Source organism: Taudactylus pleione, unplaced genomic scaffold (assembly GCF_031769625.1).
Source record: "Taudactylus pleione unplaced genomic scaffold, aTauple2 ptg001277l, whole genome shotgun sequence".
Lineage (NCBI taxonomy): Eukaryota > Metazoa > Chordata > Amphibia > Anura > Myobatrachidae > Taudactylus > Taudactylus pleione.
In genome coordinates, this window is record NW_028285677.1 from 81,439 (window position 1) to 225,617 (window position 144,179).

Here is a 144,179-nt window from a genome sequence, read left to right on the forward strand (position 1 = left end):
ACTGGCTCCAAACACTACCAGAGGCCTGGGAGCTCTGAAATGGGTGACCTCTCGCCGAGGGATTCAACACATTCTGTGAAATTTTGAGCTGTCTTTGTTTGCTACAAGAGGAGATATCACAAAGTATGCGCTTTTGTTGTTTCCATTGGTTTCAATGCATTTTGGCCTAAAACAAGCATTTGCTGTTTTCTCTAAAATGCAATATGGGAGAAAAACCATTTCACATCACATTTGTGGGTCTTTGTCTTAAACACATTCTGTGAAATTTTGAGCTGTCTGTGTTTGCTACAAGAGGAGATATCACAAAGTATGCACTTTTGTTGTTTCCATTGGTTTCAATGCATTTTGGCCTAAAACGAGCATTTGCTGTTTTCTCTTAAACACAACTGTGACCAGACGCCTTTCGCCTAGTCCGTCACTGATCACGGGTTAGCGCTTTTGGACTCCCACTCACCGTCAGTGACCTCCTGTCACTGACTCCGCCCACTGCGCCGTGGGCGTTTAACGAAGCTGCCACCACCAAGCTCCTTTCAGCGGTGCTTGGAACTGCTTCTGCTGCGTATGCTGGACGCACTGCGGCCACACCTCCTGGTTGGTGTCGGCTGGTTTCTCCCTGGCCCCTCACAATGGACCAAGCTCTGCACAGTAGCTTACCGAGGGCTTGAGCTTGGAGACACTTGGGCTCACTCCAGAATAGCCGGAGAACGGAATACCGTTTGGCGCAATTCTGTCAGGCACAGGATGCAGATGCGTAGAGGCAAAAGGTGTTTATTGCTCAATAGTCTTGAAAAAGACTCTTCCTTCTGGGTGAAGGGATTACAGCATACAGTTGATACAAACAGCAGACATCCACAAAGGATCCACAAGGAATATATACATTTCAGAGCCTACAAGCCCTTCTTTTATGCTCCCTCAGGGCACAGTGCCACAGGGGGCAAGTCCGCCCTGTGGTCCCTAACCAATCAATTTAAGTGCATGAGCTGTGCATGTGCTATCCACATGCACATTTAACATTGTCCCCTATGGTGAGGGGGAGTGGTGACTCCCCTGTGCCTGGGCTCAACCGCGGAGCTGGGCAACGCCACAGCTCTGCTCCATCTGGATACAGCCTGGGAAGATAAGGATCTCCCTCCAAAATCGGACTTCCAGGAATCTGCTATGGGACCAAGCCTGCTAGCCTTGCCTGAATCTGAGCTCCAGAGGTGGGCAAGCAGGGTCCCTGGGCATGGTTTCCTGGCCATGGAGGAAAGTCCGTTTGGGGCTCGCTGAAAATTCTTAGCTGGCTGTGTTAGCCAGCTCCCTATGCACCTACTCATCCCACTTTCAGGCAGGCATGAGGCCGCATAGGAGGACACTTTATTTCCCTGGATGGGGCTGGCAGATCCAGCAGCCCGCTGAGGACTCTGGATCCCCCTGCCATCCAGGGAAATCACAGGTACGTGCATTTTACATTTTAAAATACATTGCATGCTATAATTTATTTATGTACAATGAAAATTTTTTTATTTAAGTATGTGTAGTGTGTGCTTTTAACCATTGTGTCCAGCGCTCAGCACTGGGCTTTACTATACCAGCCCTGCAGTGCTGGGATACTGGGAGCTGAGCTCTCAGTCCCCAGTACCGGGCTCTTAGCTCTGCAGCCTGGGACCATGCCCTGGCTGCAGCAGCTGTACCTATTTCAGCAGTGCTCAGATGCTGCTCCCTTCTTTCCGCCCTGGGGCACCAAGAGCCAGTGCTCCTGAACCCCAGTGTACGGCTACCTCAGTCTCCCCCTCGGTGCAGTGCACCGAGGGTTAAACTGCTGGCCACGCTTCCCATTGTGCTGGAGAGCCGGGAGCTGGGCTCCCTGCCTCCAGGGGTCAGCGCGCCACATCCATCTTGGAGGCTGGGTCGCTGGAGCACCAGGAGCCTCCGCTCCTGGTCTCCAGCTTGGAGCCGCAGAGCGTCTCCCTTGCCCCTGCCCTTCCCCGGTGTGGCACACCAGGGGTTAAATCCCTGTGCCGCCACAGTGGCTTGTGCCTTTGCAGTCCAGGGACGAGCTTGTCCCGGCTGCAAAGGCGTCTTGCCGCTCTGGAGTGCTGGTGGGCTGGGAGCTCTGCTCCCATCCCCAGCAATCAGCGGCCAGTGTTTAGCCGGAGTGCCGGGAGCGGAGCTCCCTGCCTCCGGCTGGAAGCGCTGAGCGGCTCCCTTGTTCTCCCCCCCGTGTGGCACACCGGGGGTTAGCGCTAAGCGCCACAGCCGCCGGAGCCAGTGTCCGGCAGCAGCAGCACTAAGAGCCGGCCCCCAGCGGGCACACACTTGGCTGCTGTGGTACCTGGACCGCGGCAGCTATACAGACCTATCCGGCAGTAGTGCCGGCAGCATTAACCACATGGCGCCTAGCGCCTACAACAAAAGAAGATGGCGCCGGGCACGGGGTTTAACCCCTTCAGTGCCGCAGCGGCCATTACCACGTGGGGAGGGTGGGAGGCGCTGGCAGCGGGACTGGGACCCAGCCACACTCCTCCCCCCTATTCATGCGGACTACCAGGGGCCATGTCCCATGATTTGGCTCCTGGTTCCGCTGTCCTTTGGGTTTATCTGGAGTGTCCAGGGGGTTCAGGCTCCTCCTGATGAGACAGTCCATCCACGTTGCTGTGAGCCTTGCCTTGCTTGTGGATAATGTGAAAGTCATAGATTTGAAGTGCAAGGCTCCACCGCAACAGTCTGCCATTTTCCCCCGTGGTGTGTTGCAGCCACTTTAAAGGATTGTGTTCAGTCACCACAGTGAAATGTCGGCCATACAAATAGGGCTGGAGCTTCTTTACAGCCCAAACAATGGCCAAACACTCCTTCTCAATTGTGGCATACCCCACCTCCTGCTGTAGCAGATTTCTGCTCAAATAGGCCACAGGGTGCTCCTGCCCATCTGGCCCCTCCTGGCTCAGTACTGCTCCCAGTCCGTACTGTGACGCATCAGTCTGTACAACAAAGTTTTTACTGTAGTCCGGTGCCAGCAGTACTGGAGCTTGTACCAGAACCGTTTTCAATGTCTGGAATGCCAACTCACAAGCGGGTGTCCAGTCAACTACCTTGGGGAGTTTCTTCTTAGTCAAGTCAGTCAGGGGTTTGGCCACAGAACTGAAATCAGGGACAAAGCGTCTGTAGTAACCTGCGATTCCTAAGAAGGCCAGAACCTGTCTCTGGGTTGTGGGACAGGGCCAGTCTTGGATTGCCCCTACCTTCGCGGGTTCGGGCTTTACCTTCCCTCCCCCCACACGGTGGCCCAGATACTGTACCTCTATCATCCCCATTTGGCACTTGTCTGCCCTGATGGTCAGACCTGCCCACCGTATCCTTTCTAATGGTGCATACACACGATCAGATTTTTCCTTCAGATATGAACGATAACGATTTAAAAATCGTTCAGTCGTTCATATCTGAAGGAAAATCGTTCATATCTGACATGCCTGAACGATGGACGATCAACGATGCGCGTTCCCGATGGTCAGATAACGATTTCTGACATCTGATGTGTTTGCAGTCAGACTTGGACGATTCCATTCATTTTAATGCAGTTAAAAATCGTTCAATCGTTCAAATCGTTCAAATCGTTCAAAACTTTGGTCAAATCGTTCAAATCGTTCAGATCGTTTAATCGTTCAATCGTTCATCTGACAAATCTGACAAGTCTGACAAATCTGACCGTGTGTACGCTCCATAACACCAGCCTCACCTGCCTCAGGTGATCTTCCCAAGTTCGGCTGAAGATGGCGATGTCATCCAAGTAGGCCTGAGCAAAGTCTCTGTAACCCTTCAGCATGTCATCGACAACGCTCTGGAAGGTGGCTGGCGCATTCTTCATCCCAAATGGCATGGTCTTGAACTCAAACAAGCCAAATGAGGTGATGAAGGCAGATCGCTCTTGAGCCTCGGGGGTCATTGGTATCTGCCAATACCCCTTGCTCAAGTCAAAGGTGGAAATATACTTTGCTCCTGCCAACTCGTCTAGCAACGCATCAATGCGGGGTAAGGGATAGGCATCAGATTTGGTTATTTCATTCAACCGGCGGTAATCTACACAAAACCGCGTCGTATGGTACTTCTTGGGATCCAATACAATGGAGGCGGCCCAGGGACTATTGGAGCGCGTGATTACGCCTAGCACTATCATCTCCTGCACCTCACTGTAGATACTCGCCTGCGCCTCCGGTGAGACCCGATACGCGGGTTGCCGAATCGGCCTATGCTCACCGGTGTCTACGTGGTGCGCACGCAAGGAAGTCAGGCCAGGCTTTTGGCTGAACTGGGCCTCAAAGGACCGCAGCATGGACTCAAGCTGCTCCCTTTGGAGGTTACCAAGTTCCTCGCTCCAGCTTACCTCCTCTACACCACCCTCACCTCTGGCATCCACGAGGAGGTCAGGGATTGGGTCAATCCCTGGTTCCATCGGTAAGCAGCACATGGCGGCCACCGACTCCATGCGCTCGTGGTATGCCTTTAACATATTTATATGGTAGGTTCGCTGCCTCCTACCATCGCTGTCAAAGGACACCACATAGGTGATGTCACTTAGGCATCTTGCGACCGTGTACGGTCCCGCCCAGGCAGCCTGGAGCTTGTTTTGGCATGTGGGCACCAAAACGAGCACCTTCTGCCCAACTTCAAAGACCCTGGCGCGGGCGTCCTGGTCGTACCAAGTTTTCTGCTTTGCCTGCGCAAGATTCGCTTGCGCCAGCCCCATGAGATTCTCTAACCATTCTCTGAGCTTCAACACATACTCCACCACGGACGTATCCTGGCGAGTCAGCTCCCCTTCCCAAGACTCACGGAACAGGTCGAGAGGCCCATGGACTCGGCGGCCATATAGTAACTCAAAGGGCGAGAAACCGGTGGATTCCTGCAGCACCTCCCGATATGCAAACAGGAGGTTTGGCAGGTATCGTTCCCAGTCTCCCCCCTCCGAAGTCACAAATGCCCGTAGCTTCTGCTTCAGAGTGCAATTGATCCTCTTGCATAGTCCGTTCGTCTGGGGGTGATAGGGGGCGGTACCCAGTTGTCGCACTCTGCACTTGGCCCAGAGACACTGGACCAGTTCGCTCATGAACTGTGTCCCTTGATTGGTTAGGATCTCGCTGGGGAACCCTACTCTGCTGAATACATCTAGCAGCGCGTCCGCTACCTTTTCCGCAGTGATGGCGGACAGAGCTACAGCCTCTGGATACCAGGTGGCATAATCCACAATGGTGAGGATGTATCTCTTCCCCGATCTACTGGGCACAGGTAGTGGACCCACTATGTCTACAGCCACTCATTGGAAAGGTTCCCCGACTATTGGCAAGGACCTAAGGGGAGCCCGAGCACTGGGGCGGCCAAGCCGCTGGCACACATCACAGGACTTGCAGTAGACCTGGACGTCATCCGACATTCCAGGCCAGAAAAAGTTCTGTGTCAGGCACTTCAGTGTTCGGACCCTCACCTGGTGTCCGGACAAAGGGATTTCGTGCGCCACTGACATCAGTGGCGCTCAAAAGCTCCTGGGTACCACCAGTTGAACTTGCTCCCTCACCAGCCTATCCCCTTCTACCTTCCCTACATGGTACAGTAACCCTTTCCACCACATCATACTCCCTGCCCCCATCCCAGCAAGGCCGCAGCCAGCTTGGCGCCTCAGGCCTTCCAGGGACGGGTCAGAGAGCTGAGCCTCCCTAAACTCCTGTCTGCGGCCCTCACCTTCTAAGTTGGGACACTGCAGGGGGGTCTAGGTTGGGATTACTAGGGTCAGTCTGGTCAATGTCAGTGTGGTCGCTCATACTCACCGCCGGAGTTGGCAAACCACGTAGGACAGGAGCAGCATCAGGCACCGCCACAGGGCCCAATGAGCCGGAACCAACATCCTCTGCGTTGCTAGGGGACGTTGGCATACCAGAGGCAACAGGCATGCTGGGTAGATGCGTGGGTCTAGCAGCTGTGGTCTCTTCCTCTGGGCTGGTTGGTGCTGTGCTTGGTGGTTGTCTGGACGCTGTGGTCTTTTCCTCTGGGCTGGGCTGTGTAGGGAGCAACGTGGACTGTAGTCGGGTCGCTTGACTCCTGGTGATGGCGCTAGCAAAAGCAGTAACGATTCCACCACCCAGATCAGGACTACATCGGTGGGGAGGCCATCCATAACAGCAACTTCCCGCAGTTCTTGGCCAGCTCCCCAGTCCAGATAGACTCTCGCCATCGGTACCTCTCGCTCCAGTCCATCTGCCACTGTCACCTTGGCAGTTCGATCCTGCAAGACTGCAGCAGGGTTGATAAGATGGGGGCTCACCACTGTGATTGAGGCCCCCAAGTCTCTCAGGCCTTCCCCTTGCAGGGCCCCCACTTGGACCGTCTGCAGGTGCCGCCACATATTTTGTGGTGGCCTCTTGGCTATGCAGGTGATTCTCTCCGTAGAGTCTGCCTGCTGCTCGCCACACTCCATTTGACTGATAGGAGTAGGGTCAGTCTCTTTGGGCTTACCTCCCCTGGTTAGGCAAGCAAGCCGGGCTCCAGCACTCGGATTGGTGGCACGAGTCTGGGGTGTGGGACAGTTCATCCTTAGATGGCCGATTTACCCACAGCCATAACATTTCTTGTCCAGTCGTGGCCCCGGTGGTCTCTGATGCATTGCAGGGACATGATGGGGTGGGTGCTGGGCAAGAGCACCCGGGTTGGGGGATGCTTGCTTTGGGGGATGATGAGCAGAAGAGAGTTGCCCCCCTGTTGGTACAGTCTTTTGGGGTTGGCTGCTGGTCAGGCGCTTCTGCCCATGTGGCCGAATGGCCACATACTTGTCTGCTAGTTGGGCCGCCATCTTCAGGCTGGGCGGTTCCCGGTCTAGCACCCACTCCTTCACATCTGGGGAGCACCAACAGTAGAACTGCTCGAGGCACAGCAGATCGACCAGTGCGTCCCAGGTAGTGGCACCAAATCCCTCCACCCATTTCACCACGTACTGCCTCAGATCGGTGGCAAACTGCTCATGGGTGCTGCTGGGGTTCTTGGGCAAGTCCCGGAATTTTTTCCTGTAGGACTCAGGAGTGATAAAGTATCTCTGTAGGAGGGCCCTTACGACTTCGTCATAGTCACCGCAATCCTCGGTGGCCACTCCTCGATAGGCCTCCAGGGCCTCTCCATGCAGGGTGGGGACTAAATGTCGGACCCACTCCTTCTTGGGTAAATCATGTAGTTTGCAAGTCCTTTCAAAAACTTGTAAATTTCCATCAATGTCCCCTTCACAAGCTGCAAACTTGGCAAACTCGATACGCCCTGGTCGGGGCGCAGCAGCGGGCAACAGTTCTTGGGACACCACGGCCGGTGGTGCCCCCTTGCCATGCCACATCCGAATGATGAGCATGTGCTCCTGTTCTGTCGCCCTTTCTCCCAACTCCGCTAGCCGCTCCGCTAGGGTATCCCTTCCGCCCGCCCGGGGACGTTGGGATTCCTGCCCTGCTGGGGAATGTTGGGAAGTGTAACTGCTGTGGGAGGGGGCGGGGCTGGTCGCTCTCACCGGGTCCTGAGGGTCTTCCTCCTGGGTGTTTCCACCATCAGTGCCTTCCACCTCCATCTGGTTCGACTCCTCCCAGTTCTTGAGCGCCTCCCGCATGTCAGTTAGGTTGCTTTGTAAGGGAGTTGAATGCCCTTTTCCTGGCACACCATCTTGAGATCATCCTTGGATGCTCCACCGTGTCCAGCCATCCTGTGCGTTCTCCTGCACTGCAGTTACTCTTCTCCTGAGTAACTCGGCTTCTCTCGTCGGGTGACTGAAAAGCCGCCTGGGATTATCCCACTGTTGCCACCAGATGTGACCGGACGCCTTTTGCCTAGGCCGTCACTGGTCATGGGTTAGCGCTTTTAGACTCCCACTCACCGTCAGTGACCGCCTGTCACTGACTCCGCCCACTGCACCATGGGCGTTTAACGAAGCTGCCACCACCAAGCTCCTTTCAGCGGCGCCAGGAACCGCTTCTGCTGCATATGCTGGACGCACTGCGGCCACACCTCCTGGTTGGTGTCGGCTGGTTTCTCCCTGGCCCCTCACAATGGACCAAGCTCTGCACAGTAGCTTACCGAGGGCTTGAGCCTGTGGTCCCTAACCAATCAATTTAAGTGCATGAGCTGTGCATGTGCTATCCACATGCACATTTAACATTGTCCCCTATGGTGAGGGGGAGTGGTGACTCCCCTGTGCCTGGGCTCAACCGCTCCATCTGGATACAGCCTGGGAAGATAAGGATCTCCCTCCAAAATCGGACTTCCAGGAATCTGCTAAGGGACCAAGCCTGCTAGCCTTGCCTGAATCTGAGCTCCAGAGGTAGGCAAGCAGGGTCCCTGGGCACGGTTTCCTGGCCATGGAGGAAAGTCCTTTTGGAGCTCGCTGAAAATTCTTAGCTGGCTGCATTTGCCAGCTCCCTATGCACCTCCTCATCCCACTTTCAGGCATGAGGCCGCATAGGAGGACACTTTATTTCCTTGGATGGGGCTGGCAGATCCAGCAGCCCGCTGAGGACTCTGGATCCCCCTGCCATCCAGGGAAATCACAGGTACATGCATTTTACATTTTAAAATACATTGCATGTTATAATACATTTATGTACAATGAAACATTTTTTATTTAAGTATGTGTAGTGTGTGCATTTAACCATTGTGTCCAGCGCTCAGTGCTGGGCTTTACTATACCAGCCCTGCAGTGCTGGGATACTGGGAGCTGAGCTCTCAGTCCCCAGTACCGGGCTCTTAGCTCTGCAGCCTGGGACCATGCCTTGGCTGCAGCAGCTGTACCTATTTCAGCAGTCCTCAGATGCTGCTCCCTTCTTGCCGCCCTGGGGCACCAGGAGCCAGCGCTCCTGACCCCCAGTGTACAGCTACCTCAGTCTCCCCCTCGGTGCAGTGCACCGAGGGTTAAACTGCTGGCCACGCTGCCCATTGTGCTGGAGAGCCGGGACCTGGGCTCCCTGCCTCCAGGGGTCAGCGCGCCACATCTATCTTGGAGGCTGGGTCGCTGGAGCACCAGGAGCCTCCGCTCCTGGTCTCCAGCTTGGAGCCGCAGAGTGTCTCCCTTGCCCCTGCCCTTCCCCGGTGTGGCACACCAGGGGTTAAATCCCTGTGCCGCCACAGCGGCTTGTGCCTTTGCAGTCCGGGACGAGCTTGTCCCAGCTGCAAAGGCGTCTTGCTGCTCTGGAGTGCTGGCAGGCTGGGAGCCCTGCTCCCATCCCCAGCAATCAGCGGCCAGTGTTTAGCTGGAGTGCCGTGAGCGGAGCTCCCCACCTCCGGCAGGAAGCGCTGAGCGGCTCCCTTGTTCACCAACCGGTGTGGCACACTGGGGGTTAACGCTAAGTGCCACAGCTGCCGGAGCCAGTGTCCGGCAGCAGCAGCGCTAAGAGCCGGCCCCCAGCAGGCACACACTTGGCTGCAGTGGTCCCTGGACCTGGACCGCGGCAGCTACACAGACCTATCCGGCGGTAGCGCCGGCAGCTTTAACCACATGGCGCCTAGCGTATACAACAAAAAAAGATGCTGCCGGGCACGGGGGTTAACCCCTTCAGTGCTGAGGCGGCCATTAACATGTGGGGAGGGCGGGAGGCGCTGGCAGCGGGACTGGGACCCGGCCACAGCAACATGGGAGAAAAACCATTTCACATTACATTTGTGGGTCTTGGTCTTCAACACATTCTATGAAAATTTGAGTTGTCTGTGTTTGCTACAAGAGGAGATATCACAAAGTAGGCGCTTTTGTTGTTTCCTTTGGTTTCAATGCATTTTGGCCTAAAATGAGCATTTGCTGTTTTCTCTTAAACGCAACATGAGAGAAAAACCATTTCACATTACATTTGTGGGTCTTGGTCTTCAACACATTCTGTGAAATTTTGAGCTGTCTGTGTTTGCTACAAGAGGAGATATCACAAAGTAGGCGCTTTTGTTGTTTCCATTGGTTTCAATGCATTTTGGCCTAAAACAAGCATTTGCTGTTTTCTCTTAAACGCAACATGGGAGAAAAACCATTTCACATCACATTTGTGGGCACTGGTCTATAACACATTCTGTGAAATTTTGAGCTGTCTGTGTTTGCAAAATAGGGGAGATATCACAAAGTATGCGTTTTTGTTGTTTCCATTGGTTTCAATGCATTTTGGCTAAAAACAAGCATTTGCTGTTTTCTCTTAAAAACAACATGGGAGAAAAACCATTACATCACATCACATTTGTGGGTAATCCTTTTTATTAAAAACTTGCAATGCAAGAATAAATAATGCATAAACATAAAATTACATTGCGGGACAACTTGCCAAGAATAAACTAGAAGTGGCCAACTTGCAATGCATAAATATACATACAGAAACTAACATAAACATAGATTCCACATTAGAAACAAAACAGAGTAACCATATTGACAGCGCTAATAGGCTGTCCAAGTCACATATTCACATAATGGCAATAAAGGCCAACCCCTAAACATATAACTATCAGACTACATTCATTCCACCTTGACAATACAACACATAACTAAACCACCACCAACTACACACCCTACTAAATCTAAACTATCCCACCACCAAGCTAACTCTAAACTACCAACACAAACTCCATTGACAAAGAGAAAGTGAGCAAGGCTGTTTAGGTATATGTAAAACCATTCCAACAAAAAAAACCAAGGGGAAAAAAAAAACTACTGCGGCAAGTGGAAAGCCCAAGCACAGATAGGAGAAAGGTTGTCGCCCACCCGCTAAGGGGGCTTCAGGTGTCTCCACCTCCTCGACCACCCAACACCATCCAACCTCCTCCTATCCATCTCCATCAGCGACCTAACCTCGTGAAGAATGTTGCACACCACCACCTCACAGGGAAGGATTTTGCTTCTAATTGTCACTAAACACCGTGTGCTCCACGTGTGGTACCTAACCACTAAGCTAACTATAAAAATAGTGGCTAAATCATAACGCCCATACCCTTTGAATGCTCCATAGACCCACTCCGGGTAACTGAGCCCCAAAAGGCACGGAATGCATAAAGCGTCTGAAACCCTCTTATAAATTTCGATGTTAAAGGGACATTCAAGGATGAAGTGGTCCATGGTCTCCTCCTCCCCTAGACACTCCTCACGCGGGCAGCCACGATCATCGGCGCTTCGCCACCTGATGTGCCCTCTAAAATAGAGCCTTCCTTGGAAGGAGAGCCAGGTGAGGTCTCTGTACTTTAGTGGGATTCTCTCCGAGCAGATCAAAGAGATCCCATCTGAGCAGACCTCACCCGGGCAGTCCCTTAGTGCCAGCGGGGCATAAAAGTGAGCCCTCAAAATGCCTCTCTCCAGCTCCCTTCTAGAAAGGGTTTTGACCTCACCCACTGTCACACCCCATTGCCTTGTCACTCTCAAGCACAGGATAACATAGATCGGAAGAGCACCAGACCTGCCTCTGAAGGCTTTTACTCGACCACCATCATACCAGAGCTCAAGGAAAGGAGCCACCCAAGCCCTGAAGCTCTACCCACCAAGGAGGAGTCTCCAAAAACAGACTTCCAAGATTCAGTTTAACAAAAGTTGTGGCAAAAAACACCACCGGATTGACCATGCCAAATCCGCCTTCATTCCTTGGTCTGTAGGTTATACCTCTCTTAACAATGTTCATCCCGTTCCCCCAAAACAAAAGGAAGAACAAGGACAACACTTTAGACCATAAAGATTGTGGCAAGAAACATACATAACTGACAAAGAAAAATAGGAACAAAGAAGGTTTTGCACAAATGAACCCTTTCCCTGTAAGAGAACTGCCAAGTTCTCCAGGACTGCACTTTCCTGCTGGCTTCCTTTATCTTCTCCCAATTTCGGGTAGCATAATCACCATGGCCAAATGTGATACCTAGAATTTTAATCTGAGGACTAGCCCGGGGGAGGCTGTCCGGAAGGTCAAACTCATCACCTTCCTCCCCATCCAAAAAGCTTCAAACTTGTCTTGGTTTACTCTGGAGCACGAAGCTTCAGAATAATCGTAGATTATAGGTGTTCTATACACTGGGCCTCTGCCACAGAGGACAAGATCACAGTGACGTCATCCGTGTAGGCCACAACCCTCAATGGAGCCTCTGGGCCCAGCTGCACCCCCCTCAATGCACTACAACCGATCCTCCTGACGAAGGGATCAATCGCAAACACGTATAAGAGCGGGCTCAGGGGGCATCCCTGACGGACACCAGAGTCAACCTTGAAAGCAGGGCCCACCCAACCATTGACAAGCGGGAAGCTCTCGGCCTCATTGTACAAAACACGAAGCCAATCCACCATCCTCACCGGAATACCATACCATTCCATAACAGCCCACAGGTACTTGTGGTTCACCCGGTCAAAAGCCTTCGACTGGTCCAATGCCAGTAAGTACTTGCCCCACTTTTCAGCACGACATCGTTCCACGGCCTCCCGGACGCCAAGGACAGCACTAAACGTGCTACGGCCCTTCACGGTGCAATGCTGAGACGGAGACAGTACCAGCCCGGAAACTTCCATCAGCCGATTGAATATTATCTTTGCCAAGACCTTCCTGTCCGTATTGAGAAGAGCGATGGGGCGACAGTTCTCAATATGGGATGGGTCCTTGCCTTTGGATAACAGTATGAGGGCCGAAGACCTCATGGAGGGAGGGAGCAACCCCTCACCCAGGCACTCATTATAAACCTCCATAAGGTGGGGAGCCAAGATGTCCTTAAAGGTCTTAAAGAATTCAGATGTTAAGCCATCTGGTCCTGGAGATTTTTTTATAGACAAACCGTCTATGGCTTTCTTGACTTCTTCCACCGTTACACTATCACCCAAAGAGTCAAAAGAGGCATCAAGCTTCACAAGCCCCGGTGTCTCCCTCTGAAAGAACTCCATCCTCTCTCTAATGAGTGGCTGCTCAGACTAAAGGTTGGAGTATAAGGACCCGATGACTCCCAAGATGCCATCCCTGTCTTCACAGAGAGTGCCCTGTTCGTCATACAGGCCCCTAACCTCCCTCAAATCGACCGACTTTCTGCAACTCTGGTAGGGATCAGGCGAGTGGTATTTACCATAATCCCTCTCCAGAATCAAAGAAGCCAGACGATCGTACTGAAGTTCCCTTAGCTGATCTTTCACCCGGGAGATGTCCCCACCATCTCCACCCTCAGAGATCAGGAAATCTAGTTTCTTTCTCAAGCTCTGGTAGACACACTTTTTCCTCAAGTTTTTATGAACTACCAGCCTTTTAAAAAACCTCAGAGTCCTTTTTTTGCACTCTTCCCACCATTCAGATCTAGTCCAACCAGCCTCCAGAAGTGTTTCCTGCAGTTGAAAGAAGTCCCTAAAGGACTGGCTAACACTCTCCTCCCTCAAAAGTTCCGAGTTCAAACACCAAAGGCCCCGCCCTTTCTGGGGGATTTCTGAGGCATTTAAAGTAACACTCAGGAAAACGTGATCGGAAAATTCTACCGCCTTCACCTCAAGAGGCAAAGTTTTCGAACTTTCCTTAATGAAAAACCTGTCTATTCTAGACCTACGATTACTACAATAATATGTGTAACCCGTGAGGTCTGGGTTGTGACGAATGTGCACATCCACCAGACCTGCCTCTCTGATCATGTTAACTAAAAACCTAGCGTCATAGCCCAGGGTTGACTTTGCACCCCCCCTGTCCTTGGGTCTTACAATGGTATTGAAATCACCACCAAAGAAAATCTGCCAGGCTGTAAAAAGAAATGGCTTTATCAGCCCAAAGAGGCACTTCCTATCCCAGGCCGACTGCGGTCCATAGACGTTAATCAACCTGAGATCATGCCCCCTTAGGCTGACATCCAAAACCATACACCTACCTACCTGTAATTCTATGAATCTGTGTATGGTTACCATGTCGGTAAAAAGCACCACCACCCCACCGTACGGCTCGGCCGCAAGAGACCAGAAAGACGGGCCACGCCTCCACTGGGCCTTGGCCCTGTGCAGGGTGGCCAGATCTCCCACCCGGGTCTCCTGCAAAAACAAAAAATCAACATCAACCGTGTTGAAAAAATCAAAGGCCAAATAACGAGCACGCTCGGAAAAAACGGAAGCCACATTAATGGTGGCACATCGCATGGGTTGGGGATCCATAGTTCTGAATCATAGAGATAGGACCTCCACTCACTTTTTCTTTATCTGGTGATCAGACCCCTCATCAGAGGAGCCCTCCCGCTTACAAGATGACCCGAAAGGGACATCACCAGACAGCAAGACAAACACTTCCAAATCACCCTCCACCACATTCACACCACCAACTACAGGGGGTTCTGCCCCAACCTGCGGGTCACCTGACCCTACAACCACACCACCCCTCAAGTCCCCATCTCCCTCCACCCCCAACACCCCATTAGGAGGAGGGTCTGGGTCAGGAGGCCCAGGGGGCACTGAAGTTGTCTCGTCCATATCGACAACACGGTTCCTCTCTATATTAATGTGCTCAGGAGTCTCCTCCACTACCACAACCTCATCACTCCTAACGCCCTCACTCCCCTCCCCTAATACCATCTCCAAGTGGTCCCACTCAAGATCGGTGCTGGAATTTTGCCCATTATTTGTCTTACATAAGGCTTTGCTGCCTTTATCCAGCTTCTCCCTCCTCGCCTTCCTCTTTCTCGGCTTAGCACCACTTGCGGCCTCGCCAAAGGTCGTTTTCTTTTTGGAGTTTCTTCTTCCTTTTGGGGTTGTCAGGGACAAATCTTAACTCTTTCCCTCCTACCCTAACTGTCTCCCCTGTTCCTTCATCTTCCTCATCCTCCTCCTCCCCCTCGGAAGTTGAGAACAGAAACCTGTTTGAGCACAACACCACCGGCTCCTTTTCCCTGACTACTACCTTCCTTTTTGTGCCCACCAGGGTGAAAGGAACCTCCTCATTCACTTTTTCTGCGGCCCGCCTCTGCTCCTCCACTCTGTGCAACTGGATCTGCAGCTCCAGCAACTCCCTTGCTGATCTTTGCTCCTCCGACTCTACTGCCTTAAGCCTGAGACCACTCGCACTAAATCCAGGTCCGATAAATTCAGACTCTACATTGTGTGAGGCAGAGGGGCACCTGCTATACGGATGCCCAGACATGCCACACAGGTTGCACTTGACAGTGCTACACTCCCGTGCAAGGTGCCCAACTTTCCCACACATGCTACACTTCGTCACGGGACAATTACTGGACATATGACAATGGTCACCACATTTGTGGCATGTCCGCGGTTGCCCCGGGTAGAAACATTGTATTCTATCCCGCCCGATATATGCTGCGGAGGGGATATGCTGGATCACAATACCTAATTGGTGGAGGCGCACAAAACATGAATATGCACCCCCCCACACACCCTTCATATAGTCGAACTTCTCTAGCGATGGGCTCAAAACCATGCAAAACCTAGACAGCCAGAACAATATATCCTGCACCAGTAACGACTCATTTCTCACCAGTATAGTAATTTTGACTTTGTCCTGTCTGGATATTGGTAAGAAACTGAGGGCCTGATTCAGAGCCGGACGCAATTAGCGCTCGCTCGTCCAGAAAATAGGGGTGGCTATTCAAATGAACCGTTCGCTCTTTGCGGTCTGTTCACGCCTCTAGGTCTGAACGAGCGAACAAAACTTGCGCTCGTTTTTTGGAAAACTACACCCCCTGCCCGCTCGCATCCTACATCATGTCCGCTATTTATTAGATTAATCGAGTACATCGACCAGCGTATGAACTGCTCGCTATTCTTGTAGTTGGTTTTTGCTACCACAATTTTGCAAGCAGTTCTGGCAATAAAAAAACCCAGTGACGTGGTCAATGACGCTGCTGTTTTAATTATGCACACCCATAAAACGCCCGTTTTGACCTTTAAGCACGCCTGCGATCGGATCTCCACTCCCCGTTTTCAAGCACCTTCCCCTGTTACCACCCACATACGCCTCTTTCTGTCACTCAAATTATCAGGCATTCGCTATTTTGCGAGCACATGAATTTCGACCGCACTGACTGGTTCGCGCATGCATATAACAATCCATACGCATGCGCAGTTGGGCAAACATCGCTCGGAGCGAACGAGCGGCCGCTTACGAGCGGCTCTGAATCAGGCCCTGAATCTGTTAAACGGCTCCTTGCCCTTTACCTCCTCCCACTTAGCCATAAAGGCCTGCATGCCCCTCAATGACAAGAAGCTAATGTCATACTCGGGGGTACGAACCAGGTGGATGAAAGTGAAAAGGTCCTCCGCCTTGAACCCCAAGGAAAAAATCATCCCAAGGACCTCAGCTTTAATTGGGGGCTCCCCATCTCCAACCCACTTCAGTTGGACCACGTTCCTCCTTTTAGGGGGGGTACCACCCCCAACACCACTTGGTTGAGCCACTGGCACTCTACCCCCTACCACATTTGCATAGGACAAGGGCCCAGGCCTTACGGGACCCCAATTATTAGGGACACTTACACCGGGCACCGGCATAGGCACACCACCCACCTCCCTCACATTTTCCCCTCCTCCACCTCCCGCTTGCCTTGCCTGATCGGACAGGATCAAATTTACTGCTGGCAACAGTCTGGCCGGTACATTCAAGTCACCAAACACAGTCTCAATTATCCCGGACTGCTTCTCACTCAGCAAAGCCTTATTCAAGGCTGGCAGTACCTGAGCCGAGGTTCCAGGCACGGGATCAGCATTCACGGGAGCCCCCTGATCCATCACACCAACTTCTGCAGCGATCAGCATATTTAGCATTTGCGCATCTGAGACGCTGTCCCCGTCAGTCACCCCAGAGGCAAGGTCACGACCTGCATCTGCCGACTGTGTAGGGGAGCTCGCCTCCGGTCCGCACCAGCCTGACTACGCTGGGCTTAGACCCGGCTTCAGACAGGCACCGAGAAGAAGCGTCAGTCACCATGGCAACGGCGTTTCCCATTACCACGGTGACCGCCACGCCCCCCGTCCCGTCACCCGCACAGGCCCTCACCCGGGGAGGATCCGCCCCTCCCTTCCATCGCCCTCCATCACCAGCCACGCCCTCACTCTGTCTCCAGCCGCACAGAAGGCTTCTTCCCGGACGTCACCACAGGCACTTCCGGATCCAGCGCCATGTTCCTCCGCTGGAACGCACCTTGGACCGCATCGCCGCCATCTTGGTAGAGGACCCCGGACTGGCTAGCAGGTAATTTCACCGCGTCCACGAAGTCCATCTCCACCACCGACGACCTACGGGCATCCGGGCCGGAACCTTCCTCCTCATCGGACTCCTCTGAAGTGCAGGAATCCGCCGGCGCCGGATCTTCAACGAACGCCGCCATGTTGGAGTCCCCGCTCTCAGCCGCACATACGGATGGCTCCGCCTCCTCACTTCCTGGCCTATTAGATGGCCCTCCGGCGTCTCCATCACCGCCCACCAGCGCCATCTTTCCACCACCACCGGCCTGCTCTGCAGCGACCACCGGACCAGGAAGCCCCGACTTCAGGCCGTCAGCAGCCGCCAGTTTCTCCTTCTTCACCGGCACCATGCTCAGCAGGTAGGCAATGCGATCTTTGTATTTTATAAGCTTTTTGTTGAGGACAGCCAACTCCGCTTTTAAAACGGACCTCTCCATGGCGTTGCTCTTAGCCCTTTTGCCCTTCTTAGTGTTTATCCATGCCTGGATCCTGCTTATCTCCCTCCTGAGACCAGGGACATCACAGGCCAGGAACTCCTCGTCTGCCTCACTGGCTTCACTTGACCCGGACTCCAGCAGCTTCTGTGCATTGGGACAGACCTCCATCGATCCGCTGCTTGTCTCCTGGGAATCTACACCTGTCCCCATCTCCTCACTGCAGGTAAGGGTTGCTGGTATTCCCAGCTCACACCCCGGAGTTACTGCACTCCAAGGGCCTCTCTCCTGCAGTTTAGGGGCCGCGTTCAAATGCAGGCTCTGTTGCTCCACAGGGCCCGCATCCACCCAGTTAAGCACCACAATAGGCTGGCCAATAGCTCAACTGCACAGGGCTTGGGAGTCACTTCCACCCCTTGCAATAGGGCCTTTAGCACCATCCAGAGCCCCAGGGTCACCATCTCCTTCTTCCCCAGCAGCCTCCATCCTCCCTTGGGAGGGCAACAAAATCAAAGTCCCAGGCTCCAAAATCCTCCAGGGGCCTAAGAGCTCACACACAGAGGACCTCACGTCAAGGGATTCAACACAATCTGTGAAATTTTGAGCTGTCTGTGTTTGCTACAAGAGGAGATATCACAAAGTATGCGCTTTTGTTGTTTCCTTTGGTTTCAATGCATTTTGGCCTAAAACGAGCATTTGCTGTTTTCTCTTAGACGCAACATGGGAGAAAAACCATTTTACATCACATTTGTGGGCCTTGGTCTTCAACACATTCTGTGAAATTTTGAGCTGTCTGTGTTTGCTACAAGAGGAGATATCACAAAGTATGCGCTTTTGTTGTTTCCATTGGTTTCAATGCATTTTGGCCTAAAACGAGCATTTGCTGTGAGCTGTCTGTGTTTGCGACAAGAGGAGATATCACAAAGTATGCGTTTTTGTTGTTTCCATTTTTTTCAATGCATTTTGGCCTAAAACGAGCATTTGCTGTTTTCTCTTAAACACAACATGGTAGAAAAACCATTTCACATCACATTTGTGGGCCTTGGTCTTCAACACATTCTGTGAAAATTTGAGCTGTCTGTGTTTGCTACAAGAGGAGATATCACAAAGTATGCGCTTTTGTTGTTTCCATTGGTTTCAATGCATTTTGGCCTAAAACGAGCATTTGCTGTGAGCTGTCTGTGTTTGCGACAAGAGGAGATATCACAAAGTATGCACTTTTGTTGTTTCCATTGGTTTCAATGCATTTTGGCCTAAAACGAGCATTTGCTGTTTTCTCTTAAACGCAACATGGGAGAAAAACCATTTCACATCACATTTGTGGGTCTTGGTCTTCAACACATTCTGTGAAATTTTGAGCTGTCTGTGTTTGCTACAAGAGGAGATATCACAATGTATGCGCTTTTGTTGTTTCCATTGGTTTCAATGCATTTTGGCCTAAAACGAGCATTTGCTGTTTTCTCTTAAACGCAACATGGGAGAAAAACCATTTCACATCACATTTGTGGGTAATCCTTTTTTTATTAAAACTTGCAACGCAAGAATAAAAATGTACAAACATAAAATCACATTGCGGGGACAACTTGTCAGGAATAAACAAGAAGTGGCCAACTTGCAATGCATAAACATACATACAGACACTATTACAAACACAAAATTCCACATTAGAAACAAAACAGAATAACCACATCGACAGCGCTAATAGGCCGTCTAAGTCACATATACATAATGGCCATAAAGGCCAACCCCCAAACATATAACTACCAGACTACATTCATACCACCTTGACAAGACAACACATAACTAAACCCACCACCAACTACACCCCTACTAAATCTAAACTATCCCACCACCAAGCTAACTCTAAAGTACCAACACAAACTCCATTGACAAAGAGAAAGTGAGCAAGGCTATTTAGGTATATGTAAAACCATTCCATACAAAAAAACCAAGAAGAAAAAAACTACTGCGGCAAGTGGAAAGACAGAAAGCCCAAGTACAGATAGGAGAAAGGTTGTCGCCCACCCGCTAAGGGGGCTTCAGGTGTCGCCACCTCCTCGACCACCCAACACCATCCAACCTCCTCCTATCCATCTCCATCAGAGACCTTACCTCGTGAAGAATGTTGCACACCACCACCTCACAGGGAAGGATTTTGCTTCTAATTGTCACTAAACACCGTGCACTCCACGTGTGGTACCTAACCACTAAACTAACTATAAAAATAGTGACTAAATCATAACGCCCATACCCTTTGAATGCTCCATAGACCCACTCCGGGTAACTGAGCCCCAAAAGGCACGGAATGCGTAAAGCGTCTGAAACCCTCTTATAAATTTAGATGTTAAAGGAACATTCAAGGAGGAAGTGGTCCATGGTCTCCTCCTCCCCTAGACACTCCTCACGTGGGCAGCCACGATCATCGGCGCTTCGCCACCTGATGTGCCCTCTAACATAGAGTCTTCCTTGGAAGGAGAGCCAGGCGAGGTCTCTGTACTTCAGTGGGATTCTCTCCAAGCAGATCAAAGAGATCCCATCTGAGCAGACCTCACCCGGGCAGTCCCTTAGTGCCAGCGGGGCATAAAAGTGAGCCCTCAAAATGCCTCTCTCCAACTCCCTTCTAGAAAGGGTTTTGACATCACCCACTGTCACACCCCATTGCCTTGTCACTCTCAAGCACAGGATAATGTAGATCGGAAGAGCACCAGACCTGCCTCTGAAGGCTTTTACTCGACCACCATCATACCAGAGCTCAAGGAAAGGAGCCACCCAAGCCCTGAAGCTCTCTACCCACCAAGGAGGAGTCTCCAAAGACAGACTTCCAAGATTCAGTTTAACAAAAGTTGTGGCAAAAAACACCACCGGATTGACCATGCCAAATCCGCCTTCATTCCTTGGTCTGTAGGTAATACCTCTCTTAACAATGTTCATTCCGTTCCCCCAGAACAAAAGGAAGAACAAGGACAACACTTTAGACCACAAAGATTGTGGCAAGAAACATACATAACTGACATAAAGAAAAATAGGAACCAGGAAGGTTTTGCACAAATGAACACTTTCCCTGTAAGAGAACTGCCAAGTTCTCCAGGACTGCACTTTCCTGCTGGCTTCCTCTATCTTCTTCTCCCAATTTCGGGTGGCATAATCACCATGGCCAAATGTGATACCTAGAATTTTAATCTGAGGACAGGCCCGGGGGAGGCTGTCTGGAAGGTCAAACTCATCACCTTCCTCCCCCATCCAGAAAGCTTCACACTTGTCTTGGTTTACTCTGGAGCACGAAGCTTCAGAGTAGTCGGAGATTAGGTGTTCTATACACTGAGCCTCTGCCACAGAAGACAGGACCACAGTGACATCGTCCGCGTAGGCCACAACCCTCAATGGAGCCTCTGGGCGCAGCTGCACCCCCTTCAATGCACTGCAACCGATCCTCCTTACGAAGGGATCGATCGCAAATACATATAAGAGCGGGCTCAGGGGGCATCCCTGACGGACACCAGAGTCAACCTTGAAAGCAGGGCCCACCCAACTATTGACAAGCGGGAAGCTCTCGGCCTCATTGTACAAAACACGAAGCCAATCCACCACCCTCACCGGAATACCATACCATTCCAGAACAGCCCACAGGTACTTGTGGTTCACCCGGTCAAAAGCCTTCGACTGGTCCAATGCCAGTAAGTACTTGCCCCACTTTTCAGCACGACATCGTTCCACGGCCTCCCGGACGCCAAGGACAGCACTAAACGTACTACGGCCCTTCACGGTGCAATGCTGAGATGGGGACAGTACCAGCCCGGAAACTTCCATCAGCCGATTGAATATTATCTTTGCCAAGACCTTCCTGTCTGTATTGAGAAGAGCGATGGGGCGCCAGTTCTCAATACGGGACGGGTCCGTACCTTTGGATAACAGTATGAGGGCTGAAGACCTCATGGAGGGAGGGAGCAACCCCTCACCCAGGCACTCATTATAAACCTCCATAAGGTGGGGAGCCAATATGTCCTTAAAGGTCTTAAAGAATTCAGATGTTAAGCCATCTGGTCCTGGAGAATTTTTTTTTGGCAAACAGTCTATGGCTTTCTTGACTTCTTCCACCGTCACACTATCACCCAAAGAGTCAAAAGAGGCATCAAGCTTCACAAGCCCCGGTGTCTCCCTCTGAAAGAACTCCATCCTCTCTAATGAGTGGCTGCTCAGACAAAAGGTTGGAGTAAAAGGACCCGATGACTCCCAAGATGCCATCCCTGTCTTCACAGAGAGTGCCCTGTTCGTCATACAGGCCCCTAACCTCCCTCAAATCGACAGACTTTCTACAACTCTGGTAGGGATGAGGCGAGTGGTATTTACCATAATCCCTCTCCAGAATCAAAGAAGCCAGACGATCGTACTGAAGTTCCCTTAGCTGATCTTTCACCCGGGAGATGTCCCCACCATCTCCACCCTCAGAGATCAGGAAATCTAGTTTCTTTCTCAAGCTCTGGTAGACACACTTTTTCCTCAAGTTTTTATGAACTACCAGCCTTTTAAAAAACCTCAGAGTCCTTTTTTTGCACTCTTCCCACCACTCAGATCTAGTCCAACCAGCCTCCAGAAGTGTTTCCTGCAGTTGAAAGAAGTCCCTAAAGGACTGTCTAACACTCTCCTCCCTCAAAAGTTCCGAGTTCAAACGCCAAAGGCCCCGCCCTTTCTGGGGGGTTTCTGAGGCATTCAAAGTAACACTCAGGAAAACGTGATCAGAAAATTCTACCGCCTTCACCTCGAGAGGCAAAGTTTTCGAACTTTCCTTAATGAAAAACCTTTCTATTCTAGACCTACGATTACTACAATAATATGTGTAACCCGTGAGGTCTGGGTTGTGACGAGTGTGCACATCCACCAGACCTGCCTCTCTGACCATGCTAACTAAAAACCTAGCGTCATAGCCCAGGGTTGACTTTGCACCCCCCCTGTCCTTGGGTCTTACAATGGTGTTGAAATCACCACCAAAGACAATCTGCCGGGCCGTAAAAAGAAATGGCTTTATCAGCCCAAAGAGGCACTTCCTATCCCAGGCCGACTGCGGTCCATAGACGTTAATCAACCTGAGATCATGCCCCCTTAGGCTGACATCCAAAACCATACACCTACCTACCTGTAGTTCTATGATTCTGTGTATGGTTACCATGTCGGTAAAAAGCACCACCACCCCACCGTATGGCTCGGCCGCAAGAGACCAGAAAGATGGGCCACGCCTCCACTGGGCCTTGGCCCTGTGCAGGGTGGCCAAATCTCCCACCCGGGTCTCCTGCAAAAATAAAAAAATCAACATCAACCGTGTTGAAAAAATCAAAGGCCAAATAACGAGCACGCTCGGAAAAAACGGAAGCCACATTAATGGTGGCACATCGTATGGGTTGGGGATCCATAGTTCTGAATCATAGAGATAGGACCTCAACTCACTTTTTCTTTATCTGGTGATCAGACCCCTCGTCAGAGGAGCCCTCCCGCTTACAAGATGACCCGAAAGGGACATCACCAGACAGCAAGACAAACACTTCCAAGTCTCCCTCCACCACATTCATACCACCAACTACAGGGTCCTCTGCCCCAACCTGCGGGTCGCCTGACCCTACAACCGCACCACCCCTCAAGTCCCCATCTCCCTGCACCCCCAACACCCCTTTAGGAGGAGGGTCTGGGTCAGGAGGCCCAGGGGGCGCTGAAGTTGTCTCGTCCATATCGACAACAAGGCTCCCCTCTATGTTGATGTGTTCAGGAGTCTCCTCCACCACCACAACCTCATTACTCTTAACACCCTCACTCCCCTCCCCTAATACCATCTCCAAGTGGTCCCACTCAAGATCGGTGCTGGAATTTTGCCCATTATTTGTTTTACATAAGGCTTTGCTGCCTTTATCCAACTTCTCCTTCCTCGTCCTCCTCTCCCTCGGCTTAGCACCACTTGCGGCCTCGCCAAAAGTCGTTTTCTTTGGGAGTTTTTTCTTTCTCTTTGGGTTGTCAGGAACAAACCTTAGCTCCTTCCCTCCCACCCTAACTATCTCCCCTGTTCCTTCATCTTCCTCATCCTCCTCCTATTTGAGCATAGCACCGCTGGCCCCTCTTCCCTGACGACCACCTTCCTTTTTGTGCCCACCAAGGTGAAAGGCTCCTCCTCAACCTCCTCATTCACCTTTTCTGCAGCCCGCCTCTGCTCCTCCAATCTGTGCAACTGGATCTGCAGCTCCAGCAACTCCCTTGCTGATCTTTGCTCCTCCGATTCCACTGCCTTAAGCCTGAGACCACTTGCACTTAACCCAGGTCCAATAAACTCAGACTCTGCATTATGTGAGGCAGAGGGGCACCTGCTATACGGATGCCCAGACATGCAACACAGGTTGCACTTGACAGTGCTACACTCCTGTGAAAGGTGGCCCAATCTTGCCACACATGGTACACTTCATCACGGGACAGCCACTGGACATATGACGATGGTCACCACATTTGTGGCATGTCCATGGCTGCCCCGGGTAGAAGCATTGTATTCTATCCCGCCCGATGTACGCCGCTGAGGGGATATGCTGGGTCACAATTCCTAACTGGTGGAGGCGCGCAAAGCATGAATATGCATCGCCACACCCCTTTCATATAATCAAATTTCTCTAATGATGGGCTCAATACTGTGCAATATCTGGACAGCCAGAACAATATGTCCTGCACCAGTAACGACTCATTTCTCACAAGTACGGTAATTTTAACTTTGTCCTGTCTAGATATTGCTAGGAAATTGAATCTGTTAAACGGCTCCTTGCCCTTTACCTCCTCCCACTTAGACGTAAAGGCCTGCATGCCTCTCAATGACAAAAAGCTAATGTCGTACTCGGGGGTACGAACCGGATGAATGAATGCGAAAAGGTCCTCTGCCTTGAACCCCAAAGAAAAAATCATTCCAAGGACCTCAGCTTTAATTGGGGGCTCCCCATCTCCAACCCACTTCAATTGGACAATGTTCCTCCTTTTAGGAGGGGTACCACCTCCAACACCACTTGGTTGAGCCACCGGCACTCTACCCCCTACCACATTTGCATACGACAAGGGCCCAGGCCTTACGGGACCCCGATTATTAGGGGCACTTACTACGGACACCAGCATAGGCGCCCCTCCCACCTCCCTCACATTTTCCCCCACTCCACCACCCACTTGCCTTGCCTGATTAGACAAAATCAAATTAACTGCCGGCAATAACCGGGCCATTCAAGTCACCAAATACAGTCTCGATTATCCCTGACTGTTTTTCACTCAGCAAAGCCTTATTCAAGGCCGGCAGTCCCTGAGCCGAGGTTCCGGGCACTGGATCAGCATCCATGGGAGCTCCCTGATCCCTCACACCAGCTTCTGCAGCGATCAGCACACTTAACATACGCGCATCTGAGACGCTGTCCCCGTCAGTCACCCCAGAGGCAAGGTCATAACCTGCGTCTGCCGACTGTGTAGGGGAGCTCGCCTCCGATCCTCTGGTCCGCACCGGCCTGGCTACACTGGGCTTAGACCCGGCTTCAGACAGGCACCGGGAAGCAGCGTCAGTCACCACGGCAACGGCATTCCCCATTACCATGGTGACCGCCACGCCCCCCGTCCCGTCACCCGCACAGGCCATCACCCGGGGAGGATCCGCCCCTCCCTTCCGATGCCCTTCGTCACCAACCACACCCTCTGCCTCCGGCCGCACTGTTGGCTTCTCCCCAGATGCCGCCACAGGTACTTCCGGGTCCAGCGCCATCTTCCTTTGCTGGAACGCACCTTGGACCGCATCGCCGCCATCTTGGTAGAGGATCCCGGACTGGTTAGCAGGTATCGCCGCGTCCACGAACTCCATCTCCACAACGGACGACCTACGGGCATCCGGGCCGGACCCTCCTTCCTCGTCGGACTCCTCGGAAGTGCAGGAATCCGCCGGCACCGGGTTTTCCGCAAACGCCGCCATTTTGGAGTCCCCGCTCTCAGCCGCACACGGATGGCTCCGCCTCCTCACTGCCTGGCCTATTAGATGGCCCTCCGGCATCTCCACTATCACCGCCCACCGGCGCCATCTTTCCACCACCACCGGCCTGCTCTGCCATGACCACAGGACCCGAAAGCCCCGACTCCAGGCCGCCAGCAGCCGCCAGCTTCTCCTTCTTCACAGGCACCATACTCTGCAGGTAAGCAATGCGGTCTTTGTATTTTTTTAGTTTGTTGTTAAGGTCAGTCAACTCCACTTTTAAAACGGACCTCTCCATGGCGTTGCTCTTAGCCCTTTTGCCCTTCTTTGTATTAATCCACGCCTGGATCCTGCTTATATCCCTCCTGAGACCAGGGATATCACAGGCCAGGAACTCCTTGTCCGCCTCACTAGCTTCACTTGATCCGGACTCCAGCAGCTTCTGTGCATTGGGACAGACCTCCATCGATCCGCCGCTTGTCTCCTGGGAATCAACGCCTGTCCCCATTTCCTCACTGCACGTAAGGGCCGCTGGTATTCCCAGCTCACACCCCGGAGTTACTGCACTCCCAGGGCATCTCTCCTGCAGTTTAGGGGCCGCGTTCAAATGCAGGCTCTTTTGCTCCACAGAGCCCGCATCCACCCGGTTAAGCACCACAACAGGCTGGCCAATAGCTCCACTGCACCGGGCTTGGAAGTCACTTCCACCCCTTGCAATAGGGCCTTTAGTACCATCCAGGACCCCGGGTCACCATCTCCTTCTTCCCCAGCAGCCTCCATCCTCCCTTGGCAGGGCAAAAAAAATGAGAGTCCCAGGCTCCAAAATCCTCCAGGGGCCTAAGAGCTCACACACAGAGGACCTCACGTCGAGGGATTCAACACCTTCTGTGAAATTTTGAGCTGTCTGTGTTTGCTAGAAGAGGAGATATCACGAAGTATGCGCTTTTGTGGTTTCCATTGGTTTCAATGCATTTTGGCCTAAAACGAGCATTTGCTGTTTCTACTTCAGGGTCCATAGGGTCCACAGGGCTGACCTTGGGGTATAGGTTGGGAACCAAATCCGGGCACCACGCAGTTAAAGCTTTTAGCTCCCAGGATGCACTTGGGTCCACTCTCCCTATAACCCCACCCCCAGCCAGAGGCACCTCAGTTTAAGTTGTGCCCGGCCGGAGTCGGGTCACCGTTTAGTGCAGTGGGGAGCTGATTAGCAGCCCCTAAGCTTTATTTTTTTCTAAAGGACAGAGTTTTTTATTTTTCCTTTGGATTCTTCAGAGCGGCAGCGTCAGACTGTCCATAGGACGTCTAAGCTGCCGCTCCGTCACCCCGCTGGCGCTGAGACGCCAGTACAGATCTGGGGATCTCAGCGGGACCCCAGAGTCTGTACTAGCCGGACTCTGCGGGCGCCCAGGACTGCTGCCGGATTCACGGGGAGCAGGTAAGGCGCGGGTCACCGCTTGCGGTGATCCGCGCATTTGAAATGCAGTCCTGTGCCTCCGGTCTCTGGGGACAGACCGGAGGCGCCGGCAGTGGCGGCGGGCCCCCCATACCCCGTGTGTCCACTAGACCACCAGGGACTTAGTGTTCGGTGCAGGGAGCCGGCGTCCCGGGGGTTAATAGCCGGCCAGGGGAGACAGCCTTCCCTGTTATAGCGGCTCCTCCCCTCAGCTCAGCGCGCCTTTCAGTATCCATAGTCTGGCGTCGCTGAGCTGCTTCCTCCGCGGGCCACGCTTCTTCTGAGGTCTCCAGCGGCCATTTTCTCTGTGGTGCAGCAGAAATCTCTGGAGATGGCAGTGAGTCCAGTCCCCCTGCGTACCTCACCATTAGGTCAGTGTACACAGCGCTGTAGCCTTCCCAGACACTGAATCTGGGTAAGTTGCATGCAGTGTAATAGTGCAGTATATTATATGACATGTTTATGTATATATGTGTATATCTGCATTGTATGTGACTTATGCTAGTGCTGACTGTACTTTATTCTCTCACCTGTCAGTGTATATCTATCCCTTTCCTTATCTGCCCTAATACAGCTGTACTTGGGGTGGTTCTGAGACCTCACATTTATATACTTGTTAATATTTGTGAGGTTTGTCACATACTGTTGCGTGCTGCACGTTGCCATATTTTGAGTGGAACTGTGTGTTGCATACGCTGAAAATGGGTCCCTGCAGCTAATTTTTAGTTTCAGTCAGGACCAGTATAGCGCTGCTTGATCACAAGGCTTGGTCAGATATGTCTGACCAGGAGATAGAGCGTTATACTGCACCCATTTTTACTATCCTGCAAGCCATGTGCTGCAGGTGTTAGTGCGGAGGATTTAACTCTTAAAGGGTTCTGTATGTGGCGTCATCGGGTGCCGGTCCCTTTCACGACCCCCTTGGGCTGTTTGTTTTCTCGGGATCCTCTTAATTGCGGATCGCCGGGCGGGCCCCATTGTTGTACCTCACTTGGGGTTACTTCACCATACTGCCCTTTTCATCTCAGGGTATCTCGCAGTTTCTTGCACTCTTCCCCTGTGACACAGACTACCGCTCCCTACAGGGGTTTTTTCGAGTATATGAATTCCCCCTGGTGCCACAATAGTCTGTCATGCCCCTTGCAGGGATTACCACAACAGCCACCCTGGGTGGAAGTCGTTTTTCTATGAAACGCAAATTGGCGTGGTTGACGCCCTGTGGTTACTTCCCACTTGGCTCTACCGTGAACTGGATACTGTTTTGGGCTCTTTCCCTCTTACACGGGGGGGAAGCCTATCTCAAGTATTATTATCCCTGCTTTCGGGCTGGTAGCAGGTCCATTCTGGTTAGAGTGAATGTTGACCTGCACCTGTATCATACACCCTCAGTATTACGTGCATTCTGGGTCCCTGTTGCTGACTAGCGGGTGGATCGCAGGGCGGGACTCTGGCTGTTGCCAGATATGAGGTATTACAACAGTGTTTGGTCTCCTGTCCCAAATTCCCTGAGGGTCATCATGAGCCCCTCCTGGGGTGGATGGGCGTGTTACTCGTCGGATTACAGACGTTACTACGCATCCCATTCCTGCGTGGTCGGATTCTTCTGATCCGTAGGTGGTAACTCTGCCTGAAATCAGTATACTCGCTTTCAGGGGTTGTTAACCAACCATGCTATAGCCATGGTAGGATGGGTAATACTATTGCATACTGAGCTGATGTATTTGTAATGTTTTTCCCCTCCAACACGTCTGGGGTTCAAGTGTATTTGGTCGCTCACGTAATATATGCAGTTGTCATAGGTGGACATGCCTATATTGGATACCAGCTCCAAACTTTCAGAGTTCCGGCTGCGACGGTATCCTCCGTAATACCCTATGGCTGCGCTCTGGGAATGCAGAGGTGCAGATACCATCTATAGGGTATATCTGACCTTGACAGTGGCAGTACAAATTTCCCGCCGTCAGCTATGCTCACTACGGGGCCTCAGACTATTAAGTCTTTTTGTCCTCTGGGTCAGCCTAAAGGTCTGTTTTTTCATAGACTGTCGGCCTTTACAAGGGCTGACATATCCAGTTCCGAGCAGGCCTGGACTGCCAGCCGATCCTGCTTCTGAACCAACGGATATATCGTCAGCCTGACGAGACAGGCCTACCACTGGGAGATGGCGATTTCTCAGTTTGCCCGGTACTAGTGTCTAGTTGCCGCGGCTACGTGGGTAGGAGGGTACGCCCTCTCTTTGCTCAGGCGGCCTATTTCCATGTGATGGTACGCAGGCCCTTATTCGGAACAGGGCCTTACAAATCCAGAAAGCTATACAGTTGTTGCGGTAAGCGGAGCTAATTGGGCCATCCCCACTTTCTCAGCGAGGGACTGGTTGTTCTGCTTTCTTTCTGGTGCGGTGGCTGAATGGTCCTCTTTGGCCTATTCTCTGTCTCAATTCCCCGAACCAGTTCCTAAAGCTACCTGGGTTCAGGAAGCAATCCCTATGCTCCATCATACTATGTTTGGAACCCGGGGACTTTATGGTATCACTGGATATACAGGACGCGTGCCTACGGGTACTTACAGAGACCTTACCTCAGCATGGACTGAGGTTTGCTGTATCACAGCACTTACGATTTTTCGGGCTCTGCCTGTTGGGACTGATCTCAGCCCCACAGGGGTTTACCAGCATTTGGGATTTTCTGACAGTTCTTCTGTTCAGTATATCCCAATGCTCCTGTACCTGGATGGCCTCCTGCTCTTAGCAGGATCACCGGGGTACTTTACAGCCGGGTCTGGTTGACTGTGGGTTCTTCAGGGTGCAGACGTTTAATCAAGGGGAAAAAAGTCCTCCCTGCATCCCTCTCTGGGTATTCTTCACCTAGGAGCCCTGCTGGATTCTCAAAATCTGAGAATTCTTCTGGCTTAAGACGGCATCTCCACTCTTCCATTAGGAGTACATGGATGTCTGCGCAGTCGCCATATGTCTTTACACTCTGGGATGCATGGTCCACTATTCAGTGTCTGCCTTTGGAAGGGTGGAATGGGCTCAGTTCCATTCCAGGCCTTTCCATAATTGGCTTATCTACAGATGGAACGAGTTTTTTCTGTCGGATCACTGTTCAAACGATGATGCTCTCCCCGGAGGCAAGTCGGTCCCTTTTCGGGTGACTATGGCCATCTCGTCCAGGGTATTCTTTGCTAAGGACAGTGTCTGGTTCGCATCCATTTCAGTGCAATTGGATGTCTGTCGATTCCACCCTGTCAATTAACTTGTTGGAACTTTAGCCTGTCTTGGGCTTCACTCTGGCATAGCCCTTGTTTCCAGGTGAACCTGAAAAAGTTCAGTCCGACAGGGTCAGAACAGTGGCTTCCTTTTTAGCAATACTGTTCGTTGGGTGGCAATGTCAGGTATGTCATACATTCGGGAATTGTCTGAGGGTCTCCTCCCGACCATCTCGACAGTGTTCATTTCGGGTGCTCTCCATTGGGAAGCGGGAGTCCTCAGCCGTTACGACGTGCATCCCGGGGACTAGTCTCTTCCCCAAGAGAGGTTTCATCTCCTGGTGAGCAGGGGGGGGGGCCCTCCTGAGGTGACACTCATGGCCTTCTGACTCTATCACACTATGGTGTTACAGTCCAACTCTGGGGATTCTGAAGCAACCTTCAGTGACTCTTTGTCGGTGAAGGGGTTCTTCCAATTTGCGTACCTGTGTTCTCCAGTCTCCATTCTTCCTCGAGGGAAGTGTTTCAATAGAGACAGAGATGCTTTCCTGCTGGTGGCTCCTGATTGCCCCAGATGTCAGGGGTACTTGGTTTTTCGGAGTCTCTTCATCGATACTCCATTCCTGATGCTTCGCTACCCAGACCTGTTGTCTCAGGGTCCTGGGGTTTGCCTTGGACCTGGGTCGTTTGTCTTTGACTACGTCCCTATAGTGGTCTTACGGCTTCCATGGCGTTGTCATCGTTGGAATGATTGGAGCACATGGATCAGCTTTTGCTGGGACCTACCACAATCTGTGGCAGCCATAATTCTTATGGTATTATACCTATCAATACGATCCTCTGGTGTCCAGGATTTCCAGATTTTCTGGCATTCCTTCCGGCTGGCTTGGGTTTCTCCCTCGGCCTGGCCTTCCTGACAGTGCAGATCTCTACACTGTCAGTATGATTAGGTGATGGAATTGCTCCGCTCTGATATCCAGTTCATCCTTTGGAGTGTTCTCTGGATTATGCCTCCATTTGTCCTCCCTAGGGTCTCCTTGGGAGTTAGTAGTAGTTCTTCGTTAACTCCGGGGAAAGTTAATGGAACCGCTGGTTGTAATAGCCATTACATGGTCTATTGCTTTGGCTTTCTCTCTTTCTATCAGGGAGTTTATATCAACCAGGTGAGTGTCGGAATTGGGAGCGTTCTCATGTGGCTCCCTCTTCTGGAGGGCATCTTGTTAGGGTGTGAGTTGCTCTCACCCTGTGTTTCTTCTTAGTGATTTTCAGGTTCCATATTATTCTGGAACTTATGGTGCGGCCATTCAGTCCCCAGTCCTCTCGGCTGGTGTGGCCTCATTGACTGTGGTCCGGCCTCTGTGGATTTATGTGATCCATTCAAGTTCCTGACGGAAATCGGACTCCTTATTGGTGGTCTGAGATTTCTGGTTTTAACAGGAAAGGATGGCCGGCCTATGGCCATATGTTGGCTGGACGGCCTCGTATGTCTTCTTCAGGGGCCTACCCATGGGTAGGCCTTTCTGTTGTTGCTGCTTGTTTTTTTTTTCTCGGGCCATGTAACCCTCGTGGGTGGCTCGCGGTGGCACCTTGGCTGGTTTGCCTTGCTAGGTGGCCACCTGGTCTTCTGTCTACACCTTTTTAAGGTTCTAGGCATTGTTTTCCTTTGCCTCTCAGGATGCTTCCTTTTTGGCGGCGGATTCTCCTCTCAGCACAGGAGCGTCCCCTCCCTTGGTTGAACTGCTTTGGGACATCCCCAAGGTCAACCCTGTGGACCCCCTATGGACCCTGAAGTAGAAAACAAGAGATATGGTAAGAACTTACCTTTGTTATCTCTGTTTCTACGAAGTCCATAGGGTCCACAGGGCGCCCGCCCTGACGCACCTGGCTTCAAATGGGCTGTGTGACTGGTCACCGGTTTTCCGTCTCCCATTTCTGTGAGTATGGTTATCGAGTGTTCCAGTTTTCTCTCTTTTTTTCTCCTCCTCCGGCCTTTGGCTACTTACAAACTGAGGTGCCTCTGGCTGGGGGTGGGGTTATAGGGAGAGTGGACCCAAGTGCATCCTGGGAGCTAAAAGCTTTAACTGCGTGGTGCCCGGATTTGGTTCCCAACCTATACCCCAAGGTCAGCCCTGTGGACCCTATGGACTTCGTAGAAACAGAGATAACAAAGGTAAGTTCTTACCATATCTCTTGTTTTTCTCTTAAACGCAACATGGGAGAAAACCCATTTCACATCAGATTTGTGGGCAATGCTTTTTAATAAAATCTTGCAACGCATGAATAAATAAATAATACATAAAATTTGCATTGCGAAACAATAAGCTTGCTACATACAAAGCATCAAGATATCAAATATACAGGATAATATCCTCATCATAATAACTAAACAATATTAAAGTACACAGAACATCATTCACGCCACCCATTTATACCACCCAGACGAGACAAAGTGCTAACAACACCCCCACCAAACTATCTATATCCAATACCAATCCCCGATCCTAAGCTACCGATCACCAACACTAACTCCATGTCAGCATAGAGAAAGCGAGCAGAGCTGCTTAGGTGCATGTAAAACCATTCTTCAAAAAAGAAACAAAGTCCAAAAAAACTACACGAAAAAAGGTGAAAGACAGGAAGCACCAGAATGAACAGAAGCGGCTGTCAGCCACCCACTAAGGGGGTTTCAGGTGCCTCCACCTCCTCGACCACCCGACGGCGTCCAGCCGCCTCCTGTCCATTTCCATCAGACTCCCAACCTCGTGAAGAATAAAACGCGCCACCACCTCACAGGGAAGGATTTTACTTCTAGTCGTTACTAAACACCGTGCACTCCACGTGTGATATCTGACCACTAAGCTAACTATAAAAATAGTGACCAAATCATAACACCCAAAACCTTTGAATGCCCCATAAGCCCACTCAGGGTAACTGAGCCCCGAAAGGCACGGGATGCGTAAGGCGCTTGAAACTCTTCTATAAACTTCGATGTTAAAGGAACATTCACACAGGAAGTGGTCCATGGTCTCCTCCACCCCCAGACATTCCTCACGTGGACAACCATGATCACCGGCACTTCGCCACCTGATGTGCCCTCTAACATAGAGTCTTCCTTGGAAGGAGAGCCAGGCGAGGTCCCTGTACTTCAGTGGAATTCTCTCCGAGCATATCAAAGAGATCCCATCTGAGCAGACCCCCCCTGGGCAGTCCCTTAGTGCCAGCGGTTCATAGAAGTGAGCCCGCAAAATGCCTCTCTCCAACTCCCTTCTAGAAAGGGTTTTGACATCGCCCACTGCCACTCCCCATTGCCTTGTCACTCTCAAGCACTGGATGACATAAATCGGAAGAGCGCCAGACCTGCCTCTGAAGGCTTTCACACGGCCCCCATCATACCAGAGCTCAAGGAAGGGAGACACCCAAGCCCTAAAGCTCTCTACCCACCAAGGAGGAGCCCCCAAAAATAGGCTTCCAAGATTGAGCTTAATAAAAGATGTAGCAAAAAAGACCACTGGATTGACCATGCCAAATCCACCTTCTTTCCTTGGTCTGTAGGTTATACCTCTTTTAACAATGTTCATCCCATTCCCCCAAAACAAGAGGAAGAAAAAGGATGACACTTTGGACCACAAAGACTGTGGCAAGAAACATACGTAACTGACATAAAGAAATATGGGAACCAGAAAGGTTTTGCACAGGTGAACCCTTTCCCTGTAAGAGAACTGCCAAGTTCTCCATGACTGCACTTTCCTGTTGGCTTCCTCTATCCTCTTCTCCCAATTTCGAGTGGCATAATCACCACGGTCAAATGTGATGCCTAGAATTTTAATCTGAGAAAAAAAGTCAACATCAGTTGTGTTGAAAAAAGAGAAGGCCATATAGCGAGCACGCTCGGAAAGAACGGAAGCCACATTAATGGTGGCACATCGTATAGGATGGGGATCCATAGTTCCAGATTATAGAGGTAGGACTCCATCTTACTTTCTCTTTGCCTGTTGAGCAGATTCCTCCCCAGTGGAACCTGTTCTTTTACAGGTGATTCCAAAAGGAAGCACCCCATCAGACGGCAAGACAACCTCTTCCAAACCACCCACCACCGCATCCACGCCAACAGAAACCATTGAGGCCTCGGCCCCAACCTGCAGGCTACCGTGCCCACCAACCCCCTTAGCCTCTGGGGAAGGACCCGGGTCTGGATCTGGAGGTTTTGGTATAGCTGTACCTTCAGACTGAGTCCCGGGAGGAGAACTCTCCTTGGGGACCACCAGCGTGCCAGAAGCATCTGGGACCAAATCAGGGGTTTCTTCCACACAGTCTATTTCCTCTGTGGCCACCCCCCCTTGCCCCTCCACAGGCTTATCCACCATGACTGCTTTATCCCCCAGTTCCATCCCCGCTAAATCCCACTCTGGACTTTCAGTACCGGATCTCTTTCCCTCTCTTTCAGCCTTGCTTAAGGCCTTGCTCTCCTTTGCCCTTTTCCCCCTCCTTTCTCTAGGCTGTGCTCCAGCCGCTGCCTCTCCAAAGGTAGATTTCTTGCCCACCTTCCTACCTACAGCCCTATTGGGGACAAAAATAAGATCTTTACCATCCACCCTTACCACCTCTCCCTCCTCCTTCTCCTCTTCATCTGAGGTGTTGAAACAAAACCTATTGGACAGAGTTATCCTGTCTCCAATATTCCTTAGCTTCTTCTTCCTCTTTTTCCCTGCCTCAACCACCGTAAAAGAGGCATCCTTCTCGCCAGCACCCTCCTTATTCACCCCACTTGGTGCCGTACCATGCCCGGAGACACTAGCTTCAGGAACCTTGGCCTTACTCGCACCTTCCGGCTCATCCCCACTAGGTCTCTCCCCATTCCTCTCCACCGCAGTTTCGAAACCCCCGTCTTCACCACTCACCTGCCCGCTAGCCAAACCACCACCCACCACCTCTTCTTGCCTACCCCCTCCAGCAACTGTCTCCCCCAAGCCTTCATTGTGGGCCGCAGATGGGCAGCGACTATATGGATGACCCACCTTCCCACATAGATTGCACCTGACCTGCCTACAATCTTTCGACACATGCCCCAACCCACTGCACAGCGAGCACTTAGATTCCGTGCAGTCGCTTGAGAAGTGCCGAAAGTCCCACACTTGTGGCAGACTTTTGGCTGCCCAGGGTAGAAAACCTGGATTCTGTCACGCCCTATAAATGCCGCTGCTGGGATGTGCTTTGTCTCAATACCAGTTTGGAGCAGCCGGACGAAAGCAGAGTATGCACCACCCCATACACCTTTTGTGTAATTGAATTTCTCCAGGTGGGGAGAAAGAACCACACAATGGCGCGAGAGCCAGAACAATATATCCACCTCTGGTAGTGACTCGTTCCTAACGAGGATGGTAATTTTCGCCCTATCCTGACGCGACACCACCAAAGACCTATATTTACAATATGGTTCCACATTCTTTTTCTCCTCCCACCTTCCACTGAAGGCTTGCAGGCCCCTCAGGGACATAAAGCTAACGTCATAGTCTGGGGTCCTCACCGGGTGAATGCAAGCAAACAAATCACCCGGCGAGAACCCCAGAGAGAATATCATGTCCAAGAAGGCAGCCTTTCCCGGTGGTTCACCACCCCCAACCCACTTCAACTGCACCACATTTCGCCTTTTAATAGGCACCCCTCCACCACCTCTAATTATCGGAATGACAGGTGCCCGACCTGACACTACATTAGCGTATGAAGACAGGCCAGGTCTAGGCTGAGCAGAAGGACTAGCTACAGGCTGAGCCAATGCGGGCACAGGTCCCAACCCCACTCCCACTCCAGAACCATCACCAACATCCCCTCTCCCAACCCCCGCCTGCCTGGCCAGGTCAGCCTTTATCACTTCTACCGCTGCCAAAGACCTAGTGGGGACATTAATACCCCCAAATATGGTTTCAACAACCGCTAACTGGCCCTTATCAAGGGCTGATCTATCCAGTCCAGGAAGTCCCTGTGCCCTCACTGGCACTACTTTGGGTGCGATGGCAGCTTCACAGGGGACCAAACCCTGCTTTTCCAGCGCCTCCACCTCCATGGCACCCACAACCATCTGGGCTTCAGAGTCCTCAATAGCAGCTCCTCCAAAATGGCCGCCGCCATTAACTGGAGACACATCCAGCAAACATCGCCTTCCATCGCCCCGGGCTCCACCAACATGGCCGCCGTCTGATGACGGCCTGACTTGCTGCTGCACTTCTTCGGCAGGACCACCCACTACACCAACAGTAGTGCCGGGGCCCACAGGCACCCGGGGATGATCCGCCTCGGTGCCACTATTGCCGGTCCGCACCGGCCCTACCAACACAGCCTTCGGGAGCAGGACCCGAGCCACCGGATCGCCGGAAGTTATAGCGGTTGCTCCGGCAACGGAGTCAACCGTTACTATGGGAACCGCCATGCCCCCGGCAACAGCAGAGCCTGGTCCCGCCCCCAGGAGAGACGTCTCCCCTTGCCCACTCTCCGCAACCACCGACGCCATCTTTGAAAGTCCTCCGGCCGCCTCCCCGCCGGGCGCCATCTTAGGACTCACGGCCAATAAGACCAACGCTTCCTCCTTCAGGCTAGCGATGGGACATCGAAACAAAACATTGGAAGTACTGATGTTTTTTACATTGAATCCAAAACATTATTTAGATGTAAACATTGGTTCTCTGGAACCGATGTTTACCGATGTTTCTGTTTTTTTATGCAAAGTCTGTACTTAACATAAAATAGGCTAATAAACATTTTAAATAATTGGTTTACTATGTCTATCTTCATGGAGGCAAACAGAGAACATAAATGGTGCACACATACACACACAAATGGTCCAAAAAGTAGGAGTAAAACATGTTTTGTGGTGAATCAATATTTTTAAAGAAATAAAATGTGGTGCATTAACTAATGAAACTTTAATCATCTCACTGCTGCTTACCATATTGCCAATAGCTGCAGCAGCCAGGCACCCCAGCACACAATCAGTATTCACTGAGAGCAGCACCAGTGACAGTGAGCCAGGGGTGGGACTGTCCTATGTGCTGCTGCTAATTGGCTAATCAGAGTGTCTTTCACTCTGTCAGCCACAACACCCACCAGTAGTAACCCAGTCAGTGTGTTTTGAACACTCTTATCTTACTTTGCAATTGACTAAAAAACGAGAGAGTCAGCTGGCAGCCCAAAGCAGTCTTGCACCACACATTGTCACAAAAAAAAAAAAAAAACATTGGAAAAGTAGGGAAAAACATCGGGGGAGAAATCTAGCGATGGTAATGAAACATTGGCTGCTAAACATTGCAGGGTTAAACATCGAAACCATCTGACCGATGTTTCCGATGAAACATCAATTGATTCCCATCCCTACTTCAGGCACACGTCACCAGCCCCACGGGAATCTGGCATCGCCGGCCTCGCATCCTCCGGGCATCCAGCCACCTCCGACTCTGCAGCAGCGGCCTCAACAGCGCCCGAACACGGACCATCCTCAGCTACACCGGCAGGTCCCGGAATGGAAACCGGAGCTCCCGCAGCCGCATCAGAGCCAGGTAAGGTATTTTGCTTTTTCTCCTCACGCAGCTGAGAGATTCTCCCTCTCAGCCTTTCCACCTTCTTTCCCAGATCCACGATTTCACTGCTGAGAATGGGCTTCTGCCAACTTTTAGCACTCTGCCTTTTATTTTTCTTGGCTGAGATCCAGGCCTGAGCCCGCCGGACCTCACGCTTGAGTTCATCCGGCCCTAGGCCTAGAAACTCATCCTCCGTCTCGTCACTCTCCGCGTCCGCTTCACTGCAGCTCCCCTGGCTCAGCACAGATTCACCGCTGGACAACCCCGCGTCCTGGTTCTGGCCATCGGCACAAAGAGCCTCCTCCTCACCGTCCGGACTGGTAAGCACCTTGCTCCCCAGGGTTACTTCACCCAGGGGACCAGCCTCCTCCGGTTTGGAGACTCCCTCCAACACCACCGGGCCCGCAACCACCAGGTCACCGCTGGCCTCTCTGGAGGAGAGCTGGGTTAACAGCACCACAGCCCTCCTCAGACCAGGATCGCTAGGCCCACCACCAGGCCCTCCTCCAGGACCAGAAGCCTGGGGATCACCATCATCCTCCTCCCCAGGAGGGTCCATCCTCTGCTGGGGGAAACGCTCAGGAGAGACCACTGGCTTCAAATACTACCAGAGGCCTGGGAGCTCTGAAATGGGTGACCTCTCGCCGAGGGATTCAACACATTCTGTGAAATTTGGAGCTGTCTGTGTTTGCTACAAGAGGAGATATCACGAAGTATGCGCTTTTGTTGTTTCCATTGGTTTCAATTCATTTTGGCCTAAAACGAGCATTTGCTGTGAGCTGTCTGTGTTTGCTACAAGAGGAGATATCACAAAGTATGCGCTTTTGTTGTTTCCATTGGTTTCAATGCATTTTGGCCTAAAACGAGCATTTGCTGTTTTCTCGTAAACGAAACATGGGAGAAAAACCATTTCACATCACATTTGTGGGTCTTGGTCTTCAACACATTCTGTGAAATTTTGAGCTGTCTGTGTTTGCTACAAGAGGAGATATCACAAAGTATGCGCTTTTGTTGTTTCCATTGGTTTCAAAGCATTTTGGCCTAAAACGAGCATTTGCTGTTTTCTCTTAAACACAACACGGGAGAAAAACCATTTCACATCACATTTGTGGGCCTTGGTCATACTCCGTTTATTAAGGTATTGCAACACATGTATAGAATAAATAATACAGATAAAAACACAATACCAACATGAAGATGCAATTCTTAACCACAGTACAAACTTCAACCTAAGTTAATCTTAGGCCACCGTCATTAACCAAAACTAATACATAATAGGGCTTTTCCCTTTTACAGAAACCAAACAGGCTATCTATCATAGCACTAGGTTGATCTACGCAGCTGAACCATTCATACCACCATGACAAGACAACAGATACACCAGCAATCCCCACCTCCACAAACCCTTCACCAATTTACCAACACTAACTCCATTGACATAGAGAAAGAGAGATAAAGCACTTAGCTGCATGTAAAACCATTTCAAACAAAAAACAAAGACCAAAATCTACGGCAGGAAGTGAAGAATAGAAAGCCTAAGCATGGACAAAGAAAGGGTGTCAGCCACCCACTAAGGGGGTTTTAGGTGTCTCCACCTCCTAGACCACCCAACAGAATCCAACCTCTCTTTATCCATTTCCATCAGTACCTTAACCTCGTGAAGAACATGACCCACCACCTCTGTACAGGGAAGGATTTTGTTTCTCAAGGGAAGTAAACACCGTGCATTCCACGTGCAGTACCTAACCGCTAAGCTGACTAAGTAAATAGTGGTCAAATCATATCTCCCATACCCTTTGAAAGCTCCATAGGCCCACTCAGGGTAACTCAGCCCCGAAAGGCACGGGATACGTAAAGCCCTTGAGACCTGCTTACAAACCTTCACATTAAAGGGCATTTCAAGAGGAAGTGGTCCATTGTCTCCTCCTCCCCTAGACACTCCTCACGTGGACAATCACGATCATTGGCACTACGACTCTTGATATTTCCCCTCACGTAAAGCCTCCCTTGGAAGGAGAGCCAAGCAATATCCCTGAACTTCAGTGGAATTCTCTCCGATAACAACAGTAAGATCCCATCTGCACGAACAATGCCTGGGCAGTCTCTTAGCGACAGCAGAGCATAAAAGTGAGAGCGCAAAATTCTTCTCCCCAACTGCTTCCTGGAGAAGGTTTTGACATCACTCACCGTCAACCCCCAACGCCTTGTCACCTTCAAGCACAGGATGACGTAGGCCGGGAGGTATCCACTCTGGACTCTGAGGGTTCTTACACGGCCATCATCGTACCACAAATCAAGAAAGGGAGACACCCAGGCTCTAAAACTCTACCCATTGAGGGGGGCTGTCTAAAAACAGACCACCAAGATTCATTTTAATAAAGGTTGTGGCAAAGAAAACCATCGGACTGACCATGCCCAGTCCACCTTCCTCCCTCAACCTGTAGGTTATACTTCTCTTGACGATGTTCATCCTATTCCCCCACAAAAGAAGGAATAACAGGGCATTCATCTTGGTCCACAAAGACTCTGGCAAAAAACATACATAACTGACATACAGAAACACAGGGACCAGATAGGTTTTGCACAAGTGAATCCTTTCCCTGTAAGAAAACTTCTATTTCCTCCATACTTGCACCTTCCTGGTAGTGTCTTCCAACCTACTATCCCAATTTCGGGTGGCATAATTGCCATGATCAAATGTTATACCTAAGATCGTAATTTCAGGACTGGACCGGGGAAGGCTGTCCGGAAGGTCAAATTGAGCACCTTCCGCCCCCATCCAGAAAGCTTCACACTTGTCCTGGTTCACCCTTGAGCAAGAGGCTTCAGAGTATTCTGAGATGAGATATTCCACATCACGCGCCTCTGCCTCTGAAGACAGGACTACCGTAACATCATCAGCGTAAGCCACCACTTTCAACGGAGCCTCCGGGCCCAGCTGCACCTCTCTCACAGTGCCACAATCCATCCTCCTCACGAAGGGATCAATCGCGAACATATACAAGAGAGGGCTCAGGGGGCATCCCTGACGAACACCGGAGTCAACCCTGAAAGCAGGGCCCACCCAACCATTCACAAGTGGGAAGCTCTCGGCCTGGCAATAAATAACACGAAGCCAATGAATCACCCTTGCTGGAAGACCATACCATTCCAGTACAGCCCACAAGTACTTGTGATTCACTCGGTCAAAGGCCTTGGACTGGTCCAATGCCAGTAAGTACTTACCCCACTTCTCAGCACGACACCGTTCCACAGCCTCCCGGATGCCAAGGACAGCACTAAATGTGCTACGGCCCTTCACAGTGCAATGCTGAGACGGAGACAGTACCAGCCCGGAAATTTCCATCAGCCTATTAAAGAAGATCTTTGCCAGAATCTTCCTGTCCGTATTGAGAAGAGCGATGGGGCGCCAATTCTCAATATGAGACTGATCCTTACCTTTGGACAACAATATGAGGGCGGATGACCTCATGGAGGGAGGGAGCAACCCCTCACCCAGGCACTCATTATATACCTCCATAAGGCGAGGAGCCAGGATGTCTGAAAATACCTGATAAAACTCAGAGGTTAAACCATCTGGTCCTGGGGATTTTTTGATAGACAATCCACCTATGGCTATCCTGACTTCCTCCACCATCACATCATTACCCAAGGAGTCAAAAGAGGCATCAAGTCCCTTGAGCCCCGGTGTCTCCCTCAGAAAAGCCTCCATCTTCTCTCTGATGAGTGGCTGCTCAGCCAAAAGATCGGATCGGAGTAATATGACCCAATGACTCCCAAGATACCCTCCTTATCATCACGGAGAGTACCCTGATCATCACAGAGGCCTCTGATCTCCCTCAAATCGATCGATCTTCTGCAACTCTGGTAGGGATCAGGGGAGTGGTACTTACCATAATCCCTCTCCAGAACCAAAGAAGCCAAATGATTATACTGAAATTCCCTTAGCTGAGCCTTCACTCGGGAGATTTCCCCACCATCTCTGCCCTCAGAGATCAAGAAATTCAATTCTTTCCTCAATCTGTGGACAATGCACCTTTTTCTCAAGTTCCTCCGGGCTATCAGCCTCTGAAAGAACCCCTGAGCCCTCTTCTTACATACCTCCCACCACTGTGAATGCTGAATTTTATAGGAAAAGCCATTGTGCAGGGTTACAGTGAGCTGCAGATTTCTAGGGCAGCCGTTCAGGGTACAGTTAACCTTTTGAGAATTATTTTTTTTCAACTTTTGGACCAACACCCCTTTTAGGTAGAAAATGATACAATGGGGTATATATACTAAAGTGAAAGTTTTTAGAAGTGGAGATGTTGCCCATAGCAACCAATCAGACATGACGGCCCTGTGCCCAGGTATTTCCTCAGCAGGACTAATGCCTAGTAATATGGCATTTGTAGCAATCCCCAGCAGTAAAGATGTTTTTTTTCCATGAAGAAAAGTTCTTCAAAACATACAATTTTACACTTTTTTTCTTCCAATTTAGTCATTTTCTAAAGTTAAATCACACATATATATATATATATTTTTTTTTTTTACAGTGGGTTGTGTACGGGATCCCGGCGGTCACAATACCGACAGTTGCATCCAGAAAGACAGTCTACTAACCTAGTTGAGTTGGGATTCTACAGTACCAGATTAAGGTCTATATGGGCCTGGAGCTGAATTTTTTGAAGGGCCTATTGTGTGCTGCCGCAGGAGGTGTGCTCAGCATGGTGGGGGTGTGGCTACTGATATAGGGGTGTGGTCTGTGCCGTACCAGGCGCCCTGCTAGCCAGATGCAGGAGCTATGGGGCTGTGACGATGCCGTCCACAGGGCTCTATGCCCTGTGCAACTGCACTAGCCGCACTGCCCTCCTTACGGTGCTGGCTAGAAGGAATATAAATTACTGTTAGTACAGGAGTTCAGGGGCAGATTGGGAACTAAAAGTGGCCCTGGAATTTTTTTTAGAAGTGGCCTCATGTGTGTAGCTCCAAATCACCTGTAGGCGGGGTACCAAAACCAGAGAACAGTACATCACTATGTATGTGTATCTACAGTATCTTTATTTCTATCTATCTACTGTATATAATCGAAGAGTATGTTGTAAATTTAAAAAAAAGTGAATTATAATTAAAATGAGTACACATGATGTGTATGATATCTCACTATTGCACCAATTATTACATGAAAGGTTGTAAAGCACCACTATATACATGTACAACTCTCAGGGGCCTATTCATCAACAGAAAAATAACGTTTTTAAGGACATTTTCCTTAATTACCGCTATTTTAGTATTCATGAAGATACTGTACTTAACACAGGAGATATCACTGATATCTCCTGGTTAAATCTGCCTGCGTAAATTTCCACACTCCCCATACATTAGTGCATTAGTATGGGGATGTAGAAATTAGGCTATTCATCAAATTCCGAAAACTATGTATTTTCGGAATTTGATGGTGTTATTATACGCCACTCTGAGGTGGCGTACAGCGGGTTACCTGCTGTCAGCTGGGCAGGTCCTCCGCAGGCTCCCTCCATCACTCTGATCGCTTCTCAGGCTCCGTCTGCTGTGCTGTCACTGTGTTCTCCCGGCAAAACACAGTAAAGTTTAGAAAAAAAAATTTATTTATTTATTTTTTCTAAACTTTACTGTGTTCTTCTGGGAGAACACAATGTCAGCACAGCAGATGGAGCCTGAGGCGACTGCAGTGGACAGGTAAGTGGGGGACAGGGGGGAGGTGAGTTGAGGGGGGACGGTTGATGGGGACAGAATTACCGCAGCTGTAGGCAGTGCTGCGCATGTGCTGGTTTTATGGATGTAACAGCGCATGCGCAGCACTGATTCCAGCTGCGGTAAGGTAGAGTAGATAGGGAAAACTATTTCCCGAAAAGCTGTCATCGCAAAAATAACAGCTTTTCGGAATAGATAATTATGGAGAGGAGGAATGATGAATTCTTCCGGTAATTTGGTAGAACTCCATGCAAGATCTAAACCGAATTACCTCCAGAGAATTTTTAGTTATGATGAATAGGCCCCTCTCTCTCTAGAAGATACAAAGATATTTAAAGCTATCTGTACTAATCTATATCCAGCTCTGGTGATGCCTCTCCTGAATGCATGCCACAGTGAGTGCCCAGTGAGACTGCTCCTGTTCATGGCAGAGGTGCCCGGGTGCCTGCTCCCATTCCTGGCCTGGTTGCCCGTGCTGCTTTGACTCCGGTACTGAGTGCTTGACCAGCTGTGCAGGGTACAGGATCTTGGTGGGATTGTTCTTGTAGGACAGGCATCCCCAGAGCAGGAGGCAGGCCAGGTAGAGATGCCAGCTCTGAAAGCTGGGGATGTGCATGGTGCGGACTTGGAGTTACTGGGAGCTCCTTGTCAGCTCCCACCCTATATATACCAGGAGCGGGCAGAGGGGCATCAGGTGTCAGCAGTCGCAGGGAGGGGGAGTGGCAATTCCTCCCAAGGGACAGGACATCATGGCCGCACACAGAGGAGGGACAGTTACATGGTACAAGGCGGCAGTTACAGGGTGCGGGGTACAGTTGTATGTAGGTAGTTACAGGGAATAGGTTGGGCAGTAACAGGGTGTGGAGGTTTTAGTTGCAGGGGGACAGTTACATTGTGCAGGGGTGGGAGTTACAGGATACATGGGGTGAAATATACAGGGTGAAGGGGTGGAAGGTACAGGGGTGTCAGGTGTAGGGAAGGCAGTTTCAAGATGCAGGGATGACTGATGCAAGGTGCAGGGGGGCAGTTGTAAGGAAGCATTTTCATGGGGTAGGGGATGGGTAGACACAATAGCAGGGTAAATAAAGGACTGAAAAATACCTTAGAAGGGGTGTAGAATCACAGCTCCAGGCATCAGGCAGGAACTGTCAACAGGAGACTAGATGAAAATGAGTCAGGAGAAGAGCACTGCAGGAGCCAAAGGCCAGAAAGTTAACATCCCACAGCAGGAGCATGAGGCCAGATGGATACAGTCAGAAGGGGACCAATGTGGAGCCCAGAGATATCCGTGCACACCGGCAGATGACCAAAGCAGGGGATTAGCGCCGTACAGAGTATGGGGGCAGTGACGGCAACACACAGAGGACGTGATGATTGAAGCGACAGGCAGGGTGCAGATGAAGCTGCACGCCTATGCAGGTCCACTCAAAAGCAGGTGGGGAGACATACACAAGCAGAGACCAGTGACCCTCCACAGACGATCGCTGCCGAGTCACCAGAACCCACCACAGCAGCCAAGGCTTACACAGCAGCAGCAGCAGAAGTTCGCAGGTGCAGCAGCAGATGTGGAAGTTCCTTCCACTCACCAGGACCACCTGACCATCGGGCGGATCAGTAGTCATCGGCAGAGGCAGGTCCACACTCCACAGGTGTGCAGGTAAATCCTGAAGCTGGTGCGCTTCATCTCCACACTGCTGCCGTTCACCACGTGCGGGGGCAAGGGAGAAGTGGACCAGAGAAGTGGCATCAGTGGTGGTGACCTGTAGGAGGATGAGGGAGCGGCTATCCAGGCGACTCTAGATGTTCTCAGGGGTACAGTTTACAGGAAATGCTGGCCCCCAAGTGGAGAGCTCGCAGAATAGCACGGCCCAGTCCAAGAGCCAGCGTGCAAAAAAAAAACAAAAAGTGATATAAAAAAAAAAAAATCACCCTGCCGATATAGATAGATTCAGTGGGAAGATTCCCGGTGGCCGAACTAACCTCAGTCAGGAGAGTCAGACAATCTGCAGAGCCGCCTTCACGGAGCTGCCTGTGAGTGACTGCTGTGCTCTACTGGTCCGACTAGAACAGCAACAGCGCAGTGGATGTCGGGGCGGCGCCTTTGAGATGTCACACGGTGTGTGTATGCGGCGCAGGGAGAGAGAAGGCTTCCGCTGCACTGCCATAACATCACGTGTAACCACTACATGCTGGCGGCGGCTTTTGATCTGGTGCGGCCGGGCCGCGCTGGGCCGCGGGGGGTGCTTAGCGGCTCACAGACAGGCATGGGGGTGAGCTGCATCGGATGACCACTGGCGGGATGCTGTAACAGAATTTTTTTTTCTGTTTACAGCAGCACTGCAGATGCTGTGGGCCTATAATTGAAGGGTGAGCCTGGAGCTGGAGCTCCATCCGCCCCATTATTAATCCGGCCCTGGGATTCGAAGTAACCTGTAACCCTCCCCCAATCTCTGCCCCCCGCAGCCTAACTCTAACCTCCCCCCCTCCGCAGCCTAATCCTAACCTCCCCCCCCCCCCCCCCCCTCCGCAGCCTAACCCTAACCTTCCCCACTGCAGCCTAACGCTAACCTTCCCCACTGCAGCCTAACGCTAACCTTCCCCACTGCAGCCTAACGCTAACCTTCCCCACTGCAGCCTAACGCTAACCTTCCCCACTGCAGCCTAACGCTAACCTTCCCCACTGCAGCCTAACGCTAACCTTCCCCACTGCAGCCTAACGCTAACCTTCCCCACTGCAGCCTAAGCCTGAACTTCCCCACTGCAGCCTAAGCCTGAACTTCCCCACTGCAGCCTAAGCCTGAACTTCCCCACTGCAGCCTAACGCTAACCTTCCCCACTGCAGCCTAAGCCTGAACTTCCCCACTGCAGCCTAAGCCTGAACTTCCCCACTGCAGCCTAACCCTAACCTTCCCACTGCAGCCTAACCCTAACCTTCCCACTGCAGCCTAACCTTAACCTTCCCCACTGCAGCCTAACCTTAACCTTCCCCACTGCAGCCTAACCCTGACCTTCCCCACTGCAGCCTAACCCTGACCTTCACTCCACCCAACTTCTCCGTGCCGCCTGTGCAATTCTTCCCAGCCTCATGTTCTACACAGACCTATGTGCCGCAATTATTACACCTTCACTCCACCCAACTTCTCCGCACCACCTGTGCAATTCTTCCCAGCCTCATATTCTACACAGACCTATGTGCTGCAATTATTACACCTTCACTCCACCCAACGTCTCCGTGCCACCTGTGCAATTCTTCCCAGCCTCATGTTCTACACAGACCTATGTGCCGCAATTATTACACCTTCACTCCACCCAACTTCTCCACGCCGCCTGTGCAATTCTTCCCAGCCTCATGTTCTACACAGACCTATGTGCCGCAATTATTACACCTTCACTCCCCCAACTTCTCCGTGCCACCTGTGCAATTCTTCCCAGCCTCATGTTCTACAAAGACCTATGTGCCGCAATTATTACACCTTCACTCCCCCCAACTTCTCTGTGCCGCCTGTGCAATTCTTCCCAGCGTCATGTTCTACACAGACCTATGTGCCGTAATGGTAATCTAGTCGCACTTACAGAAATTGGGGTCTACAGCGGAGTCCAAAGCTGCTAATAAATTACTCACTAGGTGATAACAGGTATCATTGTGTTTGGTTAATGTATGGAACAATAGATATAATACGTTTGTTTTAGATATTGCTAATACATCAGTTATTCAACTTTGTGAGGAAGATAAAAGAATGAAATAAAGCATTTTCTTTTCATTGTATCCCAAATTACTTTATGTAACAGAAAACAGAATCATTTTAATATCATGCAGCATCCTGTACTTCTAAAGACATTCAGTGGTCTATTCATCATCTAGGGCCGGACAGCCCCCAATGATTAAGTATCCACCTCGCCGCGGGGGATACTTTATCACCGGAGCAATTCTGCCTTCCTGCTGAAAAGCAGCTGTCCCCGCAATCTGTAACACTGCTACTTCAGTAACAGCGTTACTTACCTCCCCCATGGCAGACTTCTACACAACCTCAGGTCACACATGCACAGAGTCACTGGTCACGAAGTGAGGAGGCGGCGAAAGGATTCCTCTTTGCATCCCCGGAACTCCTTTCCATGGAAAGGATCGGGGCTCCATGAACAAGCGACATCTGAAGATGGTGTTTGTTCTCGTAGGCAAACTGTAAACTTTAAGGGGTAAATTTACTAAAGTGAGAGTTTTTAGAAGTGAGTTTTAAAAGCGATGTTGCCCATAGCAACCAATCAGATTCTAGCTATTATCTTCTAGAAGGTGCTAGTTAAATGTTAAGTAGAATCTGATTGGTTGCTATGGGCAACATCACTTTTAAAACTCACTTCTAAAAACTCTCACTTTAGTAAATTTACCCCTAAGTCTTTGGAGTTTGCTGAATATCAGGTGATGAATGTCAGTGATAATGAATGGACCCCTCAGGGAGAAAACCATTATCAAAATAATGTTATAGTCAATCCACATCTGAACTTTATTTGTGACAATCAAATGAGGGCGCTACCACAGACAACTATGAAGCCAATATTCGGGATGAGGAAGAAGGGAGTGTCTATTTTGGTGCACTAGATAGAACTAGAGAACAGATAACACATTTTATTGATCTATAAATAAGAAGAGAAGATAAATACCCTCAAAAACAAAAACACAGCAAAAAAACCCAACAAATATTAATAAATGAATGAATAGTACTGGTGTATACAGATAGAGAATAGGGGTCATTAAAAGAGAGCAGCGATGCTCCTACTCGCCAAAATAACTCCAGAGTTTTCCAAGAGGTGATGATGGTTACCAAAGAAATATAAAACCAATCCAGCCATGAAAAAAAAAAAAAACCTCACAAAAAAATGTGTCTGCCAAAGATTATTACGCTCATCGGATCATGCACCAATTCCTCCTGGATATGTAAGACAGAATTGTATATGAGACTGGTATATATCCGCTTGGACCAGTCATCACTCAGGAATGCTGAGAGCAAATAAACAAAATCAAAGCCTGGCAATGCTGGGTTATTCAATAAGGGATCCGGTCAATATCTGGACAGACGGGATGCCGGAGCTTAGAATGCCAGCACCAGAATCCTGACACCTGTCAGAATCCCAGCATCCCGATGGTAAGTACTGCTGTTAGGGGAAGGGTGAGGGACTAAGAGGTGAGGGTTAGGGTGCTTGGAGCGGGAGGTTAGGTTCAGTTACTGGGAGGGAGAGTTAGGGGTAGGGAGAGGTGTAGAGTTAGGATACTGACTAACCTAACCCTGTCGGCATGCCGGTGTCGGGATCCTGTACCCAACCCTTCAAAATATTATATATTACACACACACAAACAGATCAACTATAATAAGGAAGGAGCCACTTACCCCACATTCAGAGTAAGCTGCTGTTAGGTTTCTTACGCTAAAATATTCCCATGACTAGCACTGGTGGTAATGTTTGTCTGCTGTTCATCATATATACAAGTTCTTTTGTATACTCTCCATATTGCTTTGCATCTCTAGCAGATCACTCTTCAAGCAATCCTTTCCATGGTCCACCTGTAGTAACTGCTGCTTGAGCTTCTGTATTTCTGTCAGACTCGGTTCAGTGAAGAGATCTGACACCAGTTTGGGTCCAGAACCAAATTCCAGAGCGTTGTCCGACTTATTTTCCTCCTCTGCTTTTCCCACTTCCACGTGGCACTTTTCCTGAGTTGAGAAGAGTTGTTCTTCCAGCTGGGTAATTTTTTACATTGCACTGACCAACTTGTTCTGAGTCTGCAGAAGACGGCTCTTCCTCAGGGCCGCGACACCATTAGGCAACTGTTTATGGGCACCGAACACTGGAGGGCGTCGCACACCGCCCATGAATAACGTTGTCTATTATAACTTTATGGACCATGGCGGGCTATGTGAAGTCCGAGCGGCAGCTGCGGCACTGGTGTAGCAAGCCGCAGCCACCGCTCCGTCAGAGACAGTGTACACTGGCAGGGCTGCACACTGTCTCCTCACTCCCCGCAGCGTCTGCTCACTATGTTAGGGGCCGGGCTCAGGCTACCTGTGTCAGCGCTGCTGCTGACATACCACTCGTAGGTCTCATGTGTGTTTGCACTGCTCACGCTCCCCCGAGGGGATGTGTCGGAGACCACATCCCAAGATCCCGGAGCATCCTCTCACGTGTCTGTGTGTAAAGTGCGCAGCTCATGGGATCAAGAAGGCAGCCTCCAGTGTGGACGTGTATTCTCTATGTGAGTATGTCTATGTCCCTGGGGGAGGCTGCGTCACAGGGCTAGCACAGGGAGTGGATGAGGGGGGATCTTCACACACGCGGAGTAGAGAGCCCTGACACTTAGGTTAAGGCAGGAGTCCTTATGTCATCACAGGCTCCTCTCCACTAATAAATATATATATATATATATATATATATATATATATATATATACACACACACACACACACACATACAGCAAGATATTGGCTTTTTCACTTTGAGTGAGGGATTTTTGTTTCATATATTTATATACAGAATTTATTATAGGTGGGGTCCCTAGCTCATTGCCCTTATATTCCTGTTGCACTGTTAGGTCACCCATTTGTGTAGAATAATGTCTGAGAGTAGAGTCTGGTGCACAGTTAGCTACCAGGGACAGGACATTAGGTTACATCTATAAAGTACAGTAGGGGGCAGCCTTTATTTAGATCCATAGAGGCCCCCTTGTCTTAAGTGCCCTGGGCCCCTCTGAGCATTCCGGCTCTGCTTACACTTGTTTGTAAAAAGCAAGGCATGGCAATCATGAAGCAATCACGCACCCCCTTGCTCTATACTTTCCTCCTCTTCCCTCTATCAGGGGTTTATTTACTAAGCCTTGGATGGTCATAAAGCGAGCAGAGATAAAGTACGAACCAACCGGCTCCTAACTGATTTTTCATACAAAGTCTGTGACATGGCAGTTAGGAGCTGATTGGCTGGTACTTTATCTCCATTCATACTGTCTACAGGGCTAGTATACTTACTAACACACAACATACATTTCTTGTTAATATTGTGACACAGTTAGGTTAGGGGGTCCCTCTCCTGGGTAGAGGACTCCTTCCTTACACACACACACACAGCAGCAGGGAAGCAGCCCACCAGTCTGGATGCAAGTACAAGCTGGTCGGCGCCAGTCTTTATTGTACAATGTCAGAAATAACACAAAGAAAACATAAACGTAAATCCTAGCCCTGTCGGGGCACTAACTTCACAGGTAGTTCCCTCACTACCAGAACCTGGCAGGGCCTAATGCCCTCGCCAGCAACAAAGCACAGCACAGTACTCACAAATAGGTTTTCCAAGTGTCTCTGAGAAAACTCCCTGTCTGCTCTTCCAGGTGAGACAATCAGCCCTCAACACACTAGGCTTATATTGGCCACTCTCAGGTTGGAACCCAATCAAGCCTGTTACCAGGCTGCGAGAACCAAAACCTGGAGTGGCCGTGGGTGGAGCCCTCCCTCTCCTCTCACCCACAACCCCCAGGTCCCAAGCCTCTAACGCCCACTTTATGGCCAACGCCTCCTCCACTGTGGCATAGTTTCTCTCATGTACATTCAACTTTCTGCTAAGATAGAAAATAGGGTGTTCCTCACCCTCCTTGTTCTGGGACAGGACCGCTCCTATACCTACTTCTGATGCATCGGTTTGTACTATGAATTCCCTTTCAAAATTAGGAGTCATCAGGACTGGTTGGGAACACAACGCTACTTTCAACTCCTGAAAAGCTTTCTCTGCCTCAGGACTCCATTCTACCATGACTTTTTGTTTGCCTTTGGTCAGGTCAGTCAGTGGGACTGCCATGGTGGCAAAGTTGGGTATAAACCTCCTGTAGTACCCCGTAATTCCCAAGAAGGCTCTCACCTGCTTCTTATTCAGAGGCCGTGGCCAGTTTTGTATGGCATCAACTTTATTGAGCTGAGGCTTTATCAGGCCTCTGCCAATGGTGTATCCCAGATATTTTACTTCCTCCATGCCTAGACAACACTTTTTTGGGTTGGCTGTCAAATCTGCCTTATAGATGGAGTCCAACACTGCTTGTACCCTGGGTAAGTGAGACTGCCAATCAGGACTATGAACAACCACGTCATCCAGATAAGCAGCCGCATACCGTCTATGGGGCCTTAGAATCCTGTCCATCATTCTTTGGAAGCTAGCAGGTGCCCCATGTAGCCCGAAGGGCAACATCTTGTACTGAAACAAGCCGTCTGGCGCTGAAAAAGCTGTCTTTTGTTTGGCGCTCTCGGTTAACGGTACTTGCCAATACCCTTTGGTTAGGTCAAGAGTGGTTAAATACCTTGCCGTCCCTAGTCTCTCAATCAGTTCATCCACTCTTGGCATCGGGTAGGCATCGAATTTTGAAACACTGTTCAACTTTCGGAAGTCATTGCAGAAACGCACACTCCCGTCGGGCTTTGGAATCAACACAATGGGACTTGACCATTCACTATGTGATTCTTCAATAACCCCTAACTCTAGCATATTTTTAATTTCTTTCGACACCGATTCTCTTTGTGCTTCTGGTAACCTATAGGGCTTTAGATTAACTTTAACCCCTGGGTCAGTGATGATGTCATGTTTAATGACCGAGGTTTTCCCAGGTACGTCAGAGAACAGCACCCTATTTCTTATCAGAAACTCCTTGACCTCTTGTTGTTGAATTGCCGACAGGGTTTTTGCCACTGTCACTTCGGGAACTAAGGGCCCTGGACTTACTGGAGGGTCTCGGATGGCCGACAGTACCGTTCTATCTTTCCATGGCTTTAACAGATTTATATGGTATATCTGTTCTGGCTTTCTTTTCCCCGGCTGGTAAAGTTTGTAATTGACCTGCCCCACTCTTTCTAAGATTTCAAAGGGCCCTTGCCATCTAGCCAAAAGTTTATTTTCCACAGTGGGAACCAATACTAACACTCTGTCCCCAGTAGCAAAGCTGCGTAACCGAGCATTGCGTTTGTATACCCTCTGCTGTGCCTGTTGAGCCTGTTCCAGGTGCTCTCTCACTATCGGCACTACCGCAGCAATTCTCTCCTGCATTTGAGAAACATACTCAATCACCATTTTGTAAGGACTAGACTGCCCCTCCCATATCTCTTTGGCAATGTCTAGTAACCCCCTTGGGTGTCTCAACAAGGTCGAAGGGTGAAAACCCGGTGGAGGACTGGGGAACTTCTCTTATGGCCAACAATAAATACGGCAATAAGTAGTCCCAATCCCTACCATCCTTGTCGACCACTTTCCTAAGCATGTGTTTTAACGTCTTGTTAAACCTCTCGACCAGCCCATCGGTTTGGGGGTGATAAACCGAAGTTCTTAACTGTTCGATTTTGAACAGGCGGCATAACTCTTTCATGACTTTGGACATAAACGGTGTACCCTGGTCAGTTAGTATCTCCTTAGGTATACCCAGCCTGCTAAAGACATGAACTAGCTCTCTGGCAATGGTCTTGGTTGACGTATTGCGCAACGGGATCGCTTCCGGGGACATGGTAGCGTAATCCATTATGACCAGAATATACTGGTGTCCCCTGGCAGACTTCATTAAGGGTCCAACCAAATCCATCGCTATTCTTTCAAACGGCACCTCTATGATAGGCAATGGAACTAGTGGACCCTTAAAATGTGGCCTGGGAGCATGATACTGACACTCAGGGCAGGATGCGCAAAAGTCAGATACCTCTTTATGAAGCCCAGGCCAGAAAAACCTCTGCATTATTCGCTCAGTGGTTTTCTCTACCCCTAGATGGCCTGCCGTTATATGACCATGGGCCAGATCCAACACTGTTCTTCTGTAGGCTTTGGGAACTATTAGTTGTTCCACAACATCTTCCCCCTTCTTAGTCACCTGATATAACAAATCCTGACACATTGCCATGTGGGGATAGGACAAAGGACTATCAGGGTCTACGGGTTTACCATCAACTACTTTTACATTCTCCCTTGCTTTTACCAAAGTAGGGTCATTCAACTGCTCCACGGCAAAGACCTCTCTTCTGACCTCTAAATCAGGCAGACGATCACCTGGCCCAACAACACTTCCCACCTCAATGGGAGGCACATCAGTTGGCGGGCCACCGTCACGTTCCGCATTCTCTAGTTCGCCAACCATAGTAGAAAAAGGGAATAACTCTGACTCAGAAGAAACTCCCTCCTCCACTACATCGACAACCTTCTCAAATGGATCGGGGTTGTTCACCTCTGGAACAAAATGGCTTTCCCACAACTTCCAGAAGTGAGCAAAGTCTCTCCCCAATATTGCATCGTACACCAGACCATGCACCAAACCCACAGAAACTATAGCAGAGCCACATGGTGTCTCGATGTTCACCTCGGCCGTAACATAATATCGAGTATCCCCATGTATGCAGGTCACACCAACAGTTTTCCCTGTATGCCTCAAGGGGTTCACCAGCTCAGCTTTTATAAGTGTCACCAAGCTACCAGAGTCTAACAGTGCCTCTACTCGGTTGCCATCTACAGTGAGTACACACATGTGCTTATCAGTCTCAGCCTGCCGGTCAGCCGTACAGGCTATCTGTGCAAAGAAAGACCCCCTGTGGTAGACATGAGCAGTATCACATTGCATAGGTTCAGTTGTAAGTGCACAATTAGCGGCAATATGGCCGAAGCCACCACATTGGAAACACTGAGTCATATTAATGTCTAGTCGTTTACGGGGCAAGAACCTTCCCGGCCTGGCAGGCCTGTCTCCAGGTTCTACACCCTCAGTCTTAGGTACATTCCACCGCCCAGCACCCTTCTCCCCTGGAACAGTCTTACCAGTGTCTCTGGGAGTTCGCCGGTGCGCCATCGGGGCTCGGTGGAGCATACTCATCAGCTCCTCAGCCGTCACGTACCTCTCCACTAGCTCAACCAACTGGTCCACGGACTTTGCGCAAATGGGTGAGCCATGCAGACCCTGAGTCGCAGGTAATGATCGCAGGTACCGGTCCATCACGACCCTTTCCACGATCTGTGGTCCCATCAGCGTCTCGGGCTGTAGCCATTTTGAGGACAGATGGACAAGGTCATGCTTCTGTGAACGTGGAGGCTTGTCCATATGGAACTCCCAGCGGTGGACCCGTTGGGCACGTACAAAAGGTGGTGACTCCCAAGCGAGTTAGGATCTCCTGTTTTAGTTTTTTATAGTCCTTGGCATCAGCCAGGCATGAGTCGAAATATGCTTTTTGTGGCTCCCCAGACAAAAAAGGTGCCACCAGACTTGCCCACTGCTCCCGGGGCCAACTCTCCCTTTCGGCCGTTCTTTCAAATGCGGCGAGATAGGCCTCCACATCATCGCCCGAAGTCATCTTTTGGAGGATGTTACTGGCTCGTACGGAGTGAGTGGTGGTGGGAGGACCAGTATTAACATCTCTGGGCCGGGCGACCAGGTGCTGTACCACCTCTTTTATGGCCTGGCTGTTTTCCGGTAAGGCCTGGCGGGTTTCCTCGATGGCGACCTGTTGTTGCCTCTGGGCTGTCTCCAAGGCCAACAGTTGCACCCTGGTGGATTCCTGCTGAGCCCAGGTAGCTTCCTGCTTAAGTTTGTTCGTTTCCTGCTGAGCTCTGGTAGATTCCTGCTGAAGTTTGTTTGTCTCCTGCTGAGCTGCTGTGGCTTGGAGCAAGGCCTTAACAATGTCCTCCATTTTGTCCTGGGGTGTAGGTTGGAAGCTGAACCTTGCCTCTCTGAGCATTGGCTGACGCCTCCTCTATGGTACTCCAAGGACACAGTGTTATTTCCACACTCACAAATTGGGTGTCTGTCCCTTTAATTTTTAAATGGAAAGTTTTCCTCTTGCTGCAACTTTAGTGTGTGTGGTTGCCCGCATTCTCCACCATATTGTGACACAGTTAGGTTAGGGGGTCCCTCTCCTGAGTAGAGGACTCCTTCCTTACACACACACACAGCAGCAGGGAAGCAGCCCACCAGTCTGGATGCAAGTACAAGCTGGTCGGCGCCAGTCTTTATTGTACAATGTCAGAAATAACACAAAGAAAACATAAACGTAAATCCTAGCCCTGTCGGGGCACTAACTTCACAGGTAGTTCCCTCACTACCAGAACCTGGCAGGGCCTAATGCCCTCGCCAGCAACAAAGCACAGCACAGTACTCACAGATAGGTTTTCCAAGTGTCTCTGAGCAAACTCCCTGTCTGCTCTCCCAGGTGAGACAATCAGCCCTCAACACACTAGGCTTATATTGGCCACTCTCAGGTGGGAACCCAATCAAGCCTGTTACCAGGCTGCGAGAACCAAAACCTGGAGTGGCCGTGGGTGGAGCCCTCCCTCTCCTCTCACCCACAACCCCCAGGTCCCAAACCGGCTTTTCAAAAAACCGAAACTCAAGCCTGCTACAGTGCAGACTTTCTCCTGGGGGTTTAGAACACATAAGACAGGAATCTGGGACCAATGTACCTGCCACAGACCACTTTACCAGTGATCCTATCACAATATATACATATATTATACTGTATATTATAGATATTAACAACACATGTATATTTAGTGTCAGTAAGTGTAATGTTGTGAGGGGTGGGGCGTAGGCTGAAGTACTGCCTAGGGTGTCGGGAAACCTTTGCACCGGCCCTGCTCTCCCCATCTTCAAATTTAAAAGTCTCTACTTTTGTTTGGTATTTCAGACTCTGGGGCAGATGTATGAAGCTGTGGAAAGTGGTAAAGTGCAGAGTGATAAATGACCAACCAATCCGCTCCCACCTGTCATTTTTCAAACACAGCCTGTAACATGACAGTTGTGAGCTGATTGGTTGGTCGTTTATCACTCTGCACTTTATCACTTTCCAGAGCTTCATACATCTGCCCCTCTGACACTTTTACTTCACACTCAAGCTCTTGTTCTCGGACACTATTTTCACTAAAGCCGGGTACACACTAGATGATGTTTAGTGCGTACCAAACTGGCTCGCGACGGGATCCGGCATGCTGCAGCATGGCCCCCACTGACGATATCACCCTTCGGACCTACAAGTATGTCCAATGGACGAGGTCACTGCCAACGCCCGGGAGCGCGCATCATCAGTGACATAGGACCTCATTCAGAGCCGGACGCTATCAGCCGGACGCTCGTACGCATTCGATTGTTTTAAACTACGCATGCGTCCGGATCTCATTGCGCATGTGCAGCTGGATCATTGCGGTCATTTCTCGATCGCTCGTATACACAGCGAACAGGAAGTGACCTATGTCATTTGATTGACAGAATGTTCCATTTATGGGTGGTAACGGGGGTGGAGATGAGAAAACGCAGGCGTGGCAAGGCGTTTTTTGGGCGTACATGTATTATCTTGTGCGAACGTCCAATGTGGACGCTATTTTGTACACGTCACTGTGTGATCCAATTTCCATTAAGACTGCTCGCTCAGCTTTGGGTCTGGTATAGTCTACCGCAATGACGATGGTCTCCTCGTACTTCCCCGGACTCATCGATGGTGTTGCGATTAATCAAGTGAGGCAACAAAAACAATTAACTTTTAATTGCTAAACAGCTTCTAAGGTGTTTCGCAAATAGACCTTTTTTAGTAGTTAAAAACCGAACGCAGGTGAACTACTCAGCTGCTAATTTCTGGGGCATACAATCAATTAGTTCACAAATGTTTGGGTTTTTTGAGTGCTTTTTACATATTTGTAAGTGTTTATTTTGTAGACAAACAATATTGTACTCATGTTTTGTTTTTTTTTAAAGGACCAAGAAACCAGTCGTCCTTTTTTTTGGATAATTGTTAATTAAAACTAATAAATTGATTTTAACCCTTTTTTTTTAGGCAAAATATGAAATGTTTATATTTCCGTTGTACTGTTTGTAAGTTTGTTAGAGGGATTACCTTTTAACCAGTTTGTGAATAAATCAACAATAGATTTTTAAAATTTTGTTTCCAAAGTGTAATAATTTTTTGTTTATTTTTGTGTCAAGTTTTTTTTAAAGTAAACATATTTTTTTTCATGGGACAAAATCTACAAATCATTTTGCACACACACCCACAAAATAAGTGGCATTTGAACAGAATTAAAACAAATAAAAACAATTCACAAGAAAGGAGATGGAGGTTTTTGCCATGCAGGAATATGGGGCAAACACAGAGATGGATTGTGGGGAAATTAGCCAGTGCTGTCATCGCCTTTTGGCCCGTTTGGCCGGGGGTTGGAGGGAGCCTGAACGGGTCCGGGAAGTCCTTCGGCTGGCCTGGCCAGAGGCAGATGTTGCGGCCTCTGGACTAGGCATAGGGCTAGGCACATTTGGAGGGATGACTGTTGTTGTGCCAGAGGTGGAGGGTCCTGATGTTCCGGCAGGAAGGGAGGCCGGCTCCAACATGTGCTGGCGAACGAGCTGCTCCAGGGCATTTGCTATTCGCACGTTGGCCCCAGTATTTTCCGCAAGGGCCTTAGCAATGGTCACGTTGGCCGCAGCACTTTGCTCCAGGGCGTCCGCCACCTGTAGCAGATTGGCGTCCATCCTCAGCAGAATCTCGGTCTGCTGATCCGTTTTACCATTGAGATCAGTGAGGAGGGCCACTGCCCGCGAGGGGGAATGCCCTGGACTGTCTGCCACAGGGTCCCCCGCCGGATCTACTGTTTCCTCCCCTGCAGAGCCAGAAGAAATTCTGCGGCCAAAGCTCACCTCTGGAGCAGACTCATCCGCCTGTGTCTCTGTGAGAAAAAAGAGAAAAGAGTAAAATTATAATCTAGATATTGTCAAAAACACATTTCTGAGTTGGTAACCTTACAACATTTACCTGGGGCAACATGAGGAGCCGCAAAGTCTGGCATGTCGGTATCCATGTTCGACACGCCAAACACCTCCTCATTCTGCACACACCCCTGGGCCAGCTCCTCCAAATCTGTGAGCTCAAGTGACACAGGGGTGGGACCCCCACCTGTCCCCCCTGCATGCCTAGCCCTATCAGCCAGTTTTTGTTTAAGCCGATATTTGAAGTCACTCCATCTGTTGGTTTAAAATTTGGCATTATGCCTGCAGTATTTGGACCTGTAAACACTTTTTAATAAAATTTAGTTTTTACGTACCGGCGTTTGACCTCCCGGGTTGAACTTTCAAACTCACCCACACCATTGACACCACTGGCTATGTCGTCCCACAGTTTCCATCTCTGGGTTGCACCCATATTCCTTGGTGCCTGTGCCAGGTTGTCATTGCACATTTGCACCAAAACCTCCATCTCCTTCCTTGTGAATTGTGGCTGCCTTTTTTTTTGGCCCTAGTTTACCTACTAGGCCCAGCAGCCTCTTCCATGGCATCCTCCACACCTTTTTTTTAAAATGTTAAAAATGATTTTTAGTAAAATGTTTTAAAATGTAATGTTAAACATATGCATTTTCCCATAAAAAAAAAAACCACTTACATGGTGCCTGTTGGCTAGTACTTTGCTGCTCTGTACTCATTTTTTTTGGTCAATGTAGCAGACCGATTTTGGCCTTCAGTGACGTTTTTATACATGCGTCAGCATTATTCGGCCGCATCATTCCTTGTGCGCTCCTATTGTCCGTCCTTAATTTGAGCGGGAAAATAAAGCCTATTTATGGCTTGGTGTGACTCGAGTCGAGGTGGCATGTTTTGTTTGTTGGAGATTTAGCGTTGGAGTTGATTGTTGGTGATTGGTTTGGAGAAGGAGGACTGGTTTATTTTGATCTTTTGGCTTTTTTTCTTCGTTATTTTCCGTTCGCATTTTTTTATCTTTTTCGGCTTTTTGGATTTGCATTTTTGAGTAAGTATTTAAAAAATCCACCGTAAAAAATAATAGTAAATAGTTTACATTTGTTTCTAATTTTTTTTTTCTTTTACAGTTATTTTGGCAGTGACCGAGTGAAGTTTTTGAACTTTGGGATATTTGTCTGTTTTTGGTTTCATGATTTTACAAATTCGATGGGTTGGTCTTAGCATATGTTTCGCTAAGTAATGTTGTTTTTTTTCTGTGAACAATCATGTCTTACCACTAAATGTTGCGTACTATTTTACGAACTAATGAACTAATGTATCCTTATTTAACTGTAAAAGTAGCGTACTATTTAGCGAACTAATGTATCCTTATTCAACTGGAAAAGTAGCGTACTATTTAGCGAACTAATGTATCCTTATTCAACTGTAAAAGTAGCATACTATTTAGCGAACTAATGTATCCTTATTTAACTGTAAAAGTAGCGTACTATTTAGCGAACTAATGTATCCTTATTTAACTGTAAAAGTAGCGTACTATTTAGCAAACTAATGTATCCTTATTCAACTGTAAAAGTAGCGTACTATTTAGCGAACTAATGTATCCTTATTTAACTGTAAAAGTAGCGTACTATTTAGCAAACTAATGTATCCTTATTCAACTGTAAAAGTAGCGTACTATTTAGCGAACTAATATATCCTTATTTAACTGTAAAAGTAGCGTACTATTTAGCGAACTAATGTGTTTTCAATTTTTCTGTGTAAAATCATGTCTTCCCACTAAATGTAGCGTACTATTTTGAGAACTAATGTGTGCTCCCTTCTCTATTTTTTAGAATAAGAATTTTTTTTTAAATCATAGTTTTTTAAATTATCTTTAAAATTTTATAATTTTGAAATGTAGGTTGATTTGCCCATGAAACGTCCAAGGCCTGTAAGCATGTTTGGTTTTCTTGGAAAAGATAAGTATATTTTTCTTAAAACATTTGTCTAAACCTATTTGTCTAAACCTTGCTTAACATTTCAGGTTGACGTTGGTCGTATTATATTGGCCATGGTTCCAGAACCTGACCAGCCTCAACTTCGTCCCAGGCGTAGGCCTCGTAGGCGTGCAAGGCCCCAGATATATAGAACACGTGTCACCCTTTTTGGAATGCCAGACGATGAGGTGTTAAGGCGCTACCGTCTTCCGCCACAACTCATCATAGACACTCTCTCATTAATAGAGAGTGATCTTGAACGGCAAATTGACAGTCCTACAGCAATACCACCACTTACGCAATTAATGTCGGTGTTACATTTTTGTGCATCAGGATCCCTTCAAACCACTGTGGGAATAGTTGCTGGAATTTCCCAATCCTCCTTTTCAAGGATCCTGAGGGCAGTGATGGAGGCCCTTTTCAAACACCTCCATCATTTTATTAAAATGCCATTGGATATGGGTTCCCTTAATATGGCGAAGGCTAATTTTTATCAAATAGCTGGCTTCCCACACATCATAGGGTTGTGGATGGCACTCACATACAACTTCAGCCTCCAGCAAGGCTGGAGGCTATATTTAGGAACCGCAAACACTTTCACTCGATGAATGTAATGGTGGTATGTGATGCCTCCCTCCAGATCCTGTCCCTGAATGCCAAATTCCCCGGCAGTGCACATGATTCCTTCGTCATCCGGCAATCAGGGATTTGGCACAAATTAAACAACCTACAAGCTGGTGATGCGTGGCTTCTGGGTAAGTTGACACCTTCTGGTGACACCAATGCAAAGCTTGTTACACAATGGTCCTGATTTTTTTTAATCTGTTTTCACAGGAGACAGTGGTTACCCTTGCACGCCCTGGCTGCTCACTCCTTATTTGGCTCCCACACCAGAGCCACAAAGTGAGTATAATTCCGCACTTACAGCCACCAGGCAGGTGGTGGAGCACTGTAATGGCCTTTTAAAAGGCCGATTCAGATGCCACCACTGCTCTGGTGGCGACCTCATGTATTTGCCGGCTATGGTTTCGAAAATTGTGGTCCTGTGTGGGATATTTCACAACATCGCCATAAGGAGTGGTGTCCCAATGCAGCCAGTGGATGCCTTGCCTAAGGACAACCCCTCCGAGGTTGGTTGGAGGTCAGTATGTGGGGGGGCATATGCGATGAAGTTGTGGCCAGATTTTTTAGGTAATTATTTCCTCATAATGTTTAAAAATGCCACAATGTAGACATGTAATATTTTAAAGTACACTTTTAACTGATTTTCTTTTGCTTTGTTTTTAATCCCTAAAATGACCATAAAAAACCATGCCTACTACCTGATCAACACAAATGACTTTATGTGGACACATTGGATATAACTTCGGGAACAATGATTTCTTCTCCTCATTTGTGGATTCATGTTGGCAAGCTCCTTCTTCAAACAGTTCGTGATTTTGTTTTTTTGGGGGTTTTGGTGTGTTTTTGACGTGTATGTGTGTTTTGATTTTTTGTATTTATTGTGTGTATTCACTTGGTGTTTATTATTTGTGTGTATTAAAATTTTATTTTACGTTCACCAACGATTTCCATCGTAAATTACAACCAAGTGTAACCTGTTTCTAAAAATGCAAAGTTGCTTAATGCCTAATACTGTAAGTTCTTATTTGGAAAAGTTTAGTACCCTGCTTTGTTGCTAAAAACAAACACCAAAGGTATTATGGTGAATCAGTATGTTTGCAATTGTAGGCCTAAGCAGGTAGCTTTAAATGTAACATTACCCACACCAAAAAATAATCACATTTTGAGGTTACTTCTCCAAACCAATTGGTATTGTTATGTGTTTAATGTGCAAGCTTACATACTTACTTGAGCTTTCGACAAACACATTTACATTTCTTTAAAAATCAGGGACAAATAGTAGACTTATGTAAAGTTCAACAATCTAAGATTTACACACAAGGAATGACACTTAAATAAATCAAAATAAATTTTATTTTTTTAAACATTTTTTGAGTGAAACATAAAATAATTAGTGGCGCAGGCGCGCCTAAATGTGATCCAAGGCCACAAGCATGGCAACTACATGGCCCCTCAAATTCTGCAAGCCTGCATAAATTTCAGCGTTACGCCTCTGGTCCTCTGTGGGTAAAAAAAATGGGCGGATTACTAAAATGACACCTTAATTTATATGTGAAAAAACAACAAAAAAATCATACTATACAAAAAAAGGTGACAAAAAAAAAAATACAAAACAAAAGGAATGCCAAACGAAAAGATTGTCGAAAAAGAAAGCCAAAAAATATTTGGCAAAAATAACATAAAAGAGAGTTACAACTACGCAAAAATACAACATTTGTTGGTACCGTAAACAAGAAAGACACAAGTATGAGTGTTTGGACATGTGTCATATGTGTAATGGGAAAACATCCTAGACATTGTTTCACAAAGATATGTATCAAAAACATTAGAAATACTTTACAATTTTGAACTGCACAGGCAAAAGGACAACATCAACCAAAATCAAAATAATGAAAAAACAGCCATAGTTTTAAAGGGAAACATACCGGTCATAATGGTGCCTGGTCCTGGAGCCCCAAAATCGTCCTCATCAGAGGTGGGCCAGGGCAGCAGGGATGGAGGAGGGGTGATTTGGGAGGAAGTTGAGGGTGAGGAAAAGAGAGGGGGGGTTGAGGGGAGTGTGAATTGGGAGGGATGGGAATGTGAGGAGAGGGAGGGGCCTCACGGTCGGCCAGGTCTGGGTTGGAGGGGGAATTTGGGGAAGAATGGGCAGAGGAGGTTTGGGTGGGAGTGGGGGATAGGGGACGAGCCCGACGTCGATGACGTTGGCGTCGTTGTAGTCTGCGCTCAGCCCCTAAATGATGTTGAAAAATTTATATTATTACATATTTCATTTTTTGTTTCAACAATTTACACACCAAAAAAAGAAAAAAAAGAAAACAGGGCTATACGGTAAACATGCGCACGCAGGTATGTCCAAAATAAAGAAACAGGGCTATACAGTAAACATGCACACACAGGTATGGCCAAAATAAAGAAACAGGGCTATACAGTAAACATGCACACGCAGGTATGGCCAAAATAAAGAAACAGGGCTATACAGTAAACATGCACACGCAGGTATGCTTACATTTTAAATATAATTAAAAAAAACACTTACTTTCCTGTATTTGCTGACGCAAATTGACCAACAGGCGTGGGGATCTGCGCCCCAGATCGGACCACCTTCTTTCCAGTTGGCCGATATTCCTGCGGTAGCCGATCGTACGCAGGAGGCGCCGCACCTCCGCGTAGGCCAGCCGCTTGCGGAGGTTAGTGATGGGGTGCGGCTGGTGTGTGATTCTCCGGTCCATCACATCAGTGAGGACCAGGAGCTCACGTCTGCAAAAAGCTGCAGCTCTCATGATGGCAATGATTTTTTTTACACAAAACAGTTTTAATAAAGGTCCTAGAAAAATTTTGATTGGCTAATGTACTTTGTAAATTAACAGAAAGCATTCTATTGGTTATTGTATGAGTCATGTGACCTACACCCTCACAAATATAATGTGAGTTATGATAGGCTTGACGCAGTGACATGCGTAAGCTAATTTAAATATTAATAAAAAAGATGAAAAATCGGGCTAGAAAAAAAACGCAAAACAAGAGTAGCATTCAAACAAACTTTTAATTTTGAAAAACCATCCCCTTGGTCCAACCGTACGTATTCTGCGGAAGCAATGACACACACTAACAATAATAAAGTTTATTGAAATTGAAAAAAAAAAAGAATTGCAAACATGTGAATAACAATTAAGCTAATTAATATAGTGATTGCTATTAATCGATTCAAGTATGTTTGCTGAATGAAATAGCAGGCAATCGAAAACTGACAGGGCCACTTCCGGATTTGACTTGTGCGAGCGTTCCCTGCAACCAAAGAGGAGACGGACGGTCGCTATTTCGAACGTTCGCTAGCTAGAGGAGGGGTTGTAAGAATATGGGGCGGAAGATTAGCTGCGAGCGAACATACGAGCGAGCGCTTGAATTTCCATTTTTTCGCTCGTACGGCGGACGAGCGAACGGCCACTTGCGTCCGGGTCTGAATCAGGCCCATAGTGCGTACACACTCGTCGATTGGTCCTTTTCGGCATATTCCTTTACAATGTCGTCTAGTGTGTACCCGACATAACGGTTTTTGTGCACTTGTCAGATGCTTCTCAAGGCTCACATTCTCTCCATGCAACTTCTCAATCACAGCACATGCAAGGTACAGTTCTTTCTCCAAAACATCACCTTGGTCTGCTGAGTCATGCAGGATTTCCTCCAGAAACATATTTCATTCAGCCAGATACTCTGACTTTGCTCTGTGCTGTAGCCAAGTTGGAGTGGAACATCTGTATTTGCTCCTCTAAACTTACTTGAAGACAGTCTCCATGTCCTTTGCAGGGCCGACTCCAGGGGTCGGAGCACCCTGTGCCGACTCTTAACAGGGCGCCCTTACATCGCGCGCTTCTGAAAATGGGGGCACGGCCCAATTACCATAGGCCATGCCCCCTACATGACATTATTTGGAGGCGTGCCCACATGGCATGCCTCCAAATAACGTCAGGCTGGGGGGAGCCTCACTAGCTGGGCTTCCCCCAGTCCCTCTCCCGTCACTGAATGGATGCCGCGCGCACGAGCGCAGCATCCATTCAGACTCCGGGGTCCAGCACCGCTGCACAGCTGCGGCGGTGGGGGTCCCCAACCTCCCGATTTGACCACCCGCGGGCCACTTCGGGTGGAACAGCGGGACAATACTGTCCTGCTGAAATCGGGATGTTGGGGAGGGGTGCGCCCTCTATGGGTGGCGCTTCTGTGTGACTGCACTGGTCGAACACCCCTAGAGAGAGCCCTGGTCCTTTGCATCACGGTCTTTGTCCCACTGAGCAAGAGTCTGCAGCATCTGGCGTTATTTCTCCCTTTCTACAGAATAGTTCTAACACCCCCAATGGTGGGAGGTCAGTGAGCTTGGGAATGGATCGCCGGATGGATCAGGGCCGTTCCTCTTCTAGGTTCCTCCTACCACAGCAGAGAGACAGGGGACCACCCAGGACCCAGCACAGTAATCACACGTTGGGGAAAGTGACGTTCATTTTATTATGCTGAGACACTTCGTCATGTCTGTACTGTTCCGAATAAACAGGGCTGTCTTAACAGCAGTGCAGGCCCCTGGGCAAAGCAATGCACTGGGGCCCCTATTAAACAATCCTCTGCCGGGGACGGGATGCTAACGGTGGTGGCTATCGGCAGAAAAACAGAAGTCATTTACAGGAGAAAAACACAAGTCACAGAAGTAGTCCCCCCGTATGCTTTGTCCCCAGTAGTAATCCCCCTATGCAGTGCCTCCAGTAGTAGTCCCCATATGCATTGCCCCCAGTAGTAGTCCACCTATGCATTGCCCCCAGCATTAGTCCTCCTATGCATTGCCCTCAGTAGTAGTCCCCTCTATGCATTGCCCCCAGTAGTAATCCCCCTATGCAGTGTCCCCAGTAGTAGTCCCCACTATGAATTACCCCCAGTAGTAATCCCTCTATGCAGTGCCCCCAGTAGTAATCCCCCTATGCAGTGCCCCCAGTAGTAGTCCCCATATGCAGTGCCCCCAGTATTAGTCCCCTTATGCATTGCCCCCAGTAGTAGTCCCCCTATGCATTGTCCTCAGTAGTAGTCCCCTCTATGCAGTGCCCCCAGCAGTAATCCCCCCTATGCAGTGGCCCCAGTAGTAGTGCCCCCAGTAGCGGCCCCCCTATACAGTGCCCCTAGTAGCGCCTCCCCCTATGCAATGCTCCCAGTAGCGGCCACCATCCCCATACAATGCCCCCAGTAGCGGCCCCCATATATAGTGCCCCCAGTAGCACCCCCCCTATACTCTGCCAGTCCCCTTGCCCCCTTACATGCACACACACACACACACAACTTGACTGATCCTTGCTCCTGCTGACGACCGCCGCTGTCCACTCCTCCGGGCTCGCTCTCGCTCTGTACTATGGGATGGGAGAGACATCATGACATCTCTCAAATCACCCGCTGTGGGGGGAGCCGGAAGGCAGAGCTCATGAGTGAGCTCCAGCCGGCTCCCTCCATGGACGATGCAGCAGTCAATGAGAGTCTATCTGACTCTCATTGGCTGCTATAACAAACACACAGGGCAGACTGTGTAGGGCAGACCGCTACTCACTCTGGTCTGCCCTACACTTGGGGCCCAGGGGACACTAGCGGGGGTGCTAAGGCGGCTATGGGCCCCTGCACCACAGCGGGTCCCGATGCAATGTACCGGCTGCACCGCCGCTAGTTCCCACCTGAGCTGGTACCTGCCTCTGCCTCCTCCCCATGCAGGACTAATAGTGGTGGCAGCTATTCAGGGGTCAGGGCCGGCGCTAGGCTGTGCTGCGCCCAGCGCCGTCTGGTGTTGCCGCCCCTTCCCTCCTCCGCTCCCTCCCCCCCTGAGCTTAAATATATCCCATAGCACCAGGAGGGAGGTGGGAGTTTCCTGCGCCCTCCGGAAACAGTAGCGCTTCGGGCGACAGACCGGCTTGCCCGTGCCTGGAGCCGCTACTGAGTGGGGTTAGGGGTGCTATCGGCCACAGGCCCCTGGAATCCTGGGGCCCTTGGGCAACTGCCCATTTAGCCTATAGGTAGAGACGGCCCTGCGAATAAAGGCTAAAGTATGCAAGGATACGGCAATACCAATTATATATGCAGTTGCTAGATTCAACTTTTGATCACTTTCCAATGCGCACTATAAATTGCAGAATATGAATCTGGTGCTGTTCTCTGTCACTTCAATGCGTGCACACATGCGCAGTGCGAAACAATCAGCAGATTGCGTGCGCATTCGCAGTTGCATACAGTAGTGAATCAGGCCCTATATGACATATACATTACTTGTTTCACATTTGCTATTACTAACTGCCAATGACTACCTCTATTTTAACTGATCAATAACACTTAGGGGCCCATTTATTAATGATCGCATTTTGCAATGCGATCAGGGCATGCAGTATCGCCCATGATCGCATTGCAAAATGTGATCATACCGGCCGATTGTATGACCCGGCACATGCACAGAGACAGGCTCCGAAAAGAGCCCGTCCCTGCGATGTGGCCGGAGCACATTCCGGGCTGCTGCGCATGCGCAGTCCCGCGGCCTGCACATGAGCGGCGCCCATTGCCGGCGGAGGGATCTGGAAGATCCCTCCGCTGGCTCAAATGCGGTAAGTGCCCATAGGACACAGCGGCTAACGCTATCTGCAGATGGCGTTAGCTGCTGGGGTCAATATCGGGAATGATACATTTGGCAGCATCGCATCCCCCATAGAAACCTATGGGGGAGGCGGCTGCCGGCGGCAATGGAGGGATCGCAGCAGGTATCTGATGCGGTCCCTCCTTCATACATTCGGGGGATACTAAGTATTTGAGGTAAACCCCCGAAAACAGGTGAATTTACCTCAAATGATCTTTGATAAATGTGCCCCTTAATGCATTACAATACAAAGGCCCTCATTCAGAGCCGTACGCTCTGAGCAGAGCGCACGCTCTGAATGAGGGCCGGGCTCCATTTTCATGGAGCGTCCTCCTGGACGCTCGTATAGCTGTGGGTCACCACCCACAGGCTATACGAGCGTGCTTTGTGATGGCCGCGATGGTCGAGACCATCGCGACCATCGAAATTGCGAGCCGGAGCCTGCGGTTGAGGTTTTCAACCGCAAGCTCCGGAGTGATTTTGGCTCTATCAGAGCCAAAATCACTCCCACTGACATCACTAGTGATGTCAGTGGGCCGGCTTCTGACGGGAGGCGTTCCCGTGGGAACGCCCCCGTCAGGGAGGCACGCCCCCGGCACGCCCACCAAAGGGGGCGTGCTGTCAATCAACATTGACAGCACGCCCCCTTTGATCGGACACAACGAGCGAAGGACTTTCCTTCGCTCGTCGAGTCTGGCGCATGCGCACGACGGAGCTCCCTCCGTCGTGCGCATGCTCAGTGCATAACATCGACCCACTTGCGAGCGGACAGCCGCTCGCGAGTGGGTCTGAATCAGGCCCAATGTCTCTGAGTATAATAATAACCAACTGTTCTGGTGTAAGGTCATAACGCAAATCACCAATAAGGAGCACAATGTCCCTCTCTGTGTGTCCCTGAGTTATTGTCCCTTAATCTTCCCTGTACAGGCTCTTGTTGGTGCACATAAACTTAAAGGGGGTGGAGGGAATCACTGTATACTGAGACGCAGGAGTGGCTGTGCTGTCCCTGTAACTGTGGCCACTCAGAACGGGATCGGTATGAAATACCGCCGGACACATTGCACACATCTGTAATACTTAGCAGAATGGCGAAACCATTGGTACAATAGTTAGGTACATCGCAGCCTCACGCACACTTGCACAAGCTCTGACCTTACTCAGAAATTGCTAACAACCACACACGCTATGAGTCCTTAAGCTGTGTATGGGCTCGCAGTGGGTAATTTATGCACACCCCTGCAACAGCGTGCGAACGCACTGGCACGCCTGTGGTCATCCGACCACCCCCCCGTTACCACCCACAAATGGCACTTCCAGTCAATCACTCTGTGATGGGTCTGTGTAGTCGCTGCGATGGCAGTCCCCATAGCAACGGCTGTTGCTATGTGCAGTGCGAAACAATCAGCAGATTGCGTGCGTATTCGCAGTTGCATACAGTAGTGAATCAGGCCCTATATGCTCACGCTAGGATGGCCATCGACCATCGATGATTTATATGACCGATTTAGAATGCTTTTACCATCAATGGTGGAGAACCAGATGGTTTTCCTCCATCGATGGTAAAGCATAACCAATTTTTTTTTTTTTGCAAGGTGTGAGAACACAGAGCATAGCTCCGCCCCCCCACCCTGGTTCTGATTGGCACACAGGCCAGTCAGTTAAAGAACAGGGATGACCATCCCTAGATCAGGCTTGTCTCATGGCACAGGGTATGCTGGCTATGAATGCTGCAACTTTGTGTCAGTTCTGGCAATGGTTCTCACCGTGTCCCTCTGCAGCAATAGCAGCCAGGCTCTCTGGTGCTGTTCTCTGTCAGCTCCCAGCATGGGCCAATCTGTCTCTGGGTATCCTCACAGGCAGTGCAGCTCCTATCACTACCCTGGCTCTTACATGTACCCAGAAAGAAACTCAGCCTCTGCTCACAATATCCTGTTCCCAGTCTTGTGAAGGACTCTGGGCTTGATTCATACCCGGTCGCAAGCGCTGTGCGCTCGCAACCGGGTCGATGGTGGGCCAGTGCGCATGCGCACGACGGAGTCAGCTCCGTCGTGTGCATGCGCGAGACCCGGATAGCGACGGGCAAACCGTCGCTCCGGGTCTCGTACCAAAGGGGGCGTGCTATCGATGTTGAGTGACAGCACGCCCCCTTTGGTGGGCGGGCCGGGGGAGTGGCTGCCCAAATGGAGGCGTTCCCATGTGAACGCCTCCGTTTGGGGGCGGCCCCACTGACATCACGAGTGATGTCAGTGGGAGAGACTTCGGCTCTGTTAGAGCCGAAATCTGTCAGGGGCTTGCGGCAACGAGACCCTACCACAAGGGTCTCGTCGCAAGCCCGATGGTCGCGATGGTCTTGGCAGTTCTAAAAAAAAAAGACCGGCCCTGATTCAGAGCGAGCGCTCTGTCAGAGCGTCCGGCTCTGAATCAGGGCCTCTGTGTACTTCTCTAGCTCTAGTTTTCCTCCTATGACTGGCAGAACCGTCTCCAGGGGATCAGCAGGGTCCTAACACCTGGCTGTTAACCCCTAACATGCTGGGTAATCACATAATCACAGAGCTTTTCAGCCAGATAATCTCTCTCCAATTCACACTCTGCAAGTCCTGCTTGTGTGACAACTAAAGAGTCTTTTTCTTTCAACACCAGAGTCAAATCGGACACTTTTCTGTGTGTTTCTCTGATGTCTCTTTACACATTCTATTAACTCTTCCATTTCCAGCTGAAGTACCAAACACCTTTGGCGCAACTCAACACTCTCTTGTTCTACAATGCATTGTTACAATAGTGGAGATTTTGCCCTTAGCAACCAGCCAGATTCTAGCCATCATTTTCTAGAAGGTGCTAAATGAATGATAAATAGAATCTGAGTGGTTGCTATAAGCAACATCTCCACTTTTTGTAAACCCGCACTTTAGTAAATATACCCCATAGACTCCTTCAACACTTCATTCTTTGAGCCCCATTTATTAACGATGAATAACCCCTTTAGCTCTCGCTCTTTAAGAGCCTTAATTTCTAGCTCATCCTCTTGTCACTACAAATACAGTAAATGCGATCGACTACGTACTAAAAATATGCAAATTAAATGGCTTGGAGTGTTTTTTTGTTTTTTTTAAATTGCTCCAAAAACCGGGATGCAGTCACATTACTGGCGGCCGGAATGATGGCTGTCGGAATCCCGACACGGGACTAAAGATAGGCGTCGAAATCCCGACAGCTGCCATCCCAAATGGAGGTAAGCACACGCTGTTAGGTGTTAGCTGCGGGGGGCAAGGTTAGGTTTAGGCACCCCCAGGAGGTGATTAGGGTTAGGCACCCACCCGAGGAAGGTTAGGGTTAGGTTACTGGGAGGGGGGTTTATGGTTAGGCACCACCGGGGGGAGATTAGGGTTAGGCACCACCGGGAGGAGGTTAGAGTTAGGCACCACCAGGAGGAGTTTAGGGTTAGGCACCACTAAGGTGGAGGAAGAGGGGAAGGTTAGGGTACTCACCGGCCCCTGTTGGGATTCTTCACAATCAGGATGCCAGCATCGTTGTTTTGAACACTGGCATCCCATCCATTGGTATATCATACCGATTCACCAAAAACCCGTTAATACTTTTCAATTAAACTAAATAATGTGAAAATGGTGTAAAAACACCCCTTTTCAAAAATTTTATTACAAAAAAAAGATAAATAGGACCCTAAATCATCTCCTGGTAGATATTTGCTTTAGAGAGAAAGAGAGAGAAGAGCTGGTCCCAGCACTAGATTAGAATATTGTTATGTAGTTGGTTCCAATATCAGTAAAATCCGATGTGAAAAGAGATGTATAGTGGACAGGGCTGCCATCAGAAATTGTGGGGCCCGGGACTGTCAAAATGGGTAGGGCCCCCCCCCCCAACACCTCCTTTGCCTACCCCCCACAACCCCCTCTTCCCTGCTACCTTATTCATACATAATAAAAAAAATAACAAATATTTTAGCCAAAAATTATTAAGCCACACCAGTGCTCAGACTGCTCTCCCCAGCATTTTCTAAATTCTCCCCCCCCTGATTAATTATGACTGGACCCAGGTGCAAATGCAGGATTTTCTTAATAATTGTTGGTGAGACTGAAAAGTCGAACTTAGACCTGTTGGTTTCTGGAGTATTATTTACAAGGTCCTGTGAGTGCCGCAGTTTGTTTTGCTATACAACCGTCTGAGGGCACCTGGGCAAGGACAATTTTACGCTGTGGACTTCCGGCTTTACATTGATATATATATATATATATATATATATATATATTATAGAAGCGCACAAACTTCCAGAATTTTCAAAGTTAAGGTGCTGAGGCACAACGTAATGCAGCATAAAACAGTCTTTTCAATTCCACCAGAGTCTCATGAGAAAGGGCCAGCACGCCAAAGTAAGCAAAAACATATCAAAAGCATTTATTGAATAATGAACAAAGACATCATGTCAAGTCCCATTATGGTCAAGGGTCTGCCTATAAAAATATATATGTTTTATGATGCCCTCACCCCCCCAACAACTGCAGCAGCACCTTCAGTAAGACACTCTTTCATAAAACTGGTGATGGTGAGTGGTCTGTCCTGGTGAGTAGTGCACCGCACAGTGCCCCCTGTCCGCTGCTCTGGGGCTTAGGAGAGAGGAGGAGACTCCAGACTGGACCGGGGAACTGCTATTGTTTGGTATACACAGCAGATCCCCTTTGGCCATCTCCTCCAATACAATGCACAGACTTGAGCCCCACCGATCAGAGCTCTGCCGCACATTTGCGGTAGCTCTGATCGCGGCTTTGGCATTCAGTGCAGGGATGAAGACACAGTTGTCTCCGTCTCTCAAAAAAAAACTTGGTCTGTCAGGGAGGGGGTTTCTCGGTACTCAGAAACCCCCCCGCATGTGCGGACCTGGGACCAGACCGCTCCCCTCAGCTTTTGCCCACTTACTGTACTCACCTTATTTCTTTAAAGGCTCTGAGTCCCTTCTTCTCTTCTCCCCCGGCAAGACCTGCTCCTCCCTCGTCGTGGCTCCTCTGACTTCTCCCTTCAGAGGTGCAGCGCGGCGTGATGTCATGACCTCACACGTGGCCAAAACAAACTTTATTTAACAGCAGGCCACAGCGTGTCCTGATCCTGTAGCTGTCGGTGGAGCAGCCCAGCTTCCAAATACAACCGGGTTGGCGACGGCGGGCAGTGGCCGGGCCTCCTGCTATTGTTAATGGGTAGTATGGGCCCGCAGGCTGTGCAGCAGCCGTAGGAGCGAACGGGCCCCCCTCCCGTTCTTCCAGGGTCCAGGCCCGGGACTCTAGTCCCGGCAGTCCCCCCTTGATGGCGGCCCTGATAGTGGAACAGTAACACAAACAGACAGAAAAAGTACTTCTCTGTGATATGTGGCATGCCTATATTCTGTGTGCCACTGCGACTATATCTGCAGGCCAAATGCTACGTTACACTGTCACAGCCGCTGATACTGTAACATAGCATTTCACATGCAGATACACTCGCAGTCACACACAGAGAACATAGGCATGCCGCATATCATTTTACTCAGCAGAAGCTGCTTGTGCATCCTGTACTAATAGCTTTGCGAATAAGATCCATTTTAAGGGAAAAAGTTGCACAAAAAGATGCTCGGAGCTACAGAGTTGCACGGTGCTCACACATTATTTCTAATTGCTTTATAAGTTGGACTCACTTAGACAAAACATACATAAAACAAATATAGGCAAAATGGGGTATCTGGACTCTATAATAATGGTAGGATTCTGCAGATCAGGGTCCAATATCCCAGTAGCCATCGGTTAAATTCACACTCAAGGGTGTCAGAATGGGGGACAAGGGGGTGGCTTACCCCCCAAAACATTTGAAAGGCACTAGGGAGGTGCAGTAGCCGAGGATGGTGGGGTGCTGCTGGCAGTAGGGGATTAGGCCTCTGACAGCCGTTCCTCCCAGCCCCCTGTGCGCTCTGCACTGTCTGCAGCATCCAACGCCCGCAGCCCTGAGCTCCTACACTCCACGCGGGAGCAGCAGCGGCCTCCGCTCAATCAGAGGGCAGCATCAGCGATGGGCGGAGTCTCATTGTGGGCTGCTGGGACTCCTGGATGGCCATGACACCAGAGGGTGTTGGACTGCATCATGGATTTGCCTCGCTGGTAGGCAGAGACGGTGGTTTAGGACATCCGCTTCCTCCTCCTGCAATCATATAATTATGAAAATAAAGCAGTGACCAAATGTGCAGAATACATGTCTTTGAGTCATGTATGGTTGGTGCAAGGTAGCGGGTCACCATGTATCAAACCATGGAGAGAGATAAAGTTGCTCATAGCAACTAATCAGCTTCTACCTATCATTTATCTAGCACAGTCTATACAATGACAGAAGCTGATTGGTTGCTAAGGGCAATTTCTCCACCTCATCTCTCACCAAGGTTTGATACATCTCCCCTCAAGGTGATTGTGATATTTTTCTTTTAATCCAGTATGGAAGTTTAACTCTGTCAGTTTTGACCTAATGATGTATGTAAAATTCTAATTAACAGTTTTATATATAAACTTTGTCTGTTTTGAAACTCCAATAAATATATTTAAAAAAAAAAACTGAAAGTTCCATCATCCATATAACTGAGGGGGATCAATCTATCATGGACTTTATATTTCACTTCTACATTCTCTTCTTCATATTATATTATACACCATATTTATATCTTCTTTTTTAATTTCTGACCTTCTACCTCAGTCTTTAAATATTTCGCTTAATACTGCTATGGTCTTGGAATGTATTTATTTCTATATATATATATATATATATAGATATGTAGATCCAACATCTGCCGGCACTCATGTAATGATACAAATGTCCTCCGGTGCTCAGAGAGCAATACTTTTATATCCAAGTAAAAACTGGCACTCGGAGGCAATTTAGCAGAAAAGTATATATTGGGTTGACGTTTCAAGGCCTCAGCCCCGTCATCAGGAACCCATGGTCCTCATGGGGTTCTGATGACGGGGCTGTGGCCTTGATATTGTTGCAAAAAAATACTGTGACAAGTGCCCCATGCATGCACCGACTGGCCGCCACTGCTACCCCCCCTGTCATCAAGCCCCGCCCCCGTCGCTAAGCCCCCGCCCCCTGCTATAATTGGGTCACCTGAGGAGACACCATTCGCTCTATTTAAAATACATAGAAACAAAAAACCTAGGGAGCAAGAAGAGTGTTGTTTGTGGTGGTGCACTTACTAGATCATAGATCAAAATTGCAAAATATGTCCCTCTGCTGCCAGTGCTGATGATTGGGCCTGTTACTAGTGACATGGGGCACACGGCTGCCAGAGCTGGTTACAGGGGTGCCTGCTGCTAGTGACAGGGGGCACATGGCTGCCAGAGCTGGTTATAGGGGTACCTGCTGCTGCCAGTGCTGATGATTGGGCCTGTTACTAGTGACAGGGTGCACACGGCTGCCAGAGCTGGTTACAGGGGTGCCTGCTGCTGCCAGTGCTGATGATTGGGCCTGTTACTAGTGACAGGGTGCACACGGCTGCCAGAGCTGGTTACAGGGGTGCCTGCTGCTGCCAGTGCTGATGATTAGGCCTGTTACTAGTGACGGGGCACACGGCTGCCGGAGCTGGTTACAGGGGGGCCTGCTGCTGCCAGTGCTGATGATTAGGCCTGTTACTAGTGACAGAGGGCACACGGCTGCCGGAGCTGGTTACAGGGGTGCCTGCTGCTGCCAGTGCTGATGATTGGGCCTGTTACTAGTGACAGGGGGCACACGGCTGACAGAGCTGGTTACAGGGGTGCCTGCTGCTGCCAGTGCTGATGATTGGGCCTGTTACTAGTGACAGGGGGCACACGGCTGCCAGAGCTGGTTACAGGGGTGTCTGCTGCTGCCAGTGCTGATGATTGGGCCTGTTACTAGTGACAGGGTGCACACGGCTGCCAGAGCTGGTTACAGGGGTGCCTGCTGCTGCCAGTGCTGATGATTGGGCCTGTTACTAGTGACAGGGGGCACACGGCTGCCGGAGCTGGTTACAGGGGGGCCTGCTGCTGCCAGTGCTGATGATTGGGCCTGTTACTAGTGACAGGGGGCACACGGCTGCCAGAGCTGGTTACAGGGGTGCCTGCTGCTGCCAGTGCTGATGATTGGGCCTGTTACTAGTGACAGGGGGCACACGGCTGCCGGAGCTGGTTACAGAGGGGCCTGCTGCTGCCAGTGCTGATGATTGGGCCTGTTACTAGTGACAGGGGGCACACGGCTGCCAGAGCTGGTTACAGGGGTGCCTGCTGCTGCCAGTGCTGATGATTGGGTCTGTTACTAGTGACAGGGGCACACGGCTGCCGGAGCTGGTTACAGGGGGGATCTGCTGCTGCCAGTGCTGATGACTGGGCCTGCTACTGGTGACAGGGGGCACACGGCTGCCGGAGCTGGCTACAGGGGGGCCTGCTGCTGCCAGTGCTGATGATTGGGCCTGTTACTAGTGACAGGGGGCACACGGCTGCCAGAGCTGGTTACAGGGGGGGCTTGCTGCTGCCTGAACTGAAGATCCTAGCCATGAACTGCTTATTCACAGGTAGACAAGCCTATATATAAGATACAGTTCGCAACCAGGATCATCGATGTCAGCAGCAGCGAGCCCCCTTGTCATTTCAGTCCCCTTACATCAGTATTGCCTGCTGACAGGCGTGTGTGTATGTGTATATATATATATAAATATTTTTTTTTAAATGATATCCAGAAGCATCCAGGATGTAGCTATGGCAGCTTCTTTGCAGGTGGACACATGTAAGATGGCTGCTTGTGCATTGCCTGAGCCTGGTCCGGTGCCTGCGCACATTACTCTGCATGGAAGGAGATTACCACAAAACCTGATGCTCCTCTCAGCGGCTTCCTCACTGGCGCAGCCTTTTCTTTCCAGAAGAGCTTTTCCTGGCTATACAGCATTAGTACATGACTACATTTTATTTCTTGTCGCAATAAGTGGCGATAAACATATAAAGGTTATTGGGGCTCGTTGCCAGTAATTGATACATTGGCCCCAAATTATATACTACTGACATAATTCTCTTAGGGAGAGAGTATGGAAGTGTTGCCCATAGCAACCAATCAGATTGCAGCTATCAGTTTTTAGATTGCTCATAAATAAGAGCTCTGCTAGTAGCTGATTGGTTGCTATGGGCAATGCCACCGCTTGTCCTCTTTAGAAGGTTTGATACATCTCCCCCTCAGGGCCTGAGTCCTGGTGAGCTGCATAAACAAAGACCTGTGATCACATGTGCAGTGTGGACCAATCATACACGCCTACATCATGAATAATGTATCACAGGCCTGATCTTCTATGGAATATTATCCTCAGGCCATGGACATACAGGATTTGGCATTCTTACTGTGCCTGTGAGTGCTACGGGCCTGTGGTGGTGAGATATTCACCTTGTCATTGACCACCAGTAACGGCCATATATCAGGGGAGAGGAGGAGCAGGAACTCTCAGTGGCTAATGCTATATTATTATTATTACAAACTGAGAATGATCAATGACAGGTTCCTTAATTATTATTTTGAAGCTCAATACAATGATACAATGTTTATATTAAACTCTCTATGGGCTGCTGTCAGCCTGTAACCAGTAGGGTTAATGGTAGTTGTTTTGTGACCCTAGTCCCACATGCATCTGCTGATGTAAGCTGTGCAGATGCTTCTGTTGCTAGAACAAGGCGATCTTGCTCTAAGACGTTGTTGTTCAAATCTGCGTAGGGCATTTAGTGACATGCGCAGATAGGTGGTTATTTGGTGTATAAACTTCAATCAGGTGGTTCACAAGACACCATAACCTTGGCCTAGTTCAGTAAGGTACACACCCCAATTAATATTTATTATTTATGATTGAGACAGTACTGCCCCCAATTGCTAATTAAAGTGGGGTATTAATGTATGTGTTCTGGGAAGACACCTCCCCTAATTTCAAGGGGATAAAAGGAATATTCATGCGACACATGTTAGACCTTTATGACTGGAGCCAATATGGATGGATGATGTCTAGTATCCACTTCAATCTGGGTGTCTTATTAAGACAAAGGGGGTTCCCCAGGGCTCGATGCATTGAATATAAATGTTACCTAAGTATATCTTTCTGAGTATATACCTTGTCTGTTTTATATATATATATATATATATATATTGTTTATCAATAAACTGTTCATTTATATAATCTTATAAACCTGATTTTGTGTCTTTACTCAATTATGACCCATTTTCTATGATAGAAGGTAGGAACACTGGCCCTGATTCAGAGACGCTCGCTGCTGATGGGCGCTCGCTCTGAATCTGGGCGGGGTTTTTCTGTTTTTTTTTTAGTCTCCGGCTGCTCACAAAGCTGTGGGTGACCACCCACAGCTTGTGCGAGCGGGCTGGAGACCTTCGCAAGCCCGAGGGGACTTCCTGCTCTAATAGAGCAGGAAGTCCACTACTGACATCAGTAGTGATGTCAGTCGGCCCTCCTACAAACGCCAGGCGTTCCTAAGGGAATGCCTGAGATTGTCTGGCTACCCCCCTACCCGCCCACAAAATGGGGCGAGCTGTCAATCAGTATCGACAGCCGCCCCGTCTTGTTGCGAGCCCCGTAGCGACTGAACGTCAGTCGCTCAGCGGGGCTCGCGCATGCCAGCCGCAGCACGTGCGCAGTGGGCAACCATCAGGCTGCTTGCGAGCGCACAGCGCTTGCGAGCGGCTCTGAATCGGGCCCACAGTGTTGACAAAGTTTCAACTTATTACATTTCGCACATTTATACACAAGTAAAACAATAATAATCTAATATAAAGCCTGCAACCCAACACTTAAATAAACTCTGCAACAGCCACACCCCTAAACTGTGTAATAGGTTAATCAACTGCATGTGATCATTATCCAAGCCAGCTCCCGCCCTTCTGGTTTAACCCATTTCTGGCTCATTCAAGCCCTCCGTTATTCTAAACCTAGTAACAGCTGAGGTGTGTCGTGGGTGTGTGATCATCATACATAACCAAAACTTATCTAAAATAAACACACGGAGACAGTAAATGGATTTAAAAACAGGTCAGCTATTTATTTGAAGAATTTTATTTTAATTTAAGCAGCCCAACAATGCAAACCGAACAACCAAATACTGCATTGCGGGCGGTGTCCGCTCAGTGGATGCAAAAACCAACACCAACTGGTTATATTAAAGACTATTATTAGGTAGGTAATATAAAAGCCTATCAGCTAGGTTATATTAAAGACTGGTATTAGGTAGGGGTGAGCGGGTTCGGATTTCTGAAATCCGAACCCCCCCGAGCCCCCCCGATCCGAGGCAGATCCGAGTCAGGCTCGACTTTTCCCGCCTGACTCGGATCTGAAATCGAGGCAAAACGTCATCATCCCGCCTTCCGGGTCTCGCGGGTTTTGGATCCTATATAAGGTACCCGCGTCAGCGCCATTTTCTCACTCGGCTGTGGACAGTGAAGAGGGAGGGTGGGAGTTAGGGCTGGCTGGGCTGTGTAGTGTAGTGCAGAGTAGTGTTGTGCTGTGCTGCGCTGTGCTGCTGTTGTCCATAGGGGCTGTGTCCACTACTTCAAAGTCCATAGGGGCTGGCTGGACTGTGTTGTGCAGTCAGTTCTCCATAGGGGCTGTGTCCACTCCAAAGTCCTGTGCAGTGTCCCAGTCCTAAAGGGGTGCTGTAGTGTTGTCCAGGGGGTGCTCTGTCCATCAGGGGTGCTTCCCCCAAGTGCTAAAAAAATAATATTTTTTCTGTGTTTGTGAATTGTGTGCGCAGTAGCCGCACGTGCATCAACAAAGTAGTGCCAAGCGTGCGCCTGTGTCATAAGTAAAGGGCCGGCTGGCTTGACCGTTAAAGGGTGCTGTAACCCCCAAAGTACACTCCAGTCCAAACCAAAAAAAAATAATTTTTCTGTGTTTGTGAATTGTGTGCGCAGTAGCCGCACGTGCATCAACAAAGTAGTGCCAAGCGTGCGCCTGTGTCATAAGTAAAGGGCCGGCTGGCTTGACCGTTAAAGGGTGCTGTAACCCCCAAAGTACACTCCAGTCCAAACCAAAAAAAAAAATATTTTCTGTGTTTGTGAATTGTGTGCGCAGTAGCCGCACGTGCATCAACAAAGTAGTGCCAAGCGTGCGCCTGTGTCATAAGTAAAGGGCCGGCTGGCTTGACCGTTAAAGGGTGCTGTAACCCCCAAAGTACACTCCAAACCAAATAACAAAATATTTTTTCTGTGTTTGTGAATTGTGTGCGCAGTAGCCGCACGTGCATCAACAAAGTAGTGCCAAGCGTGCGCCTGTGTCATAAGTAAAGGGCCGGCTGGCTTGACCGTTAAAGGGTGCTGTAACCCCCAAAGTACACTCCAGTCCAAACCCAAAAAAAAAATATTTTCTGTGTTTAGCCGCACGTATATATCAAATCGATATAACATAAATGGAGGACCAAACTTTCTCCGATAAAAATAAAATAGAGAAAGATCAAGAACCACTTCCTCCTAGTTCTGAAGCTGCTGCCACTAGTCATGACATAGACGATAACATGCCATCAACGTCGTCTGCCAAGGCCGATGCCCAATGTCATAGTAGAGGGCACATACAATCCCAAATGACAAAGTTCAGGAAAATGACCTTGAAAAAAACATTTAAATCATCTGAAGAGAAACGTAAACTTGCCAATATGCCATTTACGACACGGAGTGGCAAGGAACGGCTAAGGTCGATCCCTAGTATGTTCATGACTAGTGGTTCAGCTTCACATGACGATGGAAGCCCTCCTCCCACTAAAAAAATCAAAAGAGTTAAGCTGGCAAAAGCACAGCGAAGAACTGTGCTTTCTAAGAAGATATCACAAATCCCCAAGGAGAGTCCAAGTGTGGTGGTGGTTGCGATGCCTGGCCTTCCCAGCACTGGACGGGAAGAGGTGGCTCTTTCCACCATTTGCACGCCCCCTGCAAGTGCTGAAAGGAGCACCCACAGTCCACTTGCTGATATGCAAATTGAAGATGTCACTGTTGAAGTACAACAGGATGAGGATACTGGTGTAGCTGGCGCTGAGGAGGAAGTTGGCGAGGAGGATTCTGATGGTGATGTGGTTTGTTTAAATCAGGCTCCGGGGGAGACAGTTGTTGTCCGTGGGATGAAAAAGCCCATCACGGTCATGCCTGGGCAGAAGACCAAACATTCCACCTCTTTGGTCTGGCAATATTTCTATCCAAATCCGGACAACAACTGTCTTGCCATATGTACCATATGTAAAGGTGGAATAAGTAGGGGTAGGGACGTTAACCACCTAGGAACATCCTCCCTTATACGGCACCTGCAGCGTGTTCATAATAAGTTACTGTCAAGTTCAGAAACTTTGGCTAAGACCGTAAGCAGTCCAGGGACACCTAAATCCCGTTGTCCTGTTGTATCCAAGCGCCTGCAAACCACACCGTCAACTCCCTCCTCGTCAATTTCCTCCTTAGTCAGGATCGGAAGTAGTCCTGCAGGCCATGTCACTGGCATGACTGACTCTCCTATCAGGGATTCCTCCGGAGGATCCTGCATTGCTACGCCTCCTGCTGCCGCTGCTGCTGTTGCTGCTGCTGGGAGTCGTTCATCATCCCAGAGAGGATGTAGGAACACCACTACTTTTACTAAACAATTGACCCTCCAACAGTCCTTAGCGAGGAGGATGAAGTACGACAGCAGTCATCCTGAAGCAAAACGTATAACTGAGGCCTTGACTGCTATGTTGGTGTTAGACGTGCGTCCGGTATCCGCCATTAGTGCAGTGGGATTTAGACAATTGATGGAGGTAGTGTGTCCCCGGTTCCAAATCCCGTCTAGATTCCACTTCACTAGGCAGGCGATACCGAGACTGTACAGAAACGTCAGAAATGTGTCCTCAGTGTCCTGAAAAATGCCGTTGTACCCAATGTCCACTTAACCACTGACATGTGGACAAGTGGAACAGGGCAGACTAAGGACTATATGACTGTGACAGCCCACTGGGTAGATGTATCACCTTACGCAGCAACAGCAGCAGCGTCACCAGTAGCAGCATCTCAGAAATGCCAGCTCGTTCCAAGGCAGGCTACGCTGTGTATCACCGGTTTCAGTAAGAGGCACACCGCCGACAACCTCTTAGAGAAACTGAGGGAAATCATCGCCCAGTGGCTTACCCCACTTAGACTCTCCTGGGGATTTGTGATATCTGACAACGCCACCAATATTGTGCGGGCATTACATCTGGGCAAATTCCAGCACGTCCCATGTTTTGCTCACACAATAAACTTGGTGGTGCAGAATTTTCTGAAAGCGACAGGGGCGTGCAGGAGATGCTTTGGGTGGCCCGAAAAATTTCTGGCCACTTTCGCCATTCAGCGACTGCGTGCCGAAGACTGGAGCGCCAGCAAACACTCTTGAACCTGCCCCGCCATCACCAGAAGCAAGAGGTTGTGACACGGTGGAACTCAACCCTCTATATGCTTCAGAGGATGGAGGAGCAGCAAAAGGCCATACAAGCCTATACATCCACCTATGACATAGGCAAAGGAGGGGGTATGCACCTGACTCAAGCGCAGTGGAGAATGATTTCCGTGTTGTGCAAGGTTCTCCAACCCTTCGAACTTGCCACACGTGAAGTCAGTTCAGACACTGCCAGCTTGAGTCAGGTCATTCCCCTCATCAGGCTTTTGCAGAAGCAGCTGGAGAAAGTGAAGGAGGAGCTAAGACGGAGCGATTCCGCTCGGCATGTGGGACTTGTGGATGAAGCCCTTCATTCGCTTTGCCAGGATTCCAGGGTGGTCAATCTGTTGAAATCAGACCACTACATTTTGGCCACCGTGCTCGATCCTAGGTTTAAAGCCTATGTGGTGTCTCTCTTTCCGGCCGACACAAGCCTGCAGAGGTGCATAGACCTGCTGGTGAAAACACTGTCAGCTGAAGCAGAACGTTACACGCAACTGGGGCTGCCAGGAAAAAACTTAGGTATCCTAAGCAACCCGCTGGCGGTGATGCAGGGCAGGCAGGACCAAGTTTGGACATCTGGTCCGGACTGAAGGACCTGGCAACAATTTCTGACATGTCTACTGTCACTGCATATGATACTGCCACCATTGACAGAATGGTGGAGGATTACATCGGTGACAGCATCCAAGTAGGCATGTCAGACAGTCCATACCTGTACTGGCAGGAAAAAGAGGCAATTTGGAGGCCCCTGTACAAACTGGCTCTATTTTACCTGAGTTGCCCCCCCTCCAGTGTGTACTCCGAAAGAGTGTTTAGTGCAGCCGGGAACCTTGTCAGCGAAAGGCGTAGGAGGTTGCTTCCACAGAATGTGGAGAAGATGATGTTCATCAAAATGAATTATCAGCTCTTCCAGGAAGACCAGCCTCCAGAACGTACAGAGGGACCTGTGGTGGTGGATTCCAGTGGGGACGAGTTAATACTCTGTGAGGATGAGGATGTACACACTGAAGAGGGTGAGGAATCGGTGGATGAGGAGGATGAGGATGACATCTTGCCTCCGTAGAGCCAGTTTCTGCAGGGACAGATTAATTGCCAGCTTGTTTTGTGGGGGCCCAAACGAACCAATCATTTCAGCCACAGTTGTGTGGCAGACCCTGGCGCTGAAATGATTGGTTTGTTAAAGTGTGCATGTCCTGTTTATACAACATAAGGGTGGGTGGGAGGGCCCAAGGACAATTCCATCTTGCACCTCTTTTTTTCTTTGCATTATGTACAGTTTGGGGCCTAGTTTTTCAAACTGCCATCCTGTCTGCCACTGCAGTATCATGCCTAGATGGGTCACGTGTTTGTGCCGCCCACTCGTGTCGCTTAGCATAGTCATCCAGCTACCTCGGTGCAACCTTTTGGACATAAAAACACTATTGTGAGGTGTTCAGAATAGACTGCAAATGAGTGGAAATTAAGGTTATTGAGGTTAATAATAGCATAGGAGCAGAAAAACCTACAAATTCTGTGATTTTAGCTGTTTTTATGCTTTTTTAAAAAAAAATACAGATCCAAAACACAAAACCCAGAACCCAAAACATGGAAGGGTGGTTTTGGCAAAACCAATCCAGATCCAAAACACGAAGAAAGATCCAGATCCAAAACCAAAACACAAAACACGAAAAGTGGCCGGTGCACACCCCTAGTATTAGGTAAGTTATATTAAAAGACTGGTATTAGGTAGGTTATATTAAAGACTGGTATTAGGTAGGTAATATGAAAGAATGTTATTAGGTAGGATATATTAAAGACTGGTGTTAGGTAGGATATATTAAAGAATGTTATTAGGTAGGTTATATTAAATACTAGTATTAGGTAGGATATATTAAAGCCTGATATTAGGTAGGTTATATGAAAGAATGTTATTAGGTAGGTTATATTAAATACTAGTATTAGGTAGGATATATTAAAGACTGGTATTAGGTAGGTTATATGAAAAAATGTTATTAGGTAGGATATATTAAAGACTGGTATTAGGTAGGTTATATGAAACAATGTTATTAGGTAGGATATATTAAATTCAAAACTATATAAAAAAATGAAAAACGTTTTATATTTAGTCAAGCAGAAAAACGGTGTTCCAAATGAACCATTAAAAAACAACAAACTTTTAATTAGTAATTTTAATTTGAAACCTGACAACAGTAGAGAACAAAAAGGGGGAAGATGAGGGGTAAAAGGGGAGGGACAGGGTGGGGATAAAAAAAGGGGGGAGGGGGGAAGGTAGTTCCGGAAAAAACACAATAACTCGGCAAGAGGTAAAAACAAAAACCTGCTGAGGGACTGTATGGTTGGGCCGAATTAAGTCCGTCTAGTCAGGTAAAAATAAAAATCCCTCAAGACCCCCACTGTGGAAAGTGGCGAGTATTACCCGAGTAGGATGGACAGGGGAGACAAACATGGACAAGACAAACATGCAGACAGACAAACAGGACCACAATACAGACATTAAGCACAAATAGACAAAACTTCAACAAAGTTCAAGACCCTGTGCAGGAGCAAGTGCAGGAGAGGGCAGAGAAGCGGAACCGCCGAATACCCCTGTTCTGGTTGACAGCTTGCAAAATCTCCCCAGGGGAAGCATTTGCCATCGAGCTTTTTATGTAGGTCAGATACCAGGCTGACAACCCAGCAAAGCACCTGGGGCAGGAAATCATCACAAAAACAAGAAAGGAGGGGAAAGACCAAGAGGGCATAGACAAAGCAGGACAAAAAAAAATTGAAGAGGGTAGAGAAGAAGTAAGAAAAAAAAATAGAAAGAGAAAAGCAAACCACGCTAGTATTCAAAGGATACATTCAAAATGCTCTGTACTTCCCTGTCCAACGATCTCAGCTGTCACCAGTGATGTTGTCCTAATGCTGCCATAGTTGTAGAGCAGTAGATGTCTGGATTGCTGATTTGTCTCTTTCACTCTTACAGATGATGCTGGGTGAAGCTGTGGAAGTCGAAGCACCGTGCGCGGCACAGGGGGCAAATGTTGTTAATCCGAGGCCATTCTCTCAAGCATGTTAAATGGAAGATGTGGCGGCAGTATGGCACGGCAATGTCCTCTCCATGTTGAAACTGTGAGAGGCAGATTGTACAGGAGTTTCCTGCTTCTCCTTCCCCAACAGTGCTTCTTCTGTAGGTTGGAAAAAGAGGATGAACGACTCTCAGTTCGGGGTTGAGTCCAATGATCTCTAATCTTTGTGCAATTGCTGCATAATGGCTTTCACTAGGTCCATCTCCTGCACTTCCTGCCAATGGTAATCCTGGGGATGGTCGGCCTGAGTATGGTGCTCCTGATGGCCTTCCTGATGGTCTTCCTGATGGTGTCCTTCCTGCTGATGGCCTCAGGCGCCCTGATCTCAGCCATGTTCCAGTGATCTGGTTTGGTCCAGCTGAAAAAATATTTCATATATTGCAGATATAATAACTCAAACATTTTGCAAAAGTATAAGGGGGAAAGGTAAGAAGCCAAGTGAGATAAAGTGGAGAATTTGCCCAAAGAAACCAATCAGCTTCTGTCATTTCAAATACTGTGCTAGATAAATAACAGTTATGAGATGGTTTGTTGCTTGGGCAACTTCTCCACTGTATGGGGGAGATGTACTAAGTCTTGGAGAGAGATAAAGTGGAGAAAGAGAAAGTACCAAGCAATCAGCTGCTAAATGTCATTTTTCAAACACAGCCTGTACCATGGCAGTTAGGAGCTGATTTGCTTGTACTTTCTCTCTTTTTCATTCTCCAAGGCTTAGTTCATCTCCCCCTATCTCTCTCCAAGGCTTGATACATCTCTCCACAAGTGTGTAGATAGAGGCCCAACTGGAAATATTTTGATATAGTTATCTATAGAAAAGAGGCTGCCAGCTGGAATGGTAACAGAGAGATCCTTTTAGTATGATATTTGTGCTTTATCAAAAATAATATAAATCTATACAGAAGAGAGATGCAGCCAAAACACTATATTTAAGCTGTGAGAGCTCATCAGGCTATAACATGGGGAAGGAGGACACAGGTCATCTCCAGAGTCTATCTAGGAGGGGTAATCAGTGTAATAACCTGGGGCTCAGCCTCCTGTCGGCGATTGGAGCAGACGCCACTCTCCCCTCATATTTGCTGAACGTAAATTTACTGTGAACTCACCTAACATATTACCCATAATCCCCCTCTTGTATTAGAAAACAATCTGAGGACTGAGCGTTTCCTGATCAATAACTGAGTAACAGCATGGGAGATGCCCCCAGTAACACAGTACTCTGACCTAACACCTCCATCATCATTCCTCCCACTTCCTAATACAGCTGCTAAAGACTGAGACTAACATTGTACTTACCGTCATTTCCAATGAGCTGGGCCAACTCCCTCCGGCTCATGGTAGCTGGTGATGATGGTCAAAGCGAGGTAAGAGGTAGATGCTCCAATAAAAACACAGCACAGATGGGATAGTGCGCTCGGCTCCGGTCAGCAGTAACTTGCTGGTAGTATACAATAGTGTACAAACCAGTTGTCGCTTTTGAGGCCTTTCTCTAGTGCCAGCAACTGTCAACTGAAGAAATGCCAGTGATATGGCCGTGCGCTGGGGCTTTATACCCGGCTCATGCAGTGGGCACCTGACCAGGGTGACCAAGGAGAATGCTGTGTACATATGAACGTGGCATGCGGGCGGCAGTTGCTGATGGCCATGCGGCACATCAGCTCTCTGCCCTATACCCCACATCATCATCTTCCCACTGATATTACACAGTGACACATGTGGGGAATCAGTGGGAAATGACAGGTTAGCGCTGAGGAGTCATCATACCCAGAACAAGGTGGTTAGGGCATCTGCTGGCACCATCTCAGTTCTACTGCTGAAACAAAATGAACAGAACATAATAAACAAACCTAGCCCTCACTCAGGGCACTAGCTCACTTCTTGAGTTCTCTCTATAAAAGCAGCTAATTTGCATGAAAGTGTCTTGGAGATTGGTGGTCCTTCCTGCCACATGCAGCACTGGACACTGGCCTCCTGGCCTGGTATAGCTTTCCCAGATTTGTGGCTGCCACAGTTTCTCAAGGACAGTGTCAGAAGAATAGGGATCTTCCTGCCTCCTAGGTGGGCAAGCTGCAATGCTATATAGTAGAGCCTAAAATCGCGAAGGGGATTGACACAGTGGCTGTGACACAATTCTAGGCCTGGTCTCGCCCCAAATAAAGTAGAGGATACATTCAATAGCTAAAAAATCTGTTTAGGGATATACACAGATGAGTGCTGAAGGACATATAAATATTAGGGCTTTAATGTGACCATTAAAGGGGGAGCTATTTCCATACATATACCCTTTGCTTGAATTGGGCCGTGATGGGAGTAATATAACGGGTAATATAATCTGCCACCTTGAGGAGTGATGTTAACTCCTAAATAATGAAAATTTGAGGTCCACTGTAAAGGACAAGAGGGGGGTGGTAGCACAGGTAGGGAACCAGATAGAGGAAAATATGGGATTTAGGCCAATTAATGGGGAGACCAGAAAAGCCATCTGGAGGTGATAAAACAGGCAGTGAAGGTTCTGGACAATGGATTCCCAGGCATAAAGCCGGACTGGTCAGAGTGTACAAAACCTCTGATCACAGAAGTAAGCCTGGTAGCCAGGATTCTATCATCAGTGGTAAGGAGAGTGGTAGGGAGAGAACTGGGTCTTTATGATTCTGGAAGTAAAGGATCCTACCCCGGCTTGGGAGGCACCACAATAAGGGCTTCAGACTTGGAGGGAGGAAGACAGCCAATTTCCATGAGAACATTATATGTTTCAAGGAGGCATGGAACAAACAATTGCCGGGATTTCTTATAAACCTCAATTGATACCTCATCAATACCTGGAGCCTTGGAGGCTAGGAAATAAGTAAGTGCAACATCCAGTTCTTCATCCATGAATGGGGAATCTAGAAAGTCAGTGGCTTCAGGCGACAAACAGGGCAACGTTACTTGGTCCAAGTACACTTGCAGCCAGGGCCAGATTATTGGAGTGGCGGATAGGGCGGTCGTCCAGGGGAACCCACACATTGTGGGCCCCCACACTCAGCAAACATTGTACTAAACTGGGCCACTCTGGACCCTCCCTGTTCCGGCTCCTGGCAGCATCACAGTCTGTCACTCACCAGGTGGACTTTTGATTGAAGTCTTTCCAGAAGGAAATGCCAGTGCTGATGATTGGGCCTGTTACTAGTGACAGGGGGCACACGTTTGCCAAAGCTGGTTACAGGGGTCCTGCTGCTGCCAGTGCTGATGATTGGGCCTGTTACTAGTGACAGGGGGCATACGGCTGCCGGAGCTGATGATTGGGCCTGTTACTAGTGACAAGGGGCACATGGCTGCAGGAGCTGGTTACAGGGGGGCCTCCTGTTGCCAGTGGTGAAGACTGGGCCTGCTACTGGTGACAGGGGGCACACTTCTGCCGGAGCCGGCTATAGGGGGGCCTGCTGCTGCCAGTGCTGATGATTGGGCATGCTACTAGTGACAGGGGGCACACAGCTGCCAGAGCTGGTTGCAGGGGGGCCTGCTGCTGCCAGTGCTGATGATTGTGCCTGTTACTGGTGACAGGGGGCACACGGCTGCCGGAGCTGGCTACAGGGGTGCCTGCTGCTGCCAGTGCTGATGATTGGGCCTGTTACTAGTGACAGGGGGCACACGGCTGCCAGAGCTGGTTACAGGGGGTCCTGCTGCTTCCAGTGCTGATGATTGGGCCTGTTACTGGTGACAGGGGGCACACGGCTGCCGGAGCTGGTTACAGGGGGTCCTGCTGCTTCCAGTGCTGACGATTGTGACTGTTACTAGTGACAGGGGGCACATGGCTGCCGGAGCTGGCTACAGGGGGGCCTGCTGCTGCCAGTGCTGATTATTGGGCCTGCTACTAGTGACAGGGGGCACACGGCTGCCAGAGCTGGTTACAGGGGGGCTTGCTGCTGCCTGAACTGAAGATCCTAGCCATGAACTGCTTATTCACAGGTAGACAAGCCTATATATAAGATACAGTTCGCAACCAGGATCATCGATGTCAGCAGCAGCGAGCCCCCTTGTCATTTCAGTCCCCTTACATCAGTATTGCCTGCTGACAGGCGTGTGTGTATGTGTATATATATATATAAATATTTTTTTTTAAATGATATCCAGAAGCATCCAGGATGTAGCTATGGCAGCTTCTTTGCAGGTGGACACATGTAAGATGGCTGCTTGTGCATTGCCTGAGCCTGGTCCGGTGCCTGCGCACATTACTCTGCATGGAAGGAGATTATCACAAAACCTGATGCTCTTCTCAGCGGCTTCCTCACCGGCGCAGCCTTTTCTTTCCAGAAGAGCTTTTCCTGGCTATACAGCATTAGTACATGACTACATCTTGGGCCTGATTCAGAGCCGCTCGTAAGCGGCCGCTCGTTCGCTCCGAGCGATGTTTAGTATGCATGCGCGAACCAGTCAGTGCGGCCGAAAATCGTGTGCTCGCAAAATAGCGAATGCCTGCTAATTTGAGTGACAGGATGAGGCGTTTGTGGGTGGTAACAGGGGAAGGTGCTTGAAAACGGGGAGTGGAGATCCGAACGCAGGCGTGCCAAAAGGTCAAAACGGGCGTTTTAAGGGTGTGCATAATTAACAAAGCAGCGTCATCGACCACGTCACTTGTTTGTCTTTTAGCCAGAACTGCTCGCATGATTGCGGTAGGAAAATGCAACCACATGAATAGCGAGCAGTTCATTCGCCTTTCGATGTACTCGATTAATCTAATAAATAGTGGAGATGATGTATGATGCGAGCGGCCAGGGGGCGTTTTTTACAAAAAAACGTCCGCATGTTTTGTTCGCTCGTTCAGACATAGAGGCGTCAACAGACCGCAAAGAGCGAACGGTCAATTTAAATAGCCAGCCCCTTTTTCTAGATGAGCGAGCGCAAATAGCGTCCGGCTCTGAATCAGGCCCTTTATTTCTTGTCGCAATAAGTGGCGATAAACATATAAAGGTTATTGGGGCTCGTTGCCAGTAATTGATACATTGGCCCCAAATTATATACTACTGACATAATTCTCTTAGGGAGAGTGTATGGAAGTGTTGCCCATAGCAACCAATCAGATTGCAGCTATCAGTTTTTAGATTGCTCATAAATAAGAGCTCTGCTAGTAGCTGATTGGTTGCTATGGGCAATGCCGCCATTTGTCCTCTTTAGAAGGTTTGATACATCTCCACCTCAGGACCTGAGACCTGGTGAGCTACATAAGCAAAGACATGTGATCACATGTGCAGTGTGGACCAATCATACACGCCTACATCATGAATAATGTATCACAGGCCTGATCTTCTATGGTATATTATCCTCAGGCCATGGACATACAGGATTTGGCATTCTTACTGTGCCTGTGAGTGCTATGGACCTGTGGTGGTGAGATATTCACCTTGTCATTGACCACCAGTAACGGCCATATATCAGGGGAGAGGAGGAGCAGAAACTCTCAGTGGCTAATGCTATATTATTATTATTACAAATTGAGAATGATCAATGTCAGATTCCATTATTAATATTTTGAAGCTCAATACAATGTAAGTACCTACAATGCTGCACGAATGCGTGCACATCAAATCTTTAACAACCTTTCAGCACTCAGATATAAAATTATCGATCACGTCCCCCCACTTATTAAAGGGGGTGATCATGGACGCAAATTGTTACAGTGTGAGTCTCAATGGATTATGCGTTTAGACTCTCTTTCCCTTCGTGGGTTAAATGAAACGCTGGGTCTTCAGTGTTTTTTATAAGCAGGATATTATATGTATTTATCACAGGTTTATAGGGGCTTTGTAATTGGTTTTGTTATTTTAATAAGCTCCTGTGTGTTACTTACTTGGGATTCTTTGTGTGGTTCTTTGATGGTCTGATACCAATAGGAGGGCCCTGATAGTTATTTATTTTTGTGCAGTAAATTTAGTGACTAGGTTTCTGTAAGGATTAGTTGTTAAAGATTTGATGTGCACCCATTCGTGCAGCATTGTAGGTACTTACTCATGTTGGTGCTCTTTTTTGCATGCTAATGAGCACTCTGTTAAATTTTAAATGATTGTTTGTATTGTCTGTATGTGTTTGTATTTTGTCCAGCGTTACGGTAGCCATGGCAACCGTTTGATGCTGTTGTGATGTGGTGAGGTCACTTCCGGTTCCGGAGACTTCCGGTTTCAGAACTGGGAAGTGAGGTCTCCGTATGGCATGGCGTTTAACTACTATATATATATGTGGTAAGTGCTTTGTATATTTTTGATTTGTATGCTTGACGAAAACGCGGAATAAAGCGCTGAAACGTTGCAAAACTACTCTCTGCTTTTGGACATATTTATTACGGAGTGCCGCCCTGCGTTCAATATGTTCAGTTTGCCCTGCTGTTAGAGGCCGACTGTGGAGGGCACCCGGCTCAGTTACCTGTGGAGCCGGTGAGTGCCGGAGTGATGGCTATATATATATATATATATATATATATACTGTTTATCAATAAACTGTTCATTTATATAATCTTATAAACCTGATTTTGTGTCTTTACTCAATTACGACCCGTTTTCTATGATAGAAGGTATGAACACTGGCCCTGATTCAGAGCCGCTCGCTGCTGGCAGGCGCTCGCTCTGAATCTGGGCGTGGTTTTTCTGTTTTTTTTTAGTCTCCGGCTGCTCACAAAGCTGTAGGTGACAGCTTGTGCGAGTGGGCTGGAGACCTTCGCAATTATCGAGACCATCGGGCTTGCGACGAGACCCTGGGGTAGGGTCTAGCTGCCGCAAGCCTGAGGGGACCTCCTGCTCTAATAGAGCAGGAAGTCCACTACTGACATCAGTAGTGATGTCAGTCAGCCCTCCTACAAATGCCAGGCATTCCTAAGGGAATGCCTGAGATTGTCCGGCCACCCCCCCTACCCGCCAACAAAATGGGGCGAGCTGTCAATCAGCATCGACAGCCGCCCCGTCTTGTTGCGAGCCCCGTAGTGACTGAACGTCAATCGCGAGACTCGCGCATGCCAGCCGTGGCACGTGCGCAGTGGGCAACCATCAGGCTGCTTGCGAGCGCACACCGCTTGCGAGCGGCTCTGAATCGGGCCCACAGTGTTAACAAAGTTTCAACTTATTACATTTCGCACATTTATACACAAGTAAAACAATAATAATCTAATATAAAGCCTGCAACCCAACACTTAAATAAACTCTGCAACAGCCACACTCCAAAACTGTGTAATAGGTTAATCAACTGCATGTGATCATTATCCAAGTCAGCCCCCGCCCTTCTGGTTTAACCCACTCCTGGCTCATTCAAGCCCTCCGTTATTCTAAACCTAGTAACAGCTGAAGTGTGTCGTGGGTGTGTGATCATCATACATAACCAAAACTTATCTAAAATAAACACACAGAGACAGTAAATGGATTTAAAAACAGGTCAGCTATTTATTTGAAGAATTTAATTTTAATTTAAGCAGCCCAACAATGCAAACCGAACAACCAAATACTGCATTGCGGGCGGTGTCCACTCAGTGGATGCAAAAACCAACACCAACTGGTTATATTAAAGACTATTATTAGGTAGGTAATATAAAAGCCTATTAGCTAGGTTATATTAAAGACTGGTATTAGGTAAGTTATATTAAAAGACTGGTATTAGGTAGGTTATATTAAAGAATGTTATTAGGTAGGTAATATGAAAGACTGGTGTTAGGTAGGATATATTAAAGACTGGTGTTAGGTAGGTTATATTAAAGACTGGTATTAGGTAAGTTATATTAAAAGACTGGTATTAGGTAGGTTATATTAAAGACTGGTATTAGGTAAGTTATATTAAAGACTGGTATTAGGTAGGTTATATTAAAGACTATTATTAGGTAGGTAATATAAAAGCCTATTAGCTAGGTTATATTAAAGACTGGTATTAGGTAGGTTATATTAAAGACTGGTATTAGGTAGGTTATATTAAAGACTGGTTTTAGGTAAGTTATATTAAAGACTGGTTTTAGGTAAGTTATATTAAAGACTGGTATTAGGTAGGTTATATTAAAGACTGGTATTAGGTAGGTTATATGAAAGAATGTTATTAGGTAGGTAATATGAAAGAATGGTATTAGGTAGGACAGGGCCGCAACTAGGGGGGGGCTGGAGGTGCACGTGCACCGGGTGAGCCGCTGTACCTGGTGCCAGTGACCTCCAGCCCGGCGCTGCAGAGAGGCTCCAAGCCGGACGTCCGCTGGTAATATTTATTACCAGCGGGCGCCCGGCTCCTTCTCTGCAGCGACGCGGTGTAGCCGGAGCCGGAGGCTGGAGTTCTCTCCCGAACTCCAGCTTCCGGCTCTCCCCACGGGCACTATGGGGGAGACGTCATGACATCTCCCCCATAGTTCCAAGGAGCAGCCGGCGGACCGGACGCGACGCTGGATGCAGGAGCGGGGTTCAAGGTAAGTATTTTTTTTTTTTTTAATAAGCTGCACTACAGGGGCATTATTATGGGGGCAGGGGCATTACCACAGGGGCATTACTATGGGGGCATAGGCAATAAGGGGCATTAATAATGGGGCATGAGCACTACAGGGGCATTACTATTGGGGCATGGGCACTACAGGGGCATTACTGTGGGGGCATGAGCACTACAGGGGCATTACTGTAAGGGCACTACAGGGATATTACTATGGGGGCATGGGCAATACAGGGGCATTACTATGAGAGCATGGGCACTACAGGGGCATTAATATGGGAGCATGGGCACTACAGGGGCATTACTGTATGGTGGGCACTACAGGGGCATTACTACATTACTATGGGGGTATTAACATATGGGCATTACTATGGGGGCATTACAATATGGGCACTACTGCAGGGGGAATTACATGGGGGGCGCCAAATTACTGTCTTGCCCCTGGTGACAAAAATCCTAGTTTCGGCCCTGGGTAGGATATATTAAAGACTGGTGTTAGGTAGGATATATTAAAGAATGTTATTAGGTAGGTTATATTAAATACTAGTATTAGGTAGGATATATTAAAGACTGGTATTAGGTAGGTTATATGAAAGAATGTTATTAGCTAGGTTATAGTAAATACTAGTATTAGGTAGGATATATTAAAGACTGGTATTATGGAGGGTTATATGAAAGAATGTTATTAGGTAGGATATATTAAATTCAAAACTATATAAAAATGAAAAAACGTTTTATATTTAGTCAAGCAGAAAAACGGTGTTCCAAATGAACCATTAAAAAACAACAAACTTTTAATTAGTAATTTTAATTTGAAACCTGACAACAGTAGAGAACAAAAAGGGGGAAGATGAGGGGTAAAAGGGGAGGGACAGGGTGGGGATAAAAAAAAGGGGGGAGGGTAGTTCATGAAAAAACACAATAACTCGGCAAGAGGTAAAAACAAAAACCTGCTGAGGGACTGTATGGTTGGGCCGAATTAAGTCCGTCTAGTCAGGTAAAAAAAAAATCCCTCAAGACCCCCACTGTGGAAAGTGGCGAGTATTACCCGAGTAGGATGGACAGGGGAGACAAACATGGACAAGACAAACAGGACCACAATACAGACATTAAGCACAAATAGACAAAACTTCAACAAAGTTCAAGACCCTGTGCAGGAGCAAGTGCAGAGGGTAGAGAAGCGGAACCGCCGAATACCCCTGTTCTGGTTGACAGCTTGCAAAATCTCCCCAGGGGCAGCATTTGCCGTCGAGCTATTTATGTAGGTCAGATACCAGGCTGGCAACCCAGCAAAGCACCTGGGGCAGGAAATCATCACAAAAAACAAGAAAGGAGGGGAAAGACCAAGAGGGCATAGACAAAGCAGGACAAAATAAAATTTGAAGAGGGTAGAGAAGAAGTACATTCAAAATGCTCTGTACTTCCCTGTCCAACGATCTCAGCTGTCATCAGTGATGTTGTCCTAATGCTGCCATAGTTGTAGAGCAGTAGATGTCTGGATTGCTGATTTGTCTCTTTCACTCTTACAGATGATGCTGGGTGAAGCTGTGGAAGTCGAAGCACCGTGCGCGGCACAGGGGGCAAATGTTGTTAATCCGAAGCCATTCTCTCAAGCATGTTAAATGGAAGATGTGGCGGCAGTATGGCACAGCAATGTCCTCTCCATGTTGAAACTGTGAGAGGCAGATTGTACAGGAGTTTCCTGCTTCTCCTTCCCCAACAGTGCTTCTACTGTAGGTTGGAAAAAGAGGACGAACGACTCTCAGTTCAGTGTTGAGTGCAATGATCTCTAATCTTTGTGCAATTGCTGCATAATGGCTTTCACTAGGTCCATCTCCTGCACTTCCTGCCAGTGGTACTCCTGGGGATGGTCGGCCTGAGTATGGTGCTCCTGATGGCCTTCCTGATTGTCTTCCTGATGGTGTCCTTCCTGCTGATGGCCTCAGGCGCCCTGATCTCAGCCATGTCCCAGTGATCTGGTTTGGTCCAGCTGAAAAAATATTTCATATATTGCAGATATAATAGATAGCCATAGGTAACATGTAAAAATCAAATATATTTCTAACTCAAACATTTTGCAAAAGTATAAGGGGGAAAGGTAAGAAGCCAAGTGAGATAAAGTGGAGAATTTGCCCAAAGAAACCAATCAGCTTCTGTCATTTCAAAGACTGTGCTAGATAAATAACAGTTATGAGATGGTTTGTTGCTTTGGGCAACTTTTCCACTGTATGGGGGAGATGTACTAAGTCTTGAAGAGAGATAAAGTGGAGAAAGAGAAAGTACCAAGCAATCAGCTGCTAACTGTAATTTTTCAAACACAGCCTGTACCATGGCAGTTAGGAGCTGATTTGCTGGTACTTTCTCTCTTTTTCATTCTCCAAGGCTTAGTCCATCTCCCCCTATCTCTCTCCAAGGCTTGATACATCTCTCCATAAGTGTGCAGATAGAGGCCCCGAATGTTTATCCTCTAAGCACAACTGGAAATATTTTGATATAGTTATCTATAGAAAAGAGGCTGCCAGCTGGAATGTTAACAGAGAGATCCTTTTAGTATGATATTTGTGCTTTATCAAACATATAATATAAATCTATAAAGAAGAGAAATGCAGCCAAAACACTATATTTAGGCTGTGAGAGCTCATCAGGCTATAACATGGGGAAGGAGGACACAGGTCATCTCCAGAGTCTATCTAGGAGGGGTAATCAGTGTAATAACCTGGGGCTCAGCCGCCTGTCGAAGAGTAGGAGCAGACGCCACTCTCCCCTCATATTTGCTGAACGTAAATTTACTGTGAACTCACCTAACATATTACCCATAATCCCCCTCTTGTATTAGAAAACAATCTGAGGACTGAGCGTTTCCTGATCAATAACTGAGTAACAGCATGGGAGATGCCCCCAGTAACACAGTACTCTGACCTAACACCTCCATCATCATTCCTCCCACTTCCTAATACAGCTGCTAAAGACTGAGACTAACATTGTACTTACCGTCATTTCCAATAAGCTGGGTCAACTCCCTCCGTCTCATGGCAGCTGGTGATGATGGTCAAAGCGAGGTAAGAGGTAGATGCTCCAATAATAACAGCACAGATGGGATAGTGTGCTCGGCTCTGGTCAGCGGTAACCTGCTGGTAGTATACAATAGTGTACAAACCAGTTGTCGCTTTTGAGGCCTTTCTCTAGTGCCAGTAACTGTCAACTGAAGAAATGCCAGTGATATGGCCGTGCGCTGGGGCTTTATACCCGGCTCATGCAGTGGGCACCTGACCAGGGTGACCAAGGAGAATGCTGTGTACATATGAACGTGGCATGTGGGCGGCAGTTGCTGATGGCCATGCGGCACATCAGCTCTCTGCCCTATACCCCACATCATCATCTTCCCACTGATATTACACAGTGACACATGTGGGGAATCAGTGGTAAATGACAGGATAGTGCTGAGGAGTCATCACACCCAGAACAGGGTGGTTTAGGGCATCTGCTGGCACCATCTCAGTTCTACTGCTGAAACAAAATGAACAGAACATAATAGACAAACCTAGCCCTCACTCAGGGCACTAGCTCACTTCTTGAGCGCTCTCTATAAAAGCAGCTAATTTGCATGAAAGTGTCTTGGAGATTGGTGGTCCTTCCTGCCACATGCAGCACTGGACACTGGCCTCCTGGCCTGGTATAGCTTTCCCAGATTTGTGGCTGCCACAGTTTCTCAAGGACAGTGTCAGAAGAATAGGGATCTTCCTGCCTCCTAGGTGGGCAAGCTGCAATGCTATATAGTAGAGCTTAAAATCGCGAAGGGGATTGACCAGTGGCGGGCTGGGCCGGGGGGCAGGGTGCCATGTGCCCCCCGGGCCGCAGCGTCATGCGGGCCGTGGGCAGTCTGTGTCACTGTGACACAGACTGCACCGCATATGTAGCGCTGACCAACGGAGTTCGGTCAGCGCTACACAGCTCAAACACACAGCCGCCGGCTCCGGCAGCTGTGGGTTTGTTGTGATCAGCAGCCAATGAGAGTCTGACAGGCTCTCATCGGCTGCTGCTCCCACTGCCAGAGCAGTCACGCGTCACTCCCATAATACAAAGCGGCGGACGGAGGAGCTGATCTCGGCGGCGGGAGCAGGAGCGGGTGTCAGGTAAGTGTTTTTTTTTTTTTATATTATGTGTGTCTACTGCGGGGGTCTGGCACTATAAGGAGGAGACCACTACTGGGGGCACTACAAAGGGGGGGGGACTACTACTACTGGGGGCGCTACAAGGGGGGGACTACTACTACTGGGGGCACTACAAGGGGGGGGACTACTACTGGGGGCACTACAAGGGGGGTACTACTACTGGGGGGGACTACTAGGGGCATTGCATAGGGGGGAGGGGACTACTACTAGGGGCACTACATAGGGGGGAGGGGATTACCACTGGGGGCACTGCATCGAGGGACCACTGCTGGGGGCTCTATATAAAGGGCAAAAGTGGGGGTACTGCATAGGGGGAAGACTACAACTGGGGCCACTATTTAAGGGGCACTGCATAAGGGTTACCACTACTGGGGGCACTATAAGGGGCTTACTACTGGGGGCACAAGGGGCACTGCATAGGGGGGATCACTACTGGGGGCACTATTCAAGGCCTGCATAAGGGTGTCCTCTCCTGAGGGGGGGGGCGCCGTAGCACGCACGTTCTTTCGGGCAACCTGGCTACACGCTACTCCTCTGCCAGGGCCGCCTGCATGCATTTGCCCCCCAGGCTAAAAGTTGCCAGCCAGCCCCTGGGATTGACACAGTGGCTGTGACACAATTCTAGGCCTGGTCTCGCCCCAAATAAAGTAGAGGATACATTCAATAGCTAAAAAATCTGTTTAGGGATATACACAGATGAGTGCTGAAGGACATATAAATATTAGGGCTTTAATGTGACCATTAAAGGGGGAACTATTTCCATACATATACCCTTTGCTTGAATTGGGCCGTGATGGGAGTAATATAACGGATAATATAATCTGCCACCTTGAGGAGTGAGGTTCTGGACAGTGGATTCCCAGGCATAAAGCCTGACTGGTCAGAGTGTACAAAACCTCTGATCACAGAAGTAAGCCTGGTAGCCAGGATTCTATCATCTGTGGTAAGGAGAGAACTGAGTCTATATGATTCTGGAAGTAAAGGATCCTATCCTGGCTTGGGAGGCACTACAATAAGGGCTTCAGACTTGGAGGGAGGAAGACAGCCAATTTCCATGAGAGCATTATATGTTTCAAGGAGGCGTGGAACAAACAATTGCTGGGATTTCTTATAAACCTCAATTGATAACCCATCAATACCAGGAGCCTTGGAGGCGAGGAAATAAGTAAGTGCAACATCCAGTTCTTCATCCATGAATGGGGAATCTATAAAGTCAGTGGCTTCAAGCGACAAACAGGACAATGTTACTTGTTCCAAGTACACTTGCAGCCAGGGGCCAGATTATTGGCGTGGCGGACAGGGCGGTCATCCAGGGGCCCCCACACATTGTGGGCCCCCACACTCAGCAAACATTGTACTGAACTGGGCCACTCTGGACCCTCCCTGTTCCGGCTCCTGGCAGCATCACAGTCTGTCACTCACCAGGTGAACTGTTGATTGAAGTCTTTCCAGAGGGAGACAGCTTTTCTCTGCCTCTAAACTACAGTGGGTGGCCGGGCAATGACTGACGATCTCTAACAGCCACCTCCCGCACTGATAATGCCACGAATCACGGGTGTATGGGTAGGTGGTGGGACCCAATGCCGTGACATGCCCACCGGGCTTAGAGATTGTCTGTCAATGCCCAGCCAACCAATGTAGTATAGCGGCACCCCTGTCAGGAACATAATGAAGCTACAGGTAGTGTGTGTGCTCGCAGTCTCACTCTCTGTCTCCTCCCTCCCTCTGTCTCTCTCCTCTCTTTGGGGTTAATCCAATTAGGTGCGAAGGGTGCGATGTGCCGTTGCAACGGCGTTTAAATGTTGACAACTGCTCGCACCTTCTCGCTACCCGGCCTGAGCCTGGATTCACATAATTTTGCTTGGACCCCTATGGGGCTGCAGCCACTGCCACTATGACTTGCACACACGGGGTCATCACACCTAATTGGATTGACCCCATAGTCTCCCTCCCTGTCTTCCTCCTCTGTCCCTCCTCCCCTCTCTCTCTTTCAAACTCTTCACCTCTCTCTCTCTATCGTCCTCTCACATTCTTTCTCCCTACCTATCTCTTTTGCCATCTGTCGCTCTCTCTCCCTCTCTTTGTCTCCCCCCTCTCCCCCCCACACTCCATCTCTCCACCCCCACCACCACCCTCTCTCTCTATCTCTAATCCTCTCTCTCCCTAAAGGGCATAGTAGTGGCTGGGGGGTCGTGGACATTGTATTGGTAGGCCTCCCCACAATTTAGTAGCCCCGGGGCCCCTGTAACCCTTAACCTGGCCCTGCTTGCAGCTGAGCCACAGAGTAGGTGGACTCAGATGTATATAAGGAATCATAATAATGCAAAAATGTATCAGCTATGAATGCAATAACTGATGGGGAGCAAGGATATATGAGATGCCTCCTTTGACAAAAATACTATATAGCTACCCCTCACATTTGCCACTATACAGGGACCCATCAAGGAAGCCTGTACTATCTACCTACAATTTGTGAGCCAATCTCCACCGATTGCAGCTATAACACAGTGGATATACCATCTAGCCTACAGCTACCCACCCACTCCCCTGCAATATCCATTGGAGAGACGGGAGTTCCGATTGAGAGGTGTCGAACGGACACCATCTAGCTCATAGCTACCCGCCCGCTCCCCTGCAGTATCTATTGGAGAGACGGGAGTTCCGGCTGGGACATGTCGGACGGATACACCCGCCCGGTAGAGACGCCGGTCTCATCAGACGGGGTGTACGGAGACATCGGCACTGATATCCAGCACGGACCTGGGGGTGAGCCATCTATACATTGAAACAGTTTTTCTAGTCCCATACCACACATGCTGCAAACGGTTAGCAGCGGCCGACCATCTTAGTTAACTTTGGCTAACAATTAGCGGTAATCTGTGTACACAACAATACTGATCAATTACAGAGAGACTGTTGCATTTCTTCAGGATTATATAACTTTGCAACCTTGTACCATTTTCTGTTACAAATTGGAACTATGTTATCATATTTTCCACAATAGAGGATTTTCGGGATTTTCAAGCTCTGTCATTGTGACCTTCTAAACCCACTAGCCACTGTCTTTCCCTGCAGGAACGACTGTATTGCATTTTTAATAGGATTTGAATGTTCGTTATATGAGTGTATTGTTATGCCTCTAGTTGGGACCCATGCATTAATGTGATTATTACATGTTGGAATAAATCATTTTAATATTGACTATACATGCAGATTGATTAAGCGCAGTTCCTCATTTCTATTTGTGGTTACCCCTCACCTCTGTCTGAGATTAATATGAGTGTCTGGAAAATAACCTATGTGTAGACTTGACATATAAACTGAGGATATCGCTAAAACCTGAACTGTTGGAGCAGTGCCGGCAACAGAAATATTGGGTCCCGTTACACTGATATCTCTGGGGCCCCCCTCAACCCCTCCTACACACAACCCACACATCACTCCTGTATCTATATCAATCTTATGTAGTGTATGTTGTCGAAGCTGAATAATTGGCTGAGACAAGTTCAGTTTAAAATTGAATCGCAGCGACGCCATCTTGCGAATGGCCGCAAGACTCCATTTTAGAAATGCGATCGCAAGATGCCATTTTGCGAATGGCCGCCTAAGCGCCATTTTAGGTGAACTCACAATATAGTACATGTGGCGATATTTTTATTAGCACTATGCGATCGCTTCTGTCACCATTTTTCATACGCACAATTATATTCACAAGGGCGCTATTAAATAATCGCATATTAGCGAATGCATGAGACTTAGTATGAAACCGCTGAAAAAGTAGCTTTATGCGCACGCATCTGCCCCAAATTAACTAGCGTCCTTATATCAAACCCCGAATACTCACACACTACATATTCGCACACAAGGTTCCATTAGCATCAAAATGTATGATTCAAGTTGGTTAAGTTAGTTTAAATGCTAAGAAATAGAGGTTTTTGATAACCAAGATATTATACATGATAAGCAAGGTGTGTTTGGTTTCGTTCTGATGCGTACGCTTTTTACAGCATCCCGGTGTTATCGGTGGAGAGATCGCATCATGCAAACTCAAGTTACGGATCGCAGAACTTACAAGCAACAAAATGTTTAGCTGATGGAATGTTACAGGAGGCGTTACTAGAAAGACCCCTGTTGTTGGAGGCAGGGAAAGTCTATTTCAAACAACCTGTTAAATGTGCCGTAACATATGCTTCTCCTCTGGGAACCAATGAGATCAGCAGGAAGTTTTCCCTTTGTCCTGCTTCAGTCTGGGGGGAATAAATACATGTGTCCGAATACTGGTTTTCCAGTTCATGCTGAATTTTGGGTGTACTGAGGATATCTAGTCTGAGGTCTATCTCTGGGTCCAGAGGCGCAGCGTATGTATAACTGTACTTGGGTCTGTATTAGTTCCTTTTACGCCTAACTTGTGTATGTATAGATTGCGTGTAACTGACTGTACTTTTACCTGAATAATACTTGTGCGTTGGAACCTCAGATTCCAGTCCTGTCTTTATTTGCAGTTATACTGCGTACGCAATTAGCGTTATGTTTATAGGCAGGTTTTGTCTTAGAGGTTCTAGGCAGGTGAATCTTAGAGGTTTATAGGCAGGAATATATTAAAGTTAATAGTGACGATTCAACAGTTGGGGGCTTGTAGGTTTATCACACTATCTGATACACGATAACACTCGGTCAGTCCTCTCTCAGCAAAAGGGTGGAGGCGCCTTTTGAGAGACGCATTAGTCTTTCATTACCACAGTGTTGTGATAGCGTACTGCCGGTGGAAGCGCTGAATCCAGGGACAAGAGATTAAAAAAAAAAAAGGTTTTTTTTTCTCTGTTGATAGAACCTTACGTGTAGAGGGGTGCAGCAGTATTGCGTACGCAGCTAAAATGCATTTTTGCGTACGCAGTTAAAAAAAAAGTCATTATACGCTTGTGTGGTAGTCGCACAATAGCGTATACGCACTTCTGGTTCTGCTGCCACGTGTTTGAACAAAGCCATTGAGGTTTACATTTTTTTCTATCTACCAATATCTGGGTTAACGTTTATTTTCTGCGCAGGAAAAAGTGTGTAACAGTGAGTGTATTGTTGGTAGGGGTAATTTATTCCCTAAAGTTAAGGGTACCGTATGATCCTTAAGGGCTAGGTGCAAGGGTTAGCCTATTCGCTCGGTAAGCAGCTTTACCGTTCTAAACACAGTAGCAGGTGTACATGTTGTCTTTGTTGTATAGAGGTGCGTGAGAGTGGCCGACTTATAAACTCTCATAGGTCTGGAAGTTACCTTACTAAAGCTTATCCGGGTGTGGAAGTTGCCTGTTTCAAATCTTATCTAGGTGTGGAAGTTGCCTTATTAAATCTTATCCAGGTGTGTGGATGCCGCCGACTTAAATCGTTCACAGGTAAGTGGAAGTATCTTGATTGTCTTTCACCAGCTTAAATTTTTATTGAAAAGCGTAGGAGTTGTCTCAGAATGGGAGCCACGCAAACAGTAGAAATGTTAGGCAATGATGTGCTGCTAATGGAGGCGCCGATCGGATCGGCCCGTCGTATCATGCATACCAAGTACGGTACTTATGCAATAAGGTATTGTGATATATGGTTTAATATGACGAGAAAGAGTGTTAGACCGTTTTCCAGAATTGGTAGTTTTGACAAAAATGTGTTAGATTAATGTCCAGGATCACATCAGTATGGTGCGATCCCGAGAGAAAAAAATTAAGTATTTTGAATGTTTAAAATATGGCAGCATGAAGGGGATGCTTGGCTTAAAAATGTGCAAACGACGCAAACTAGCGTTGCGAACGCATTGCCAGAAAATACATCCACGACGCTGAGTTGCAATACGGGCGAGCCGCAAATTGGCGCGCACGTGCGGCAAAGTAGCGTCGTGGAGAGTATTGCCAGCAGTTCACGCTCACCTCCCCCACCTTATGTGGATGGAGGTGCAAGTACAGTTACCAAAAATACCCATAAAAATTTAACAAGTAATTTGTACCCCCTCTTAAGTAACCATAAAGAAAATGTTTAGGATGTAGAAGATGAGCCTATTGTAATGTCTGCCATTTCCCATGCTGTGCAAATGATAGATGCTGCATCACCACAATCACGGGTGGTGCCGCCATCTCCATCGGTAACAGCAAGGGAAGTGTTAATACACTCTGCACCCATTGAGGAAGTTTTTAATACCATACGTAGCAGCAGCAGATTAAACCCCCAACCAGGTAACCAGGTCAGAGGTAGCAACGCTGCCGGTCTGCATTCCATTCGGACAATAACTGTTCCGAATGGAAATGCGGATGCAAACGGTATAGTACCCACGAGGGAAGTAGTGATGCATTGTCCATGGACAAGGGCAGAACTAAATTCCATCATAAATGATTTCCCTGATCCAAAAAAAGGAACTAGCCAAATGTCAAAGATTTTTGGAGAAATTTGGGTAGTTCTCATGAGCCCACAAATAAAGATTGGCGTGTAGTGTTAAGGGCCTGTCTACCACGCAATACCGACGGGACAAAATTTATCATGGACTGTGTATTTGATGGCGACGTTCCCTTGACAGACCAAGTAAACCAAGGTAACATTTCCCGCATTGTGACTCAATTGGGTGTATATTTTCCAGTAGTAGTTAACTGGAACAAAATCTTCACAATCAAACAAAAGGAAAGTGAAACTGCAGAAGAATATTGCGACCGGGCTCTGCAGGCTATCACCCAGTACACTGGGATAGAAGAGATTAAAGATAGCATTCACCACAGGGGAATGATAGTCACGATATTAATGGATGGTTTAGAAGAGAATTTAAAAACTCGGGTTCAGACCTCACAGCCTGGCTGGCGGGGACTTACAATAGATAACCTCATAGAGTCTGCCATAGAACATGACAAAAACATCTCAAAAAAGAGGGAGACCCAGAGCGAAAAATTAATGGCTGTTGTAATAAGTCACTAGTGGTGGGGTGTTGGTAGGTGAGTCATACCTGTTTCCCTGCAGAAGTCGTCAATCCCGGCCTTTCAAATAGTCTTTGACCTGCTGCTGCTCTTGGATTCTGTAGTGGTTAGGCAGAGAGATGGGAACCCCTCAAAAAACCCCTGACAAGTCACTACACGTGTGGACAGTGACAGAATGTTTTATTTTGCCTGAATGGTAGATCACTGTAATGTTAATTCAATATAAATACACAGTTTAGCAATATGACTTTGTTAACAGTAAACTCAGTTTCACATACAGTATAGTTTAACCTTTCATAATAAGTTATAGCAATTTTACAAAGAACAATACAATGATGATAAACGCTCTAATATCTCACAAATAATCTAACACTCTGGCATTACCATTAGGAAATAACAGGAAGTTCTGCAACAGATTGTTTTCCCTTAATGTAGTCTCCCTCAATAACACATATTGCACCAAAGTCTTAATGGCTACAGGCAGAAAGCAAAAGAGTTCTCTCCACACTTTGGACTGGGAATGTCAACGTATTACTATTATCCACAAGGTGGTGGCACTGAGATGAGATCTTAAATGTATCCAGACTAATGGTCACGTTGCTTTCAATGATTTCCGGATGGTAGAATATATATATGTATAACTGTTCTGTCCTTGATAACTGTATGCAAAGGGAGTAACACCCTGTTCTCTTGATTGTCTGCTAACAGAATATATATATATCACAGTTCTGTTCTTGGATTGAGTTAAAAGAGGTAAAGTTAGGTTAACTGTGTACTATGCAGGCTGTTATTTTGACCAGTTCATTAAACAGCATGAATCCCAAGTCACATACAATGCACACCACTGGTTACTATAGACTGGTAGCTGGTTGCTTTGCTTTCTTAAGGTAAATATCCCTTGGTAGCAAAGGGAGGGAAAATAAATCTTGGATAAAGTTCAGTTTATAGTGCTGTAAGGGTTGTTACTCACTGTGTCTTTCAGAATAGATAATGGGAGCCACAGTACACTTTAGGATATCACTGTGCCTGCAATCACTGCACCTGCTCCTTCTCTCTCTGTCTCACTGGGAGTCTCTTACTTCATATTGCCGGCTACTTGCTGCCCACTGCGTCCTCTGACCTGGCAGTACAGCTTCTCCACTCCACGGCTTGGCTTCTGGTCACAGCCCTGCAAACAATCCCAGGTGCTGCACTCCTCACAGCCTACTTTTCAGTCCCCTCACACACCAGACATGTGCTTTCTCAGCCAGTCTCAGTCTCAGTCCCCTCACACACCAGACATGTGCTTTCTCAGCCAGTTTCAGGGTCCTTCTCTCTCCTCCCCTTTTTGTTACAGTTTTTAGTCTGAGCTCACTAGTGAAGCACACTCTTCCAGATTTCCTGGGTCCTAGTGCACCTCCTCACTTCAGTTCCAGAGCATTCTCCAGCTCAGGGCAACATACAAATGTCCACAAATATGGGGGTCTTTACAGGGTATCACACACTCCCCCGCTAGAACTATGCGTGTCCTCACGCAACTTTGTATCTACTTAAAAGTCCTGAACAATCTTTCACATTTATAACCAGAAACAAATCTGATACTGTACTTTGTCATAAGGCAAATTATACATACAGGTTACAATAGTTCAAATGCGGTATCTTACAGGCATTATACCTTTTGTGCTTCGTTCTGACCTTCTGACTTCTAGGTCAGATACATTACTCTCTAACTGATCAAGAACAGGAAGGGGGTCAGCTTTGCATTCCATAGACCTTACTGTTAAAGGTTCTGGGGCTGTACTCCCTACTGTACCCAATGGAACCGGGCCACACATGAATGTGAGCAACTCTATGGGGTCATTAAGAGGGACGTCCCCAGAAGTTCCCCATCTCTCTGCCATAGGGGAGTCCTCCTGCCGTATCAGTGAAGCTTCAGCAGTGCATAGCTTTAACTGGTCACGTGGTACCGTGCTGAGTTGTCCATCTTTCTTCCTCTGGATTAGGTAGGCGTATCGGCCATCAACGGGGACACCAACAACGGTATAAGGGACATCCTCCCACATGGCATCCAACTTGCTTGATCTGTGGTTTTTCTTCTTCCAGACTTTGTCTCCCATTTGTAAGGGCAGTGCTCTGGCATCTGAATTGTAATTCCTCTCCTGACGTTGATGCACAGTCTCCATCCTCTTCTCAACTATCTCTCGGGCAGTCACTATCCGGTGCTGATGTTCCAGAACCCAATTAGTCTGTGTGGTAACAGGATCGACCAGCTCGGGAGCCAACTCCAGATCCTTGGGCAGCTTGCCATGCTGTCCGAACATGAGGTAGAAGAGTGTGAATCCTGTGGAACAGTGTTCTGTGTTATTATACAGATACACAAGGTCAGGCAGGATGGTAGGCCACTGAGAGCGCTTCTCGGCTGAAAGACTTCTTAGCATTCCAATCATAGTCTGGTTTGCTCTCTCACACAAGCCATTGCATTGAGGATGATAGGCGGTCGTCCTCATCTTCTTGCATCCATACAAAGAGCAAAGTTCATGAAATAGCTGTGACTCGAATGCGGGTCCTTGATCTGTCAAGATCCGATCAGGGTACCCATAGGGGCGGACAAAGGCCCTCATTCAGAGCCGTACGCTCTGAGCAGAGCGCACGCTCTGAATGAGGGCCGGGCTCCATTTTCATGGAGCGTCCTCCTGGACGCTCGTATAGCTGTGGGTCACCACCCACAGGCTATACGAGCGTGCTTTGTGATGGCCGCGATGGTCGAGACCATCGCGACCATCGAATTTGCGAGCCGGAGCCTGCGGTTGAGGTTTTCAACCGCAAGCTCCAGAGTGATTTTGGCTCTATCAGAGCCAAAATCACTCCCACTGACATCACTAGTGATGTCAGTGGGCCGGCTTCTGACGGGAGGCGTTCCCGTGGGAACGCCCCCGTCAGGGAGGCACGCCCCTGGCACGCCCACCAAAGAGGGCGTGCTGTCAATCAACATTGACAGCACGCCCCCTTTGATCGGACACAACGAGCGAAGGACTTCCCTTCGCTCGTCGCGTCTGGCGCATGCGCACGACGGAGCTCCCTCCGTCGTGCGCATGCTCAGTGCATAACATCGACCCACTTGCGAGCGGACAGCCGCTCGCGAGTGGGTCTGAATCAGGCCCAAAGTTCCTTAGAAAGACCTCCGCTGTGGTCCTGGCTGTCAGATCACGTACTGGGACAACTACTAGGAATTTGCTGTAGTGGTTAGTGATGGTCAGTGCATATTGGAATCCACTTGGGCTGGGCTCAAGTTTGACATGATCCAAGGCAACAATCTCCAATGGACAATGACTCTTTATTGGATGTAGTGGGTCTCTTTGGCTGGTTTCAGGATTCCTTTTAAAGCTGCAGGCTATACAGTCTCGACACCATTTCTCAATGTCAGTCCTCATCCCTATCCAGAAGAATCTTTTCCGTAATACGGCTTCCGTCTTTTGGGTTCCGAAGTGTCCAGATTTGTTGTGATAAGCGGTAAGAAGGAAGCTGGCCTGTTGTCTCGGTACAACTATTTGGGTTACATTTTGGTGAGTTGCTGGATCAAGGCTTATTCGGACCATGAGTCCCTGTTTGAGTTTAATACGGTCTCTGTGTCTTAACAGTTTGACAAACTCTGGATCGGCATCCACCCTCTGCAGCTTGGTCAGCCGACGTTCATGTTGGGTGAAATCCATCAACTCCTGCAGCACCGGGCTCTCCCTCTGCACATGTTCCCAATCAGATTCAGATGTGTCAGGCTGAGGACTATTAGATTTTGGGTTGGCAGTGGCATACACAGGGTCAGAGGTGACGACACTTTGTTTGCTCCTCGGCGTCTTGAACAAGGGAGTCTCAATGTCTTCGGCCCAATCTCTATCTTCTTCCGAGACATCCACAGTGGGTAGGCGGGATAAGGCGTCGGCATTTCCATTCAACTTCCCACTTCTGTAGGTAACAGTATAATTGAAATTGGCCAGGCGAGACATCCACCTCTGTTCAAGTGCTCCCAGGCGAGCGGTGGAGAGATGTGCCAGGGGATTGTTGTCAGTGACAATTACAAATGGTGTGACAGCCAGATAATTCTTAAATTTCTCTGTGATGGCCCAGACGAGAGCAAGGAGTTCAAGTTTAAAGGTGCTGTAATTCTCATTATTTCTCTCGGTCTTTCGCAGGCCCCGGCTGGCATAAGCTATCACTCTCTCGTGTCCATCTTGTACTTGTGACAATACAGCTCCCAGACCATGGTGGCTGGCATCTGTGTAGACTTGGAAAGGCTTCTCATAATCTGGGTAAGCCAGAAGGGGAGCCTCTATCAGCGATGACTTCAGTTGCTTGAAGGAGTTTTGTTGTTCCTCAGCCCATGCAATCAAGGAAGTGCTCCGTCTCTCTTGACCTGACTTGCCTCGCAGGAGCTCATGCAGTGGTGCGGCCACTCTTGCAAAGTTCTCAATGAATCGTCTGTAGTAGCCAACGAAACCTAGGAAGCTTCGGACCTCTTTTACTGTTCTAGGTACGGGCCAGTCTCGCACTACCTGAATTTTTTCTGGATCCGGCTTTACCCCTTCAGCACTGATGATGTGTCCTAGGTACTGTACCCTGGGCTTTAACAGATGACATTTTGATGGTTTTAACTTCAAGCCGCACTTGGTCAGTTGTACAAATACCTCATCTAGGTGTTTCAAGTGCTCTTCATAGCTTCTGGAATAAATGATGACATCGTCCAAGTACAGGAGAACCATTTCAAAGTTGTGTTGGCCAAGGCAGTGCTCCATGACCCTTTGGAAGGTGGCTGGTGCATTGCAGAGTCCAAACGGCATCCGGTCAAATTCAAAGAGGCCCATCGGGGTAGTGAAGGCCGTCTTCTCCCGATCCTCCAGCGCCATCGGGATTTGCCAGTACCCGCTCGTTAGATCCAGAGTGGAAAAGTAGGTAGCTGTCTTCAGCGCCGTTAATGACTCCTCAATCCTAGGTAGCGGGTAGGCATCTTTATGTGTCACTGTGTTCAGCTTCCTGTAATCAACGCAAAACCGGAGGCTGCCATCCTTTTTCCTGACAATCACCAGCGGTGCCGCCCATGGGCTGTGGCTCTCACGAATTACACCAGCTTCCTTCATCTCACTGATCATATTCCTCACAGGTTGGTACATGGCCGGTGGTAGAGGTCTGTGTCTTTCCTTAATTGGGGGGTTACTCCCAGTGGGGATGTGGTGATGGACGCCTTCAGCTTTCCCGAAGTCGGATGGATGTTGACTGAATGCCTCAGCATTCTTCCACACTACCTGGAGTGCTCCTTGGCGTTTCTCCTCAGGGGTGTCTGAGTCTCCAATCTCTATCTCATTCCACCACAGAGCCTTGCCGTTCGTAACCGTCAGCTGTCCAGTTACTGTTCTTTGTTGAGCTGCCGGCACACTCTCTCCGAACACATCTTGGAAGTCAATTTGAATAATCTTCGCCACCGGGCAATGTCTGAAAAGTCTGATTGGGTAGTTATGTGGATTCAATACGCGGACTGGTACCTTCCCCTGCTCCACTCTTGCCAGGGTTCTAGCCACCGTGAATGGATGTCGTCCATCAGAGTCACAAGATTCAATGATAGCCTCGTAGTCCCGCCCACCGGGTCCAATTCTGGCTTTGCACCAAACTACGTGTTCCGAATTGGGTTGCAAGAGTATAAGCTGGCGATCAGCAATCCTGGCTTTACCCACTTCTCCCCTTGCATTTGTAAATTTCTTTTGCCCCTCAAGCAGCCGCACCGTTTGCTGTAGAGTTCTTCGTTCCTTAGGGGCTGCTATCCGCATTTCCATCCTAAGAGCCTCTACCAATTCGTCAGGACAATTCTTTAAGACATTCATCCCGAGGATCACTGGAGGCAGATGATCATTCTGCACTGTGGTAACCAGGCACCCTTGTCTTGTGAGATCCGCTTTGCCAATCTTCAAATCAGCCTCCCAATAGCCACTATATGTAATCTGCTGCCCATTACTGGCCAATAGTTGTAACCAGGTCGTTGGTGGGGTCACGATCTCTTGTTTATCCCAGTGTTTTAAAAACTCGGTCAGCTGTATTGTGGTCACCTGTGAGCCGGTATCCAAGAGAGCCGACACCTCAACACCGTTGACCCGGATCCTCAGATGGGGGCACTTGCCAACATATCGAGGCCACCACTCCTGTGATGATGGACCTATTGTCATAGCTCTTCCCGAGGGTCGGTCCCTCGCCTTGGGATTTCGTCGTTTAAACCTTCATTTGAACAATTTCGTTCCACATGCCCACCTTGTTTGCAGCGCCGACATATAGGCCTTCCTTGAGAGTCGAACTGGTCTGTCGGGCGTCGACCTGACTCCCGTGGGATGTCCCAGCGTGGCCGGTTCCTCCTAATATGATCCAGATGCCAATCCTTGCATTTGGTCTCCGTCTGTTCCTGTCGAAGTTCCCTTAACTCCCGTCCCATCTTGGATAGGTTCTGTGCCAATTCTGTTATTTTGTTATTAATGGCCCCGATTGGATCATGAGCAGACTGTCCCTGTGTCTGCTGTGTGACTGTTCCCTTAGGTACCAGAGGTTCCAGGCTCATGTGCTGATTGACACCTCCAGAGTTTCTATCTTCTAACTGTTCCGCAGATGTACTGTACTCTGTGTCAATGATTTGATTAAGTCCAAGAATCTTTAGCATTGTTTCTTTGAACTCAGAGAATGAACACCTTGGGTGATCATATTTCCACATCCTTAGTTGTGTGCGTATTGCCTCTCCTCGAGCCCCCTCAATAAACAAGTTAATAAGGGTTTCGTCTTCTTGTTGTACTTCTTGCGGATCTAGGGTTTGGATTGCCTGCAGTGCCTCTTGCAAACCTAGAGCAAACTCCCTCAGTGATTCATGGGGTTGCTGTTTCCTGGCATAAAGACGGCCTTTCAGTTCTGAAATAGTCCGCGAATCAAAGATGTCTACTAATCGCTTGAAAATGTTTTCGACCGTCTTCCGCTGGTCATCCTTCCACGCCTTAACTTCTCGTAATGCCGGACCTTTTAGCTGTCCAATCAGAATTTCTGCCTTCTGTGCGTCACTAAGTGGGTATAGCCGAAACATCGACTGTAGCTTGTCTTTGAATTCTCTAAAGGTACTCGTGCCCGGTGTGCGTGTATCTCCGGAATATGTTGGTAGCCATGGGGCCCCAAAATAGTATGGCATCGTGATTGGGGAAGCGTTCGCTATGGGCGAAATTCCTTGGTTGGGATCTCCTCCTTGATTTGGAGCTGCTACAGAAGGCTGGGGTTCTGACATCCTGCAAAATCTGCTTCGATCCTGTTCGTAGACGCCAAGTTGTAATAAGTCACTAGTGGTGGGGTGTTGGTAGGTGAGTCGTACCTGTTTCCCTGCAGAAGTCGTCAATCCCGGCCTTTCAAATAGTCTTTGACCTGCTGCTGCTCTTGGATTCTGTAGTGGTTAGGCAGAGAGATGGGAACCCCTCAAAAAAACCCTGACAAGTCACTACACGTGTGGACAGTGACAAAATGTTTTATTTTGCCTGAATGGTAGATCACTGTAATATTAATTCAATATAAATACACAGTTTAGCAATATGACTTTGTTAACAGTAAACTCAGTTTCACATACAGTATAGTTTAACCTTTCATAATAAGTTATAGCAATTTTACAAAGAACAATACAATGATGATAAACACTCTAATATCTCACAAATAATCTAACACTCTGGCATTACCATTAGGAAATATCAGGAAGTTCTGCAACAGATTGTTTTCCCTTAATGTAGTCTCCCTCAATAACACATATTGCACCAAAGTCTTAATGGGTACAGGCAGAAAGCAAAAGAGTTCTCTCCACACTTTGGACTGGGAATGTCAACGTATTACTATTATCCACAAGGTGGTGGCACTGAGATGAGATCTTAACTGTATCCAGACTAATGGTCACGTTGCTTTCAATGATTTCCGGATGGTAGAATATATATATGTATAACTGTTCTGTCCTTGATAACTGTATGCAAAGGGAGTAACACCCTGTTCTCTTGATTGTCTGCTAACAGAATATATATATATCACAGTTCTGTTCTTGGATTGAGTTAAAAGAGGTAAAGTTAGGTTAACTGTGTACTATGCAGGCTGTTATTTTGACCAGTTCATTAAACAGCATGAATCCCAAGTCACATACAATGCACACCACTGGTTACTAAAGACTGGTAGCTGGTTGCTTTGCTTTCTTAAGGTAAATATCCCTTGGTAGCAAAGGGAGGGAAAATAAATCTTGGATAAAGTTCAGTTTATAGTGCTGTAAGGGTTGTTACTCACTGTGCCTTACTGAGTCTTTCAGAATAGATAATGGGAGCCACAGTACACTTTAGGATATCACTGTGCCTGCAATCACTGCACCTGCTCCTTCTCTCTCTGTCTCACTGGGAGTCTCTTACTTCATATTGCCGGCTACTTGCTGCCCACTGCGTCCTCTGACCTGGCAGTACAGCTTCTCCACTCCACGGCTTGGCTTCTGGTCACAGCCCTGCAAACAATCCCAGGTGCTGTACTCCTCACAGCCTACTTTTCAGTCCCCTCACACACCAGACATGTGCTTTCTCAGTCACTTTCAGGGTCCTTCTCTCTCCTCCCCTTTTTGTTACAGTTTTTAGTCTGAGCTCACTAGTGAAGCACACTCTGCCAGATTTCCTGGGTCCTAGTGCACCTCCTCACTTCAGTTCCAGAACATTCTCCAGCTCAGGGCAACATACAAATGTCCACAAATATGGGGGTCTTTACAGGGTATCACACTGTCAGTATACAAGCTCTGGAGGGAATGACGTTAACATCACAGCCAACAGACACGCTTGCACTTGCACGCACACTCATGTCAGAACAAGTTGCTCTCACTAACCCCACTCAACAACAAACACAACTCTATCCCACTAACCCAATGCGACCACAGGTCCCAGGATATCCACCCACTTCTTTTCCCCCACAATACCCTTACCCTCCCTATCCTTACCCACATCCACCACCTTTACCCTCTGCTCAAACTTCACAACAACACATGCTTTCACCTGAATCACGGACATGTTTTAATTGCAAACAAACAGGACACTTAAGTAGACCCTGCACAGTAAAAAGAGTATGGACCCCACATCAAGGAAAACCTGGATACCCCCATAAGGGATATGCACAGAGACCAGCAAATGCTCAGCAAGCACCAGCTTCAATTGTAGCCGTAAATGCTATATTGGAGAATGGTAGCCAACGCTAGGGGTCAGGTCATACCTGTAGTCTACAGATAGTCAGGTTAATGGGAAGTACTAGGGAAGAACCGGTTTTGATGGTTGATGTAGCTGGTACTGAATATCCTTTTCTTGTAGACACAGGGGCGACCAAGTCAGTGATGAAATATCCCGTTAATTTACAGGTGACCAACGAGACAATACCAACAATGGTTGGACAGGTAAAGTGGAACGTTATCCTTTAACAAGGTCCGCAGAGGTTAGTATTGGGCCGTTGCATACCAGACATTCTTTTATTCTGGCTGCCACGGCTCCTACTAACCTGCTGGGCAGAGACTTGTTATGTAAAATGGGATGTGTCATATATTGCACCCCTGATGGTGTATATTTAGATATCCCAGAGAGAATGGTATACGAGGTGCGGGATATGTTAGACACCCCTCAAAGGATAATGTACCACTCTACAGTTTTAAAAGAAAATCCATCACAAGTAGATGAAATGTTGTCCCAAATTCCAGATTCCCTTTAGACAAAAGATGGACAGGACACTGGATTAATGGCAAACGTAAGCCCGGTAATGGTAAACTTAAAAAGCGGTAGGCAAGCTCCAAAAATTCCCCAGTAATCACTAAAACAGGAAGTGGAACTAGGGGTGTTTCCAATAATCGAGCGATTATTGCAACAAGGAATTTTAGTTCATACAGCTAGTGTAGCCAACAGTCCCATCTTTCCAGTAAAGAAGAGTGGTGGGAGGGGTTATAGGCTGGTGCAAGACCTTAGAGGTGTTAATAAGGTAGTAGAGAGCCAATTCCCTGTAGTGCCAAATCCAGCTGTCATCCTGATGCAGATCCCACCAAATGCAACCCATTTCACTGTCATTGACCTCTGTTTTGCTTTCTTCTCTGTGCCTCTCCATCCTGACTGCCCCAGTATTTTCTCCCAGGTATTGCATGACTGTTTACAAGCTTTTCAACCTGCCAATGGATCAGTTCTAATTCAATATGTGGATGATTTATTGCTATGTTCTGACTCTTTTATGTCATGTGTGAATGATACTAAACTTTTGTTACTTCATCTCTCGCATACAGGACACAAAGTGGCTAAGGACAAGTTACAGCCGTGCCAGCCCAGAGTAAAATATTTGGATCACACTGCCTAACCCAGGGGTTATGACATCTCACAAATGATAGAATCCAGGCCATACAAAACATGACACTGCCGCAGAATCAACAGCAAATTCGTACCTTCTTGGGAATGTGTGGATATTGCCGAATGTGGATACCAGGTTTTTCTATTTTGGCCTTGCCTTTACAGGAACTAGTCTCTTCCTCAAAGCCCGATCGCGTCATACACACTGAGGAATCAGAACAGGCTTTTCTTAATCTTAAGGATAGTCTGACAAAAGCTCCTGCATTGGGAATACCCGATTATGAAAAACCTTTTGATTTATATTGTACGGAAGCCGATGGTTGTGCTGCAGGTGTCCTTACACAAAAACATGGTGATGCCAGTAGGCCCGTAGCATACTACAGTGCCCAATTGGACACGGTAGCAAGATCACTCCCCACCTGTTTGAGAAGTGTAGCAGCTACCACTTTACTGGTGAGTAAAAGTGAGGACGTAGTATTGGGCCATGATATGATTGTCTACACTCCCCATGCTGTATCTGCCCTGTTGAACTCAGCTCAAACCAGAAACGTCTCCTCGGCTGGGTTCACCAAATGGGAACTAGCCCTAATCGCTCCTGCAAATATTACAGTTAAACGTTGCAGTACGCTGAATCCAGCAACATACCTGCCATATGTACAACATGATGTACAAAGGGTGGAAGGAGAGGAGTTGCTGGCGGGAGGTGAGTTCGGCAGACATGATGATACTCACGATTGTATGACATATCTGAATCAGACCTTTACTGCTAGACCTGACATACATGACACACCTTTAGAGAATGTGGATGTAACTTTCTATATGGATGGGAGTTGTCATAGACAAACAGACACAGGTGAATTATGTACAGGTTATGCTGTTGTAAATGACACAGACATCATGGAAGCTAAACCTCTCGGTCCTCCTCACTCAGCCCAGGTGGCATAGTTAGTAGCACTGACTAGAGCATGTGAACTGGCAGCAGGCAAATCTGCTAACATTTACACTGACTCGAGGTACGCATTCGGGGTGGTGCACGATTTTGGGGCTCTATGGCGTCTGAGAAATTTTATGACAGCAGCAGGCACACCAGTTGCACACTCTCGACACATAAAACATCTCTTAGAAGCAATCCAACTGCCCAAGGCAGTGGCAGTAATTAAATGCAAAGCCCACACATGTGAGGATGACCCAGTGTCACTGGGCAACAACAGAGCTGATGAAGCTGCAAAATGGGCAGCAGGGTTAAAAATGTCTTCTCCAATTGAAACAATTATGTCATTCCAAACCATTGATATGCTGAAATTAATTGAGATGCAAAATTTGTGTTCAATTCAGGAAAAATCCATTTGGAAGTCCAAGGGGTGTGGGCAAGAGTCCTCCGGGCTCTGGAGGGACGGACATGGTAAACCAGTAGCCCCCAAGGCATATTACCCCAGCCTGGCTGAGGCAGCACACGGTCTGACTCATCTGGGTAAACAGGGCATGTGCAAGTTGGTGAGGGCATACTGGTGCGCACCAGGGTTTTCTTCACAAGCAGAGAAGATAGCAATGTCCTGTCTGACCTGCTTGAGAAAGAACATAGGGAAAGCGATCCCTACCGAACCGTCCCACATTCCACCGACTGATGGACCTTTCCAGGTGATACAAATTGATTTCCTCCAATTACCACCCTGCAGGAACCTTAAGTATTTATTAGTGTGCACAGACGTATTCTCTAACTGGGTTGAGGCCTACCCAGCAGCCACTAATACTGCTGCGTTTACTGCCAAGAAAATAGTTCAGGAATTTGTATGCAGGTACGGTATCCCTAGAATCATCGAAAGTGATAGGGGTACCAATTTCACAGGTGATGTTTTCCAAAATATGTGTAAGCTGATGGGTATTAATAGTCGACATCACACCCCCTACCGACCGCAAGCCAGTGCCAAGGTAGAGAGGATGAACGGAACTATTAAAAATAAGCTAAGTAAAATCATGCCAGAGACTGGACTAGGATGGCCAGAAGCTTTACCTTTGGTCCTACATAGTATAAGGACCACTCCTAGATTTCCTCTGAATCTGTCCCCATTTGAAATATTGTTTGGTAGACAACCTCATTTGATTATAAGTCCACAGGAAGATCTAAAGTGTAACAACGAGGTAACTGTGTAGTATCTTATATCAATGAGTAAGCAGTTAAAGCAACAGCAGCAGAAACTGAAATTGTTGTCCCATGATATGCCTGAAATGAACTGCCATGATGTTGAACCAGGAGAATATGTAATGATCCGAAATTTCTTACGTTCAGGTTGTTTGACTGATCGGTGGGAAGGTCCGTACCAGGTGCTGCTGACGAGTACTACATCTTTGAAGGTGGCTGAGAGAGATACCTGGGTCCATTCCACTCACTGCAAAAAGGTCAATCAACCGGTGGAGAAACAAGTCGGAGACAAAGCTGATAATGTGGATCTGTCGCTCGCGAGCTTGTTCCGGGAGGATTGAAAAGGTCGTAGTGAGATACCTGAACTGAGAGAAATTTGCAGGTCTTGTTGTGACAATGGACGGGCCTGCTGTGTTCATTTTCATATTCTCTTTCAGAGTGTTCACCATCCTGGTCGGTTCGGGAATATCCAGTTTCTGTGATGGGGGACCAATTGAGGAAACGGGAACTGATGGCAGTGCTGATGGAGTGGAGAAAGGAGGAGTGCAATGCCAATCAGGGGAGTGTCTGACCAATCTTAGTACTGTTATTGTTAAGAGAGCTGTCATTCCGGATACTCGGGGAAGGTGTGGAGGGTTATGTCCTGTATTTGTGAGTTTTGTGGGTCCCTAGTTGATGAGAACTGTATTCAACAGTGCCAACCTAAATATAATCCGTACTGGGGAGGGTATCCTTTAGAGGATTATCACAGCATGGTAGGCAAAGTGTTAAATCAAACCGATTGCTGGGTGTGTTCACATGTGCCACAGGGACAGCATAATTTAGGGTTGGTGCCATTTCCGCTGAATATCACGGAAATTTTAGATTTACAAAAAGGGAAAACATTGGATGGAAAATTCCTCTCATCCAAACCACCTCATTTCAAACTCTATCAATTTCAAGTAGATAAATCACTTTTGTGTTTAAACATAACCAACCCCAATAAAGTTGGGAAGTGACGGGGAATAATCAGACGATGACGTTCTCGCAAAGAGCTGATAATGAGTCCATAAACTATGATCTGCTACGCTCAATTAAATCAAGTGGGAAATATTTTAGGTACCGGTATACATTGAGTTCCACCAAAGAAATGTTTGGTAAAGTACCAGATGGTTATTGTGCTAAAATAATACAACCAGAAACTTGCATATACCAGATGGAAGAGCCTGAGATAGGATTGTTTGCAAGAGAAATGTGTCTAATGATAATGATGCATACCATTCCTTATGTTCTCCCTGATAATATATATTTTATATGTGGAAGAAAAGCGTATAAATGGCTCTCTCCGAGTTCCGAAGGTTTGTGTTATCTGGGAAGAGTAGTCCCAGAAGTTATGACCCTCACACATGTTGAAATGTTGGGAATACATAAAAACACACCGTCACCATATCTTCACACACAATAGGAGCACAGAGGCAAGAGATATATGATACCTGGTGATATGCATAAAGCCGCTCAGTTAATCAGTGAGACAACTGGCTTCCAAGTTTTAGTTGCCCTGGATCCCACCAGAATTGCTAGGGGTACATTAAATTTTAGATATATCCAGGAACTTGCTAAATTGATAGATAATATCACCGAGATGTACGATGACACATTCAGGTATACAGGGAGAGAATTGCAAGCGTACAAGAAAGAACTAGTGCAACACAGGCTAGTGTTGAATTATTTAACTGCTGTTACTGGAGAGTATTGCGTAACGTTAGCCACCCAATTTGGAGTAAAGTGTTGCACTTATGTCACCAATGATACCAGCGACCCTAAGGAGGTGATAGACCAGAAGATGGATGAGATTCTGCAGCTAAAGTGGGAATTTCGTAAGAACCATAACGCATCAGTGGCTGAAGCAGGGGAAAAGATAGAAGGATGGGTGTCATGGCTGAACCCAGTGAAATGGTTCTCGGGTCTAGGAGAGTGGGTCCAGGAAGTGATCGCCAGCATAGGCAAATTCTTGATCCTTATACTGATTGTCATCATAGTAATTGGCATATGCGTCCGGTGTGTTCCTATTGTGTTGAAGTGTGGAAAATGTGAAAACAGAGTGAAACGAAGGAATGAAACTATGATGGTGGTCAGAAATGATAATATGTATACCGAGGTAGATACAGAACTGCATTACAACCCTGAGCTAGGAAGTACCATCATTTAAATGTATAATATTTAGACATGCATAGAAGATATTATTGAAATGTTATTTATAGAACACCCAGACAATGTAAAGTCTCAAATTCCCCTTCAAGACTGCTGTTATAAGACTGGTGCATTCCCACACCTGTCACATGATCTCCCAAGATCCGCGGTGTGCGTATAATAGTAGTTTTATGCCCCCATCCAGAGACACATTATTGATGGATTAAGAACCACCTTGTGCCATCCCATAATAACACTAAATAATATGTGAATGTAAGCCTAAAATAAATTTATATAGCAGATTGTGATAGCATGTTGTTTGCTATCAAAGGGTGGAATGTCGAAGCTGAATAATTGGCTGAGACAAGTTCAGTTTAAAATTTAATCGCAGCGACGCAATCTTGCGAATGGCCGCTAGACTCCATTTTAGAAATGCGATCGCAAGACACCATTTTGCGAATGGCCGCCTAAGCGCCATTTTAGGTGAACTCACAATATAGTACATGTGGCGATATTTTTATTAGCACTATGCGATCGCTTCTGTCACCATTTTTCATACGCACAATTATACTCACAAGGGCGCTATTAAATAATCGCATATTAGCGAATGCATGAGACTTAGTATGAAACCGCTGAAAAAGTAGCTTTATGCGCACGCATCTGCCCCAAATTAACTAGCGTCCTTATATCAAACCCCGAATACTCACACACTACATATTCGCACACAAGGTTCCATTAGCATCAAAATGTATGATTCAAGTTGGTTAAGTTAGTTTAAATGCTAAGAAATAGAGGTTTTTGATAACTAAGATATTATACATGATAAGCAAGGTGTGTTTGGTTTCGTTCTGATGCGTACGCTTTTTACAGCATCCTGGTGTTATCGGTGGAGAGATCGCATCATGCAAACTCAAGTTACGGATCGCAGAACTTACAAGCAACAAAATGTTTAGCTGATGGAATGTTACAGGAGGCGTTACTAGAAAGACCCCTGTTGTTGGAGGCAGGGAAAGTCTATTTCAAACAACCTGTTAAATGTTCCGTAACATATGCTTCTCCTCTGGGAACCAATGAGATCAGCAGGAAGTTTTCCCTTTGTCCTGCTTCAGTTTGGGGGGAATAAATACATGTGTCCGAATACTGGTTTTCCAGTTCATGCTGAATTTTGGGTGTACTGAGGATATCTAGTCTGAGGTCTATCTCTGGGTCCAGAGGCGCAGCGTATGTATAACTGTACTTGGGTCTGTATTATTTCCTTTTACGCCTAACTTGTGTATGTATAGATTGCGTGTAACTGACTGTACTTTTACCTGAATAATACTTGTGTGTTGGAACCACAGATTCCACTCCTGTCTTTATTTACGGTTATACTGCGTACGCAATTAGCGTTATGTTTAGAGGTTTATAGGCAGGTTTTGTCTTAGAGGTTCTAGGCAGGTGAATCTTAGAGGTTTATAGGCAGGAATATATTAAAGGTTAATAGTGACGATTCAACAGTGTGCATATATAATATATATATATATATATATATATATATATAGTGTTCACTCTTGGTCCGGCAGCAGGCAGGGCACCGGACCTAGAGCTAGGGCACTTCTGCGCATGCCACGGGCGCGCGTGTGCTTGAATAGGGGTGTGACCAAATAAAAGGGGGCGTGTCTTTATGACGCAACCCCTTTTCATTACTCCTGGGGGCGTGCCCGGCACTTCCAGACATGCCAGGCAGCCCCCAAGTGCTGCGGTCACAGTGAATGGATGCAGGGCGCATGCGGTGACCACTGTGCCGCCGTTTTCACCACCCATGGGACACTGTGACCCATGGGTGGAGACAGAACCCACAGGCTGTCTTAGCAGGACGTCGTGCTGGAGGGCAGGATGCTTTCTGCCCTTTAGCCTAGCGGTAACATTATATATATATATATTTATAAGCCACAATGGTCCGGCACTCACATGAAATTGGTTTGGAGAAACAGCGATTACGTACATGTTACTACAGGGGGAATAACCTCTGTAATTTATTGGCGAAGACTGACATTACGGGGATGGGAGCTAAATCAGTGAAAAGCTTTATTCCTAAAAGATTCCTAAAAGATTTGTCCCTTGTAGATATATGCTCCCAGGTGATATGTTTTACCATCCTCATTCAGGATATATAAAATATCATTTAACATGTGATTCCACTCATGTTATCTACCAAATATTGTGTCTCTGTGGTCTCACCTATATTGGTAAGACCACGCGCAAGTTTAAAGAGAGGATGGGTGTCCATAGCTCTACCATCAGGACAGCATTACTAAAGGTATTAGTGACCAACCAGTGGCCCGCCACTTTATCGAGGCCGCCATAATCTCTCATGCTTAAAATATAGGATGATTGATCATGTCATTCAACCCATCAGAGGAGGAGATAGGAATTTGATGCTTTTAAAACGTGAATTGTTCTGGATCCACTATCTCGATGTCATTGCCCCCAGAGGTCTCAATGAGGCCTTACCTTACCTTTAGCATGCCTCAGCTAATTGTTTATTGCACCGTTAATTGTGCATATTTTTGCATTTATCAATGTTTTATATTTATATTATGTATTTTGAGTATTTACTGTATTAGTGTGTCAGCTCTGTCTGTTTATTGTATTTGTTATATGTCCCATTCTCCTGATGTGCAGTATTGTTATGTCTCCATGGTGATGGGTTCTGCTCTCTTCTTTCACTGACAGAGACTGCATGACGTTGTGGTCGACATCATCAATGTGCGCCCACACCCGCTCTGTGCTGGAACGTGGTGCGCTGAGTGTCACTTGCATGGTGTAAAGCTATAAGGTAAGGTGTTGTTTACTATTCTGTATTACCTGGCAAAAATCATATAAATGATAGAAACGTTGTAACACTTGGTAGTGTTGTATATTCTCTGAGCGTTTCTCTAGTCCTGAGGGCCGCACTCGTGCTTTTGTATATGTATATGTTTATATACTGTATATACACACACATGCACACATACAAATGTTTTGGCACTCGTATAAATCCAAGTACATATATACACACACATCTATGTCACACTCACCCCCACAAACAGCTGCTGGTGCTGGGACAGTGGATGTGCAGAGCTGTGCCTGTGTGCTGTCTGTGTGCCCAGCGTTGGTCGGTTCCATTTAATTTCCCCCCTTCCTGCTGCTCCTCGGTGGACCATGTGACATGTCACGCAGTGGCAGGCCAGGGACAAAGGGAAGGGGCGGCGCAGCATCATGCACAGTGACGTCATGACGCGACATGCGGCATCGGCAGGCAGCGCGGCACCAATGCTCAGTAGTAGTACTACTGACACTGTGACGGGGCCACTGAATTAAACTTTGGGGGGGAAGCGTTGCCAGACGCGGCCGCCGGGGGGAGAGAAGCGGTCAATTTATAAATGTACTAATAACCGCGGACCTACGCAGATTTATTGTATTTATTTATAAACAGTTTCTTATATAGCGCAGCATATTCCATTGCACTTTACAATCTTAAACATTAACAGAACAAAACTGGGTAATAACAGACAGATATATAGGTAGATGCCGTGACGTTAGTGCACCTGAGCCCACCAAACCTCGGCGCCCCTCAGAACCTCGGGACCTGGCACGGGTGTACCCCTTGTACCCCCATCGCCGGGCGTGTGTTGGTAAGGACGGCGTTTGGGAACCTCTGGCCTAGCTAATGCATACGAGAGATGTAATGCTCTAAACAGACCACAAGATAGAGCCAGAGCATCAGGCTTAGGGCCTGATTCAGACCCGCTAGCGAGCGCTGAGCGCTTGCAAGCGGGTTGATGTTGGCCCAGTGCGCATGCGCACAACGGAGCCAGCTCCGTCGTGCACATGCGCGAGACCCAGATAGCGACGGGCAAGCCGTCGCTCCGGGTCTCGTACCAAAGGGGGCGTGCTGTCGATGTTGAGTGACAGCACGCCCCCTTTGGTGGGCGGGCCGGGGGCATGGCTGGCCAGACGAAGGCGTTCCCATGGGAATGCCTACCGTCTGGGGACGGCCCCACTGACATCACAAGTGATGTCAGTGGGAGTGCTTTCGGCTCTGGTAGAGCCGAAAGCACTCTAGGGCTTGCGGCAACAAGACCCTACCACAAGGGTCTCGCCAGAAGCCCGATGGTCGCGATGGTCTTGACCATCGCGACCATCTGCCTGGCCGCTCGCTATAGCAGTGGGTGTTCACCCACAGCTATGCGAGTGGCCAGGAGGTCGCTCTAAAAAACAGAGGGACGGCCCTGATTCAGAGCGAGCGCTCTGTCAGAGTGTCTGGCTCTGAATCAGGCCCTTGGTTTGATGTATCACGCTAGACTGCATTTAAGGCTCATGGTTTGGAAATTGACTCTGTGGACTGTTTTTGAATTGACTCTTCGTGTTCCTGTATTACCAGTAGTAGTGTATGTCTTTAGTAAATATAACCCCCCGTGTCTTTAGGCTGGCTATCCTTCCCTGCTCCTATTATATGCCCTTCTGATCTGAGCGATCTGGAAATGAGACTGGGCATAATTCAGATGGACGCAATAGTGATGTTTACGCAATTGTGCAATTATTGGTGGTCTGTGCATATGTCTGACTCGTGCTCGTGCTTCAAGTTTCCTTACCGACGTTGCTATCAGTGAGGATTTATTTGCAAAGTGATTGACAGCAATGGGCTGTTTTGTGTGCGCCAAGACAGGGGTACCGACTCAAACGGAGACGTGTCACAACCATTTTCGGGCCGTGTCTCTTCCTGCGACTGCGATCCCATAGTAAGAGTGGCGTCTCAGTTTCGGCGACCAATCTGGGTGACCATGAAGTTACTCAGAAGGATGATTATCAACTGAACTGCCACCAATGCTGCGTCTTTGTATGCAGTTGCGTGGATTTGCGTAGCCGCCGATGGGTGTCTGAATGCAAATCCGGTGCCTGCGACATTTGCATATTTTTGCACAGCCACTGGGTACAAATTTACATCGGCAGCGCATTAGCGCACATCCCTGAATAAGGCCCAGTGTGAATACTGAATTTTATAGGAAAAGCCATTGTGCTGGGTTACAGTGAGCTGCAGATTTCTAGGGCAGCCGTTCAGGGTAGAGTTAACCTTTGAGAATAAGTTTTTTTCTACTTTTGGACTAACACCCCTCTTAGGTAGAAAATGATACAATGGGGTATATATACTAAAGTGAGAGTTTTTAGAAGTGGAGATGTTGCCCATAGCAACCAATCAGACATGACGGCCCTGTGTCCAGGTATTTCCTCAGCAGGACTAATGCCTAGTAATATGGCATTTGTAGCAATCCCCAGCAGTAAAGATGTTTTTTTTTCATGAAGAAAAGTTCTTCAAAACATACAATTTTACAAATTTTTTCTTCCAATTTAGTCATTTTCTAATGTAAAGTTAAATCACACACACATATATATATATTTACAGTGGGTTGGGTACGGGATCCCGGCGGTCACAATACCGAAAGTGGCATCCTGAAAGACAATATTCTAACCTAGTTGGGTTGGGATTCTACAGTACAAGATTAAGGTCTATATGGGCCTGGAGTTGAATTTTGTGAAGGACCTATTGTGTGCTGCCGCAGGAGGTGTGCTCAGCATGGTGGGGGTGTGGCTACTGATATAGGGGTGTGGTCTGTGCCGTTCCAGGCGCCCTGCTAGCCAGATGCAGGAGCTATGGGGCTGTGATGATGCAGCCCACAGGGCTCTCTGACCTGTGCGATGGCACTAGCCGCACTGCCCTCCTTACGGTGCTGGCTAGAAGGAATATAAATTAGTGTTAGTACAGGAGTTCAGGGGCGGATTGGGAGCTAAAAGTGGCCCTGGAAATTTTTTTAGAAGTGGCCTCATGTGGGTAGCTCCAAATCACCTGTAGGCGGGGTACCAAAAACCAGAGAACAGTACATCACTATGTATGTGTATCTACAGTATCTTTCTTTCTTTCTTTCTTTCTTTCTATCTATCTATCTACTGTATATAATCGAAGTCTATGTAAATTTAAAAAAAAGTGAATTATAATTAAAATGAGTACACATGTGTATGATATCTCACTATTGCACCAATTATTACATGAAAGGTTGTAAAGCACCACTATATACATGTACAACTCTCAGGGGCCTATTCATCAACACAAAAATAACGTTTTTAAGGACATTTTCCTTAATTACCGTTATCTTAGTATTCATGAAGATACTGTACTTAACACAGGAGATATCACTGATATCTCCTGGTTAAATCTGTCTTTCGTAAATTTCCACACTCCCCATACATTAGTATGGGGATGTAGAAATTAGGCTATTCATCAAATTCCGAAAATTATGTATTTTCGGAATTTGATGGTGCTACTATACGCCACTCTGAGGTGGCGTACAGCGGGTTAGACTTCCCTGTTGTCAGCTGGGCAGGTCCTCCGCCGGCTCCCTCCATCACTCTGATCGCTTCTCAGGCTCCATCTGCTGTGCTGTCACTGTGTTCTCCCGGCAAAACACAGTAAAGTTTAGAAAAAAAAAATGTGGTTTTTTTATTTTTTTCTAAACTTTACTGTGTTCTTCCGGGAGAACACAATTTCAGCACAGCCGAAGTAGCCTGAGGCGACTGTAGCGGATAGGTAAGTGGGGGACATGGGGGAGGTGAGTTGAGGGGGGAGGGGAGACGGTTGATGGGGACAGAATTTCCGCAGCTGTAGGCAGTGCTGCGCATGTGCTGGTTTTATGGATGTAACAGCGCATGCGCAGCACTGATTCCAGCTGCGGTAAGGTAGAGTAGATAGGAAAAACTATTTCCCGAAAAGCTATCATCGCAAAAATGATAGCTTTTCGGAATAGATAGTTATGGAGAGGAGGAATGATGAATTCTTCCGGTAATTAGGTAGAGCTCCATGCGAGTTCTAAACCTAATTACCTCGAGAGAATTTTTAGTTATGATGAATAGGCCCCTCTCTCTCTAGAAGATAGATAGATAGATAGATAGATAGATAGATTTAAATATCTATCTAATCTATCTGTAATAATCTATATCCAGCTCTGGTGATGCCTCTCCTGAATGCATGCCACAGTGAGTGCCCAGTGAGACTGCTCCTGTTCATGGCAGAGGTGCCCGGGTGCCTGCTCCCATTCCTGGCCTGGTTGCCCATGCTGCTTTGACTCCGGTACTGAGTGCTTGACCAGCTGTGCAGGGTACAGGATCTTGGTGGGATTGTTCTTGTAGGACAGGCATCCCCAGAGCAGGAGGCAGGCCAGGTAGAGATGCCAGCTCTGAAAGCTGGGGATGTGCATGGTGCGGACTTGGAGTTACTGGGAGCTCCTTGTCAGCTCCCACCCTATATATACCAGGAGCGGGCAGAGGGGCATCAGGTGTCAGCAGTCGCAGGGAGGGGGAGTGGCAGTTCCTCCCAAGGGACAGGGTAGCACGGCCGCACACAGAGGAGGGACAGTTACATGGTACGAGGCGGCAGTTACAGGGTGCGGGGTGCAGTTGTATGTAGGTAGTTACAGGGAATAGTTTGGGCAGTAACAGGGTGTGGGGGTTTTAGTTGCAGGGGGACAGTTACATTGTGCAGGGGTGGGAGTTACAGGATGCATGGGGTGAAATATACAGGGTGAAGGGGTGGAAGGTACAACATGCAGGGGTGGAAGGTACAGGGGTGTCAGTTGTAGGGAAGACAGTTTCAAGATGCAGGGATGACTGATGCAAGGTGCAGGGGGGGGGGGCAGTTGTAAGGAATCAGTTTCATGGGGTAGGGGATGGGTAGACACAATATCAGGGTAAATAATGGATTGAAAAATACCTTAGAAGGGGTGTAGAATCACAGCTCCAGGCATCAGGCAGGAACTGTCAACAGGAGACTAGATGAAAATGAGTCAGGAGAAGAGCACTGCAGGAGCCAAAGGCCAGAAAGTTAACATCCCACAGCAGGAGCATGAGGCCAGATGGATACAGTCAGAAGGGGACCAATGTGGAGCCCAGAGAACCGTGCACACCGGCAGATGACCAAAGCAGGGGATTAGCGCCGTACAGATTATGGGGGCAGTGACGGCAACACACAGAGGACGTGATGATTGAAGCAACAGGCAGGGTGCAGATGAAGCTGCACGCCTATGCAGGTCCACTCAAAAGCAGGTGGGGAGACATACACAAGCAGAGACCAGTGGCCATCGGTACCCTCCACAGATGATCGTTGCCAAGTCACCAGAACCCACCACAGCTGCCAAGGCTTACACAGCAGCAGCAGAAGTTCGCAGGTGCAGGCAGCAGAGGTGGAAGTTCCTTCCACTCACCGGCACCACCTGACCATCAGGCGGATCAGTAGTCATCGGCAGAGGCTGGTCCACACTCCACAGGTGCGCAGGTAAATCCTGGAGCTGGTGCGTTTTATCTCCACACTGCTGCCGTACACCACGTGCGGGGGCAAGGGAGAAGTGGCATCAGTGGTGGTGACCTGTAGGAGGATGAGGGAGCGGTTATTCAAGCGACTCTAGATGATCTCAGCTCTGGAACAGTTTACGGGAAATGCTGGCCCCCAAGTGGAGAGCTCGCAGATTGGCACTGCTCAGTCCAAGAGCCAGCGTGCAAAAAAACCCAAAAAGTGATATAAAGAAAAAAAAAATCACCCTGCCGATATAGATAGATTCAGCTGGAAGATTCCCGGTGGGCCGACTAACCTCAGTCAAGAGAGTCAGACAATCTGCAGAGCCACCTTCACAGAGCTGCCGGTGAGTGACTGCTGTGCTGTACTGGTCCGACTAGAACAGCAACAGCGCAGTGGATGTCGGGGTGGCACCTTTGTGATGTCACACGGTGTGTATGAGGCGCAGGGAGAGAGAAGCCTTCCGCTGCGCTGCCATAACATCACGTGTAAACATTACATGCCGGCGGCAGCTTTTGTTATGCTGCGACAGGGCCGCGCTGGGCCAGGGGGGGTGCTTAGCGGCTCACAGACAGGCACGGGGGTGAGCTGCATCAGATGCCCACTGGTGGGCTGCTGTAACAGGAATTTTTTTTCCTGTTTACAGCAGCACAGCAGATGCTGTGGGCCTATTTTGATGGGTGGGACTGGAGCTGGAGCTCCATTTGCCCCATTATTAATCCCTGGGATTCGAAGTAACCCATAACGCTCCCCCAATCCCTCCCCCCCACAGCCTAACCCTAACCTTCCCCCCCGCAGCCTAACTCTAGCCTTCCCCCCCGCAGCCTAACCCTAACCTTCCGCACTGCAGCCTAACCCTAACCTTTCCCACTGCAACCAAATCCTAGCCTTCCCCAGAGAGCCAAAAGCACTCCCACTGACATCACTAGTGATGTCAGTGGGGCCGGCCCCAGACGGTAGGCGTTCCCATGGGAACGCCTCCGTCTGGGAAGCCACGCCCCCGGCACACCCACCAAAGGAGGCGTGCTGTCAATCACCATCGACAGCATGCCCCATTTGGTGCGAGACGCATAACGACGGCTTGGCCGTCGTTATTCGGGTCTCGCGCATGCGCACAATGGAGCCGCCTCCGTCGTGCGCATGCGCACTTGGGCAACATCGACCCGCTTGCGAGCACTCAGTGCTCTCGAGCGGGTCTGAATTAGGCCCTCCTATGACTGGCAGAACCGTCTCCAGGGGATCAGCAGGGTCCTAACACCAGGCTGTTAACCCCTAACATGCTGGGTAATCACATAATCACGGAGCTTCTCAGCCAGATAATCTCTCTCCAATTCACACTCTGCAAGTCCTGCTTGTGTGACAACTAAAGAGTCTTTTTCTTTCAACACCAGAGTTAAATCGGACACTTTTCTGTGTGTTTCTCTGATGTCTCTTTACACATTCTATTAACTCTTCCATTTCCAGCTGAAGTACCAAACACCTTTGGCGCAACTCAACACTCTCTTGTTCTACAATGCATTGTTACAATAGTGGAGATTTTGCCCTTAGCAACCAGCCAGATTCTAGCCATTATTTTCTAGAAGGTGCTAAATGAATGATAAATAGAATCTGAGTGGTTGCTATAAGCAACATCTCCACTTTTTGTAAACCGGCACTTTAGTAAATATACCCCATAGACTCCTTCAACACTTCATTCTTTGGGCCCCATTTATTAACGATGAATAACCCCTTTAGCTCTCGCTCTTTAAGAGCCTTAATTTCTAGCTCATCCTCTTGTCATTACAAATACAGTAAATGCGATCGACTACGTACTAAAAATATGCAAATTAAATGGCTTGGAGTGTTTTTTTGTTTTTTTTAAATTGCTCCAAAAACCGGGATGCAGTCACATTACTGGCGGCCGGAATGATGGCTGTCGGAACAATGACACGGGACTAAAGATAGGCGTCGAAATCCCGACAGCTGCCATCCCAAATGGAGGAAAGCACACACTGTTAGGTGTTAGCTGTGGGGGGGCAAGGTTAGGTTTAGGCACCCCCAAGGGGAGATTAGGGTTAGGCACCCACCCGAGGAGGGTTAGGGTTAGGTTACAGGGAGGGGGTTTATGGTTAGGCACCACCGGGGGGAGGTTAGGGTTAGGCACCACCGGGAGAAGGTTAGAGTTAGGCACCACCGGGGGGAGGTTAGGGTTAGGCACCACCTGGAGGAGGTTAGGGTTAGGCACCACCGGGAGGAGGTTAGGGTTAGGCACCACTGGGAGGAGGTTAGGGTTAGGCACCACCGGGAGGAGGATAGGGTTAGGCACCACTGGGAGGAAGTTAGGGATAGGCACCACTAAGGTGGGGGGAGAGGGGAAGGTTAGGGTACTCACCGGCCCCTGTTGGGATTCTTCACGATCAGGATGCCAGCATCGGTTTTGACCGCCAACATCCCATCCATTGGTATATCATACCGATTCTCGAATTAAACTAAATAATGTGAAAATGGTGTAAAAACACCCCTTTTCAACAATTTTATTACAAAAAAATTGATAAATAGGACCCTAAATCATCTCCTTGCAACATATTTGCTTCAGAGAAAAAGGGCTCTATTTATCAACATTATTTTTACTAAAATAATGTGAAAAAGGGTGTTTTCACACCCTTTTCACATTATTTTAGTATTACCTATAGTTATTACAGGGCAATTGGAGTAGAATTTGTAAAATTCTACTCCAAGCCCTAAGTATCACTTATGTTTAGTAAAGCAGATCAAATTTCCCATAACTGTAATGTGATCTGACCATAGTTACTAAAAATAAATGTGAAAAAAAAATACTGGGGAAAGCCCTGTGATAATAACGCCACCTGACGTTATCCAGGGTCTCCCCTGGTTACTGGCCTCCTGCCCTGCTCTAACGGGGAGAGCAGAGCTGGGAGTCGGTCCCAGTAATCAGCTGTGTGGTCTAAACAGACCGCAAGCTGATTACAGTAAAAAAAAAGGAAAAAAAAAATGTACTTACCTGACTCCAGGGACCGGTGATCGGGCCTCAGGTGATGACTCTCCTCCGGTCAGCTGGTCTCCCACAGTGCACTGCTGCCCGGTCATCAGGTGATCAGGCCCCAGTGCAGTATGGGAGATCACCTGACCGGAGGAATGGAGAACATCACCGGAGGCCCGGAACATGCAGGTAAGTGTAAGTAAGGGAGAGGGGGGTAGGGGCGGGGGAAGGGGGGGTCACCGGGGGTCCGCGATTGTGGGGGTGGGGCTTAGCACCAGGGGCGGAGCTTAGCGCCGGAGGGGGGGGTTGCAGCGGCGACCGGTCGGCGCATGAGTGGGCACTTAATCACGGTATTTTTTGCGAAAATACCGTGATAAGGCTCCGAAGGGGATTAGCAGGGACAGAGCCTTATCGCAAGCTCTGTCCCTGCAAGGGATTTGTAGTAAATCCCTGTGATATTGCCTGAATTCGCAATGCGAATTCACTCGGTAATATCACACTACAATCTGCATTACGAATGCGGATTGTAGTAAATAGAGCCCAAAGAGAGAGAAGAGCTGGCCCCAGCACTAGATTAGAATATTGTTAGTAGTTGGTTCCAATATCAGTAAAATCCCATGTGAAAAGCTGCTCCCAGATGTATAGTGGAACAGTAACACTAACAGATAGAAAAAGTACTTCTCTGTGATATGTGGCATGCCTATATTCTGTGTGCCACTGCGACTATATCTGCAGGCCAAATGCTACGTTACACTGTCACAGCCGCTGATACTGTAACATAGCATTTCACATGCAGATACACTCGCAGTCACACACACAGAACATAGGCACGCCGCATATCATTTTACTCAGCAGAAACTTCTTGTGCGTCCTATTTACATAGCTTTGTGAATAAGATCCATTTTAAGGGAAAAAGTTGCACAAAAAGATGCTCGGAGCTACAGAGTTGCACGGTGCTCACACATTATTTCTAATTGCTTTATAAGTTGGACTCACTTAGACAAAACATACATAAAACAAATATAGGCAAAATGGGGTATCTGGACTCTATAATAATGGTGGGATTCTGCAGATCAGGGGTCCAATATCCCAGTAGCTATAGGTTAAATTAACACTTGACATCGAGGGCGTTGGAACAGGGGACAAGAGGGCGGCTTACCCCCCAAACATTTGAAAGGTGCTAGGGAGGTGCAGTAGCCGAGGATGGTGGGGTGCTGCTGGCAGTATGGGGATTAGGCCTCTGACAGCCGTTCCTCCCAGCCCCCTGTGCGCTCTGCACTGTCGGCAGCATCCAACGCCCGCAGCCCTGAGCTCCTACACTCCACGCGGGAGCAGCAGCGGCCTCCGCTCAATCAGAGGGCAGCATCAGCGATGGGCGGAGTCTCATTGTGGGCTGCTGGGACTCCTGGATGGCCATGACACCAGAGGGTGTTGGATAGCATCATGGAGTTGCCTTGCTGGTAGGCAGAGGCGGTGATTTAGGAAATTGGGAATTTCCGGTAGCCTTACCCACCGCTTCCTCCTCCTGCAATCATATAACTATGAAAATAAAGCAGTGACCAAATGTGCAGAATACACGTCTTTGAGTCATGTATGGTTGCTGCAAGGTAGCGGGTCACCAGCTGCTCGGCCTATGGGGGTCATTCAGACCCGCTCGCGAGCGGCAGGACGCTCGCAAGCGGGTCGATGTTCCCCACTGCGCATGCGCACGACGGAGGGAGCTCCGTCGTGCGCATGCGCGAGACCCGGCGAGCGACGGGCTCACCATCGCTCCGGGTCTCGCACCAAAGGGGGCGTGCTGTCGATGTTGATTGACAGCACACCCCCTTTGGTGGGCGTGCCTGCCAGACGGAGGCGTTCCCATGGGAACGCCTATCGTCTGAAGCCGGCCCCACTGACATCACTAGTGATGTCAGTGGGAGTGATTTTGGCTCTGATAGAGCCAAAATCACTCCAGGGCTTGCGGCAGCGAGACCCTACCGCAGGGCCTCCATCTCAAGCCCGATGGTCGCGATGGTCAAGACCATCGCAACCATCATCATGGACGCTCGCTATAGCTGTGGGTGGCAACCCACAGCTATGCGAGCGTCCGTGAGGACGCTCCAAAAAAAGGTAGGAGGGCACTGATTCAGAGCGAGCGCTCTGGTCAGAGCGTTCAGCTCCGAATCAGGCCCTAAGACCCTTATAACCTATTATAAGAATTGTAATAAGACTCTTATCACTAGAGGGGAGATGTATCAAGCCATGGAGAGCGATAAAGTGGATAAGTTGATCATAGCAACCAATCAGCTTCTACCTATCATTTATCTAGCACAGTCTATACAATGACAGAAGCTGATTGGTTGCTAAGGGCAATTTCTCCACCTCATCTCTCACCAAGGTTTGATACATCTCCCCTCAAGGTGATTGTGATATTTTTCTTTTAATCCAGAATGGAAGTTTAACGCTGTCAGCTTTGACCTAATGATGTATGTAAAATTCTAATTAACAGTTTTATATATAAACTTTGTCTGTTTTGAAACTCCAATAAATATATTTAAAAAAAACCAAAAAACTCAAAGTTTCATCATCCATATAACTGGACTTTATATTTCACTACAACATTCTCTTCTTCATATTATATTATACACCATATTTATATCTTCTTTTTTAATTTCTGACCTTCTACCTCCGTGTGCCCCCTGCCCCCTGCTGCTCTGCTGCCTGAACTGAAGATCCTAGCCATGAACTGCAGACATTCCTATATATAAGACACAGGCAGACAATCCTATATATAAGACACAGTTCGCAACCGGGTTCATTGACATCGGCAGCAGGGAGCCTCCTTGTCATTTCAGGCCCCCTACATCAGTATTACCTCTACGCCACACATTACTGCCTGTACCCCCATGTTGACTGGCGTGTGTGTATATATATATATATATATATATATATTTTTTTTTTTTTTAAATGATATCCAGAAGCATCCAGGATGTAGCTATGGCAGCTTCTTTGCAGGTGGACACATGTAAGATGGCTGCTTGTGCATTGCCTGAGCCTGGTCCGGTGCCTGCGCACATTACTCTGCATGGAAGGAGATTATCACAAACACTGACGCTCTTCTCAGCGGCTTCCTCACCGGCGCAGCCTTTTCTTTCCAGAAGAGCTTTTCCTGGCTATACAGCATTAGTACATGATTACATTTTATTTTGTATCACAATAAGTGGTGATAAACATATAAAGGTTATTGGGGCTCGTTGCCGGTAATTGATACATTGGCCCCAAATTATGCACTACTGACATAGGGCCTGATTCAGACCCACTCGCAAGCGGCTGTCCGCTCGCAAGTGGGTCGATGTTGTGCACTGCGCATGCGCACGACGGCGGGAGCTCCGTCGTGCGCATGCGCCAGACGCGACGAGCGAAGGACTTTCCTTCGCTCGTTGTGTCTGATCAAAGGGGGCGTGCTGTCGATGTTGATTGACAGCACGCCCTCTTTGGTGGGCGTGCCGGGGGCGTGCCTCCCTGACGGGGGCGATCCCAAGGGAACGCCTACCGTCAGAAGCCGGCCCACTGACATCACTAGTGATGTCAGTGGGAGTGATTTTGGCTCTGATAGAGCCAAAATCACTCCGGGCCTTGCGGTTGAAAAACTCAACCGCAGGCTCCGGCTCGCAGTTGCGATGGTCGCGATGGTCAAGACCATCGCGGCCATCAAACTGCACGCTCATATAGGCTGTGGGTGGTGACCCACAGCTATACGAGCGTCCAGGAGGACGCTCCATAATTATGGAGGACGGCCCTCATTCAGAGCGTGCGCTCTGCTCAAAACGTACGGCTCTGAATGAGGGCCATAATTCGCTTAGGGAGAGAGTATGGAAGTGTTGCCCATAGCAACCAATCAGATTGCAGCTATCAGTTTTTAGATTGCTCATAAATAAGAGCTCTGCTAGTAGCTGATTGGTTGCTATGGGCAATGCCGCCACTTGTCCTCTTTAGAAGGTTTGATACATCTCCCCCTCAGGGCCTGAGTCCTGGTGAGCTGCATAAACAAAGACCTGTGGTCACATGTGCAGTGTGGACCAATCATACACATCTTAATCATGAATAATGTATCACAGGCCTGATCTTCTATGGTATATTATCCTCAGGCCATGGACATACAGGATTTGGCATTCTTACTGTGCCTGTGAGTGCTATGGACCTGTGGTGGTGAGATATTCACCTTGTCATTGACCACCAGTAACGGCCATATATCAGGGGAGAGGAGGAGCAGGAACTCTCATTGGCTAATGCTATATTATTATTATTATTATTATTATTATTATTATTATTATTATTATTACAAATTGAGCATGATCAATGTCAGGTTCCATTATTAATATTTTGAAGCTCAATACAATGATACAATGTTTATATTAAACTCTCTATGGGCTGCTGTCAGCCTGTAACCAGTAGGGTTAATGGTAGTTGTTTTGTGACCCTAGTCCCACATGCATCTGCTGATGTAAGCTGTGCAGATGCTTCTGTTGCTAGAAAAAGGCGATCTTGCTCTAAGACGTTGTCGTTCAAATCTGCGTAGGGCATTTAGTGACATGCGCAGATAGGTGGTTATTGGGCGTATAAACTTCAATCAGGTGGTTCACAAGACACCATAACCTTGGCCTAGTTCAGTAAGGTACACACCCCAATTAATATTTATTATTTATGATTGAGGCAGCACTGCCCCCTATTGCTAATTAAAGTGGGGTATTAATGTATGTGTTCTGGGAAGACACCTTCCCTAATTTCAAGGGGATAAAAGGAATATTCATGCAACACATGTTAGAACTTTGTGACTGGAGCCAAAATGGATGGATGTTGTCTACTATCCACGTTCTTCAATCTGGGTGTCTTATTAAGACAAAGTGGGTTCCCCAGGGATCGATGCATTGAATATAAATCTTACCTAAGTATATATTTTTGAGTATTTACCTCTTCTGTTTATACATATATATATAGTTTATCAATAAAATGTTCATTTATATAATCTTATAAACCTGATTTTGTGTCTTTACTCAATTACGACCCATTTTCTATGATAGAAGGTAGGAACACTGGCCCTGATTCAGAGCCGCTCGCTGCTGACGGGCGCTCGCTCTGAATCTGGGCGTGGTTTTTTTGTTTGTTTTTTAGTCTCCGGTTGCTCGCAAAGGTGTGGGTGACCACCCACAGCTTGGGCGAGCGGGCTGGAGACCGTCACGATTATCGAGACAATCGGGCTTGCGACGAGACCCTGGGGTAGGATCTAGCTGCCGCAAGCCCGAGTGGACTTCCTGCTCTAATAGAGCAGGAAGTCCACTACTGACATCAGTAGTGATGTCAGTCAGCCCTCCTACAAACGCCAGGCGTTCCTAAGGTAATGCCTGAGATTGTCCGGCCACCCCCCCTACCCGCCCACAAAATGGGGCGAGCTGTCAATCAACATCGACAGCCGCCCCGTCTTGTTGCGAGCCCCGTAGCGACTGAATGTCAGTCGCTCAGCGGGGCTCGCGCATGCTCACGGCACGTGCACAGTGGGCAACCATCAGGCTGCTTGCGATCGCACAACGCTTGTGAGCGACTCTGAATCGGGCCCACAGTGTTGACAAAGTTTCAACTTATTACATAGCGCAAATTTATACACAAGTAAAACAATAATAATCTAATATAAAGCCTGCAACCCAACACTTAAATAAACTCTACAAAAGCCACACTCCTAAACTGTGTAATAGGTTAACCAGCTGCATGTGATCATTACCCAAGCCAGCTCCCGCCCTTCTGGTTTAACCCATTTCTGGCTCATTTAAGCCCTCCGTTATTCTAAACCTAGTAACAGCTGAAGTGTGTCGTGGGTGTGTGATCATCATACATAACCAAAACTTATCTAAAATAAACACACAGAGACAGTAAATGGATTTAAAAACAGGTCAGCTATTTATTTGAAGAATTTAATTTTAATTTAAACAGCCCAACAATGCAAACCGAACAACCAAATACTGCATTGCGGGCGGTGTCCACTCAGTGAATGCAAAAACCAACACCAACTGGTTATATTAAAGACTATTATTAGGTAGGTTATATTAAAGACTGGTGTTAGGTAGGTTATATTAAAGACTGGTGTTAGGTAGGTTATATTAAAGACTGGTATTAGGTAGGTTATATGAAAGAATATTATTAGGTAGGATATATTAAAGACTGGTGTTAGGTAGGTTATATTAAAGACTGGTATTAGGTAAGTTATATTAAAGAATTTTATTAGGTAGGATATATTAAATTCAAAACTATATAAAAATAAATAACGTTTTATATTTAGTCAAGCAGAAAAACGGTGTTCCAAATGTACCATTAAAAAACAACAAACTTTTAATTAGTAATTTTAATTTTAATTTGAAACCTGACAACAGCAGAGAACAAAAAGGGGGAAGATGAGGGGTAAAAGGGGAGGGACAGGGTGGGGATAAAAAAAAAGGGGGGAGTGGTGAGGGTAGTTCAGGAAAAAACACAATAACTCGGCAAGAGGAAAAAACAAAAACCTGCTGAGGGACTGTATGGTTGGGCCGAATTAAGTCCGTCTAGTCAGGTAAAAAAAAAAAATCCCTCAAGACCCCCACTGTGGAAAGTGGCGAGTATTACCCGAGTAGGATGGACAGGGGAGACAAACATGGACAAGACAAACATGCAGACAGACAGACAGGACCACAATACAGACATTAAGCACAAATAGACAAAACTTCAGCCAAGTTCAAGACCCTGTGCAGGAGCAAGTGCAGGAGAGGGCAGAGAAGCGGAACCGCCGAATACCCCTGTTCTGGCTGACAGCTTGCAAAATCTCCCCAGGGGCAGCATTTGCCGTCGAGCTATTTAAAGCCACCACCATAGTAGTGACTGGGGGGTCTGCCACAATATCCCCTTATGTACACAACGCCAATGCAACACCCAAAAGCACTGGGTAGCCGGACCCCTATCCCCGGGCCCAAGAGGCACATTACACCCAGGAGCATCTCTACAGACCTCTGTTCCTGGGCATCAAAACAGCATAAGGACTATTAGAAAAATAGGCCCCTTTCGCAACACAGTTGGGCCGTTGGTTGTCACCGCCGCACCAACCCGTGAGTACAGTGTGCATCCATCCTGGCCTCTGGCAGTGGGCTTCCTGAGGCACACACAGAGCTGAGAGCCGGACCGGCCCCAGACCAATTACCTCAGCATCAGGCAGCCACAGGAGGGTGTGCCCTAGACTGGGGGAACCCTCATGTAGGTCAGATACCAGGCTGGCAACCCAGCAAAGCACATGGGGCTGGAAATAATCACAAAAACAAGAAAGGAGCGGAAAGACCAAGAGGGCATAGACAAAGCAGGACAAAAAAAAATTAAGGGTAGAGAAGAAGTATGAAAAAAATAGAAAGAGAAAAGCAAACCACGCTAGTATTCAAAGGATACATTCAAAGAGCTCTGTACTTCCCTGTCCAACGATCTCAGCTGTCACCAGTGATGTTGTCCTCATGCTGCCATGGTTGTAGAGCAGTAGATGTCTGGATTGCTGATTTGTCTCTTTCACTCTTACAGATGATGCTGGGTGAAGCTGTTGAAGTCGAATCACCGTGTGCGGCACAGGGGCCAAATGTTGTTAATCCGAGGCCATTCTCTCAAGCATGTTAAATGGAAGACGTGGCGGCAGTATGACACGGCAATGTCCTCTACAAGTTGAAACTGTGAGAGGCAGATGGTACAGGAGTTTCCTGCTTCTCCTTCCCCAACAGTGCATCTTCTGTAGGTTGGAAAAAGAGGACGAAAGACTCTCAGCTCAGTGTTCAGTGCAATGATCTCTACTCTTTGTGCAATTGCTGCATAATGGCTTTCACTAGATCTATCTCCTGCACTTCCTGACGATGGTACTCCTGGGGATGGTCGGCGTGAGTATGGTGCTCTTGATGGCCTTCCTGATGGCCTTCCTGATGGTGTCCTTCCTGCTGATGGCCTCAGGCGCCCTGATCTCAGCCATGTTCCAGTGATCTGGTTTGGTCCAGCTGAAAAGATATATCATATATTGCAGATATAATAGATAGCCATAGGTAACATGTAAAAATCAAATATATTTCTAACTCAAACATTTTGCCAAAGTATAAGGGGGAAAGGTAAGAAGCCAAGTGAGATAAAGTGGAGAATTTGCCCAAAGAAACCAATCAGCTTCTGTCATTTCAAAGACTGTGCTAGATAAATAACAGTTATGAGCTGGTTTGTTGCTTTGGGCAACTTTTCCACTGTATGGGGGAGATGTACTAAGTCTTGGAGAGAGATAAAGTGGAAAAAGAGAAAGTACCAAGCAATCAGCTGCTAAATGTCATTTTTCAAGCACAGCCTGTACCATGGCAGTTACGAGCTGATTTGCTGGTACTTTCTCTATTTTTCATTCTCCAAGGCTTAGTGCATCTCCCCCTATCTCTCCACAAGTGTGTAGATAGAGGCCCAACTGGAAATATTTTGATATAGTTATCTATAGAAAAGAGGCTGCCAGCTGGAATGGTAACAGAGAGATCCTTTTAGTATGATATTTGTGCTTTATCAAAAATAATATAAATCTATACAGAAGAGAGATGCAGCCAAAACACTATATTTAAGCTGTGAGAGCTCATCAGGCTATAACATGAGGAAGGAGGACACAGGTCATCTCCAGAGCCTATCTAGGAGGGGTAATCAGTGTAATAACCTGGGGCTCAGCCTCCTGTCAGCCATTTGAGCAGACACCACTCTCCCCTCATATTTGCTGAATGTAGATTTACTGTGAACTTACCTAACATATTACCCATAATCCCCCTCTTGTATTAGAAAACAATCTGAGGACTGAGCGTTTCCTGATCAATAACTGAGTAACAGCATGGGAGATGCCCCCAGTAACACAGTACTCTGACCTAACACCTCCATCATCATTCCTCCCACTTCCTAATACAGCTGCTAAAGACTGAGACTAACATTGTACTTACCCTCATTTCCAATGAGCTGGGCCAACTCCCTCCGGCTCATGGCAGCTGGTGATGATGGGTAAAGTGAGGTAAGAGGTAGATGCTCCAATAAAAACACAGCACATATGGGATAGTGCACTCGCCTCCGGTCAGCGGTAACTTGCTGGTAGTATACAATAGTGTACAAACCAGTTGTCGCTTTTGAGGCCTTTCTCTAGTGCCAGTAACTGTCAACTGAAGAAATGCCAGTGATATAGCCGTGCGCTGGGGCTTTATACCCGGCTCATGCAGCGGGCACCTGACCAGGGTGACCAAGGAGAATGCTGTGTACCTTGCGGCACATCAGCTCTCTGCCCTATACCCCACATTATCATCTTCCCACTGATATTACACAGTGACACATGTGGGGAATCAGTGGGAAATGACAGGATAGTGCTGAGGAGTCATCACACCCAGAACAGGGTGGCTTAGGGCACCTGCTGGCACCATCTCAGTTCTACTGCTGAAACAAAATGAACAGAACATAATAAACAAACCTAGCCCTCACTCAGGGCACTAGCTCACTTCTTGAGTTCTCTCTATAAAAGCAGCTAATTTGCATGAAAGTGTCTTGGAGATTGGTGGTCCTTCCTGCCACATGCAGCACTGGACACTGGCCTCCTGGCCTGGTATAGCTTTCCCAGATTTGTGACTGCCACAGTTTCTCAAGGACAGTGTCAGAAGTATAGGGATCTTCCTGCCTCCTAGGTGGGCAAGCTGCAATGCTATATAGTAGAGCCTAAAATCGGGAACGGGATTGACACAGTGGCTGTGACACAATTCTAGGCCTCGTCTCGCCCCAAATAAAGTAGAGGATACATTCAATAGCTAAAAAATCTGTTTAGGGATATACACAGATGAGTGCTGAAGGACATATAAATATTAGGGCTTTAATGTGACCATTAAAGGGGGAGCTATTTCCATACATATACCCTTTGCTTGAATTGGGCCGTGATGGGAGTAATATAATGGGTAGGGGTGAGCGGGTTCGGATTTCTGAAATCCGAAACCCCCCGATCTGAGGCCGATCCGAGTCAGGCTCGACTTTTCCCGCCTGACTCGGATCTGAAATCGAGGCAAAACGTCATCATCCCGCCTTCCGGGTCTCGCAGGTTTTGGATTCTATATAAGGTACCCGCGTCGGCGACATTTTCTCACTCGGCTGTGGACAGTGAAGAGGGAGGGTGGGAGTTAGGGCTGGCTGGGCTGTGTAGTGTAGTGTAGTGTTGTGCTGTGCTGTGCTGTGCTGTGCTGCTGTTGTCCATAGGGGCTGTGTCCACTCCTCCAAAGTCCATAGGGGCTGGCTGTGTTGTGCTGTGCTGCTGTTGTACATAGGGGCTGTGTCCACTCCTCCAAAGTCCATAGGGACTGGCTGGGCTGTGTTGTGCAGTCAGCTGTCCATAGGGGCTGTGTCCACTCCAAAGTCCTGTGCAGTGTCCCAGTCCTAAAGGGGTGCTGTAGTGTTGTCCAGGGGGTGCTCTGTCCATCAGGGGTGCTCCCCCCAAGTGCAAAAAAAAATAAATAAAATTCTGTGTTTGTGAATTGTGTGCGCAGTAGCCGCACGTGCATCAACAAAGTAGTGCCAAGCGTGCGCCTGTGTCATAAGTAAAGGGCCGGCTGGCTTGACCGTTAAAGGGTGCTGTAACCCCCAAAGTACACTCCAGTCCAAACCAAAAAAAAATAATTTTTCTGTGTTTGTGAATTGTGTGCGCAGTAGCCGCACGTGCATCAACAAAGTAGTGCCAAGCGTGCGCCTGTGTCATAAGTAAAGGGCCGGCTGGCTTGACCGTTAAAGGGTGCTGTAACCCCCAAAGTACACTCCAGTCCAAACCAAAAAAAAATAATTTTTCTGTGTTTGTGAATTGTGTGCGCAGTAGCCGCACGTGCATCAACAAAGTAGTGCCAAGCGTGCGCCTGTGTCATAAGTAAAGGGCCGGCTGGCTTGACCGTTAAAGGGTGCTGTAACCCCCAAAGTACACTCCAGTCCAAACCAAAAAAAAAAATATTTTCTGTGTTTGTGAATTGTGTGCGCAGTAGCCGCACGTGCATCAACAAAGTAGTGCCAAGCGTGCGCCTGTGTCATAAGTAAAGGGCCAGCTGGCTTGACCGTTAAAGGGTGCTGTAACCCCCAAAGTACACTCCAGTCCAAATAAAAAAAAAAAATATTTTCTGTGTTTGTGAATTGTGTGCGCAGTAGCCGCACGTGCATCAACAAAGTAGTGCCAAGCGTGCACCTGTGTCATAAGTAAAGGGCCGGCTGGCTTGACCGTTAAAGGGTGCTGTAACCCCCAAAGTGCACTCCAAATAATATATTTTTTTTTCTGTGTTTGTGAATGGTGTGCGCAGTAGCCGCACATGCATCAACAAAGTAGCACCAAGAGTGCGCCTGTGTCATAAGTAAAGGGTCAGCTGGCTTGACCATTAAAGGGTGCTGTAACCCCCAAAGTGCACTCCAAAATAAATAAAAAAAATATTTTCTGTGTTTGTGAATTGTGTGCACTGTGGCCGCACGGTTATCAACAAAGTAGCGCCAAGCGTGCGCCTGTGTCATACGTAAAGGGCCAGCTGGCTTGACCATTAAAGGGTACTGTAACTCCCAAAGTGCACTCCAAACAAAATAAAAAATTATTTTCTGTGTTTGTGAATTGTGTGCACTGTGGCCGCACGTGCATCAACAAAGTAGCGCCAAGCGTGCGCCTGTGTCATAAGTAAAGGGCCAGCTGGCTCGTCTGTTAAAGGGTGGTGTAACCCCCAAAGTGCACTCCACAAAAAATAAACAATTCTTTTTTTTCTGTGTTTGTGTGCGAAATGTATGCGCAGTAGCCGCACATGCATCAACACAGCAGCAGCACCAAGCGTGCGCCTGTGTCATAAGGCTAGGGCAGGTTTGGACATCTGGTCCGGACTGAAGGACGTGCCAACAATTTCTGACATGTCTACTGTCACTGCATATGATACTGTCACCACTGACAGAATGGTGGAGGAATTATTTTCTGTGTTTGTGAATTGTGTGCACTGTGGCTGCACGTGCATCAACAAAGGAGCAGCGCCAAGCGTGCTCCTGTGTCATAAGTAAAGGGCCGGCTGGCTTGTCTGTTAAAGGGTGCTGTAACCCCCAAAGTGCACTCCAAAAAAAATTATAAATTCTTCTTTTTTTTCTGTCTTTGTGAATTGTGTGGGCTGTAGCCGCACCTGCATCCTCAAAGCAGCAGCGACAAGCGTGCGTCTGTCTGGTAAAGGGTGGTGTAACCCTCAAAGTGCGCTCCACAAACAATAAAGAATTATTTTTTTTCCTGTCGTTGTGAATTGTGTGGGCTGTAGCCGCACCTGCATCCTCAAAGCAGCAGCGACAAGCATGCGTCTGTCTGTTAAAGGATTACATTGGTGACAGCATCCAAGTAGGCAGTCCATACCTGTACTGGCAGGAAAAAGAGGCAATTTGGAGGTCCCTGTACAAACTGGCTCTGTTTTACCTGAGTTGCTCCCCCCTCCAGTGTGTACTCTGAAAGAGTGTTTAGTGCAGCCCGGAACCTTGTCAGCGAAAGGCGTAGGAGGTTGCTTCCACAAAATGTGGAGAAGATGATGTTCATAAAAATGAATTATCAACTCTTCCAGGGAGACCAGCCTCCAGAACATACAGAGGGACCTGTGGTGGTGGATTCCAGCGGGGACGAATTAATACTCTGTGAGGATGAGGATGTACACAACACTGAAGAGGGTGAGGAATCGGTGAATGAGGAGGATGAGGACGACATCTTGCCTCCGTAGAGCCAGTTTGTGCAGGAACAGATTAATTGCCAGCTTGTTTTGTGGGGGCCCAAACGTACCAATCATTTCAGCCACAGTAGTGTGGCAGACCCTGGCGCTGAAATGATTGGTTTGTTAAAGTATGCATGTTCTGTTTATACAACATAAGGGTGGGTGGGAGGGCCTAAGGACAATTCCATCTTGCACCTCTTTTTTTTCTTTGCATTATGTACTGTTTGGGGCCTAGTTTCTGTCATCCAGTCTGCCACTGCAGTGTCACTCCTAGATGGGCCACGTGTTTGTGCCGCCCACACCTGTCACTTAGCATAGTCATCCAGCTACCTCGGTGCAACCTTTTGGACATAAAAACACTATTGTGAGGTGTGAGGTGTTCAGAATAGACTGGAAATGAGTGGACATTAAGGTTATTGAAGTTAATAATAGCATTGGAGCAGAAAAACTAACACATTCTGTGATTTTAGCTGTTTTTATGCTTTTTTAAAAAAAAAATACAGATCCAAAACACAAAACCCAGAACCCAAAACACAGAAGGGTGGTTTTGGCAAAACCAATCCAGATCCAAAACACGAAGAAAGATCCAGATCCAAAACACGAAAAGTGGCCGGTGCACACCCCTAGTTTCACCAAGATGCACAGTTATAGGACTTGCTGCAGTATATCTTACTCTATGCCCAACTCTGAATCAGGCAGAGAACGCAGTGGTGCAAAGGACCAGGATAGAGTGAAGGTTATAGGTCAGATATTTTCTCACAGTCACCTTCGTACAATATATTTCATGGGTCTCTGTATGGGATGCAGTCAGGATACTGGCGGGCGCTATCCCGCCCGCCGATATCCCGGCACTTACATCCTGACATGGGACTAAAGATAGGCATCGAAATCCTGATGCCTATCATTAGCCCCACTACGGAATCCCGACACCCGGCATACCGAACAAAGGTATGCTGGG